Source organism: Marmota flaviventris, chromosome 1 (assembly GCF_047511675.1).
Source record: "Marmota flaviventris isolate mMarFla1 chromosome 1, mMarFla1.hap1, whole genome shotgun sequence".
NCBI lineage: Eukaryota > Metazoa > Chordata > Mammalia > Rodentia > Sciuridae > Marmota > Marmota flaviventris.
The window spans coordinates 93167106-93311284 of NC_092498.1; the positions used below are offsets into that span (position 1 = coordinate 93167106).

Below are 144179 nucleotides of genomic sequence, written 5' to 3' on the forward strand. Positions count from 1 at the left end.
CAACTCTTTTGATTCCCAAGTTTTTTTTAATGGCTATTTGTGAATGAAATAGTTTTCCAAATTTTGTTTTCAGCAGATTCATCATTGCAGTATAGTAATGTGATTGATTGATGAATGCTGATCCTGTTTCCTGCTACTTTGCTGAATTCATTTATGGGCTCTATAAGTCTTCTGGTGAGTTTTTGAGTCTTCAAAACATAGGATCATATCATCAGCAAACAGAAAATTTGAGCTCTTTGTTTCCTATTTGTATTCCTTTATTTTATTTTATTTTTGCCTGATTTCTCTGGCTAGTTTCAAGAACTATGTTGAATAGGAGTAGTGAAAGTGAGAATCCTCAACTTGTTCCTGTTTTTTAGAGAAAATGCTTTCAGCTTTTCTCCATTCAGAACAATGTTGGCCTTGGGTTTGTCACATACAGCCTTTACAATGTTGAGATAACTTCCTTCTATGTCTAGTTTTTCTAGTGTTTCAAACATGAAACTGTGCTGTACTTTATCAAGTGCTTTTCCTACTTCTATTGAGACAATTGTGTGATTCTTGTCTTTAACGGTATTTATGTGGTGAATTACATTTATTGATTTGCATATGTTGAAGCAATCTTTCATCCCTGGGGATGAAACCCACTTGATCATGGTGCACTGTTTTATTAAATGTGTTTTTGTATGCTGTTTGCCAGTACTTTATTAAGAATTTTTGCATCCATGTTCATCAAGGATATTGATCTGAAGTTTTCTTTCCTTGATATGTCTTTGTCTGATCTTGGTACTAGGGTGATACTGGCTTCATAGAATGACTATGGCAGTGTTCCCTCCTTTTCTATTTCATAGAGGAATTTGAGGAGGATTGATATTAGTTCTTCTTTAAAAGTCTAATAGAACTCAGTTGAGAATCCATTGGTCCTGGGCTTTTCTTTGTTGGAAGGCTTTGGATAGCTGCTTCAATTTCATTATTTGAAATTGATGTGCTGAAGTTTCTATATCCTCCTACTTCAATTTTGGTGGGTCATATGTCTCTAGAAATTTGTCAATATCTTCAAGATTTTCTAGCTTCATGGAGTATAAATCCTTAAAATAGTTTCTGATGGTCCTCTGGATTTAAATAGTATCTGTGGTGACATTTCCTTGTTCATCCTGGATTTTGATCATTCAAAATTTTCCCTCTTTCTTTTGGTTAGTTTGGCTAAGGACTTAGTAATTTTGCTTATCCTTTAAGCAAAATTATCTTTCTTTCATTGATCTTTTGTATTTTTTAAGTCTCTCAATGTCACTGGCTTCAGTTCTGATTTTATTATTTCATGTTTTTCTACTGATTTTGGTGTTGGCTTATTCTTCTTTTTCTAGGACCTTGTTATGAAATGTTAGATTACTTATTTGGTATATTTCTATTCTTCTAATGTATGAGCTCAATGCTATGAACTTTCCTCTTATAATAGTGTTTGTACCGTACCAGAGATTTTGATACGTTGTATCACTATTCTTACTTACCACTAAGTATTAAGTTCTTTCCTTATTTCTTTTGCTATACATTCATTATTCAAAAGTGTATTATTTAACCTCCAGGTGTTAGAGTGGTTTTTATTAATTTCTAATGTCATTCTATGATCTGATAGAATGCATGGTATTGTCTCTAGTTTTTGTGTAGTGCAAAGAATTGCTTTGTGGCTTACGATGTGGTCTACTTTAGAAAATGTTCCATGAGCTGCTGAGAAGAAAGTGAATGGAGGAAATATTCTATAGATGTCTGTTAGATCCAAATTATTAATTGTATTGTTTTATTTATGTAGACTCTTTACTTAGTTTAGGTTTGGATGATTATACAGTGGTGAGAGAGGCATGTTAAAATCACCCACTATTACTGTATTGTGTTCTATTTGATTCTTAATATTAAGAAGGGTTTGTCTGATATGAATAAATATTCAATTATTTGGGACATAATATTTATGAACATTTCTCTTGCTGATGTATGATTCTCTTAAGCAGTATGAAATGACCTTGTCTCTTCTGTTTAATTTTGACTTGAAGTCCACTGTATCTGAGAATAGCTCTGCTTGTTTATGAGTCCCATCTGAATGATGTTTTTTTCCCATCCTTTCACCTTCAGTCTATTGAAGTCTTTGCCTGTGAGAAAAGTCTTGCAGACAGCATACTGTTGCATTTATTTTTAAATCCTGTCAATCTGTGTCTTTTGATTGAAGAATTTAGACTATTAATATTCAATGTAATTGTTCAGAGATTCCTGCCATTTTGATTTATTTATGTTTAAATTGGACTTGATTCTCCTTTAATTGACTGTTTTCTAGTGCAATTCTTCCCTATGCTGTTTTTTCTTTTCTTTTTTTTTCATTTCTTCACAAATTATTATATTATGTTTTATAGTGTAAATTTTCTAGTTATAAATTGTTTTCACTTTTGTTTATCATGGGAGGTTTTTGTGTCATCTTCAGTTCTGAAGCTTAATTTTGCTGGATATAGTAACCTTGATTGGTAGCTATTCTTTTTCAGATAATGGTGTACAACATTTCAGAATATTGGTATACAATATTCCAAGTCCTCTCACTTTTAGAATCTAGATTGAGCAGTCAGTTGAAATTCAGATGGGTTTACTCCTAAATGTGACAAGTTTTTTTTTTTTTCTTAAAGCTTTCAAAACTCAATCCTTATTCTGTATGTTAAAGCATTTTCATAATAACATATCTTGAAGTAAATCTATTGTGATTTTGTATATTTGAAGTTCCATCTCATTATTAAGGTTTGGAAATTTTCCTGATATTTCATTCATCTAAAATATTGTTCATTCCTTTATTTTGTGCTTCAAAGCCTTCATCTATCCTATTGAGTGCTGTTTGTTTGTTTTTTAAATGTTATCTCAGATTTCGTGAATATTCTGTTGATGGCCTCAGTATATTTTCTTTATGGTTGACTTTATTTTCATGATTATATATTTTGTCTTTGTGGCCTGAAAAATCTATTTTTAATGTAGTATCTGTTGATGATACTCTTCATTGATTTAATTTGGTTTATTGATTCTTTTGAGGATTTCCATTTGGTTTCTTTTCAGAATCTCTCTTTATTGAAGTGATATTTTACTTCCTGTATGTTCTTTGATGTCACTTCTTACATATTTCAGCTTATAGAACAGTTTATCTCTGAACTTTCTAAATCCCTCCTCTTACATATTCTCCACTATGTTGTCAATGAAGTCTGTTGTTGAAGCATTATGAGCTGTTTGGGATGGTATGTTTCTTTGCTCTTTCATATTTTTTGTATGTCTATCCATCTTTTGGTATAGTTCTCCCTTCTTTTAAGTAAAGGATTACTTTGCAAGCTTCTTTCTCTTAAAAGCCTTGGGTCAGGTGAATATCCAGATAATGATATTTAAGTCAGTGTGTGACCTCTACTGATGTAAGTATCAGCACCACTTTAGGAGACACCACTGAGTCCTGTTTACTATAACCACTTCATAGCCAAGATTCATTCTATTCAATCATATAAGAAACAAAAACTTGTTGCAATTGTTCTCCATGGTTTCTTAAATTTAGGTATGAACTTGTAATAAAGTTCTCTCAATTCTGCTTTTTCTTTGCTGCCTCCTTTCTGAGTTGTGAGGAGAACAGGACTTGCTGCCCAATTCACTTCCACCATCTTCAAATCTATCTACATTTATTTTTAGCCTTGAGAGGATGCCATGGTCTGGGGAATATTCACTCCTCTTCAGCACCTTCTGGAAGTAGTGAGTGAGGGAACAAGCAGGTGTGGGGGTCTGTATCCAAATTTATTTGCATTGTTTGTAATATTCTCCTCTTCTCTGTTTATTCTCTGTAGCTTCTGTTATTTGCCATTAGCTAGTTTCCTATGCCTTCTCACTTTGCTCTTGATGATTTCAAATAATCAATTTCGATGTTCTTGATCTCTATTTAATCAATTTTTACTCCTTATTTCCTTCAATGAGGGGTGTTTGTAGTTATTCCACTATTATTTACATACCTGACACAGATATTTTTGGCCTAATGTGTGCATTTTAGAATTAAAGGGGGGGGGGGGGGGGCAAAACCCCCTTAGATCTCTAGACCTGCTTTAACCATGCTGCCTATGCTATTTGTGGTATATTTTTGTCTTATTTTTTTCTCAGATTATCATAAGTATTTTGGCTCATGGATTATTTAAAATAGTGTTTCTTCATTTTGTATTGATTTCCAGTTTTAGGGTATGCAAAGTACACTATTCTAGAGTTTGTGTTATATTGGTGAACAAAGCACAGAAAAAAGTTTTCCTTCCCTAGAGCTCGTTTTATTATCAATTCTCAGAAATGTCCTATGTATGAACAGAATGTATATTCTATGTTTGTGGGGTATAGTTGTCCTATATCTGAGCATTAAGTCAAGATTGCTTTTCTAATTACTCAAATCATGCATTTTCTTACTGATCTACTGGCTTATTATATCAGTTTTGAAGGGAGATGAGTTAAAATTCCCTCCTGTGGTTTGGGTTCATCTCTTCCTCATATTTCTATTTCCTCACTAAAAGGCATATTCTTTTGAAAGACAACTAATGCTCAAATGAAGAATCAGTCCTGTCTCACATAGTATGTAAAGGATGAATCCAGAATTCCAATCTAGTTGCTTATTATCTATTATGATAATAGTAACTGTGCAACTGCTGTCATCTGTTTTACCTAACATCTTCACCTAATAACAACACACCAGTCTCTTCCCCTCCTTCGGGAAATCCCGACTGCCACTTTCACCAAATTACCAGGGCTCTCTGCTCCCTGATCAGTAACAAATGTGCCCAGGGCTGGCCATCATAGTTTGTCAAACAACCAAACCCAGGTCAATGAAGACTTGGTTCACTGACCAGTAGTCAGATATACCTCTTTGCCATATTGTTTTCCAATGTTCCTCGCCAAAGTATGTTATGGAGTCAATCTGTGCCTAGTTGTTTGTCAAGAACATTTTTTCTTCTATAGTATTAATCTCATCTGAAAACGCTCTGTGTTTTCTTTTCCTCTATGGCTAGAATACATTAACTTCTATTTCATCTAGTTTTAAAAATATTTTTTTTAGTGCCATCTGGAATTTACCACGTTGTAGTATAAAGTGTGGCTTATTTCAAAAATCATTAAGCAGTATCACTTGCCAGGAACTGTGTTAGGAGGCACTGTGGATTTGGGATGGAATAAGACATATGTTCCATCTGTAAAGATACAATACAGTAGGAAGAAAATGTCAATGATTGTGCACGTGTGTAATGTAGGGGAGGTGGGAGCATCGGTAGTTTGGGGTGGGGGGGATTTCACTCAGTCAAGGGGTAGGTAGTTGGGGCAGGCTTCACATAGGAGGTGACATTTAAGTTACATCTTGAAGTAGACACTGATCAAGAAAAGCATATTCTAGGAAAAAGAAGAAAGCAACTCCATAGAGAAGAAATGTGTGTTGTCCTCCACATTTTTTTTCTATTTTGGATTTCTCATTGACACTCCAATCAGGGCTCGCAAATAAGTGTTATGAACTGAGAATTAAAGTGAACAAATTCTTTCCTTAATAAACTATTCAACACTAGGTTCCATAATTAGTATAATGTAAATATTAGCTGTCATTCACTAATAACAAAAGAATATATAGCTGAGAGACTTGCTCACCATTTGTGCTTTGATTGGACAGCTTTGGGAAGAGTGGATACAGGGAGGTGAAGCAGGCAAGGCAGGTTCTAAAATGTTAGCACTGTGTATCAGAATCACTGGAGACATAAAAAATTCCAAATCACAGAGCAAACCTCTCTGAGGGTGGGAAACTTCAGGATCTTTTAAATTCCCAAGTAATTTCATTGTGCAAACAAGTTTGAGAATAACTGCCATAGAGACTTTTGATAGAAAATGCCAAATTCATTATCCATGTAAAGGGCTGGAGGGTAATCTATATTGCATCTCCTGGGAAAAAGATTTTCCTGGGCAAGAGGAAATATCTGAAGATAAAGTCTGGTGAATAAGAGATGCCAAAAGGGAAGACCTAAACGGTCAACACAGAACCTCACATTCCAGGACAGCTCAGCCAATAAAAATGGGCTCAAGAGTCAGCTGCAACGTTTTTTCTCCTTTAATCAGTTCCCACAGCATGGTGCCAAATCCATTCAGAAATGGTAATTTTTAAATATTCATTTCCACTTTTAAAATAAATGGATAAGGATTACAGCTGTCAAAGCAATCCGTATAACAACTAAGTGAGCTTAATTTTGTTTAATTCAACTCTTTCCTCCAGTTATTAAATATGCAGACAACAAATAAAAAACAGCACCTAGGTATTAAAAATCAATGAGATGATATTACACTGTATTAAAGAGAGCATGCCTAGGTAAACAGAATATTGTGTATCATTACCATTTATTTCAAAGTCATTTTGACAACATTGTGTTTAGAGTAATTAGAGTTTCCAGTTAGAGGAAACTGAGCACAGAAAACATCTGCTTTGAAAGCAATGCCAATACAATGCTATCCTGATCTCTTAATTAAAAAAAGAAAAATCTTATCTTAGTTATACAACAATGACTCAAAATCTTAAGAGAAAAAGTCTTCAACTCTCCCATTCATTCAAAATTCTAAAATCCCTCTCATGAGAGAAATATAAAAGGAGTTTCCAAGACCATTCTGTACCATAATATTCCTTCCAACTTGGAATGCAAAAACATATTTGTCCTGATATAGTGCTTTGAAATAAAAACCAATTCAAGAGTGGAATGAAGTTTAAAAGTAGCTCCTCTTTTTCTGCTCTGAGAGCAATTTTACTGATTTAAATTAGGAACTTGTAGTTGGGGGCTGGAGAAGGGGAAGGCAGAAAAGAGAAGTAGGCACTCTGTGACCTCATACTGATTCTCAGCTGCCCTTTAATAGAGGGAGAAGACTGAAAATTTCTGGGGCCAAAACAAAAGTAATAAAGTAGAAAAAATGTTTGTGTTTGTTTTGTTTAGTAACCACACATAACTAAGTATACCTCTTTTCTCTTAGGCAAAGTAACATTACAAAAGAAAGTTGTATTTCAAAACATCTCACCTCTAAACTGAAAAGAAACAAGGACTAATTTACAACTTCAAAATATTTAAATGACAGTCAGGTGTGGTGGTGCATGCCCATAATCCCAGCGCTTGGGAGGCTGAGGCAGGAAGATAGAGAATTCAAAGCTAACCTCAACAACTGCGCAAGACTCTAAGCAACTTAAGAGACCCTATCTCAATATAAAAAATTAAAAAGGGTTGGAAATGTGGCTTAGCGGTTAAGTATCACTGGGTTCAGTCCTAGTACAAATAAATAAATAATAAACAATCCATAACCCCAAAGTACTCTAGTTAAAAATTACCATTTGACCCTGCTATCAAACTCCTCGGTCTACACCAAAGGACTTAAAATCAGCATACTATAATGACACAGCCACAACAATGTTTACAGCAGCTCAATTCACAATAGATAACTGTGGAACCAACCTAGATGCCCTTCAATACATGAAAGGATAAAGTAACTGTGGTACATATACACAACAGAATATTACTGAGCATTTAGAGAGAATAGAATTATGGAATTTGCAGGTAAATGGATGGAGTTTGAAGTTTATCATGCTGAGCAAAGTAAGTCAATCCCAAAAAACCAAAGGCCAAATGTTCTCTCTGAAAAGTGGATGCTAATCCATAATGGGGGGTTGGGGTGGGAAAAAATGGAGGAACTTTGGGCAAAGGGGAAGAGGGAAGGGGAGGAGGCAGGGGGACAGGAAAGATGGTGGAATGAGATGAACATCATTACCCTAGGTGTTATGTATGACTGCACATATGGCATGATGCTACATCATGTACAACCAGAGAAATGAAAAGTTGTGCTCCATTTGTGTATAATGAATCAAAATGCATTCTGCTGTCCTACATACCTAATTAGAATAAATTTTAAAAATAAAGTTTAAAAAAGTTTTATGTTTGCTCCTTGCAAGACCAACTGAAAAATGCCTTCCAAGAGTTAAAACAGGAACTATGAATAATTAGTTCCAGACATTGAAATAACCCAAATGTGCATGAGTAGGATGTCATGTTAGGAATGGAATATGCCTTAGAGGCCAGCCTTTCAGGTATGGAGCAGCTGTTCTCAAGTGTCATCCTAAGACAATGCCACCTAAGAAATGCAAATTCTATGATCTCCATCTTAGGCCAAGGGAATCAGGACTTTTGTGGGGGGGCCAACAATGTGGATTTTCCAGGTGATTCTGATGCCTGCTTATTTTGAGAAGGACTGGGTTAGAAAATCTCATGTCCCAAAGATGTCAGAATTAAGGTGTCCCTGTTAGGAAATTAGTTATGCAGGAATGAACAAAGCTAAACTGACTTTCCTCCAAAGGGGGGGAAAAATAATGCAAAAACATGGAGTTACAATTTAGACACCAAAGCAAGATACCAAATTGCAGTTTAATATATAAAAAAAATAAAACTTTTAGCCACTATGTATTTATCCCTAATGCTTATGTCCCTTGCTGAAAATGATATAAAGTAGTACCAGTGACTCTTGCCATAAATATAAGAAACGTCTGATAATCCCCGTGCCTATCATCACCAATGAAGAACAGGAGTTTCATGGAACATACTAAAGTTTCTTCCTTTTTTTAAAAACTGCAATCTGAGTCAAACCAGTTCATAGTTATCTGACTATAAAAGAAGACTTCACATGTTCACTGTCAAGGTAGAAATGAAAATAGAGGCAAGAAAACCACTTCCTACGTTTTCATGATCTTTTTTATTTAACATAGATAGTACATGTAAACAAGTGGCATAAAATTCATAAAAATACAATACTCCTACACAATATCAATTTATTCCTGATACATCCTTTCATTTTCTCCTTAATGTCACTGGCCTACTTTAAACAGCACTTTTTCTGCCAAGCATTTTTGGAGGCTTATCTTTTTATGGAAACACTGCCCCAGCTTTGTTTTTTAAAATATCATAGCAATAGCATTTTCAATCGCCTCTTTGCCCATCTTTCCTTTTCCCATACTAAAGCAAAAATATTTTTAAGTGCTAAAAACATGTAAAATACTGAATTTTAATACTGCTTTGTCATGTATACTGAACCTACTACTACTCCATGTTACCATGAAAGTATTTAATATCCTACAGCACCGGCTGCTACTGGAGGTGCTCAAGGCTGAGCGTGCCATGGTCCCTCAGGCTTCTGCTCTAAACAGACTCACCTAAAATAGAAGCAGAGACTGCTGGTGGAGTTACATTAAGAAATATTGTTACAAAATAATTCTTCTGGAAAAAACTAATTTAGACTGCTTTTAATGTTTCCCAGCATATGAAACAATTTGTAACAGTATTTTAATGTTTTGTTTTGTTTTGTTTGCTGTACAGAATTTCCAATCATTACATGTGAACTTACTAGGAAGGGAATTGTTAGAGGGTGAGAATAGAGAATGACTTTAAAAGTACGGTTGAAAAACTATCCTGAACTGCTGGATATGCAACAGCAGGTGCACTTGTTGAGGAACAACTGCAGATAATGCAGCACACACCTGCCCTCTCCCACCCATGTTGACTCTCCTCTTCAGCCCCAAATGCCTTCTTCCCATTTTTTCTGGATTGCTGCATTATTGATCAAATGTTACTCCTAATCCAAAAATTCCCCAGCTGCTTCCCTACTTTTGGGCAACTGGCAAAGCCTAAGAAATAAGATGGTCGAGTAGCAAATGAAAAAGAGTGACTGTACATCTGCAGAACACTGACAGAAGCAATCTCCTGAGCTGACTCCAGGTAAGGAGAAGCCCTGGGAGGTGCCGGCTCTGGGGCAAGGCTGGAGATGGTGCCCCTCTCGGAGGGTACACTCAGCTGTGCATGCTCTCTTTTGCAGCTGACCAATACAAGCAAACTAGTGCTTCCCCCAGACCAGGCTTGTCCTTGGGCTCTGGTAAGAAGGCAGAAAGAGAACAGCTCTTCTGTGGCTCCCAGGAGTGGGCACCGGAAACCATCCCTGAGGACTCAGGTCTCAAGGACAATCCACAATGAGGTTAATCTGCCTGTGGTTAATAAAGAGAACACTGTATAATTAAATGTGTAGTCAGCCATAATCATGGTTTGCTTAGAATTTAAAACCTGAAAAACCTTTTCTCAAAATAATGAAGATTCATCATTTTGAACAATTTCACTTCACACAAATTAATTTCTAAGAAACAAAAATTTATATGAGGAATTCAAAGCAGGTTTGGAAATTTTTCAAAATAAAAATAGAAAAGGATAAAGAAGAAGATGGAACGTACTTATTCCTCATACTCAAATAATGGTTTTTAGAACCAAAATTATAACATAAGGCTTAAGGCTTTGTCTTAATAAAGACAGGCAATCTGAAAGTAAAACAGAAAAACTCATTCGTTTATCATTATTCATTTACTTTTTTGACAGAAAAAATTAGTCATTGTATCTTAGTAGTAAAAGAAGAATTACCATATGCTACAGTCTACCATATATTATGTCAACCTGAATATACATTAGTTTGTAGATGCAATATATTTGGGGTTGTTCAAAATAGTTTGTTTTTTTTTTTTTAAACTAGAATTAAACATGAAAAAATTTTAAAGTGGTTTAAAGTCATTAAAATATAAACATTTGAATAATACTAAAAATGAGAAAAATACAGTTACCATTATTATTATTATTATTATTATTTTTACTAAGAATAAGTACTTGATAAGCAACTTGGGTAAATAGCACTTATCTGAAAAAACCTTGTGAGTGGTATAGAGACACAAGAATGCCATATGGTTGGAAGTTAGAGGGATTTGGTCCTAACCATTAGCTTCAAGAGTCTGGATTAAAAATGGGCAGAAAAGGCCTCATTCACAAGAGCAATAGAGAACAAAATGAACACGAGGAAATGAGATGAACAGATAATTCCAGAAAGCAAATACCCACATTTGTGCCATTTACTAGAACTCAAGTAATGAGAGGGCTGGCGGGACTGAAAACCTACATGAACACTGCACTGTCCAAAGACAAGAGCAGGAGGCGAAGAAGTAAGCAAGGGGCGTTAATAGTCCACAAACTGTAAGGGAAGCCCCAACAGAATTCAGAACTGATTACATTTTTCATATGGCCTTTGTCATGACCATCATATATTTTTTACACAGCTGGCTTTGCTCACTTTAGCACAAATATTGAAGTCAAGTACAAGCATATACTCATTTGCATAGCAAATTTTAAGAGGTGCATTAAAATGGTAACCAACTGATGAGGGTATATGCCATTTTCACAATCAGAATAACATTCAAATTTACCAAATAAAATGTTTTCTATTTGAAAACAGTTACCTATAAAAATTTTGGGGATTTGAATTAAAAACAATACATGACTTATTAGCAAAACATTAAAACCATTACTGATGTAATTCTCTGTAGGAGGCAGGTCATGAAGTAGTAGTCATTCTTTTATAACTTCTAGAACTTTGTAAACACTGTTCTGGAATACAGTGGTGAAGTGAGGCTTTGATTCCTTCACCAAGAGATTACATAAGGGAGTTTTCCCAGCATTGGCAGGATCTTCCACATCCCAAATTTCAGGCATGCTGCAACCAGGCCTAGGAAAAAATGAATGTACCCATTAAAAATCAGTGCACATTATATATCTACAGATAAAGCAGAGCATACTTTTTATATTCCTGATCTCATCTCATTTTTTTCTTCTTAACTTAGTTTTAAAAAATGACAGTTATTTATATTTTGGTAATCTGCTGTAATTCCTCTTTAGGACAAGGTAATGCAGCAGAAGTGACTATAAAAAAAGAAAACAGACCTGCAGAATACATGAATGCAGATGCTGGAACAAGAGATACCTCAGTGAAATTCTGTCCCAGTTATTTACCAAGAATGAAGTGTTGGGCTGTTTCCTTCACTCATCTCAGTTTCCACATTTGTGAAATGCCCATGACATAAATTTGTTGTGAGGATTGAGAGAAACCAGATATCTAGCATCATGCCCAGCACATAAAAGTATGTATTGATTTTTAAAAAAAATTATAAATGGTAATTATTTCAGTTTATAGGGAAGTTGCATTAATTATATTCTACATGCATGAATTTAAAGAAAATTTGTAGTTTTAAGTTTATATCTTAGCAAAATGAAGAATTCAATCTTAAAAGCAATACATTTTTATAAAGAATGGTGTGAGAGAGTTTGGTACCAAGTAATATTTGCCTAAATAAGTGCTTCAAAAAAGCTTCATCCTTTATTTTAAATCAAAAACACTTTTCACAGATACAAGGTTCTAGAGTTTGATAAAGTTCACTTTCTTATTTGGTTCTGGAGAAATCTTACAAAACAGAAAAACTATAGAGAATTGACCACTGCTTATGTTTTGTTATAGTTGCTTCACTTGTTTTTGAAATAACAGAAAAAAACATTTCCAATGAGTTCTGGGAGTTCCGTGGCAATCTCACCCAGCTTTCCCCAATGTAGTAGGAGAGTAGCTGCTTCCTCTTTTTTAATAACAGCTTTAACCTTAAAGTAATTTGCCGTTATAAAAACATCAAAATACAGAACTAAACAAAGTAAAAAACTGAAAGTCACTGTTATCTCCAAAGTTATTTCCCAGAGGTGACATCTAAGCATTCAACATATATTCTGCAAAACCTTTTTATATGATCATACACATAAACAATTACAGACAAGAAAATATTTATATACACAGATGTTCCAGGGTTGTTTTCATAGAAATAGGATTATTTTAAAACTTGGAAAAATAAAATGAGGCCATTTTCCCCACCTTAGTAGATAAAAACCTACTTCATTGGTTTTAATAGTTTTTAGATTAGTGTTATTTAACTTTTCCTTTAAAAATATAATTGTTTTCAATTTTATAATTAAAAGCAATGCTATTATCAACATTTCTATGCCTATCTTTCTTTTTTAAGTTAAACATCTGGAAGCAGCATTATCATTCAGTCAAAGAACTATACAACTTTTCATTTTGTCAGATTAACTCTCAGGGAAGTTTTGCCAATAAATATCCCTATAAGGTGGGTTCCAGTGCATATTTTTGGGTGTGTCCTCAATAATACTGAATTCCATACATCTTGAACATCTATGATAATATGGCTGGGCTTGGGGTTTCCACATTTTAATTTCCAAGCAAGTCAAGATCAATCTATTACAACACTGAAGAGCCAGAAATGGTAAATAGTTAGTAATATAGGAAGTAGAAAACTACCCTGAGTTTTCCAGAGTTGGACAGCTTTTAGGAAAAAGAATGGGCAAAAAGCTGCTTTTGTGAGCTCTATGAGCCTGCTACAATGCCCTTCAGTCCTTCTGTGAATTCCCTCAGGTCTCCCCAGGCTAGTCAGCTGTATTTTCTAATAACATTAGTGATGCTGGACATGGTAGTCAGTCCACACCTGTAGTCCCTGCTATCTAAGGATAGGAGTGCAAACAACCTAGGAAATATAGGGAAACCTCATCTTAAAAAAAAAAAAAAAAAGCACTAATGAGAATCTGAGTTATTTTCTTCTGAATATATGTATTTTACTTTTAATTTTATGTCCACTTTAAAATTAGAATTACTGAAAGAAAACAGGGAACTGAAAATAAAAGAGTAGTGTGCTAAAAACTCACCTACAATTTACATTCAGGTGTATTTTAGTATTTGTATTTGTAGACAGAGTGTGATGTATTCAAGGACTAATCAAGGCATTGATGAAGCCACTTGCAATGAGATCATGTACATTCAGTGCTCATAAATGTGCCAGGCACAAATTAAGCACTGAATAAACATTAGTCCCTCTTCCCTTTCCTTTTCTGAGTTCCCATTTCCTTCCCAGGTTCTGACATATTTTTATATTCCAATAATCTAAAAGTGTACCCGGCTGGCATAACCAATGGAGAGTGAAGGTCACAGCGAAAAAGAAAACCCCAATTCTGGTAGAAAGTTTTGTCAAGAAACTCAGTTCTGGGCTGGAGTTGTAGCTCAGTGTTGGAGTGCTTGCCTAGCACATGTGTGGCACTGGGTTTGATCCCAGCACCACATAAAAATAAATAAATAAAATAAAGGTATTGTGTCTATCTACAACTAAATAAGTAAAAAAAAAAAAAAAAAAGAAACTCAGTTCTTTATACTGTAGATATCAACATGAAATAAATATTTGTTCCTCTTCCTTTTCCTCTCAAGTGTCCCATTTGCTTTCTGGTCACAGGAGAAAGCACAGTTTTTGTATTGTTTCAGATTGCTCATAGTGGACCTGCCCATGGTCTCCTGAGATCATGTACAGTCTGGCTGAAAGCTTGAAGTAATTGACAGTGTTAATGAGTGGGGAAAACAGAAAAGAGAAATGCTTCTGGACTCCTGCTGGAACCAACACAACTATGGCACATCCAGGTCCTGATGGGGGAACCCAGCACCCAGCTTGTGAGGCTAAGTGCTCATAAGTGATCTGAAGCCAGTTGAATAGCCGCTGCCTTTATATTCCTTCTTATGTACATAAAACAATGTTCTGACTATCAGAATATGACATTACTACAGTTATGCAAATCCAAAGAGCTTTCCTAACACTTTAGAATGCAAAGCCTCTGCAATTTGCACATATTCAAAAGGGTCTAGAAAAATAATTGAAGAATCTTGAGTCAAGGTTCACTGCTCACTTAGAAGAAAAAAATACTATAAAAATTATTTTTATGTTCCAATAACCTGAAGGAAAGTGAAGCCTAAGAAAATAAAGACCCCAATTCTGTAGAAAGCTCTTTCAAGAAGCTTTCTTCCCATTGCAAATTTTGCCCACCATTGATTTATTATAATGATCTTATAACACTATTATAAGAGATGCTTATATCTTTTTTGTCCTAAATTTATAAATTAAAGGTAGTACATGAATTTCACATATATATCATATGTATTTCAATTGACATTGTCTTAAGTACTTAACAGCATTTTCTAAACTATAAGAACAATAGCATTTTCTATGAATCCTGATTAAATTCAAGTAATCTGGTACATATTCATAGAAAAAGCAGTTAACAATTATTTAATTTCCTTTTGGGCAAAGCTGAGTAGATGATATGTAATAGAACTATTTGCACACAATTTTGTCTTAATAGCCTTGTATACTGATGAAGTATATGGTGGGAAAGTATAATCAAGCTATAGATACAGCACAGAAATAGCAACAGATACACTGAGAATCTTTAAGATGATAGTGTTCCATAAAATAGTCTTGATTTCTGGTGAAACTGCTCATGAGCTGGGCTCCTCCTGGAGGAAAGCTTTGGTCCTTTAATAGTAGGCTTCTGTCTGTCATCTGCTGTCTAGTCACCCAACTGTAGCATTTCTACACAGTCAACTCAGAATCTACATTTGCTTTTGGGATATTACTGATACCTGTAGCTATACTCTGCTTAGTAAACTCTGTGAGAACAGAAACTTTTAAACTATTGTTTAAAACTATTAACTTTCAAACCATAAACTCCATGAGTCACAGCTGATTTATTTCCTGCTCATTTAAGACATGATATATCAAGAAGGAAAAATTTCATTCTCAGTTGATGAGAATCCATCACATCCATTCACTGGACACTGCACAGTACAGACATGTGGTTTAGACCAGAGAGGCCCTGATTCTTAGCTGCTTGGACCACTTTACTACAATGAGACTACCTATTATTTGGTTTCAGACTCTGGAAGTCTTTTGAAAGAAAATAAATCCAGCTTTAAGTAAAAGTTTTTTAAAAACATCAAAGGCAAATATGAACAATTTGGGAGATTATCAATCAGTTCTAATATCCCTTTAAAGTTGTTGAGTGCAAATAAATCATTAGAAAAGATACTTAAAACAACTAGAAAAGAAGACAACTCCAAATAATAATATAAAAAGCTTTTCCACTTCCATTTTACAAAGTGTTAAATATATATGTATATAAAATATATGTATACTATTATATAAATATATATTTTAAACATATCACCAGCAAAATGCCTGTCATGAGCCTACATTGACTCTTCATGTTTCAGGATTATAAAATATTAACTGTGTTAAATACTCACTTGGATCTTCTTATACACCATGACTCTTCTAGAATGTAATAATTCACTTTTAACTTTACCAATTCTTGCTTCACTTCTTCAGCTGCTTTTCGACTATACATTGAGTATACTATTTTCGTTCTGGCTCTTCAAACAAAAATATGTGGGCAGAAAAATTTAAGATTAAAAGGACAGAGCTGGCATTATTTAAAAGAAAACATGGAATGGGACTACAAGAAAGGATCATGCAGAAGAATCAGGACAATAGTAAATTCCTCATAGTAGTTTCTGCTATGGGGCAATGATGAGGTTGAAAGCTGAAGGCAGACAAGCACGAGAGTCCTAAGAGAAGAATGCAACTTTAACACAGGTCAGCATTTTGTTTTTGTTTGTTAACTGTTTTTAAATTCTTCACCACTCTATCACCCATAAGAGTGAAGAATCCTTTTGGTGGACAGGGATGATCTACAACAAACACAACAGAACTATTTTAAAAGGGCAACAGTCTCAAAACTTGATATCAATAACACTCAGCATTAAATGGCCCTCCATCTGACTTCTAGATTTATGAAAAATTAAACTTATTTAACAAAATTGCTCTGGAAATTAGTTTATTGTAATTGATTTTTAAATGAAAAGCTTTTTGTTTGTAAAATTTACATCCTGCTATTATGCAAAACAATATACTAAGAGGATTCACCTAATCATTTAGGAAATAAATAGCTTTACCTACCCTAGAATACACATCAAAATTAAATATATTTTCTCTTCTAAGAGAACACAAGTTTGTAATTTATGGGAGAAAAAAGTCTCCAAAAACACCCAAGGATCATTCTAGCAAGTAAAATTGGTGAAAAGCAGAAAAAACTCTCTGGGAATGAGACTGTATTTCAACTGACTCAGAATTCAAAAAGAATGGCCTGCAAGAAAACTGGGAGCCAATAATTTTCTGGGGGAACTGCAGGATAATGACTAAGGACCTGGGTATTCTGGAACTTGTTAACCTCCACACAATTGATATATGATTTCTTTCTTTCTGCCTTGTAGAAAAGACAACTCCAAAGGTTATAATCTTACTGCCCTGGGGAGCCTAACAGTTTTCTTTTGTTTTATGTTTTTGTTTTTTTCCTAGCATAGCAGTCTTATTTCAGCATTCCAACCCTGATAACTGAAAATCTCAGTTCACTACACACTTTTTGAAACTTCCTAATTTTGCTTGTTTCTCCACTCACTATTTATATAGGAAATTTGTTTTGAACAACATAAGAGGTACTAACCTCAAGCCTGCATCTTCATAATGTGGATGGTTCACAACCGGCCGAAGGGCAGACAACTTCACACTTGCCATAGTGGGCATGGCACCTGCAAACACTGCATCTGGAAACAAGCAGAAGGCCCAAGGAGGACACTGGCGAGTGTGAGAAGGGGTTTCCTTCTAGTTCAACCCAATCATCTCACAGGTAAGAGCTGAGGCCCAGGGACGTTCATTACTTAAAGATTTAGTGGCAGAAAGCATGAAGCCACGTGGCCAGTAAAGCAGAGGTCAGCAACTAGGCTTGGATAAACTGTTTTCTTGGAAATTAGAGCTTTATCACCTCATCATTGAGGATTTCTTTTCTTTTCAATATCTCAGAAATCTCACGGATTCTAGGGAAGAAATATCAAATTGATGAGGAAAGTTTCATAGCACCAAGGAATTCTGGAAAATGGTTTAATATTCAATCATATTAAATGATTTAATATTCAATGCTAGTATCATAGTTCCCTTTTTGGTACATGAATAAAAGATTGTATTCCATGAGTTCAAGTAGGAATGTAAAGGACTAATACTAAAAACTTATTAAGAAAAAAGTGTAATAAATTTATTTTTAAATGTGGCATTTACAGTTTTGGATAAAGTTTGAAAAAATTCAAATATATGGAAAAATAGCAGAGTAAATTACCAAGAAAAGATGCATGACATTAACATTTTCCCTGCAAACCATTTAATAATAGTCAGGAATAACATTTACTATCTGATGCTTTCTCTGTGTTTTTGGATACACTAGAAGCAGTACTACTTAGAAACAATGACCACTGGAACTAACTTTGGGAGGGTTTTTCAGTAGTATATAAAATTTTGAGAAAAACTCTCATCAAATGTCTTTTTACCTGGTTTGGTACTATATTTGATCCATTCTATAAGTTCTTCCTGTGGCAAATTGCTGAACTCCCCTACAATATTCCACTGGGTTTGAAGATTCGCTGAACCTTGAATTGACATTGCTGCTAGTACAGCAAAAACAACAGCACCAGGATGTACTTTGCAAAAGAGCCATCCAAATAACTAAAACCAAATTAAGAATACATCGATAATTGTTAGTACAAAACAGCAAGTATTCAATAAGGAAAAGGTCTTCCCAGAAAAGAGCATACTTTCTGCTACAGCACAAGATAAGGAATAACTATCCTAAGAAAAGGTTCCAGAGACATTGATTCATAGGATCAAAAGAATTCTACTATTAGCTTTATATAAGTGGGACAGGACTTAAGAAGCTGTTCTCTCAACCAGCTCTCTATACTCCATAACCAGGTAAAGCCAGGACCAGCTACACAAATTTAAAGGCCCTTGTTCAAAATCATTAAGTAGTTAGAAACAGCAAGAACAAGTGCAAGGTCCTTCTGAGCTCAGGACCCCATGCAGAGGTGACACAAGAGGCTCCAGTCCCGGGAAGCCAGCCCAGGATGAGGCTCTCTGTTACTTGGCACATTGTGGGATGGGTTTGAAGATGAATGACACCCAATCAGCCTCCTTTCCTGGCCCAGTCTAGAGAAGTCAGAAACCAGGGAAGGTGGTGCCCCTCCAATACAGTTCTAACATTCTGATGGGAAAACTTGAAGCTGGTCATTTATTCCATACTAAGATAGTCCACCCTCAATATCAGCATTTTGTTCTGAATGTTCTCTCCTAAATTATTTTTTTTTTGTATGTCTGCAGAGTTGGATCTCAAGCTTCTTGAGGTCATATATATACTTTTTTTTTTTTTTCTGTCCATTACTATTCCCATCCCTAGACACCTGTGGCTTAGTAAATATTTGCTAAATTTGAGAGAGGTGCTACTTTTGCACCTTGGCTCGTTGACTGATGAGAGGGTGACACTATGGAGAAGCATAAATCAGTGAATGCAGACCAAGGGGGCAATTCCAAGAAAATACAAGCAGTAAATAACCAAGGATGAATTAAACTAAATTTCAAAAAGTGAAAATCAGGAATAGAAATAGAAATGTACACTCAGTAAATGAGAAAAATATACTTGATACTCAAGAACATATTATTTGAAAGGATTTTTATAACTTGAAGTTAATTATTAGAATTCTTTTGTGACATGGATATAAGAAAATTATTTCTATAATTAAGTCCTGCTTTCTATCAACACCTGCATTTATTCCTCATGAATTCAGCATGCACAGATTAATGTGTTGAATAGTGCCAAGGACTATTTTATAAGTTAGAAGACTAGGCAGTGATCAGTGTTAGTCCTTATACTTTAAAAAGCTGAATACAAGACCATAAAGAAATTTAACTATAATGACTTACAGAAGCATGGGTAACTCAACATCACTTTAGGGCCACTTGATAATTAAAGCTGGGGTCAAATTATTACAGCAGTTAAAACTCCACCATTATGACCATGTTACCTGTCTAGAGCAGATCAAGGAAGCCATAACACACATGTGTGGTGTCAAGAAGAGTTTTAGTCTCATAATCAAAATGCCAAGGGCTGTATAAGCTAACAGTTGCAATGCATGATAAACCAGCTGAAAGAAAAAAAAAAAGTATTTACTCCTACTATTCATAAAGTTTAAGAATATACCATTAAACTGGGAAATATACAGAAAAGGCTCCTTTTTTCTTTGTAACAAAGATTAATACTACTTTCATTTCTGAAATTTCTAAAGCAGTTCTTAAGATTTACTTTCAAACTGTATCATTTTAGTAAAAGACTAAAAATTTGAAGTCTATAAGACAAATACTTCTGTAATTCCACTGAAGTCAAGACTGCTGTTAATAAAGCTTACATTTCTGACCCTACCTTGGTGTTATCACCAAACTAAGGCAAGGAGAGTGGTAAGAGAAATGATTGCTCCTGAGGTGCCAAGGAAGCCAGGCTGGCTCTAAAAGAGATGGCGGCACAACATTGAAGCTGCAGGACAACGTGAGCTCAGAGGAAAAGTGGTTACCAAATCCCACAAGGACACCTCACTCAATGGGCTCCAGAAATCAGCTGCTGTTACTATGAGGATTATCCAAGCAGAGCAAATGAATTTCCTACTTGTTTTAACAAATGAGTGGCCAGTAAATCTGCATGTAGCATTCTCATAAAAACATATACTGGGCTATTTTGAAGATGATTAATGACAATTGCCAATACATCAAGAAACCAAAACTAGAAAGGAAGATCAAATATATATATATAAATATTAAGATAAATGTTAGTAATGTTAAGTCTTTACCTCTCCATGATCAAACTGATGTTTTCTGAAACAGAAAAAAAAAAATACTGCTATTATATCATTACTGAAGCACTTACTTCATTAATTTATATTTTTATTTTGTGAATATGAGTTTTACAATCTCTATAGTATTCCCCCAGGACACATATATGTAAATAAAAATAACTAAAAGTTATACACCAAAACTGGTATTATAACCACTTAAGACAGTTTATTTTTTAAAATGACAATGTTGTATTATATCCTGAATATATGACTACTTGGTATTTATTATTATGACAATAATAGCATGCTTTGTGTACCATATACCTCACTGGTGATATGCTAGCAGAACAGAGAGTGCAAAAGAACTCTATGGCTTCACATTCCCACACACAGTGAAGTGGGTCCCTCACTTTCCCCATATTCTGCAGCTACAGTAGAGATAACTGAAGGTTGGGGGATCACATACTAGATTTTTCTCAGCACTGGCTGTAGAATATACAAATATGCACAACATTCCACCTTTAACTTTTCTTGACAGCCCTCATTTCTCTAGAAAGATCCATGCTTAGAGGCTGATGACTCCTGCCCACATCTCTCCCTATCCCTCCATTGATTCTCATCACAGCAGTAAAAGCAATCTTTTAAAAATGGTAAGGTGGTTGTGCCAGTCTGTCTTTAAAGTCTCCGATGGGCACCCTTTGCAATTAATGTGAACTTGCAAATCCCACCAACTGCACATGGTCTTCCTAAGCTGGCCCCACTTGTCTCTTCCCATACTGCCTCTAGTGCTCTTACCACAGACTAGTTCACCCCTTACTATATAGAGAGGCCTCTGGCTACCCTATATCCAGTGTCCTCACCTTTATCATTCCTACACCTCTTCCCTGACTTACCTTCTTACACAGAAAATGTTCTTATTAGTGGTGTGTCTCTCTATACTAAAGTGAACCCTTCAGGAGTTCAGGGTACAAATCTATCCATCCATCCACCCACTCAATTTCATTGAGCACTAAACACTCTGGAGACAGAGGATTAACAAGAGAGAAAAAATTTCCACCCTCACAGAGCTTACATATAAGTCAAAGGAGACAAACAAAAAGTTAATACACATGTCACATGGTGACAAATGCTGCAGAGAACGGGAAACAGAGTGAAAGATGCAGGGGTCATGAGGTGCCTGGAAAGGCATGCATTAACCAGCCTGATACCTAGTCATCAGAATATCTGTATATTCTACAGCCAGTGCTCAGAAAAATCTAGTATGTGATTCCCCAACCTTCTGTTGTCTCTATTGTAGCTGCAGAATATGGGGAAAGTGAGGGACCCACTTAACCTGAAGGAGCTAAGGGGAAAGCACTGAAGACCCTGAAGGGAAGAGTACTTCAGGCTGAGAGAGGAAAGGGATGTAAGAGCTCCATGGCAGGGAGGTTCTGATGTGCTAACCACAAACTCAGTATGTTGAGACAAGAGGGAAAGCAGAGAATGAGGAGGAGCATGATGGGACAGATCACAGTGGCTAAGAGGCCAAAAGACACAGGACACTAGAGACCAGGATGAGGGCTTTGATTTATTCCAAGTGATTTGGAAAACTGCTTGAAGACAGCAGTGACACAGTTTGCCTTCTGTTGAAAGGCTTTTTGCTTTTCAACAAAAGAACAGGCCTGGGCAGCAAGGGCAGAGGCAGAAAGTCAGCAAGGAGGTCAGGAGGCAACAATTCAGGGGAGGTACTTGTGGTATGGACCAGGATGGAGGCGCTCAGTGGTACTCAGAGTCTGCATATAATTTTGAAGGTAACAATGGCAGGATTTGCAGATGGATTGGGTGTAGAAGTGAATAAAGAAGAGAGTCAAGAATGAGGCCAGGATTTCTGAGATGAGTCATCAGGGGGATGAAGATACCATATGGAATGGGCAGTAGGGCAAACAGTCAGAGGTTCAGGTCATACACGTATAATTTGAGATTCTCACTAGATACCCAAGGAGAGATGATTTTTTAAAAAATCAGTCATCTGGAGTTTAGGAGAGAAGTCTGAGCCAGAGATAGAAATGTGTGAATTGACAATATACATCTTCTCTTGTGATTCACTGGTATGTCACCAAGACTTAGAACAATACCTGAAACTTAGAGCTCAACACTTTTTGAATGAAAGAACAAATACATCAGTAAACCCCTACATGTGTTTCATGTAATCTTAGGACATACCTGATTTAGGAATTTCACTCAAGAATATTGATAAATTATTAGCAAACTCAGCATGTATATGGATAAATAAAAGAGAGAAAATGGTCCCTTCATTCTTCTTCTTTCATGACAAGTAAAAATTAGCAGTTTCCAATGTTAATATGCACTTATTATTCCAATTTACAGTCAAAGAAGGGGAGTTCCACAGCTACCAAATGTTACCAGGACTACATTTTGACTGGCTTCAGAGCTCATACAGTTTCTACCACGTGATGCTGCCTCTACTTCACTTTGCCTCCTAGGTCTTTGAATGAAGGGAATACGGGTACCTCATGCCTTGATCAGTAAAATGTATCTTCAACTCCTTGCCTTTTTATGACATGACATGACTTTGATACTTATGCAAAAATGAAATGTCAATATACCATTTCCTTTCCAGAAAAGAGCTCTAACTGTTCTTGAATTGAAAACCTCATGAAGCTCAGTGGTTTTCTATAAGTATTTCTATAGCCGAGTTGTCTTGAAGGGACAGTTTATTTCTGTGAAAGTTATACCTTTCTCTTTCAAAGCTACATACTACATGCTATAACTTTATAGCTTCTTCCTGAGCTCTTCAGAAATAATCTTATCTCAAGTGAAGAGAAAGTTTGTCAATATATGCCAGAACCTTTCTCCTTTCTTCTATCAACTCAAATGCTTCAGGTTCAGGTGAGAGCACAGTCATAGCACTATTTCCAAATGAAAACAAGGATCCCCTTAAAAGCACATGCAATAAGCTATCACTGTGTTAGTAAAAATTATGAGGTGAAGGACTACGCTGTGTATATTCTTGCTATAAAAGAAAATTCAGACACACAAAAAGTAAGTCAACAATCCCTACCTGCCCACATCCCCAAATTCAAAAGAATAAAATTAAAACATCCTTCACTCAATCTTCCACTCCCATATCTTAACAGTTGTGGATTTTATCCTTCCAGATCACTCCTATGAATAAGTAAACATATAAAGTCTTCATATTTAAATAAAAGTATAATTGTTCTACATGTATATTGTTTGGCAATTTTTAAATCTACTGATGGATGATGAAACTGTTTTCATCAAGATGGCTCAACATTCCACTCTATGACTGGATCAAAATTAAGTCAATTCCTTCCTAATACATATTCTGGTTGTTTAATTTTTTTTCACATTGCCCATGATAGATAACATACTAAACATATTTTTACCATTATTTCTACATTTCCATGAGCATTTCTATACAATTAATTTACATTGTGGGAACCTGCTGGCTAAACTCCAGGCCTACTGCATTGTTTGCTATGTACTGCTAAACTGTACTCCCACCTATTTATTCCAGTATGTACTGGATATTATTTTTACAAATCTTTTATGTAAAAAAAAGCTTTTAGTCTAATATTGTAAGCATATTCTCTGTGTTTATTTTTGTTTTTACTATATTTTAATATTGGCTTTATCTGGAATTGACTTCATGTAAAAAGTGAGGTATGAATCCCAGTTTTATATTATACTGCTCATTTCTCAAAAATAGGCAGTTCATTGGTCCAAAAACCACTTGCAGAAAAATTTATTTTCCCTAATTAACTGAGAAAACTATGTCCTTCAAGTACAGAAGATGTGCAGGGCTCCTGTAACATTGTAGTAAATAAAATGTGAGGGATACATAATTGATGTGCTGTGCTCTCCACAAGCAGGGAACAATGAGAAAAGCTAAGAGGAGGAATGAAAATAATAAAAAATATAAATTATCAAATGCTGAGTACACAAAACGTAAATATAAAATTAAATAGCTAATAAATAGAAGAGATAACAAAATTATTTTCTTTAAATATTTTTAGTTGTAGATGGACACAATACTCTTATTTATTTATTTATTTTTATATGGTGCTGAGAATTGAACCCAGTGCCTCACATGTGCCTGGCAAGCGCTCCACTACTGAGCCACAACCCCAGCCCCTACAAAATTCTTAATAACATGTTTACCTTATATGTGTCTGTTGTTTAGCAAAGATGCTCCACATATCACTAATAATCTGTAAATAGATTTTTAAACACTTTAGTAAAGACAATTTAAGAAAACAATTTACAGCATCTTCTAAACTTTAAAACTCTTAGTTGAAAATATGCTAAGTATGGAAATAACAGAACACTCAAAAATAGTAATTTACAGCAATATAAACTTATATTTGTATAATATTTGCTCATATATAGTACTCAATATTCCTATTAGGTAAGTTATACTACTCTCCTTTAGTAAGTAAGCAAGAAGCTCTGAAGGATCTCCCTAAAGGAAGACAACTACTAAGAAGCACTGCTGATCTTGAAACCAGATCTTCTGGCTTCAGATCCACATTTGGTACTGCTTCCATTATGCAAAGGTGTTGGGAATTATCTGTCCTTAATCACATATATACAAAACTAGAGAACTGGCTCAGACATAATTACAGTCAGAGCATTCAAAAGCCAAAATTACTCGCTATTCTGTTGTACTTAATAGTAACTGGGAAGTCATCTGATCTAAATCCTATCCCAATATGGATGTTTCTACAGCATTGCCAACAGTTTCCAGACCTTGGCAATATTACCTAGCTGCTGCTTGAATCTGTAACACTTTCCTAATTAGCCAAGATCATTTATGGTTTGAAGTCTTTCCTTCCTGGAATTGGCCATAACTTTAAGGAACCAGAATAAATGTAATCTTATAAATGGGAAACTTTTAAATATTTGAAAATAATTATCCTTTCTCTATTTGCATCTTTTCTTCTTTAACCAAATACCCCAGCTTTCTTAACCTGATCTAATAGTTTCTGTTATCTCTTGCCATCCAGGTTGCTGTCTTATGAACACATTCTGGATGGTCAATGTCCAATATTTTTTCAGTATCTACCAGGTGCACACCAGTAAGTAAGTATACAAAAGAGCAAAGCAGGCATGTGCCTGGCACACAGTGGGAACTATGACCTGACTGAAATTGAAAAGTGAGTACAAAGTTGAAAACTACACAGCGCTCACTGAAGGAGATGGTGTACAGCCCATCTTGTTCTTTCCTTATATTTTAGTGGACACAATAATCTTCTAAATCAGCATGTGTCAAATGGGGATGGTAATATCTACCTACCCCATAGGGATATCAATAACCAATTGAGATGTGCATGTAAAAAATGTTTTGAGAGTGTACAAAGCACAGACTAAATGTATGAGAAATAATTATAGTCCATAATATTCTACAAATATATGATATTGAGTTAACACATCAATCACTAGTTACAAATCAGAACTTTTAGGGCTTACTGCCTCTTTATTTGATCACAGGTTAATATCAATACATTCTCTTAAAATACTCAAGAGTTACAATGTTTACAAATTACTAAAAACATTGAGAGTATCATACCTGTTCTTCCCTGAAGACTGGACCCTCTTGGGCTTGGTTTACATGTAGGCTTAGAATTGCATTATCAAAGCCAACCTGGAAGCCTAAACATTATCTAGCTCATCAGTACATCGTTAATTCTTTTTTTTTTCTTTTGAATAAAGACAATTCAAAAGTCACTTACACTAATCAAATCATCTAGAAAGGTATATGTTAAATATTTCGAGGGAAATATTACATAGAAGATAAAAGTAATAATTTGCATAGGCAAAACTAACTTGTATCTGGGTTAATACAGTCTCTGATCATGTCTTCCAAAACTAGATGACTATCAAACTTGAGTCACCCTGTTCCTATGTCTATGTTACAGTAGCAGAGAACAAAATATTTTTAAGATTCCTAAACATTCATCAAAGGCTATTAATAAGAAAATATAGAATGTTTCAATAACCGATGTGATTCTGCAATCTGTATTTGGGGTAAAATTGGGAGTTCATAACCAACTTGAATCTAATGTATGAAATATGATATGTCAAGAGCTTTATAATGTTTTGAACAACCAATAAAAAAAATTAAAAAGAAAAAAAAATAAATCAATATAAATCACTGATTATTAAATAGCCAAATATATGCAAGTATTATGCAAAAACAAGTGAATATTTTATTGTAAGAAATAGACCTAAAGTGACATGCATACCTTTCTAACGATTGCAATGAATACTACAAGTACAGCTGGGAGCAACAAAGTCTTTGTATATCTCAGAGGAGTCTGCAATTGAGAGAGATGCTTTATTAGATGGAAATGTAGTTTCACTAAATAAAATTATTTCAAATAATGAAACAGGTAAATTTCTAAAAGCATAAGAAGAGAAATATGAACATTCCACCTATCAAAGGTCCAATCTACTACTGACTCTCATCATAAAAATGAAGGTGCATTTCCATAGAAACAAATTTCACCAAAGCATTGAGCTGGAAATACTAAAATACAGTTCCCAAGTACTTGTAAGTGTGAAATGTGAGCAGAGATTGCTTTTCATTTTTTGCATGCTACTTGCTTACTACTCATCTGAGATTAAGTAGAGAGCCTTTAAGTGGATCAAGCTTCCCTGTGCATTTTGTGGGGGGTATCCACAATCTTTTTGATTCATTCATCCCCTCCCAACACACAAAAAATATACATATGACAAATACTCATGAAGGAAACAAAAAGATATTTTTACATTTGCTTTAATAACAAATAAAAAACTACAAAAATGTTAATAACAAAGCCTCTACACATCATAATACTGTGTACCTCTCGATTATCTCCCCACCCCAAACCACTGTTAAATTTTGATCTCTTATACTTTGTGTGTTAATTATAGGTAAATAATATCCTATCATTTTATTTACTCCATAATACATCTCAAACATTACATGTTAGTATGGTATCATAATAGGGAATAACTTGCTAAAACTGTCCTTCCTCCGCACTGTATGGATGTACATTCCCTAAAATGGCACCTCAGGACTGTGTCTCAGAAGCACAGTTCCTGAATTCAGATACCCATGGAGATGGGGAATGGCATGCTGCCAACAGCTTTTCTGTTTGCTTCAAGTTGACTGAAGTCTGCTATGCCTTGGTAAACAATTTGCTTCATCACAGAACTAATTAATACTCTCAGGTTGTAGTGGCACATATGATGTCTTCAATAATATTAAGGGACTTCTACCATATCCTGCTTCTCCACTGGTGTGGAGAAGAAGGAGTTTACCTTCTATTTCCTTTGCCACTTCCCTGAAGGAGGCTTTACCTTCTGTGAATATGTATTTTAATGTGTTACAAGATACTCTTTTGATTCTTTCAGCAGGTTCAACACCATCATTCATAAAACTTTAACCAGCCATTATATGTCAAAACCATAAACACAATAAGTGAAAACTGAAAGACCAAGTGGAGTAAGCTGGACATCTTCAGGATATACTCAGCACAGAATGGTTGGTGGGTAAGTTTGCACTATGGTCCACTGGTTTGAAACTCAGGACAATGGGATAACACAGTGGTACTGCAGAGGAAACAAGTATGTCCATAAAATACTGTTGGCCATTTTTTTTTTTTTTTTGTTGGTACCGGGGATTGAACTCAGGGGCATTTGACCACCGAGCCACCTCCTAAGCACTATTTTATATTTCCGAGGCTGGCTTTGAATTCACAGTCCTCCTGCTTCAGCCTGCCCATCCTCTGGGATTATAGGTATGTGCCACCACGCCCACCACTGTTGGCCAATTTAATACATTCATACATACAGCCTCAATAGAAAATGTGTAACAGATAATAAAATTCAAGAAATCAGTGCCACATTGCTGGTGTTTAAATGGCAAATATATACATGTGTATTGAACCAAACCAGCTTATAAAGTATTCCCAAATAATATTTTATTTAAAATACCAAAAATACTTTCTATAACATCTCATTTTATCTTCACAATATCTGCTTGTAGTGTGCCACTAGAAACTAGTAAACTATAACACAAAGAATGAGATTCACTTGTTCAAGACCATTAAGTAATATTGCAGACTTCTATCTCAAATACACTAACCTACTCTCTGGTTTCCTTCTAAACATATGAATAAAGTTTTAGAAAGAGAAACATTGTTGGAATGAAAACCTGTGCTCAATGATATTTAAAAGCAATGAGATCATTCAAACCACCACAAAATGAATGGAAATGTAAAAGCTTGAGAGGGCTGTCACTAATAAGACAGAACTTGAAAATGCCCCTGTGTTTACTCATCCAAAAAACTGTGGCTAGTCTGAATGCATATTTCGAAATTATCAAAATGAAAAGAGACCATATATTTCAGGGAGCTGTACTAATGTAAACAGAAACATCTTCCTTAAAGCTGCCAGATTTTCCTTTTCCTTTAAACTGAGATAAGAGCACATATAGAATCTGAAATAACAGGGAACCCTTAATGAAAAATATAGGGGCTAAAATCCATTGAAAGAAAACTAGAAATCACATCTTACCTCCTTTTCCATAAAGTCGAACTCTGCTGCACAGGTATACAATAAAGTATCAAAATCCTTATAACTGAAGAATTTTGATGTTAATAAGTTGCCAATATGAGCCTATTAAGAAATAAAGTGAGGAACCATTACATTAAACTAATTATTGTCATAATGCACTTTAATCTTACAAGTATTTACAATAGTTTTTACTGCATTACAGAGCTCACTGTTCCCATACTAGACTTTTTTGTTGTCATTAAGTGCTATTCCCTCTCACAGCAGCCCTTTCTTTTGCTGATCAATGATAGCTCCAACACCATCCCACCTTCCACTCTCATCAATGTACCAAAGTCTTCTTACTGGGTTTTCCTGTCACTGTGCTAAACCTGGTGAAAGACAATGCACAGCTCGTCTTTGTTAGAGCCAACCAGGAAGTATGAGTTTTGAAACTCAGACAGACTTAAGTCCATCATACAGGAACCTAGGCTATAGAGTAAAGAAGGGAAAATATTAATTCTGAACTCTGGAAATGGGATTTAAAAGACTACATGAAGAAAATAAAATGGTAAGGTGTTGGAGTAAAAGTACCTTTTGACCAATAACCAACCCTCGTGTAATTCTTCACATTACCAAATGCACTCACTTACAACTGCCCACAAAAAGCAAGACAAGGGAGGTGGGATTATTTTCAATTTATAAATGAGAAAACTAGGGCTTGAAGACAAAACAATTGCCAAACTTCATTATTGTCTAAAATTGCCAACGTTCATTATTGTCTAAAAAAGCAAAGACAAAAGAAAAGAGGGGAAGTTATATCTAAGACACACCAAACCTAAAATTCACGTGACATCTACATGAAAGAGAGTGAGAATAGAAACTGAAGTGTGGTAGGAATGTGATGATGCACTGCAAAACACTCTGTCTGCTAAGGGAAGACATGTATGGTGATAGTTTAAGCAATCAGTAGGGAGGATATATGGCACCTAAAATAGCAAAAGAAAACAAATCCCAAATAAATGGAAGAAAAGGACCCTACTATTATGTTAACTGCCACACATGCAAAGAGATTAAATTCACTAATTAAAGGACAGATGCTCAAATTGGGATTAAGGAAATAAATCCACTCTTACGTTTTCTACAAAAGATATACTTAGAGATAGAAAAGTTGAAAACAGAGAATAGAAGAAGATAAATCAGATAAATTTGAAACAAAGAAATCTAGGTTTGTTATTATAATATCTCACAAAACTAAATTCAAGCAAAAATATGTAAAAAGAGACAATGAATAATATTATGAGCTAGTAAAATGAACAGCAAAGCAAAATTATACACATCATGAACATATTTGGAAATAACCATCTAGTCAAAATATATTAAAAAAACTGACAAAGCTGTAGGAAGAAACAGATAAGCTGATAGTATTCATTGGAAATGTTAAACCCTGCTCCCTAGAACAGAAAATGCTGACAAAATTAACATAAAATTTGAATAATATAATTAATAAGCTCATAAACACTACAGAATATGAACTTTACAAAGAGATCATACACATTTTCCTTTAACACTGTAAAAATTTTTAAATGTTCTTATACCATTTATTTAGCTGATTCCAAAATATTGATAATTTTTTTTCCTGATGATTAATGCAATAAAACTAGAAAATAACTAGGATGGCTTTTAAAATCATATCGTTTAGAAACCAAATAACATAAAATGTAATACTTTTTAGATTAAAGACAATCATGAAATGATCAATTTGTAAAATACACAAAAAATACCTACTTATAGTAAATTTTTAGCTTTAAACCATTTACCAGAAAATAAGGGCAGTGACAACAAAAAAAGGTAAGTTTTCGCTCAAGTTTGATCTCATTCATATGAGAATCTAAAAAATCTGTTATCACAGAAGTAGAAGAATGATTCCCAGAGGCTGCAGAGAACAGAAGGGAGAAGGGTGGTAGGAGAAATGTTTTATTGCATTACTGATCAGAAAACAGTAAAAGATAGGAGGAATGAATTCAGGAGATGTATTACAGCAAGGTGATTAGAGTTAATGACAGTTTATCATACTTTTGAAAAATGCAAATAGGGTGGATTTTAAGTGCTCTTATCACAAAAATGCTAATGATATAATAATGTATAGTGTATGTACATTTATATGTATATACTTAGACACATATATACATACACACACATATAAAATGGTTAAATCTAGTTATTTAACTAATATATATATATGCATACATATCAATATAAATATATATAATTCCAAAACATCAAGTTGAACATAATAAATACAATGTTATCTGTCACATTAGAAAATAAGAACTTGTAAATTTTCAAAAGTTAATAAATATGTAAGTGAACATTTCCCATATATGCACATATGCAAAAATTTCAGTAATTTTAAAATCTAATTATATTGAATAATGTTTTTAAAAAAGTTCAACTAAATTATCAAAGCTTACTCCATATGAATTAGAAAGTTTCCTAAAGATGTTGAAATTGAAGTGAAAAACATACTCATAAAGAAAACTCCCAGCCCTAAGGGCTTTCAATATTGAATTTTACCTAACACAAGGAAGAAATATCAATTCTATAGAAATTCTCTCTAAAAACAAGAGAACTAAATATATTCCCACAATTTTATGGGGTTATTACTCTAAAACCAAAACCAGACAAAATTATTATAAGAAAAGAAACTATTACTAATCATCATGAATATAGGCAAATTGTATAAAAATATGAGCCTAGAAAATCCAGCAATATATAAGAATAGCACAATGTGAGCAATTAAGGTTTATCCCAGGAATACAAGGCCAGATCAAACTCAAATATCAGTCAATGTGGGATTTTCAGACATGGAAGAGGTGAAAAAAAAAAACAGGTAAATACCCTCCCCCAAACAACATAAAATTGAACAAAATTGCCACTACCAATCATATCAGGTTCTAGAAATCAACCAAAAGGAAACAATCCACTGAGAATTATTCAGTGGTTTAAAAACACTCAAACTTTGGTAAGAACTGTAGGATGCTGCTTTCCTGCCTAGGCTGCCCCACTCACCATCAGTTCCACCACCACCTCCCCAGATCAGTCAGTGCAATGGTCCTACCAGGTAGAGCTGGTCAGGAAGAAACCAAAACTTCACCTGGAAGAAGCTGCATTGATTTGGGCACAGAGCAAAAACACACCTGAGTTCAGAGGTATTATCTGTAAAAGCAGTAAACTCAGTAAGAAATAAAAGGCAAAAGCCTTTCTTCCTGTCTGAGCCTAGGTTGCAATCCCAATGAGGTAAACAGAGGACTGTCAGACTAGTCAGAAATTCTACAGAAAGAAACAAAATAAGATAACCATCATGGCCACAGATAAAAGTTCTCATATCCCTGGAGGACTGGAAACCTGCATACATGCCCAGAGGAGATCCAAGAGACCCCTAACTCTCCTAGAGTCTTTGGCTGACAGGATGGAAAGTGACACACACATTCAGAAAAGACCCAAGAAGGCATGACAGGTAGGGAAAAATGGGACAGAAATGAGTTATTTGGCCAAATAGGCCTGAATGTGACCCTTTGAAAAATCTGCTTGCAAGTTAGCCACCTGGATTTTAGAAGAGTTCCCACTGCTATAACCAGTAAGAGTGACTTATTATACCTGGTGTATACTAATAATGTGGTTTATTTATTTATGAAAACCTACATTCCCTCTAGGAGTCTGGAATTTTGATATGTGGTAGGCAAGGATGCCAACATGACCATCCCCCAGTAAAATCCTTGGGCACTTAAGTCTCTATAGTTTCCCTGGTAGATAATATTTTATGCATTTTGTCACAACTCATTGCTGGAAAATCTAAGGGCATCCCATGTGACTCTGTTAGTAGGGAAATGTTAGAAGTTTCTACTTGGTTTCCTCCCCAACCCATGACTTGTGCCTTTTCCCCTTCACTATAATAAATAATTGTCATGAGTATGACTATATGCTGAGTCTTGTAGCGCTTCTTAGTAAGTATCAAGCTAGGAAACACTGCAACACACTCAAAAACAGTCTGCAGCACAGAGGTTCACACTTATGATCCCAGCAGCTCAGGAGGCTGAGGCAGGAGGATTGCAAGCTCAAAGCCTGCCTCAGCAACTTAATGAGACCCTGTCTCAAAAGAAAAAATAAGGGCTGGGGATGTGGCTCAATAGTTAAGTGCCCCAGGGTTCAATCCCTGCAACAATAATAATAAAAACAAAAACAAACAAACCAAAAAACCCAATCTGCACTCTGAATTTGCTCACCAACCCACACTCAGATCCATCAGTAAAGAACAAAAGATATACTGCTTCAAGATATCTGAGCTACAATTCTGATTACTGGTTGAACACTAATTTATACAGACAGGAGAGTGACATCTAGAAAGTCAGGCTAAAAAACAGTAAGAATAATAAAACAAAAACAAAAAACAGAAACATTCTACCACTGAACTATATACATCCCCAATCATTTTTCAAAATTTTATTTTGAGACAGGGTCTCACTGAGTATATACTTCAATGGTAGAATGTTTACCTAGCATGTTCAAGCCTCTGGGTTCAATCCCCAGTACTGGAAGGAAGGAAGGAAAGAACGAACAAACTTATAAATAAAAATAAAATAAAATATCCTGGTTTTGGAAAACTTAGTGAGACATGCAAATGAATAGAAAAGTCTGATACATATTCAGGAAAAAAATTCATCAATAAAAACTGACTCTGAGGGCTGGAGAGATAGCTCAGTTGGTAGAGTGTTTGCATCACATGCACAGGCCCTGGGTTCAATCCCCAGTGCCACCAAAAATAAATAAATAAATAAAAATCAGTGACTCTGAGAAGGCTCAGATATTATACTTAGCAGACAAAAACTTCAAAGTGGCAATTACAAACTACAAATATGTGAAATTTTAAAAATCACATTAAAAATTAAATTAAAACATTATGCTAATGACTCAGAAAATAGCAAATTTCAAGAGGAAATAGAAATTTTGATAAATGAAAACTCAGGGTTAAAATGTATAACTGAAATGGACACTTCACAGGATGGGCAGAACAGCCAGTGTCAAAAGGCAGTATAATCAATAAACTTAAAGACAGGTTAATAGAAATTATCCAATCTGAAAATTAGAAGTAAAGAGACTAAAGAAAAACAAACAAGCTGAGAGTAAGGTGTACGCCTATAATTTTAGCTACTTAGGTTACTGAGGCAGGAGGATTCCAGTTCAAAGCCAGCCTGGGCAACCTAGCAAGACCCCTTCTCAAAATAAAAAATAAAACATGGACTGGGGATGTAGCTAAGTGGTAGAGTGCTAAGACACACCCCAGTACCAAAGTAAGTAAATAAATAAATACTGGCAGACAGACAGAAAATAGAAGGGAAAAAAAAGAAAGAAAAATAAACAAAGCTTCAAAAACTGAATATTAAGCACATAAACATGTTAATGGAGACATTAAAAAATGAACAATGTTTGAAAAAATAATGACCAAAATCTTCCTAATTCAAATGAAAAATTAACTTATAGAAATTCAATAAACATCTAGAAAGATGAACAAAAGATCCACATTCAGACATATCATACTCAAACTTTTAAATGTGAAAGAGAAAATCTCGAAAGCAACAGCAGAAAAACAACTCATCATGTATAGGGGAAATACTGATTGACTGATATTATTTTATTAACTTCATTAATATTTATAAGATAATATTAATTGGCTTCTCATAAAAAAATGGAGGTCGGAGTTCTGAAAGAAAATAACTGTCAACCAATAATCTTATATACAGCAAAATGAGTCTTTAAAAATAAAGGTAAATAAAAACATCAGAAGAGGAAAAAAAAAAAAAAAAACCTGAGAGAATCCACTGCTATAGACCTGCCTGACTAGAATTAGTAAAGGAAATTCCACAGGCTAAAAGAAAATGAAATTGGCAGTAACTCATGTTCACAGCAAGAAATTTAGTACAATAAAAATGGCAAAAATGTGGATAAATACAAAAGGCAATATAAACACTTTTGTTCTTTCAATTTCTGCAAGACACAAGATCATATAATGCAATAATCATAACTATGTTGTTGGCACTTACATATAGATGATGTACATAATAGTTCATAAGAGGGGGGAGAAAGTGGAGATAAACTTGTGCAAAGGCACTATATAGTTTTCCTGAATTAAGTCAGTATTAGCCTAAAGTAGATTGTAATACATTAAGATACATATTATAATCCCTAGACCAACCATAGAAAAATAACTAATGAAGAGATACCTGCAACCATGTTCATTCATTGCAGCACTACTAACAACACCTCAGATATGGAAACAACTTAATTATACACTTAAGGGTGTGTGTGTATAAATGTGTATGTATGTATGTATACACAATGATAATAAATGACAATAGCAACAGTAATATAAAATAACAATGATAACAACAACTAATATTTATGAAGTACTGACCCCATGTTATTCTGCACAAAAACTTTATACTTATTGCCTGAGATCTCACAAGTAAAAACAGGACAATTAGGATTTAAACCTAGGTCTGTCTGACACCAGAGCTCATAAACTTAAAGGCTGCACTTTGCTGAAAAGAACAACTGGTTTACAAAGCAGAAGTTTTAAAGCCTCTAGAAAGTTACAAAACAGAAAACTTATCATTTTAATTTTTCTCATAGTCAAACATCAAAGCAAACAAAACCTCTATTAATAAGCCTAACTTAGACTAAATTACCTACAATGGTTTATAAATAGAGCATTCACAACATTGACCAGAAAACTCAAAGTGGGAGCAGTGAGGATCTCCAGTTGAGGCTCTGAAGATAGCATCTTTATCTGTTACAAAAGGGGATAATAAAAAAGTCAGAGGCTCCACAGACCTTAAAATCTGGGCTTTAATCTCTACTGTTTCCTTGCATTAAATATTTAAATATTTGTGATGTAGAAGATATAAAAAGATACAAAAGAATTATGCCAAGATTAATTCTGGAGAATAAAAACTATATACATAATTACATTTGCTTTCTATCATATTAAATAATAAAAAATGGGTGAATACACTTCACCTAGAATTAGGTTTAAATAGTGGCACTTTAATAACTCAAAAATTTCATTCTCAGCCTGTTTTGAGTCTTCTCACGTCTTTTAAGTTTAAGTGAAAACTTACATCATCTGCAATCCCAAAGATTCTAGATGTCAAATATTTGAGTATAATGGTTCCAAACAACCAAAGACATCCTTGGATAATCTACAAAATAAATGAATGAATAAATAAATAAATAATTTAAAAAGAAACAAAATGAACTTTGATGCTTCAAATTCTATAGCTTAAAGCTTTAAATGTCTCTAAAAGAAAATGCTGCAAAATGTATCTCAATTTTAAATAAAGCATGGTGCTCCAAAACGAGGGACTCTAGCTACAAGTGAAAATATATACTTACAATTTTATTAACAAAAATTAATATATTTTACTGGGGCTTTGTATGATTCTCCTTCTATGGAGATTACTTATACATGTGCCATTTCTCAAAAGAAATGTGGATAATAAAACTGGAACTTTTTACCTATCCCAGACTAATCTTAACTTGCTTCATGAAAAGGGCAATTTGGTACATTAATATTGAGTCTTAAAATATAACAAAACTGTAAGATATATTAAAGGTAAAACATAAAACTCAAAGGTCAAATGTTTTCTCTTATATGTAGAATCTAGAGTAAAATAAAGGAAAGGGGGAGGGAAGGAGAGGATAACATAAAGAACCAATCAAATATAAATTAATTCATGGGTGAAAGGAAGTCTAGTAGAGTAGAGGAAGGAGAATGGGAGAAGGGAGGGAGGACAGGAAGGAAAAAAGGAAAGAAAAGGGGAGATCATGAAATGAAATCTATTTCCATGCATATATGAGTTTGTCGGGATGAACCCAACTACTACTATTATAACCAGAAAACTCTAATAATAAAAAAAGTAAAACATAAAACCAAAATATTTTAAAGAAAAAAACATATGCATTAAAATAGACTGATTCTTACCCATAAACTAAGCTCAGACACATTTATTTTCACAAAATGTGGTTTCAATGCCAGCATTCCCTGAATAGAGAAAATAATAGTTAATAGAATTTCAAGAAACAAATAATTATTCTAAATAGACTCTCAAGCGTCTAAGATTCAGCACACTGTTGATTTTCCACATAGTATTACTATATACTCATTTCTGTAGTCAGTAATTTCAAAACATAGCCTTTATTATATCCAAAGATTAGGTCAGTTAGTAACTCTGCAAAATTGAAAACAGAATCACCAGATAGAAATTTCTAGGATTGTTTTTACATATCTGATTTACCTAAGAACCAAGAAGCAAGTAACAAATGCAGAATTTTAGGCAGCAGTCATATAGGAATAAGATTTTACTTAAACTAAAAATAACTGGCTCCTGGGAGCACAAATGTGATTTTACTGGATCAACTAAATACTTCTCTGACAAATCTAAAGTCTTTCCAAGTACATGAACTCCCAAAGTATATCACCTTTAGAGAACAAAACCTAATTGAAACTTGGCAAATATAATTAGATATCAAAACACATATATTTGAACCCAAATTAAGTCATTTCAGAAGTTTTCTGAGCATTTGAGAAAAGTGATACAATTCAGGTTTCAAAATCATTAAACACAACAATACACAGGCAAATATACATAAATATACTATATTCTATAACTGTTAGTATTATTTATATACCATGTAGAACGTACACATAAATCTGCTTAATTCATACCTAAGACAATGTCAGTGTCAAGCATCTAGCAGTGTACCTGACACAGTTGAAGCTCAAATGAACTCAAAAGAAATTTCTTACAAAATGAACTTAGATGAGATTGTATTCACATGCAATATTCAATTCAATGACTTCCCTGTACACAAGTACAAGGAATTATATATTTTATCTTAAGGAATAGCAACATTTGCTAACGTAGGCAGGTAATTTATAGAAGTGAGTATAGTATCACATTTCCTAATTATAGAGTATACTGATTTTAAGAACTAAACTCATTACTGCCAAAAGCACAACAACTCAGTTAATGACTTTTGTTGAAAACACTGCATAGAACATGCTATTGATTTTCCACATAGTATTACTATATTATATTACTATTTTTGTGGCTAAATACACTCAAGTCACACATCTAAAAAGGGTAGGAGCCCAGATTAGGAAGAGGAATATTTTTTGAAAAATGGGCTTTTTTATAATTATTATTTGTAAAATGGGATAAACATTAGGAGCTATAAATGTATTGATGGGTTCTAGTTTGTAAATAATTATTATTTGTACAATGGGATGAAGACATAGGAGGCTCCTAATTTGTTATGGGTTCTAGAAATCAAGAAAACCAAAATAATCTAAAGTAATTTAAATGATTACTCAAAAAGTAGAACATATTCCAATTAAGACAATGTAATATGCTTTTGTCTTCAAGAAACTGTCCTATACTAAAATGCATATATTTTAGATATAAGGAATAACTTAGGTTTGCAAAACACTGTAATAGTGAAACCCATGGGAAAAAAAGTCACAACTACCTCTGGAAGAGATGACTTCTTATTTAGAATGAAACTGAAAAAAAAAGAAAGGAAAAAAGAAAAGAAAAACAAACTTGTACCCTCATGGATCCCAAGCCAGTGATAAAGAAACTGATACCATTAAATTAAAAAACAGCCATGTACCAAGGAACACTTACCCAAATAATTACCAAAGAGGAAGCGTAATAGGATGTTAACAACATTGAGTTCCCAAACATCAAAACAAAACAAAGTGCAAGAGAAATCTGGAAAAACCCAAAAAAAATAAATAATTAATTCAGAGAATCACTGATTCTTCATTGTGAAAATTGCATATGCCCATGATAAGCAAAATTCAAACCATTCAAAAAGGAATATATAATAAAAACAGCACATCACACTGTGCACAATGGTTTTCATGCATTTTTCTGGCACTGAAATGAATAAATTCTATTTTACATTTTGTTTAAAAGCAACAATTGAGAATCTATTCATAAGGTAACTATGTTTTGCTTTTACTCTTACTATGTTTCAGAGAGTTTTACACATTAATCCAAGCCAATCTAGTTTATTCTGTTTAAGAATTGAGGAAAGAGCCAAGTGTGATGGCACATGCCTATAATATCAGTGACAGGAGGCTAAGGCAGAAGGATCGCAAGTTCAAGGTTAGTCTCAGCAATTTAGCAAAGCTCTAAGCAACTTATTAAGAACCTGTCTCAATAGTAAAATAAATTACAAATAAATAAATAAATAAAAAGGTCCGGGGAAGTGACTCAATGATTAAGCTCTCCTAGGTTCAATCCCTGGCACAAAAATAAATAAGTAAATAAAATTTTAGAAAATTTTGTATTCACTCTATAGATGTCCCACAATTTATTTAACTGGTCCTCTGATTATTGGCTTTCAGTTCTATTTTGTTTGTTTTTCCTATTACAAACATGCTATGATAAACATCTTTGAGTATACATTTTATGTGCAAAATACATTTGTAGACAAATTACCAGAAGTAGAATTGATGGATCAAGGATACACAAATCTGAAAAACAATACTGACAAATTGCTCTATCAAATGATTGTACCAATTTACAGCCCCATTAAGAGGATAAGAGATTTCCTGTAGATACATGCTCTGGCTCACATTATCTTATTTTGTCTTATTTTTTTAAAAAACTTTCCAACCTTATAAGGTAAAAAAGTTATGTCATTGTTTCATTTTCCTTTTTTAATGCTTTTTTTGGGAGGGGGTACTGAGAATGAACACTTTACATTTTAACACTGAAAGACATCCTTGGCCCTTTTCAATTTTTTTTTCTCCTAAAATTTTAAGACAGGTTCTCATTGGGTTTCTGAGGCTCTTTGTTAAGTTGCTGAGGTTGGCCTTGAACTTGCAACTTTCTTGCCTCAGCCACCTGAGTTGCTGGGATTATAGGTGTGCACCACTGTGCTGGCTTTCTCATTCTTGAAATAGTAGAAAAGATACAGCATCTTGTTCCTTATTCCCTGTTTATGTTGTTTTATGTGTGTGTGTTTGAATTGCTTATGTCTAGTGCAAGTGTTTCTCCAATCAACTTGCAAAGTTTAGGAAAATAATATACACTTATGGCCAAGAATCAAGCAAAACAATGCCAAGAAAATATAAGATAGCACTGAAAAAGGAAGCTCTAAATGTCTCAAGAAATATTGGGGTTGAAGTTAGTAAAATATACACTAACTTACTTAAAAAAAAACTGAAAATTATCTTAACCATTCACTGATCAGAATTGGCATATAGGCTTTTACTGAGATAAATGTCTCAGAGTCATTAAATATGAAAAACATAATTCTGGCTTTGTTTTCAAAATTATGAAAATTAAATCACATGATCTCAATTTCAATCACCAGTTGAAGCTTCCAGATGTAAAGCATCAAGTGCTTCAGGACCTGGACTAGAAAGTAAGACGATCAGAAGGAAGGAGTTGAATAGGGAGTATTGAAAGGGGAGAATGTTAATAACAGAGGAAAGAGCTCAGAACTGAAAAACAGGCTTTAAACAATTTGTTTTCCTAATTTCTCTTAGCAGTGTTTTGTTGTTTTGATTGTATGGTCAGGATTCTAACAGTAGCATTGGAGAGAAGTGATTATACTCTGGACATATTTGGAAGCTAGAACTAATAGTTGGATGTAGGATATACAGGAAGAGGAGAAAGGGAGAAAAGCTTTTGGCTTGAGCAAATAGAGGTGAAACTTTGTCCATAAAAAGAGGGAAAATATTTTGCGAGAAATAGAGCTTATTAGAAAAACAAAACAAAAAAAACTCAGAGGATTGGTGTAGACAGGTATTATGTGTAAGGTGTAAACTGATTTTTGTGTATCAACTTTGTATCCTGATTCTTTGCCAAATCAAGGTATAAAAAGAAACAGAAGGCATTAAAATTGGAATGAAAGCAGTAACATTATCTCTATTTACAAATAACTGTATTTAATATGGAAAGAATTCTAAAGGCTGCACAAAAATATTGTTAAAAATTCAGCAAAGTATCAGGGTACAAAGTCAACACACAAAAATCAGTTGAATTTCTGTACACTAACATTGAACAATCTGAAAAGAAAATTTAGAAAATAATTATTTTATAAAAATGCTATCAAAAAGAATAAGATACTCAGTAATTAACTTGACTTAGGAGGTACAAGATTTATAAAATGAAAGGTACCAAACAATGCTGAAATAAATTCAGAAGACAGAAATAATGGAAAGACATCCCATGTTCATGGATTAGAAGACAGTATTATTAAAATGTTGGGAGAAAATATTTGCAATTATATATATGATAAGGGTTAATATCCAGAAAATGCAACACACACACATATACATACACAGACACACACACACAAATCTATTCAAAAACAAGCAAAGGACAGAAAAATGTATAAGTTACCAAGAAGCCCATAAAAAGTTGCTCAATATAACTAATTATCAGGAAAATGTAAACCAAAACCAAAATCAGAGTACTGCATATAAGAAGCTTACTGAGAACAAATAAAAACACTAGCCAACCAACAATTCTTTTTATATCTGACAGAGAAGTGAGATCACAGGGCAAATGAAGGCCAAAAGGGGAGAGACAGACAGGTAAATACAGAAAATCACAAAAAAATCACAGTGGAGCAGGAAACCATGAATAGACCTCTTTTGGGAACCAGTGCAGAGGCAGGAAAACCCAAACGATAATTGATGAGTGCTGGAGGCTCAGTATGGCCAACTTTGCAAGTTAAAAACTCTAGTGAACCCAGTCATGGGGAGGGCCTACAGTTTTGTTTTATTTCCAAGAGCTCTACTGCTTCTTCACAATGACTATCAGAGGAAAATCCCTTTGTGTTTATGACAGAGGAAACGGGAAAAGCTCCACTTTGAGCATCTCATTCATAGAAAGAAACTAAAACAATTCTCTCCACTCACTTCCAAAAGCAGAGGAAATATTTCCTAACTCATTTTATGAGGCCAATATTACTCTGAAACTAAATCAGAAAATAACATTACAAGAAAACTATAGGCCGGTATCTCATGAATACAGATGCAAAAACTTCAACAAAATATAAGCAAATTGAATCAAACAATACACATAAAGAATCATACAACATAACCAAATAAAATGTATCCCAGGTATACAAGGATGGTTCAACATTCAAAGACCAATTAACATACTACTTTATATCCATCAATGGGTTTAAGAAGAAAACTTACATGACCAATCAATGCATGCAAAAAAAAAAAATTATCTGACAAACTTCAATACCCATTTATCATAAAAACTCAGTAAACCAGGAATAGAAGGAAACTTCCTCAACTTAATAAAGAAAATTAAAAGAATTACAGCTAGCACATACTTAATGGTGAAACTGAAAGCTTTCCTACCAAGATCAGGAATAAGGCAAAGAGGTTCCTACCCACTACTGCTTTTCAATATCATACTAAAAACCCAAGATAATTCAGTAAGAAAAGGAATAAAAGGTATAAAACTTGGGAAGAAATAAAATTGTATTTGCAGATGACATGATTATTCAACATAAACAACAAAATCAATATTCAAAAGAATCAACAATGAACTACTAGAACTAGTAAGGGAATAATGCAAGGTTGCAGGATACAGGTTATTGTACAAAAGTAAACTGTTCTCCATATGCCAGCAATGAACAAAGTAGAATTGAAATTAATAACACAAAAAGTTAAAAAGTGTAAATATCCAACAAAATATGCAAAAGATCTGTACAAGGAAAACTATAGAACACTGATGAAAAATATAAAATTAAAGTTAAGTAGATGCAAAGATATTCCATATTTATTGACAGGAAGACACAATATTGTCAAGATGTCAGTTCTATCCAACTAGAGCTATATATTCAACAGAACCACAGTCATTATTGTAGCAAGTTATTTTACAAATATTAACAAACTGATTCTAAAGATATATGGTTATGCAAAAAAACTCAGAAGAACCAACACAATATATAGAAAAATTATATATATTTATAAAACTCAGAAGACTGACACTACTTGATTAAGCTTAGTATAAAGCTAGACAGTGTCAGTGTCAGATTGGTGAAAGAACAGACAAAAGAACGACTAGACAAACAGACATCAATAGAACAAAGTATACAGTCTAGAAAAAGACTCACATGAATAAGTCAACAGATCTTTGACAAAGGAGCGAAGATAATAAAATGGAGCAAAAACAGTATTTTCAACATATAGTGCTGGAACAAGCAGATATCTACATACCAACTATATATCTATCTAAACATAGGCCTTAAACCCTTCACAAAAACTAATTCAAAATGAACCACAGATCTAAATGTACATCACAAAACTGTAAAACTCCTAGAAGTTAACAGAGGAAGACACCTAGATGACCTTAGATACAGTTATGAATTCTTAGATACAATATCAAAAATATATTCCAGAAAAAGAAATAATTAATGAAATTAACTGCATTAAAATAAAAAAAAAATTCTTTACTCTGAGAAAGTCAATGTAAAGAGAATGAGAAGATAAGCCATAAAATGGAAGAAAATATTCGGAAGAGACATAATCTGATAAAAGACTGTTAACCAAAATATACAAAGAATTCTTAAAACTCAACAATAATAAACAACCCAATTAAAAAATGGCCAAAGACCTTAACAGATACCACACCAAATAAGATACAGAAATGGAAAATAAGCATATAAAAAGATGTTCATCCAAACTGAAACAACAATACCATATACATCTATTAGAATGGCTCAAATCCAAATTCTAACACCACCAAATACTTGCAAGGATGTGGAGCAATAGGAATTCTCACTTGTTGATAGTGACAATGTAAAATGGTATGGCTATATTGGAAGACAGTTGGGCAATTTCCTAAAAAACTAAATATACTCTTAAGAAACAATCCAACAATTACTTTCTTTGGCATCTACCCAAATGAATTATAACTCTATGTCTACATAAAAACCTGCAGGCAAATGTTTACTAAAGCTTTAGTCATAACTGCCAAAACATGGGATTAACCAAGATGTCCTTCAGGAGGAGAATGGATAAACAGTGATGCATCCACATAATCAAAATGCTATTCAGCACCATGAAGAAATGAGCTATCAAAACGTGGAGGAAACTTAACTGCATTTTACTAAGTGAAAGAAGCCAATCTGAAAATCTATACACTGTGTGATTCTGAATATATGGCATTATGCAAAAAGAAAAACTAAGGAGACAATAAAGAGATCAGTGGTTACTAGGAGTAGGAGGTGAGAATAAAGTGAATAGGCAGAGCACAGAGGATTTCTAGGGCTATGAAACTATCTGTATAAAACAATAAGGGCTGGAAAGATGGGAGAATAAGGAGTTGTTGTTTAATGGGTACACAGTTTCAGTTCTGCAAGATGTAAAGATTTAAAGATACAGACTGGTGATACTTGCAAAAATACATGAATGTACTTACTTCTTCTGAACTATATACCTGAAAGTGCTTAAGATGGTAAATTCTGTTATATATATTTTATCACAATTTTTTAAAAGTAAAAATAATTCTTTTGTGGGCAATCTATATTTTTGAAGCTGTAATAAATTGACAATTCCACTGCCACATATAAATAATAAAAAATTAATTAAAAATTTTTAACAATACATAAAATGAATTGCTTTATGTAACACCTTCTATTAAATTCCTAAATGTATTTTTAATGATGTTTGGTACTATGAATCAAATTTTTAACTCATTTTCAAGTTGTTCAATGCTAATATGAAAACAGAATTGATGTTTGCATATTGATCCTATATCCTGAGTTATGTTAAACTCATTGGTTTTAGTAACTCTGTTACAGATTCCTTGGAATTGTCTACATACATTCCATGTCATATGCAAATAAATATATTACTATTATTATTAAAAAATAAAGAAAAGAAATTGACAAACTATAAAGTAATAGTGAAGACAGAGAAGTAAATCACAAAACTATGTATTATTTACCTAAGAAGGTTCACCTACAAATTAAATCTGTATAAGTTCAGTAATTTGATAACTACAACTTTGAGTCAAAGCACTCAGCTATAGGTGCCTATGTGACTACATGATTGTGCAACTCTCAACATTTACCATTTATTCTGATTTGAAAAAAAAAATGTATTAATTGGTTTGGAAAAATAATTAGCCAAATATATATAAAAGTTTACTATTGGATCCATTCACCAAAAGAGATGTAAAAATCCTATAGAAACAAATCAAATTCAACAATATATATATAAAAAAAGAATCTAGCCCAGAAAAGCAAGAGTTTTTGTTTTGTTTTGTTTTGTTTTTAAATGTTAGAAAAATCAGTTAATGTGCCTGGCACAGTGGCTCACACATGTAATCCCAGTGACTCAGGAGGCTGAGACAGGAGGATCTGGAGTTCAAACCCAGCCTCAGAACTTAGGGAGGCCTTAAGCAACTCTGTGAGAACCAGTCTCTAATAAAATATTAAAAGGGTTGAGGATGTGGCTCGGTGGTTAAGTGTCCCTGAGTTCAATCCCTACAAAATAAAAGAAAAAGAAAGAAAAGAAAAGAAAATCAGTTATGGCATATTTGCCATAGTAGCAGATTAAGGAGGGAAAAACAGGATCATCTAAGCAGATGCAGATTTCATGAAACTTCATATTTACTAAGTACATTTTAAAGTGCTCAAAGCATGATGAGGACAAGATAAAAGGAGAAGCTGGTCCAAACAGTTGGACAAATAAGGAACAATGTGACAAATAAGGAACAACATAAAAGCGAAAATAATGGATTATACTGCTCTGAATAAAACAGATAGCATTTTCTCTTGAATATAAGAGAAAAACGGATAGAAGGTTTGAATGGGAATATCATAAAAATGGAAACACAAAGGTCCATAAACATAAGATGTTCAGCTTTACTGAGAGAAAATGTAAATTAAGGTCACTAGATACCATTTTATACCAACCAGACTGAACAAAAAAAAAATTTTTTTAATGTAGAATAATATGAGCTGTTATACATTGCTATTTGAAGTAGTTTGATCATTTTAGAAAAATCATTTGGTATTTATGGAGTTGAACATGTGCATAATTTACCACCCAGCAAGTCTACTACAGGGTAAATACTCCAGAGGAACTTTTTAATATATATGCCTCAGGAGATAAGAATACAATGTTATTCATACATGAAAAAAGAAGCACAGGTGGTAGAGAGGAAAGAATCTAAATATCCTTCTGTAAGAAAATGGATAAATTGTACTTTATTCATACAAATGGAAAACATAAAGCAGTGAAAATATCTGAATATCAATATAAATCTCAGAAATTTGGGTAAAAACATGATTCTCAAAAGAAAAGCATTTATACAAACCAAACCTAGGCTAATATTTAATAATAAAAATATATATTATTTGGGAATACATACAGAGCGTATTTTACATACAGAGTGAAGCTTAAAAGGAAAGCAAGCTTATAACAATTTAAAGAGTCAGTACATTTACCTCTCAGAGAGGTGAAAGATATTTATAGGTCACATAGGACTTCATGGTAATGACAAGGTTCTATTTTTCATTTGGAGGACAATCTCATAGTTGTTAATTTTGTAAATGTGTTCATAACCATAACTTCCCTACACTTAAATGTCCTTTTATGTTTATCAACTACTATAGAGAATAAAAAGCAATAATGGCATACTATAATAACATAAAGATCATCAGAAAGCACTATATATATATATATATATATATATATATATATATATATATATATATATAAATTAATAATAGAAGACAAATGTTTTTAAAAGATAATTCATCAACATCAACTCATCAGTCTTGGGACCTTTGCTCTGGTTGCTCCACCAACCTAGAATATTCTTCTCTGTGGTATCTATTAGCTACCTCCCTGTCCTCCTTCCAATCCTTGCTCAGTTTCCTTCTTCTTAACATGATGCAACCTGACCACTTTACTTGATACCTGGATCTTATATCCTGTGACCCTGGCACTACTGATCTGCCCTATCCTGATTTGTTTTCTCTTTAATCCTTATTATCCTCCAATATGCCAATTTACCCTTTTAGCATACTCATTATCTATTCTGTCTTCTCTCCTTCCTCACACTACTAGAAGACCAGCCACATGAATGCTAGAGCCCCTAGTTCTAGTCACCCACCTGTCCAACATGCTTAGGGGTAGATGCCCAGTGAATGAATACTTCATTTTACCAGACAGCTCCACAGATAATATACTACTGTTGCATATTTCTTTCATGAATTGCTTTTACTGATAAAGTATAAATTAGATACATCCTCAAACACATATTATGGCCAAAATTAAAACTCTCTGGGTGGCCTATGTAAAATGAGGTCAACTATATTACAGTGTTTGAACAACCCTTATCTTAGTTATAGAGTCATTTTACAACTAGTTTCAACAATAAGCAAATCAAATATTAGTCAGAAGTTCATCTTAAGATCAAACAAAACAAAAACAATTAAAATTCATTACCATGTGTATATAAATGATCTTCCGTAATTTATATATATCAATATACCCCACAACATATACTGCAAATAATGATGCAATCTGAAATTTAAAAAGAAATTAAGTTAAAAATAAAAATAATATACATATAAAATAAATAGGTATAAAAATGCAGGAAAATAATTCTGTTACCTTAAATTTATTTATAGTTACACAGAAAGTAAGATTATGATTTTCCTTTATCTCCCAATTTATTATTGAGTATGGTCAATATATTAACTTGGCAAATTGTGCTTGATTTTCTTCTGTCATATACAGCTCACATGAATTATTTACTTTGTGGATCATCCAAAAACAACACTCATTTTTATATCAGGTTGACTATCATTAACATGTATAATTAAAGTACTCTGATCCATAAAAAATATGAAAATGTAATTATAACATATCCATTAATACATAATTGGGGAAGGCACATTAAGACTCAAAAATAAGCAATACATGTTTATGTAAAAATAATGATTTCTGATTTTTTGTCACTCTTCACAAGTATCTCCGTTAGTGTTGTATTTCGTTAGTATAAATATTCAAATATTAGTTATAATGAAATTTATCAAATTTCAAATTAAAAGGAGTACTTTCACCACAAAGGTACTTTTAACTTTCCAATTTGAAGAAAATTATACATTATTAATCAAGAATTCTAAGACTATTAGAATTATTTAGATGGATTGATTAAATGATGACACTGTATCTCTTATAAAGAGGTCTTACGTCAGACAATGCCTCTCTACCCTTCTTCATGGAGAAAGCCATTCAAAGTAAATCCCATGCCTCTCCTACCACACATACATAGCAAATTGAAACAGCTAAATATTTAAACATATAACTTAAATTACAATCTTTAAGGATTTTATCTCCAAATAATCTACAACAAACGTTCCTATTAGTAAAAACAAACAAAATAACCACCACCACCAAACCAAGATCCAAACCAAGATGTCTCTTCTTTTAGTTACCCATGGGGAAACCATACTGCTTAAAAGTGACTAACAACACACATTCCCTCACAGTTGTTATTCATATTATTTTACTTCATATAATAATAACTCTAGGGGAGTGTGTGTTGTTATTCAACATAAGAACCACAGAGGCATGTCAACTCCCCCCACCACGCGCGCGTGCGCGCACTCACACACACACACACACACACACACACACACACAGAAAAGGAAGGCCATCTTCACTAACTGAAAGCAATGGGGAAAGTAAGATCCTTTTTTACTCCAAAGGCTAAGCAATATATAGAACACCTCCATGGTAGAATCTTAAAGAGATGATCTCAGGGATAATTTAAATCAAAAACTAATGTAAAATGTCATCAAACCAAAGAAGGTAAAGGAGTCTAAAAGATAAGATCAAAGGAAGAAGTAAGTACAAATCAGGTATATTAAAAAAAAAAAAAAAAGATGAACGAATCTGGCTAAGTACTGGGTACTTTGTTGAGTCTTAATATATTACCCTCATCTGATCCAATAAAGTGGGTTCTTTTATTTTCTCTATTTTAGAAATGAGAAAATTGAAACTAAGAAAAGTTAAGTTTTTTGTCAAAGTCAAGCAGCTAATGAATAGAATTTTATTAGGACTCATATCTAGGTCTGACTTCAGTACTGAAGCAACACATTCCAAAGAATATTAAAAAGCAATTCATCTACTGCTTTATACAAATATGGCTAGCATAATAATAAAAAAGTAGGAAATGGGAGGAAAATGAATACATAATAGCTACCTTGTTTTATATGTCAATATTTGAAAAGAAGGAATGAATACATGAAAAGGTGATAAACTGCAAATTGGGAGGAGAAATTATAAAATATGAACTTCATTAGCTATTTATCCTCTTATCCGATGTATAGTTATCCTACATGTAAAAAATATGGCACTACGCATAAAAGTAACACATTTTACTTAAGAGAAATACTATAGTTATTTAAAAGAAATAATTAAAATTATAATATTAGTTCTCTTTTAAACCCACAAATATTGAGTAACAAAGATAAGTCTTTTACAAAATGGATTCATAAATGCATTTTTCTAGTAAGTAAATAATACTCATTAATAAACAAATCTTGCACATTTCCTTACTCTGAACTTTCTTTAAAACCATTAAATGAACACTTTAGGACTTAGAATCATATAGGAGCTCAGTTATAATGTTATACAAATGAGTTCATTTAATCAAATGCTCTAAGCTTAAATCACTTTAAAAATATAGTCACCTTACCTGAGTAAGAAGTACAAACTGAGCAAACTGCCATGGAAGCATGAAAAATATATTGGAAATGCAGAGCGCAATCAAGCTTCCTCTATAAAGTTTTGTAGCCCTTGAAAAGGTAAAATAAATATCAGTAAGTTTAACAACAAAAGAGTCTAGCATGGCTTCCAACCACCGCAAATTAGAATCTCCAACATGATGTGTTATAACACAAACTGAACATAAAATGAACCAATGGGTTAGAAATTATATCTCCTGACACCCAATTACAACAATTTTCTGTAAAAAGTAAATGTCCATTTATTACTGTAAAAACACAAAGCCCTGTCATGGAACTGCCCAGGTTAGTACAGAAACTGAATTTTTTTTCCAAACTTTTTTCCAACACTTAAATGTTGACTCAATAGATTCATCAGTTGGAGAGAGAAACAATATCTATGAAAAAAAAATCACAAAAAGTGGAATATTCTAAATGCTATATAATATATATATACAAATGCTGAAAGAATTCAGAATCAGAGCTGAGCAGCTGAGAAGATTTTGTGAGGATGTAGGATAAAAGTTGGTCTTGTTCTAGTAGAACATAGAAAGAAAACTAGAAATGGAGGCAAAAGTGGGGCAGGGGAGGGCAGTTTGGAGCCATCTTTAGAAGATTCACATTGATATTGACTTGTGATTTAGGAGAATTTTGGGAGGGTGAGGTGATTCATCTTTTTTCCTAAATCTGAGCCAGTGCAAAGCCCCTAAATATACCCAGCATTCTTTACAGAAGTAGAGTGTGCACATGAACATACCAAGGGTAAGCAGCTTGGACAGAAGAAAGCAAACCTTCTTGGGTTACAACCCCCTGGTGCACTGAGCATCACCATAGAATGCCTTTCTTCACTTCTTCAAATAGCCCTTCCTCAAAGGACATTCCTCTCTGCTCTTCTAACCCAACTGAAGTTATTTTTAAACTCCAGGTAACCTAAATGAATTACAAAATCAACTAGATAAAACCCAGCTTTTTTTTTTTTTTAAATGTAGACATTTAGAGGGAAACAGAATAGATAAGACTGCATCCTACCCAAAAAGTTTTGAGTTTCTTAGATAGAAATTTCTTTACATTTCTCTACAGCCTTTTAAATTTTTTCCTCTTTCATTTTTTTTCCCCATGATGCTTGGCATGGAACACAGGGCCTTGCACATCCGGACAAGAACTCTATAACTAAGCTACACCCCTGGACCCTCACTATTGCTTCTGGATACTAAACAGTATTTCCATTTTATGGGTAACAAGGGACATTAAAGATATCCAAGTAGAATTTAATACTAATCTGGCAGTTGGTACAGAATGCACTGGAGGGGGATAAGAACAAATAGAAACCAATGGAATTCTAACTGGTGATGTATGATCAATATACCACTGACCCAAGACAAGAGAAATGAAAACGTAAATATTGCCAAGAATAATGAAGAAAAAACAGACTGTGCTGTTATTAGGTGGCTTATAAAAAATCCAAATTTCTAAAAATACTTAAAAATTCAAACCTGGACAAAATTAATTTGTTAAAATAAAATATGCAGCTAACCTTACTAATAATTGATTACCAGCATTTAGGAATAGTTTCTTTTCCAGTTTTATCACAGTTCCCTCTGCACTGCAGTATACTTCAACACAGCTCAGCTGCTTCTTGCTTACCCAAGCCACTCACCCAACCTCCCTCTAATATTATCAGATTTTTTACTACAGATAGAAACCAAGAAAACTAGAGGAAACAACTATCTTTCCAAAGAGGAAAGGAATCAATAATAAAGATGAAATACCAGAAGATGTGGACAATCAGTAGAGATGAAGTCATTATTCCTCAAAAGAAAGACAAGAAGTCTTCCAAGGATCCAGAAAAGAGGATGTGGTTTCCCAGCTGTCAAGACTCCACTTCCCAAAGTGCAACTGTCACTTCAGGAAAATAAAAGTAGAGCCAGTCCACTTCCAGCAACCAGTCACACCAGCCATGCTAGGTAAGTAGGGAGTCATGCCAACAAGAAGAAAAGAAACAAGGAAAGTTGCCCCCTTAACTGAGAGCTGCCAATGAAGGTGTTAAGAAGGATCAAGATGATGATGAACCAGCACTGGCAAAAGCAGCATAATGAGGAATATGAAAAGGAAGACATCAACCAAGATAAAAACAGAGTATGAAGATTTCTTATGATTTATTTGGAAGACTAAAGGAAGAGCTTGAAACAGAAGTCCTTGAAGAACAAATCAAGAGAAGAACCCAACATTAAGCAGCCCTTGAATGCATGAAACAGCAATTGGAGCAACCTCACTTGTGGTAGGTAAAATAATGGCTTCCAGAGATGACCTCATCCTAATTCCTGGAACCTGTGCATGTCACTTGACATGGTATAGGGGAACTAAGGTAGCAAATGAAATTAAGATTTATAATCACCTGACGTAAAGAGAGAGAAATTATCCTGGATTATCCAGGAAGGCCCAATGTAATTACAAGGGTTTTGATTGGTTTGTTTTGTTTGGTAATACTGGGGACTGAACCTAGCAGTCTGCCATTGAGTTACCTCTGCAGGCCTTTTTTATTTTGAGAGAGTCTCACTAAATTGCCCAAGCTGGGCTCAATTTTTTGATTCTTCTGCATTAGATTCTTCAGACGTTCAAGCTGAGATTACGGGCTAGTAGCTAGGATTACAAGCATGTGTCACCATGCCCAGATCAAAAGAGTTCTTAAAAGTAAGAAAAGCAGCAGCAGAGAACATTGGAGTGAACTGACAGAAGAAGAATTCAATCCTCCATTGGTGGCTTTGATGATGGAAGTGACCCTGAGCCAAGAAATTCAGGCAGCCTATAGAAGCTCGAAAAAGGCAAGTAGTAAATGACTCCCCCGGCCCCCACCCTAGGATGCACTCCAGGAGGAGAGCATCCCTGCCAACATCTTGAGGTTTAGGACCTCTGACTTATAGAACTATAAAGTAATAAATCAAAGTTTGTGGCAATTTGTTATCACAGCAACAAGAAACTAAGACAGTACAGATGGACTCAGCAAATGAAGCAGCACCATTCAAGCTCCACAGGTTACATCAGATTAGAGAGTAAACAGGAGAAGAATCGAAGGTTTGCCTTCACTGGATTTAAAACAGGAGCAGAGGCAGAAGAAAAACTGGACTGAGACACTAATGGGCAAACGAGTGTGTTCACCACAGGGAAAAAAGCTAAGATCAAGAACATGGATGTGGAAAAATGCTTCAGGTATGGTCACTCACTCTCCTACAGCACAACATTTCTTCCAGAAAGTCTGAAGAGAGACTATGTCTCAAGGTGCCCCAAAACCAACAGGGCAGAGCTAAAGGTTATTACTTCATAAACATTTACTTTATTTGAAGATGCTACAGAAGCTTAAAATCCAATAATAAAAAAGGATTTAAGAGAGAGCAATAAAGCTAGAGTTGCAGACTTAAAAAGTTGATAATACAAAAGTCATCTCCCATCCCACCTGTGAAAGATCTATCTGAAGACACGACGTAGGGGACTGGAGGCCATGTACTGATGCTATACCTGCTGAGGTCATTACACAGGTAAATTATTGAGCATAACAGACTTTAACAAGTTTCTTTTGAATTCAACGGACCACTGAAGGGCGTTCTGAGTCCCAGACAGCGTCATATTTTTATCATATTTTGTTCTCTTTTTCTACAGGCTCCATTTTGTTTTATATTTACCCTCTGAAGCAAGGCAATGTATATGGAAACTCAGTATGTCAACAGAAGGGGAAATGTTCTCCCCTGCTCTCACTGGTGCTTGAACTAGCTGAAGATCAGATGAACAGGAAAAGCCTGAACTTCTAGCATGAATTCTCCTAGAACATCTCTGGTCTACTGGGGTGTTTTCCTTCTATTCCTACTATCTGACAGTCAGGGATACTAAACAAATATAGGAAGACAAACTACATGTGTTATATACCTGATGATGACGACTGTGTGAGGTGTTCCTGACTTCAAAGGACTATATCTTACAAGATTAAAATATAGCACAAATAATCTCCCTATCTTTCTGCCCACTTTTGGGAGACTGTAGTGGTAACAAAAAAAGACTTGGGTAAGCAGAGAAGAAGTGAAAGTTTTCCTTGAGCAGTCACTGAGGACCACTAAGAGAAAGCAAGAGGACTAGAAGGCAGACAGAGGAAACGTCTCCAGTACTATGGATTTGCAAGTTACACTTTTAAAGTATCTTTACTAATTCAACATAACAAGGTCATCTTAATTAATTTATTATGTTGGCTTTTTTATTATGGAAACTTAAAAAACACTACTTTAGGTTATTGGGGGGAGGAACACCAGAAAACCTAAGGACAAATAAATATTACCTGAGAATATGAGTCACAAGCAACATCTGAAGTACAAGGAAAGGATATGAAAAGCTTTCGCGGAGAGGCGGTGTCCACATCACACGGGTACACTGAAAAAAGAACAATCAGAGTGTATGATATACTTGCTAAATTTGCTAAGTAAGACACAGAAGTGAAAGCTGCTATTTATAAATGCAAAGAGAAGTACATCTCACACATAATTTAAATGACATATTATAAAACAAGTTACTGGACTTTTAACAAACAGCAAAACTGGGAAATAAGAAATCTTATTGAGAAAGACACACAAGGATAGATGTCTTTCCTTGTGTGAGAACAAAGAGAAAGACAACATTTTTCTTCTCCATTCATGAGTTGATGGACACATTGGCGAATTCCTATCTTGGTTACTGTGAATAATGCTACAATGAACACGGAAATGCAGGTGTGTCTATTATATACTGATTTCATTTCCTTTGGCTACATACCCAATAGTGGGTTTGTTGGAAATAGGGTAACTATTAGTTATAACAACATATAATATATTCTAAAATAACCAGAGATGTACAAAAATTTCCAGCACACAGAAATTATTGATGTTTGAGGAAATGGAAGTGTTTATTACCCAGACTCTGGTCTCTAAATATCATTTTCCACTAACAGGATCCAGGATTCCTTGGAAAATAACTGATTCTATATCTGGGGACAAGAAAGTACAAGGCAATACTAGGACAGTAGAAGCCTTCAAAGACTGAAGGACACACAAAAGCACTAAGGGACTAAGAACAGTAACCAAAAGTATTAAGCACCTTGGAATTAATCCAACAAAAGAAGTACAAGACACAAAACACTGCTGAGAGAAATTAAAGCAAACTGATACAAATGAAGAGATATAGCCATGTTCATGGAGTAGAGCTGATTCAATATATTTAGGATCTAAATTTTCCCAACTAATCTAGAGATTCAGAGTGATCACTATTAAAATCCTGAAAGGTTGAGTTTGTGTTGAGGAAGAAAGCAATAATGACAAGCTGATTCTAAGATTTATACAAAAACACAAAGGATCTGAAGAGCTATGGTAATACTAAAGAAGAGCAAGGTTGGAGACTTTGCTATCAGATATCAAATATACAAAGCTACCTATTTAGTGTGATACTAGCTTAAAGATAAGCAGACAAATGGAACAGAATTGAGTCTAAAAACAAACTCAGAAATATATAGTCACTTTATTTATGACAAAAGCACCACTAAAAAGAATGGTCTTTTTAACAAAAGGCATTAGGTTAATTGGATTAAATAAAATAGTGCTAGGAATACGGCTTGGTAGTAAGCACTTTCCTAGCATGTGGGAACCACTAAGTTCAATTCCCAGTAGGAAGGAAGGAAGGAAGGAAGGAAGGAAGGAAGGAAGGAAGGATTAAAAATTACTATTAGCAACGGTCAATGAAAGGACTAACTCAGGAAAGGATCATCAATGGATAGTATAACCTTGTGGTCAAATGTTATAAGGGAACAGGATATTCAGTGGCTCAAAGTATCAACCCACAACCTCTTAATCAATGTAGAAGGAAAAAAGCATTCTTATAATAGATACATCTTGACAGTCACCACCTTAACCATATGACCAAGTAAACTCAATAATGGGACAAACTGGTCTTACATGCCTCCACATGCACTACAATGAAAAAGACACAACCTCATCTATATCATGTTGTTCACAAAAATATCTAATCTAAACCCATTAGTGATGAAATAATAAGACAAATCTAATTTGTGGGGCTTCTACAAAATAATAGACCTGGAATCCCCAAAAACGTCAATGCCAAGGAAAAGAAAAGGGCAGGAGAACTGTTTCAGATAAACTGTTCTAGATAAAATCATGACCAAATGCAATGTATGATCTTAATCCGATTCTATATCCAAAACATAAGCATAAAGGAACCTACTGGGAAAACTGTGGAAATATAAATATGGACTATAATAAGTTATTATTGCATAATTTTCAGTATTGAACTTCCTGAGTATGATGATAAAGGTAAACTGTGATTATATAGGACTTGCCTTGCTTTCAGGCAATAGATACTGAGGTATTGGGGGGTAAGATGTCATCATGTCTGCAACTCATTTTCCAATGGATCAGAAAAATGTCTGTGTGCAGGGGTGTGTAAGAGAAAGCAAATGTGGCAAAATGTGAAAACCTGTAAATGAAAGTGAAGATAAATACCATATGATCTCACATATATACGGAATCCAAAAACATCAAACTGATTGGAACAAAGAACAAAATGGTAAGTTAATGGGCTGGGAACAAGGGGAAAAGAGAGGGATGGGAAAGCAGAGAAAATTAACCAAAGAGCACCAAGTTCCAACTAGATTAAAAGAAAAAGTTTTAGTGATCTATTGTATTACACAGTGACCACAGTTTATGCATTGTATAATTCAAAATTGCTATAAAAATAGCTTTTTAACATTCTTATAAAAATATTGATAAGGTAAGGAGTATAGTTACTAGTTTTGACTCTTTGGAGTACAGTTTGACTATACTCCAAAAATACACTCAATAATTCATCAATTAAAATAAATAAAAATTAAAAATAAATTTTTTATTTTATTTTTGAGCTAATCACTTATCTTTTAGTGCTTTCATTTTAATGCATAATGGCATATTATTTTCTATTTATTTATTACAAAAGAATATTACATAAGGGTCATCAAGATTGTTCAAAGTATTTTGAGAATTTTTTTCCAAATATTATATAAGTAACATAAGAAGCCTGATAAGTAAAAACATCTATATAATTGATTATGGAATACATAACCTCAATATGATTGATCATTACTTTGGGCAACTTATAGCCCCTTTATTTTCACTTTTCATATTTGAAGGCTTTGTTTTAAATAATTTGATTAATATATTTGTGCTATATATTTCCTACTTTGTTAAGGCAAAAATTTCTCTCTGAGGGAAAAAAAATTTTTAAGTATATTATATATCCAGTACAGGACAAACTAAATAATGGAATAGAACTAAAAAGCAAGTAACAATTTACAACTATTTGGGGGACACATAAGCAATTCAGTCAAGTGATTAAAACATTTCTTCTATAACAGTAAGATACTAGTCATTAACCAACAGCAATTTTAGTGAAGAAAGCTCACTAGATGCATGAATAGGCATTACCAGAGTAAATGCTTCCATTCATATAAAAATTGCATACTTTAGCCAACATTTTTAAAAATCAGAAAAAAAGGTCTGAAAATCTCATAATCTGAAAGCCAAAATATATTCAAAATAATGTTTTCAATTACTTGAGCACTCAATAACCCTTTTCCCCCAAACTGCAGTTTACACTATCACTTTTTAAATAGACGATATTCCACAAAAAGAAGTCACTTTTAAAGCTACATTACATCTAAATGCAATTGTTTATTTGCTTATTTCAATAAGACTACAATTCTAATTCTAATCATATTTATCTTTTCTTAAAAAAGTGATGTCTAAGCATGTTGAAATAAACCCAAGTTAGCTGAAAAAGTAGCAAAAAGAAAATCCATCAGTCTGAAAACTCAGCTAAGTAGTTTGAATTCCATTGTTAAAAACTGAAAAGATTTTGTAAGAAATGATGTTCTTGCTACACGAGCATCAAAATTATAAGAAAAACATAAGATAAGGAATTAACAATCGCAGTTAGACATGGAGGGTAACACAACGAACCTTTGTGCTTACGAACAGTGGTCTTTCTAACTGCATCTTGGCTCAAAAACGTTAAATAATCCCTTTTCTCCAGCATATTGTTGTTAATACACAATGCTTCTTTCTTCTATTATTAAGCCATTATATCCCATTTCTTAGTCATTTTTAAAGAATCTTTGCTTCCAAATGTTTCATAGTCCATACTATCACAATGAACAGCATCCAGTAAGGAAAAGTCAAATTATTCTTTTCTTTTCTTTCCTCAAAACTCACACTACACTAAATAACTTATGTTACACAGCAATCATTTGTCAAGCATCTTCTCATCTATAAGGCCACTCCAGCTTTATACTTCTGTGATTCCAGAGAATTAAGTGCATATTAGTGGACTACCATTAGTAAAGTACATTAACTTTGCATGATTACTTACTCTTAAGAGCTTTTTAATATGCACACATTCAAATATTGAAGACACTCAGTGTATAAACTAAGAAAAGATGAAGTCACTTGACAAAAAGCAAGCTGACCTTTCTGAACAGAGATATATTTAGTAGAAAGTTGTTTACAAATATGATTAAAGGAAAGAAGTCACTGTCACTTTGAATTTATATTAAAATTTAATTTTAACTAAACTTTTCGTAATAGTAATAATAAGTAAAAATAACACTTCAAGTTAACAGTTATGTTCCAAACATTGCTTTTGGCATTTTACACAAGTGAATTCATTTACTTACTGTAAAAATCCTCCTATAAAACTAGAATATCATTATGCCAATTGCCAAAAGGAAATAAAGGCATAGAGAAATGAAATGACTTGCTCAGCTAGCACAGCTACTAAATGATAGTCAGGATCTGAACCCAGGCAACCTGATCCAGAATCTTTGTACTTCACAATGCTATTTTATTCAGAAAGCCCACAGACATTTGCAAATGTGTAGGTATAATAAAAATTCCTTAAAGAACAATTAAAAGTATATTGTTCCTAAAATATGAGCTTTTATCATTTTAAAAAGAATTGTTATAGATCCACTATTTTCTCAAACCAGTAATAACAATATCATGTAAAAGATATAAGGGTCATGAAAAGTCAACTTAAAATAAAATATTACCACTTAAATTTTGGGTCAAAATAATAAGATCAAACATTTAAAGAATGCTACTACAGATTAAATTTAAAGAAATTTAAGGAAGGTTAATTCTGAAAGCATTTTCTGACCACCTACCTCTCCATGATTGAAAAAGAAGCATAACACTGTAACCAGGCCTCCCAATCGACTTCCACTGGAAAAGAGGATAAGAAAGCACAACTCAAATATCAGAAATCCAGTGCAACCTAATAAAACCTTAAAATAATATAACATGACAATCTTTCAGAACTACAACTCTTTCAGCCACACTAGAATTTACTTATGCTTATTTACAAAATAATTTATTTCTCCAAAGTATTTGTCAAAATACATTTCATTTTTAAAAATCTCATTTGCTATCTTCAAAATGTATACAGTCAGAAAAGCAAATAACCTGAAAAGGAATAGAAAATGATCAATAGTCATGCTACTGTGCATCTTCAGTTGGATTTTTCTTCTTTTTTTCCCTCAGCACTACATATTTATCTATGTCCTACAACATTTCTCAAACTATTTTCCTTAGGATACATGACATACATTAGAGAAAGGGAAGAGAGGAAAGTGCAGAAAGAACTCTGAAACAGTCATGAAGTTGGAAACCACCACACTGTCTAGTCAGCCTGCTTGTAGAAATCCACAAAGCATGTCAGCACACTGAAGACATATTCACTTCCTCCCAAACCGCATCCCCAAATTAGTTTTGAAAAGAACATACCTAGGAAGCACTAGTTTCCAGATAAAAGTTTTATTTCTCACTTATTTATAGAAAAGTGAAATTGAATACAAATATCAAAGTACAACCTTCAGGTTTATAATTTGCTAAGAAACTACAATGGTAAAGTCTGTCAGCTCTAAAAACTAAATCTTGATTTGGTGTTATAGTTAAATTTGAATTGTCTCTCAAAAGCCCTGTGAAAGATAATGCAAGAAACTTTAGAGGGGAAATGATTGGGTCATGAAAATCTTAATATAATTAGTGAATTAACCCACTGATAAGGATTATCTGGGTGGTAACTACAGGCAGATAGGGTGTAGTTGGAGATGGGGAGGGTCCCCTGTGGTGTACCTTTGGGCTGTTTATTTTGTCCCTGGTGAGCCTAAGCAAGAGTTCTTGCTCTGCTTCCTGATTGTCATGCCCTGAGCTGCTTGGCTCCACCACACCCTCTACCTTGATGTTCTGTCTCATCTTGGGCCCAGAGAAATGGAGTCGGCCATCTATGGACTGAGACCTCTGAAACCATGAGCCCCAAATAAACTTGTCCTCCTCAAAACTGTTCTTGTCAGTTCTTTTGGTCACAGCAATGAAAAAGTTGACTAAAACATTTGCTTAAGTAAGAGTAAAATGTTCCCTACTTTCCTCCAAGCCTGGGGAGAAGAGTGGGTTGCTTTTAGGTTTTCTCCATCATTTCTTTCATCTTTACTCTAGAGGTGTTCTTATTCAATTCAGCTCATGTTGCTTTTTCATTATTCTACAATGTCTTTCTTTCTTTCTGTCCATCTACAAGTACCTGTATAACACACAGAGGTCAGAAAGGTAACAAAAAACCTGAGGGTGTGGGTATTGTAGGCCACTGTATGTACTATCGGGGGACATATGAGGAAAAGTGGAGGGCATCTTCCTTTTCTCCTCAGGCAGATAGACAGGGCTGGGATCCCCAACACAGGGGGCCTGCTAGCCTTAGAAAAGGAAGAGGAAGAACACTGCATGTTTAGTGGCCGGTAGTATGTGGAGTTTCCATTTTCCCTTATGGATCTGGAGGTGCAGCCATCTGCTCCTAAAGGGAAAGGTGGCAGCATTAAAGATTTAAAGACAGAGGAGAACAGAAATACCACTTGCCTTTAAGGAGAAAAGTAACTAGGGAAAGCAAAGGGGTTGCTGAATCTTTAAGGGAGCAACTGAGGCTCAAGACTTTATAGGGTCCCTAATTGGAGAACTGTGTGACAGCTTTCTACCAGTTATCAGTCTGGACTGGCACAAGTTATAAAGGGGCAAACAAATGGAGGATATTGAACAAAAAGTGGCTGAGTGATACATCATAAAATAAGGACACATTAAAGAGATATAAGTAGTTCAGGCCAGGACACTATGCCAGTCTCCACTTACCACAGAGCATGCTGGCGTCCATTTCTGTAACACCTTCATAGTACCCAATACACTTAGACTCTTTTAATTCTGCTCTTCAGAATAGGTAAAAACTTTTTTCTCACTGTTATTTTGATTTTTTACTTCCTGCCTACTAGAATGGAGCATCTTCATTTTGTTTTGATAATACAGGTTTTTTTCTTTTCTGAACTACCTGTTCACAACCTTGTTTATTTTTCTAATAGATTGTCTGCTTTCCTATTTAAAGATTAGAGTTATCAAATCTCTGGCTGTCATACAGGTGATGAAACATTTTAGTATAATTTATGATGTATTATTTTAGAAAGAAAATTTTAAATTTCATATAGTTAACATGTCAGTATTTTCCTTTATTTTATCTCTATTTCCTACTTCATCTGTGAAGGTTTTCCCCATCTCAAAAATACAGCCTCCTAAAATTTCTTTAGTATTATTTCATTTTCATTTATTATCTGAAGAACACTACTTTTGTTCTCTTTAAAATACCCAAGTATACCCAATTATGCCTATTCCCAGAGAAATGAAATATGGCCTTTATCATATATGAATGTCTTATAATGCTAGATAAAATCTGTTTTATAGTCAATTGACTTAATTCTGTATTTTTTGTGTCACTATTTTTATTACTACAGCATTATGGTAATTTAAACACATAATAAAGGAATCTCCCCACCCCAACTACTCTTATATTTTTAAAAAATACTTTTAGGGCCAGGCATGGAGACTCACATCTGTAATTCCAGTGACTTGGGAGTCTGAGAGAGGAGGATCACAAGTTCAAAGCCTACCTCAGCAACTTAGTGAGGCTAAGCAACTTAGGGAGACCCTGTCTCAAAATAAAACATAAATAGGGCTGGGGATGTGGCTCAGTGGTTAAGTGCCCCGTGTGTTCTCACCAACTTACTTTTATATTAATATCTTAATCAGTTCCCTTTTTCAGAAAAAGAAAACAAACAACAATAACAATAAAACTTTTGAGTTTCTGGCCAGAATGACATTAAATTTACATATAATTTAGAAAGGATGTTCATTATAATGATGGTAATTCTTTCCATTGGTTGCCCAGTATATCTCTCTCCACTTATTAAGTTTAATTGTATTTCCTTAAATAAAAACTTTATGAACAAGCAATATAGCGGGCAAGCATCTAAAGTTAAAACTTCTAGAAATACAGAGGAAAATATGATAAAAATCTGATCATAGTAGAGTACTGTAACAATATTTGGCAGGTTATGTTAATTAAGGAAACAAAGGATTTGAAATAGATAATCAATAAGTTTAATTCTGTGTATAGATAAATAGGTTGATTGACTGATTTTTGACTATACTGGGAATGTTTGTTTGTTTGTTTGTTTTAATGTCCCTGGAGTATTCATCTACAAAGACACCTCATTCTCTGACTATAGTCAAAAACAACTTAAACCACAAAAAAATGAAGAAAAAAATTGGAAAAGTCACAAATCCAAATTTCCTGACTAAATCTCTAGATGCAGTTTGTCTTAGAAGTCCTACACCCTTCTTCAACAGCTACACAGCCCACAGGGAACTGAGGCTGGACATTCTACTGAGGGTTAAACCAGTGTGACAACGCTTGCTTCTCAACAAATTACAAAAATAGGTTCCAATCCAGTACATCCACGAATATAGACTGAGTTTTGCTCAACTAAGGAAGAAAGATTTTCTGAGAAATATATATACTCACAAATCTAGGGGCAAGGAAGAATAAAATGTGTTTATCTATAGGCATACTCTGAGTTATAATCACTATGAAATGGTATAACTTCCAATAATCAAAAATAGCATCCTTAACATTAAATTTCCTCTTATCTTGAACCTAAAGATGGTGTCACTTCATTTTGCTAAACAGAAAATATGAAATAATCAAAATTTTTAAAAATTTTTAATTTTTCTTTTTCTATTACAGTTGATCAGTTGACATTTCAGCATTCCCTAGTGGTTAAAAAAAAATAAGTTTCTTTTGCAATATTACCACCAAAACTGTCAGGAAAAAAGCAAGCTCCTGTTATGTAATTATTAAAACACTTCTAAGCTTGCTAAACATTTACCACATTTACTCATACTTCTCATTCATTTTTTGAGCCTCAATTTCCTTATATAAAATACAGACATATTAAAAATTAAAAATACTTTCTTTTTTAAAATGTAAATATTTTGATTCAAATAGTTTTTAAAATTTTATGATTTAGAAAAGTATTTTTAAATCTTCAAAATTCTTTCCAGTATTAAAATTTAATAATTCTATGATTCTCTTCTTTCCTATCCCTACTGATTTGTAAAGATTCAAATCAATCATCAAATTTTGATGGGCTTTATTAATCACTGAGATTTTTGGCTGTATTCATATTAAGAATGATGAAACATACAAAATTCAACAACTGAAAAGATTAAAAAAGCTATCATAATTAATTCAAAACTATACTAAATAAGTTTTCTTCTTTTTCTTCTCTAAGAAAATGAAAGGATAATTTGGAAATAACAAATTATTTGAATAATCAAATATCCAATCTCACGTTTGAGAAGGCTTTGACCCTTTCCAGCCTGATGATGAAACACTGGGCAGGCCTGCCTCACAGATGAGAACCTTCCCATATACCTACCTACAACAGTGGGAATTCACTGGTGCACAAAGACAAGACAGAAATTAAAGACGAGGAAAGAAAATGAGAGTTAAGAAGCATTAATAAAGTTCTTTATGTGGACCTCTCCAGCCAATTACAAGCAATTAATTAATGCCTTTATCTCTTCAATGGCATTAAGAAAAAAAGTATTTTATTTACATTATTGTGAACTTCCCAATTCTTTGAAGTTGACATGGTACTTAGTACTGAGCTTTGCCCATAGCAGAAATTCAAATGGTATCTGAGAGGTAAACAAATACATAAATACCATTCAATCAAGCACTGTTAGCATTCATTGTTTTAGAACCTTGCCATCAAACACTCCATGCCTCATGTCACTACTGCTCTTGAACACTGGTTCAGATATAGGCTCCCATTCACAGTAAGCACCTTGTGGTCAGTGGAGCCGCTATCTGTCAACCATGTAGCCACTTGACTCCCAAGCAGTTTTTTCCTTTGTGCCCTCCAATGGCTTCATTCCACTGTGAACAACAACTTACTCAGGCTTTCAGATCCTTCCTTTTTACTTCTACTGGAAATATCACTGCCTTCAGATGGTTCCCTGAAATCTCCTCCCAACTCTACTGTCTAATATCTGAGTCTATCACTTCTCTGCATCCTACTCCACATACTAGCCCAGGCTGACCTCCTCTTCCACCTGGATGCCTCAACAGCTTCCCTTGTGGCCTCCCTGTTTCTAGGCCTGCTCCCTCTACAGTGTATTTTCTACAATCTTTAAAAGCAAACTAATTCAATGGATCCCACCTTTCACTATTATCCCATTTCTCTCAGGGTCAAATTCAAACACCAAAATATGTCTAAAATGCCTTGCAGGGTCTAGCCCTGCTACTCCTCCACAATACTTTCATGATTCTTGCTACTACCCAAGCTCTGTGCTCTAGATGCCCTGTCCTTATTGTAGTTACTCAAGTGAAAAAAAAAAAAAAGAAAAAGAATCCCATAGATTTTAGTATGCAAAACAGCATAGTGAGGGACAAGGCTGGTGGGGAAGCACAGGCAATCCTAGTGAGATGATGCTAAAGTGTCTTCAAGTGACAGTGACACAAACAGAGAAGTGAGAAGACTCCAGAGATGTTCTAAAGAAAGAAAAAAGATTTTGTGAGTACTTGGAGTGCGGGGGGGGGGGGGGTAGGGAAGCCACAAATATCTCCCAGTGGTCAGACTAATATCCATTAGTGTAGACAGAAATGTCATTTGCTAGGATGGTGAAAACATAATGCGGGACAGGTTTTTAGGGAAAAGATGCCAATATTTTCAACCAATAACTTTCATCAATTTATGCATACTAAAAGAAATACTTATCTTTTAAATATTCATATACAACTGTTAGACCAAATGGGTTTGATCATGGATGTGATAGCAGGCCAAGTTAATAGAACATTCAAAAAAACAGCAGCTGGAAAAGTTTGAGATGGTGTAATTCACAGCATATTTAAGATATAGTTTTAGCCAAAAAACCCATCTATATAAACAGTAAGAGTTTGAATTTTTAAAAAAGTTAGATAATGAAAAAAAAATCAATAAAATCAATTAAATATTAAAAAAAGAAACATTATTTTAAAAAAGTATAGTCATTATGAAACTACAAAAAAAATCAAATACAACAATGGAAACAAAACAGGCATAAAAGAATTCACAGGTGAGGGATAGCAGGGGATTAAAGAATTGAAATAAATAAAGCTGTTATATTTTTTCACAAAGTCTAAAAAGAAGACTGAATAACTTCATAGGTAACTTTGGTTGGATGATGAAAAGAATAGAAAAATTAGTTACAATGATTATTCACTTTAGTTGTAAAGAGAAACATTAAAGAAAATTAAAAGGGTACTTTGACATACAGACTAATTTTCCAGGTCCTCAGAACTACTATAACTCCTCTAGAAATAAAGTAGCTTCAAAAAGATTCTCTCTAGTATAAAAGGAGCCACTCTGAACCTCCAAAGACCAAATAAATAAATAAATTAGAAGAACAGAAAATTAGAAGATGATCACAGTATTTTCTATGATTGGTGGGTCCATATGTGGAAGAAAAGGCATCTTCTGCTGACTAGCTATATCCACAAAAGGATAGACAGGCTTTTGTCAGAAAAGCTGAGAAGCAAAAACACTCAAAGCACTCAATAGAAACAGAGGATGGTAAACATTCAAATGGAGAGGAACAGAGACTGGAGTAGATCTGAGTAGCCACAGGGATACTGAGCTTCAGACATGAAATCGAGAGGAATATTAAAGATCTTTAGAATGTTCTTGGAAAAAAAAAAAAAAAGCTCTCTCTGTGCATGAGAGGAAATGGGAGAGGAAGAGGAGGGAACTCTGGACCCTGCCTCAGGAGTTGGACTCAGGCCCTCACATCCGTAAATGTCCCATAAGTGGGTATAGAGACATTAATTATCCAAGTGTCACTTCCCCACAGAGATAAACAAGAATCTCAAGTGCCCCCTCAACTTTGTCTATCTGCTGACCATAAACAAAGGCTGCTGAAGTTACAAGATGAAAGGGGCCTGGGTTTCCCCCCATAAAGCACTTTACAGTCTGATCTTCTATAATAAAGCCCGCCAGTTAAGAAGTCCTGTCTACCTTACCTTCCACCCACCCCTTAAAAGCTCCCTCATTCTAAAATAGAAATGTCAAGCTAAGGATTACCAGGCTATAGGGAAGCTTTCAACGTGAAACACAGAAAATAACACAAATTCAAGGGGGAGCCAGAGACTACGTAGGATGCAGAAGAAATGTTTAAACCCAAGATTCTTTAGGAAAGTTGGAACTTTCACAAAATGGACCATAAAGCCTAACAGACAAAATGAAGAGGAAAACTCCAAAAGAAAATTAGATTTTAATCCAAAAATTTCAATGTCCAGACAATAGGATTTTGAAAAAAAAAAAAAAACAGAAAAAAAATGGAGAAGGAAAAAATCATATAAGAGAAATAATAATAGAAGTAGTGTTCTCCAAAATGAAGTATGTACATGCCCAGACAGGGAGAGCCCAAAGTATCCAAGGAAAAGGATGAAACATTATCTATCCACATCACAAACTTGCACAACAACAAATATAAAAATATAAACCCAAAAGCTTCCAAAGAGAAAAACAAGGCCACAAACAAAAGGAACAAATGGCAGAAGAACATCAGACCTTTGAAAAGCCAAACTGAATCTCTGAAGACAATGAAACAGTCTTCCAAAGCTGGAGGAGCCGTAGTGCACAGACGCCTACAATCCCAGCAGCCTGGGGGGCTGAGACAGATGGAGAATTCAAAGCCAGCCTCAGCAAAAGCGAGGCATTAAGCAACTCAGTGAGACCCTGTCTCTAAATGGAATACAAAATAGGGCTGGATATGTGACAAAGTGGTCGAGTGCCCTTGAGTTCAATCCCCGGTAACAACAAGAAAAAAAAGTTGGAAGAAAAATAAAATTCCATAACCAGGCAAATCAGTAATCAAGAATAAAAGTAAAATAAAGAATGTTCAAACATGCAACATGTGTGTGTTTTAAAATGACCTCTATTCATACTGTTACTTGGGAATGAGACCCTCCAAAATGAAAAAATAAACAAGAGGCCAAAATGGGGTCCCAAATGGGGTTCCAAATGCAAAATCCCAAGCAGCAATGAATCAGACAAGAGTAAAAGGAAATTCTCAGGAGAGTGGTGAACAAAACTTCCAGAATACAGAATACAGCAAGCTTAGGGAAGGGCCAGTCGCGTAGGATGGAACCAGAAGACAAAGGGCTCCAGAAGGGAAAGCCCTGGGACTCCATGTTGGGGAAATGAAATAATGGATTTTATACATATGGCAAAGTAAAATGTGAGTGTTTAATAGTTCAATTGTAGAACTGGTGAGGAATTATCAGTATATAGAAAACTAAGCAAAACTAAATATTAGGCAAAAAGGAAAAATGTTAAGTTACTAAATAAAAATTATTTGCACTATATGACCTATTAGCAGTGACCGGTGTTCATAGAGTCATAATGATGATAACTGTTACTACTAGTTTATGTGTTAGAACTCTAGAGGTTTCACAGATTTAAAAGTGGTTTTTGCTAGACAAAGGGATGAGTGGGGTGAGAAAACAGATGGGGCAAGGGACTATTGCTGTGTTTTATCATTAATAAGGTCAAATAATACCAAAAGATGTGTGTACACACAAAATAATGAAAAATAATTTTTAAAATGTACTACAGATAGAGCATCTGTAAATATGAAATTAATTCTGAAAAACTGAATTTCAAAATGCTCCAAAATCTGAAACTTTTTGAGCATGATGCTGCAAGCAAGTCTGATGGTTCAAAGTACAGAAACTTGTTATATGCACAAAATTATTAAAAATACTGCATCAGATTTAGGCTGTGTGACATAATGAGATACAAATGAATTTCATGTTTAGATTTCAGTTCCATTCCCTAGACATCTCATTTTTTATATAAATATACACACAAAAAGAAAGCCCCAAAATATTCCAAAATCTCGAAATTCAAAACACTTCTAGACCCAAGTATTATGAAAGTAATATTCAATCTGTAAGAAATATCATATCCAGTTATATGGCACATTAATAGAAAGAAAACTGCCCAATAAACTCATTTGGAGACCTGTTGATATTTGTCAGACAAATATCTACAAGAACAAAATCATAAAAATGTACCAGATAACACTAAAACAGATATTCTTACTAATTACTAAAATAAATGAAATAGTAAATTTCATTTACTTTAGCTCAAAAACTATTGGAAAAGAAACTTTCCAAGGAACAGACTGATTCGAATCATCCAAAACTAGGAAGTTACGGGCACAATTATATATGGAGGATGATGAATTGGGTGGAGATGTGCAATCACAAAAATAAACACTTAAGGAAACAGAAAATGCCATATACAGTATGTTATCTTTCCATTTTAGTTAAAAAGTCAACAGAGTGATTCTAGAAAAATTAACTGATGAGGAAACTATTAAAAATATTATAAAATCATGTGATAGATTAAAAAAAAAGTTAAAAATCAGATCCTAATAAATGACAACATTAGAAAGAATAAGCTTCTAGGTATCAAACCAAAATATATAATATACACAACAAGTACTGGCATAAGAACAGCAAAATCCTAGTATCCTCAGGAAATGAAATACTACAGAGAGGAAAATGGAAAGCCTATATTGTTCTAAGTACCACTATTAAATTATTTTAGCTGAAACTTTTTAATAAAACATAAATACCTCTTTTTGGAATAGGCATAAACCATTTCTTCTTCATATTTGAGGTCTTTAAATACAAATTAACTAAAGCTGTAGACAGTTTAATTTCTACAGAAGTAACAGTTCTGCAGATAGCAGAACACAAACTCAGGAGCCCCTATCTGTGTTCAAATCCTAACTGAAACTGAGTAGTTCTGTGACCTTGGAAAAGTTACTTGACATCCTATGCTTCAGCTTCCTCATCCATAAAATGGTTTTCCTATTTCATAGGCTATCATAGGATTGAGTTTATGATCATAAAGAGCTTAGACTAAAGGCTTGCCAATAATGTCTTAAATATGTATTTCTTCAATACAAAAATAGTCTCAGTAAAGATCAGAATATGAAGAAAGAAAACCTCAAGATGGAGTCCACTGGAAAATTTTTCCTAAATTGGTAGATACTGGTAAAGTTTATATGAAAGATAATAACCTATTTTTATCGTGCCTTTTATATATGGCAACAACGAGCTAAGTTTTTCCCTCATTAACTTATAAATTCATTCACTTTATTCAATCAAACATTATTTTCTGAAAGCAGATATTCTTCCAATTACTTTGCAAACACTATTTCATTCTTAGATAGAAAATGGTGTCTTCTGAACTCATTTATGTCTTTTTCCCTCATACCTAATCATTTTTTAAAAATTCTTCCATAATGTCCCATTTCAGTTAACCTTTTAGGATTCTGTTACAATCCTAAAAGATATTCGTAACAATATATTTTCTTTTATATCAAAAGGTAAACCAAAGAACTGGTGGTCACATTAAATTCTTCTCACATCATATTCAAATTACATAAAAATTCAACATTAACAAGTTCTACCATATAATTTTAATCACAAAAACCTACCGCTGCCAGCTATCTAAGGCTCCTAACATGAAAAATAGAGATCAAAATATATTTTAAAAAGAGATGCCAAGATCACCCAGACAGGAAAAAAACAAAAACAAAACAACAACAACAAAAAAAGCATTAATACCCTCAAAAAGAAATTAGTCCATGAAACAAAAATAAGTACAACTTTTTTTTTAAAAAAAGGAATGTTCATAGAATAAATAATTCTTGTAAATTAAAGCATTCCCAAAGAATTGAAAATGCAATAGTAGTGTTGAAAAAATAAGTTATGCTAGATAAAATTTTCTGGAATACAGAACAAAGTAAAAGATATTAAAAATGAAAAAAAAATATGTAAAAACTAGAGAATTGGGAAATAGGAAGTGAAATAGTCAAATAATGTAACTCATGAAAGAGAAAACAATAAATTAAAAAAACAATCCAAGAAAATTTCTCAGAAATTAAGGACATACTGACAAGACTAAAACTAATCCAATGTCTAAGATAAATGAAAGCAGATCTATACCAAGACATACTGTTGTGAAATTTCAAAACAAAGAGAAGATTCTATAATATTCCAGAAAAAGGAAAGAGAAAACGTCACATACAAAGGTTTTAGAAATCTAAATAACATTAATGTCTGGATAGCACCATCTTAAGCAAAACAACAATAAATAACACCTTCAAAATTCTCAAGGAAAGTGTTCTCAAATCTAGAGATGAATATTCAACCAAATAATCAAATAGGAAGGCAAAATACAAACATTTTCAAATATATCAAAATATACAAATTCTTATTTATCTACCCACTCTTAAGAGCTACTAGAAAAAGTACTCTAATCAAGAAAAAAATAATAAAACAGGAACAGCACAGGAATCCAGGAAAAGAGAGCAGCAAAGGAAATCCCAATGGCATAGTTCTATGGTTTGGATCTTAATTGTCCCCCAATGACCATATGCTGAACTCTTGTTCTCCAGCTTGTGGTGCTGTTAGGGGATGGTACAAATGTTAGGATATGAAGCCTAGTGGAAGGAAGTCAGGTCACTGAAAGCATGATCTTAAGGGAATATTGGGACCCTGGAGCCTTCCCTCTCCTTGCTTGCCAGTCACCATAAGATATTTGATAAAGGGACTAAAAGCATGCAATGGAGGAAGGATAGCATCTTCAACAAATGGTGCTGGGAAAACTGGAAATCCATAAGCAACAAAATCAAACTGAATCCCCTTCTCTCGCCATCACAAAAGTTAACTCAAAATGGATCAAGGAGCTTGATATCAAATCAGAAAGACTGCGTCTGATAGAAGAAAAAGTTGGCTCCGATCTACATATTGTGGGGTCGGACTCCAAATTCCTTAATAGGACACCCATAGCACAAGAGTTAACAACAAGAATCAACAAATGGGACTTACTCAAACTAAAAAGTTTTTTCTCAGCAAGAGAAACAATAAGAGAGGTAAATAGGGAGCCTACATCCTGGGAACAAATTTTTACTCCTCACACTTCAGATAGAGCCCTAATATCCAGAGTATACAAAGAACTCAAAAAAATTAATCAATAAGGTAACAAATAACTCAATCAACAAATGGGCCAAGGACCTGAACAGACACTTCTCAGAGGAGGACATACAATCAATCAACAAATACATGAAAAAATGTTCACCATCTCTAGCAGTTAGAGAAATGCAAATCAAAACCACCCTAAGATACCATCTCACTCCAGTAAGATTGGCAGCCATTATGAAGTCAAACAACAACAAGTGCTGGTGAGGATGTGGGGAAAAGGGTACACTTGTACATTGCTGGTGGGACTGCAAATTGGTGTGGCCAATTTGGAAAGCAGTTTGGAGATTCCTTGGAAAGCTGGGAATGGAACCACCATTTGACCTAGCTATTCCCCTTCTTGGACTATTCCCTAAAGACCTTAAAAGAGCGTATTATAGGGATACTGCTACAACGATGTTCATAGCAGCACAATTCACAATAGCTAGACTGTGGAACCAACCCAGATGCCCTTCAATAGATGAATGGATAAAAAAAATGTGGCATTTATACACAATGGAGTATTACTCTGCACTAAAAAATGACAAAATCATGGAATTTGCAGGGAAATGGATGGCACTAGAGCAGATTATGCTAAGTGAAGCTAGCCAATCCCTAAAAAACAAATGCCAAATGTCATCTTTGATATAAGGAGAGCAACTAAGAACAGAATAGGGAGGAAGAGCATGAGAAGAAGATCACCATTAAACAGGGTCAAGAGGGGGGAGGGAAAGAGAGAGAGAAGGGAAATTGCATGATAAAGGAAGGAGACCCTCATTGTTATACAAAATTACATATAAGAGGAAGTGAGGGGAAAGGGGAAAAAAAAACGAGAGAGAGAAATGAATTACAGTAGATGGGGTAGAGAGAGAAGATGGGAGGGGAGGGGAAGGGAGGGGGGATAGTAGTGGATAGGAAGGGCAGCAGAATACAACATACACTAGTATGGCAGTATGTAAAAAAGTGGATGTGTAACCGATGTGAATCTGCAATATGTATACGGGGTAAAAATGGGAGTTCATAATCCGTTTGAATCAAATGTATGAAATATGATATGTCAAGAGCTTTGTATGTTTTGAACAACTAATAAAAAAAAGAAAAAAAAAAAAAAAGATGAGCAGTTTTGCTACATTGCATGCTCCCTGCTCTCATGTTGTGCTTCATCACAGACCCAAAGCAACAGAACCAGCTGACCATGGACTGAAACCTCTGAAACGCTGAGCCAAAATAAATCTTTCCTCTTTTTCAGTTGTTTATCTCAGGTATTTTGTTACAGTGATGGAAAACTAACACAAATGGTTAAGGAAATTGCCAAGAGGATAAATGTGTACAAACCACATTACACAGACAGTCCAGGACCAAATACTGACCCATGCCCCAAATCCCATCAGCTAAAGACACTCATTTCACCCACAAAAGTTGTTCTTTGTTGATGTGCTCCTCAGAGCCAGAGTATATGGTGGTGAATTTAATAACAGGGTTGCTCCTGCATCAACGATATTTCTGCTGGACATTCCATATCACTCTAAATTTCTGCCAGATGCCCCCAAAACTGAATCTTACATTTACCTCAGGACTGGCTCATGACCTTGCCCACTGATGTCCTGAGGAGTTGAGCTACAGGTTAAATGCCTGCATGTGATTTCTCACAGCTGGCCTCCTCACACCAGACTTGGTGCACAGTCAGAGTACTGCAGTCTCTCAGAGGGAGTTACAGTCTAGGACTTGGGCCCCGCTGGCTAGTCATGATCTTGGCCTGGTGCCTTTATTTAAGGTCTTGGACAGAGGTCCTTTTTAGACATCTCCTACAAAGTGGGCAGAGAAGTTTTAAGACACTTTTCCCCACTTTCAGACTTAATACTTGATCCTTTTCCACTCCTAATCCTTCGCCCATTCCCCTGTCCCCATTAAAAGATCCGTAAGACTGCCAAAGCCTTTTTAGGGCTCTCTTAACAGTGAGATGACCCTCTAGTTGTGATCCTTAACTGGGGTAGGAGGATGCAACAGGTAGAGTCAGTAATTTCTCTAAATCCCTGAAAGCCCAGTTCCCTCTCAAAGTTCAGCTTTTTGTGTTTGATATTCAGTTTTTCAAAACCAAACAGTATGTCATTATTTAAGGATATAGATATAGATATAGATATAGATGGAGGTGGGAAATTATCAAGAAAAGCAAGGAAAAAAATTAATCCAAAAGTTAGGATGTCATTTCCTCTGAGGGAAGGGAAGAGAAGAGAATGCACTAAGGAAGACTTGTATGGGTATGAAAGCTTACAACAATTTGTAATTTCTCTGAGTGATGGGCACACAAGAATTCATTTTACTAATCTTTAAAAATGTACATATAAAGATTTTATACAATTCCACAGGTGTAATATATTCACACATTAAAAGGTTTTTAAAGGAAGATACTGAGTGATAGATAATGGGCTCAAATTATAGAGATGCACAAACATAAAGCAAAGAATTCCATATAGCTATTTGTTAAAAGACCCTTAGCATAAGTGAAATAAGCCAATCCCAAAACACCAAAGGCCGAATGTTCTCTCTGATATGTGGATGTTAACCCAAAACAATGGGGGGTGGGGAGGGGACGAACAGAAATCTATTGGATTAGACAAAGGGAAACAAAGGGAAGGGAGGGGAATAGGAAGAACAGTAGAATTAATCGAACATAACTTTCCTAGCCTTGTACTTGAATACACAACCAGGGTAACTCTGCATCATGTACAAACACAAGAATGGGATCCTAAATAGAATAAGTTACACTCTACATATGTATAATTTGCAAAACACATTCTACTGTTATATATAACTAAAAAGAAAAAATACCTCAGCACAAGCTGAAGCAATCATTTAAAAGTAAAGTTCAGTAAAAGTATTCTTTCTATGGAGTACAACAAAAACAAGTCCAAGCAGGCAGCAGTGACCAGAAAAATAGTGGTCAACAGATAGACATTGCTGTGTCCAAAAGTGTCAGAAACCCACAGACTGACCACTGTTTTCTCCAGAAGACCTGCTCAGATGATCCTTAATCTATTATGGAATCAAAGATCTAAGAGCCTAAAAACAAATGAGGGTATTTTGTGGGCATCCCCAGATAGATATAGAGGAATAGGCTCAGAGATTCTAATAAGAGTTCTAATAATTATACTGAAACTCAGGTGATTCCATGATTTTTTTTTAAATATTTTATTTAGTTGTAGACGGACACAAATATCTTTATTTATTTTTGTGTGGTACTGAGGATCGAACCCAGTGCCTCAAACACGCAAGGCAGGCACTCTACCACTGAGCTACAGGCCCAGCCCCATGCTTCCATGATTCTATTCTTTCTCTTTTGACATAGGAAATGTGGGAAAGGAAATTCTGTCTGTCCTTCAGCTGCAGTTTTAACAAGGGGTGTAGAAACTTGGCAATGGAAGCAGGTATAATGGGGTGGGGGGTGGGACTCCAAGAGAAAGTGTAGCAAAAAGGGATAAAGCCAAAGTTCTCTTAGGTAAGCCATAGTACTTTTCTGATGGTTTTGTGCATCCTTTTTGCCATCTCATGGTTAAAAAACAAAGCAAGCAACCAATGGCAGAGCTGCCAGGTGATCACCATCCAAGGACAGAGGTGTGCAAGGAGGATGGCACCACTTGTCCTTTGAAGGGGTGTTTAGGAATGACACATTCTTAGGCAGATGGGGAAGAACCAAAATAGATTGAAGGACTGAAACAACTAAAATAACAGCAGCCACTGGGGATGAACTCCAATGCCAACAGAGGGAGGAGCCTTACACCAAAACCTGCTTTTCAATGAATATTTCCTAATTCATAACCAAATTCTATCTTAAATTGATTTTCTACTAATATTCACCTGCTAAAAATTTTGACACCCTTTTAATTCCAAAGCCATGCTAGAAAAACAAATCCACTACTTACATCTCTATCAGAGAAGTAAGAGATGGTAAACAAATGAAGTAAGAGGTAGAGAGAAAAGACAGGTGATATGGAGAGTGCAGGTGCTATAGTTTGGATCCTGAATGTGTTAAAGGGTTGGTCCTCAACTTTGTGCTATTGAAAGGTGGTGGTACATTTAAGATGTGGGGCCTAGTGGGAGATTTTTGCCAAAAAAAAATCTGGGGTCATGCCCTTGAAAGAGATTAGAACACTACCCCTTCCTCCATCTGATTTTTGGTGGGTTTTTTTCCCCCTCTCCCCAGCTGCCATGAGGTGAGCAGCTTGATCCATCATGCACTCTCCTCATTTACCACAATCCCATAAAGAAGAGGTCTACTCAACCATGCAATGAGACCTCCAAAACTGCCAACAAAAGTAAACCTTTTTTCTTTATAAGCTGATTATCTCAGATATTTTTTATAGTAATAGAAAGCTGACTAACACATTAGGCTTTCTTGGTTAAGACAGCTTTCTAATACTCAGTTTCAGTTTTCATGAGGCTTGAATGCTTTGTTTCCTATCTCTGATTCCACAAATATCTGTCTCCCAGTATTGCACTCCCTCTTTGATTTGAGTGAGTCAAAGTATTTCTGGTGCACTCTTTCCAAAAACAACGAAAAATAACCTACTTAGAAATCCTGTTATTATTTACATGCATCTTTTATGTCATTAAAGTTATGATAAACTTTATGTACATGTGCATTTTTTTCCAGAAAAGCTGGCTATAAAACTTATTACAGTATATCATTGCCTAAGGGTAAAATATTAATAGCAAAACATAGAAAATACTATTCTTATCCCAAATGCACCTTGTTAGCAATAACCCCAAGCTCCAAAATAATACTAGAATCAAACTAAAATACCAAGAATAAAAAGTTCAATATTACCTGTTTGATATTGTCCCCTGGAAGTTATCAACAAAAGGTTTTGAAACTTATTAACCAGAGAATTTCATTTCCTAGGCATATTTACATTTCCCTCAAAGACACAATAAGGGAAGTCCTAACTAAAGAAATTGGCCTTCAGAAACTGTCAGTCTTTGGCTTAGAAATATCAGAGTATCTTATGAAATGAATAACTGTGACTGTGAATTAAAAATATAGCTCAAAAAATAATTAACAATGGACATTTTAAATAAATAATAAAATACTAAGAATTTCAGAAAAAAGAATTATACCATGATTTGCAAAACAAATCTCACTTCACCTCCTCTAGTCAGAGCTTGGCAGCCTGGTCCCATTTAGCATGTAGCTACTTTCTATTTTCTCTTCTATTTCCATTTTTGGTAAAATGGACTGGCTGTTTGGCTCCTGAAAACTTACATCTGTATTAATTAAAAGCAAATATTCTTCTGGGATAAAAAATGTCACACTTGGTCTACTCTGCAAATTTCTAATCTTCTAGACAAATTTCAACGTTCATATTTCAATATATAATAATTTCTCAAAAAAACTCTAACCACCACTTTAAATGTCTTTCACTTTATTCTTAACTCAGATTTTAAAAATATGAAAGTTTATATCACTCATAAAATCAGAAGGTTGACTAAACTAATCAAGGAAGAAATCATTAAGAACTAGATAGTGATTATGAAGCCACTGAAAATACTTAATGTCAAAAGTATCTTAAAATTGTACTCCATATATGTCAGGATCAGGGTTTCAGTGTGATTTATACCTGTACTCTCAGGAAGCAAAAAGAATTCCAGCTTCCTGACAAGTGTCTCCATTACCCAGAGGAACTATAAGCTTAGCTTGGTGATGAGGAATGCAAGGAAGATCTTTAGCATAGGATGCTGTAATACTGTAAAATCCTTGGAATCTCCAAAGTGATAAGGTTTTTGTTGTTGTTGTTGTTGTTGTATATTCCAGTGAGTTAACTGGTGGCTGGGTAGCTTAAGGATGAAACTGGTCACAGGAAAGACCAGGGCAGGATTACAGATTTGAGACTTTTCATCCCCATCCCCAACCTCTAAGAAGGGGAGAGGGACTGAGGTTATGTTGACTACCAATCACCAATGATCTTATCAATCATGCCTATGTAATAATGAAGGTTCCATAAGACAAAGGCTGAGGTTCAGAGAGCTTCCAGATAGCTGAACACACAGCGGTATCTCAAAAGTGGTGCGCCCAGAGAGATCACAAAATCACCTCACCCATTCCCTCATACCTTACCCAGGGCTTCTCTTCATTGGTATCCTCTGCAACATCTTTAGGATAAACCAATAAATATGTATTTCTCTGAGTTCTGTGAGTCACTCTAGCAAATTCCCAAACCCAAGAACTCCTAATCATAGTCAATTAGTCAGAACAACGGTTAAAAAAAAAAAAAAAAAGCTGGGGTTGGTTTATGATTGGCATCAGAAGAGACAATTTGTGGACTTAGTCCTCAACCCTCAACTTGTGAAATCTGAGGCTATCTCCAGGTAGACAGGGTAGAATTGAATTAGAGGACACAGCTACAGAACCGAATAGTTGTTAATAATAAGAAATCCCCATACATTTCTTTGTGAAATCTTCTGAATTGATTATGTTAAGTAGAAATTATAATAGAAGAATCTAAGTTCCTTCTTCCTCTTTATCCTCAGAGATGCCTTTGAATAGGACTAAAGAGATTAGGGTTAAGAAAAAGCCCACAAAGAGCAAAAGTAGAGCTGCAGACCAAGGTGGGGCATGAGAGTTGTGCAAAGATAGAAGAGGTCAAAAGCAGTCAAGTGGGAACGAAATAAGCCCCAGCCCTTGACACTGTGAGAACAATCAGAGGCAGCTATTTGGAAAGACCCAAGTGCTCAAGTATCAGTCGATCCCTAACACCACCTTAAGCAGTAGTCTACAGGCAATAAAACTACAGTAAGAAATGAGAATTTATACTCTAATTCAATACACACAAATGTACACACATATATACATCAAACCAAAGTTCCTCTGATATCTATGCCATTAAATGTAATATATTCTACTATTCATATTTGTCTTCTTTCATTTTTCATGCTAAAAAAAAAAATACAGGGTCCAATCAACTAAATTAGTTTTTAAAACCCTGTAACAGTTTGACAAGCTCTGTGCTGGAGCACTCACTATGTGACTTTGGGAACAGGAGAAAGTAAGGATACTGTGGGATCACAGCTCAGCCTGAATCCTGTTTCTCTACCAAATTTCTGATTTCCTTCACTAGTTTTGAATAGATTTCAAACCATCCTGACACAAATGCTTCTGTTTCAGCACCCTCTCAAAAACATACATTCAAAAAAAACTGGTCTGCTTTCCACATCCCAGATTTCCCACGTTTGCCTATCCCTGGGATGCCCTCCTCCTTAGAATTTATTTCCACCAATCCAAGTCCATCTGATTTCCAAGGTCAAGCTAAAGTAAGCCCTCCACATACAACGAATTTCTCTTTGCCTCTGAAATTCTAAAACTTCATCCTTTCTTACAGTCTATCTTCCACTCATACACACAACCTGCAGCTACCCTCATTTCCTATCCTGCCCCATTCCCGTGCAGAGTACAAACACAGTTTTTATAAAGAAACTACTTAATATGTACTTTACATGGTAATTAACAAGTGAATATGGATCTCCCATACAAGGAAAAAACTGAGTACCAACAAGAGTTGAGGTTCAAAGACCCAAGTCACCAAGAATCCCTCAACCCAACCAGAACCTTATATTCTCTTCAGCAGATATTTCACCTTCAGCCTTTGAAATGACAGTTACAACAAGTATCATAGGAAAACATGAATGTTTAATAAATTTTTAAAATTCTTCTTTCAATTAAGAAAGTAGAAATTTAGGAATAATACCATGTTTTTATATTCTGACTTCTGTTAATTGAAATTTAATCTCCCAAATGTGATAAATGTATCTATACAACAGATATGACAGCAAAATGAACGTATCCCATCAAGTACCTCCCACTTTGGTTCATTATGATTCAAGCAGACTGGTCTATTGTCCCTCAAGTAAGCATCCTTTCCTGACTACCATCCTTCTTTTGATTATGATATTTTGTGTATCTCCTTTAAAATTTTTTTTCATGTCATCTTTTAATCATACATTTTCATATCACTTTCCCCAATTAAATAATTAAAAAGATCTAAATCACAAATATTAGCATCAAAGTATCTTAAATCTATATTCAAATGTTTTAAATTGATCTAGTAACTTCCTCACTTGATAAATATTTATAAAGAAACTGCTGTGTATTCAAATGCTGAACTAGAAACAATAAACCTTTGAAGTACTAAACTGAAAGTGCCATGCTTCCAAAACAAAGAGGATAATAGGATAATAGTAGATTCAAATTCATTATCCTAAGATGAAAATCATATACATACATATGTTTGCATTTCTGTACTACAAAGAATCAGCAAGCAGTAAGGAAAAAAAAATCTAAAGATACTCTCAAGGTCAAATAGTTCAAACACATATACAATGTGACAAATTGTCAAAAAAAACATAAAACCTTTAAAAACTTATCACTTTTAGTTTTAGAAATGCTGCTCAACTATGAAGTAAATCAGGACAGAAATATTAAATATAAATATCTATATAGACTATACTTCTGTTTTAACACTAACGAAGTAAGGGCCATTTATATTTGATAGTAAGTAGTCTTTTCACTTACATTTTTCATGAACAATACATACTGTTTAAGCTCAAATGCCTATAAATAGTTAAAATTTATCAAGTATCTCTATATATTCTGTTTAAGCCTCTAAAACTATTTTAAATGTGGTGAGCCAATAGTGAAATTATGCAAATATGAAATAATTTTATAACTACAACTACATATTTTAAGAATACTGTTATAAAATTGAATAAGTTATCAATGATTTAACTATTAACTAATTGACTATTTTTACTAATGTCTTATGAACATACTAAAATATTCTTACCTTAAATATGTGCCGTATATGAAGAATAATGCCATCATTAGTCCATTTAAAATAAAAATTACAGCAACATAAAAGCAAGCAGGATCTCCCAATCCTTTAAAAATAAACAAAACATATGTTCTAACCAAAATTACTTTATATGTCTAGCAATGTAAATTAAACTGCACTTATTTTGAAAATAGTTGCCAAATAAATGGTCTCCTTGGTTCCCACATGAAAACATGATGTTAATAAAGACTAAAGATGAGAACAGAGTAGTGGGGATTTAAAATCAGGGTGGAAATCTTCTGATATGCCTGCTATCCAAGTGCAGAGTCTATGCCCTGTTTTTGTGTGTGTTTGTTTGCTTCTTTGTCTCTCTGTGTATGTATGTGTGTGTGTGTGTGTTATTAGGGAATAAATCTAGGGCCTTACACATGCTAGATAAGTGATTTACCTCTGAGCTATAGCCCCAGTCCTTTGCAAATTTCTATTTTAGGCACAGTCTTGCTGAATTGCATAGGGTGGTCTCAAAACTCAAAACTGTCCTGCCTCGGCCTTCCAAGTAGTGAGGATTACAGAAATGCACCACTTCTCCCAGCTTAAACCCTATTTTTCAGTTTGTGTCAGGATGCAACAGAGTAAGGCATAAGTAACACCAAGCACCTTGTAAGGCTAGGGCATAAGAGGCCACACAGTGCCATCCTGGAGCCTAGAGTTACAATAGGAAAAGCATGTCTACTATGAAGTATTTTGCTATTAAAAAAAAAAAGCCCAAAGCACATGAAAGGCCGCAAGCAGGTGTCCTAGCTGAGCTCAACCTCATAGTCACCCCAGCCCAGGAGCCAGAACGTGGGTGAAGTAGGTTGCATTTAAGTCCACTTTCCCAGACACTTGAGTCTTACTAGTAGAGCCCCTGACACCAGGAGACAAATCAACTCTGTCTAGCCTGCCCAAATTTCTGACTTGCAGAATCTATAAGCATAATAAAATGGTTGTTATTTATATCATTAAGTGTGGGACAAGCTTATTATGTTGCAATGATAACTGAGCAATATCATAGAAAAAAACTTACCTTCACAACTTTCAATAGGACTGAGTCCTTCTCCTCTGGTAACTGTCCAACATATCTTGGTTTGAATACCAATCATGTCCATTATTTTGGTATAAATTCGGTACCAGCTGGCCAAGATTACCTATTTTTAAGAAAATAAACACACTATAAAAAATATTATTCTAGAACAGTAATCCCAGCTACTTCAGAGGCTGAAGTAATAAGTCACCAGTTTAAGGCCATCCTGGGGAACTTAATGAGACCCTAATTCAAAAATGGCTCTGGATATAGCTGACCTGTTGAGAGCCACAGCCTAAGGGGCCCCAGCAAACTTCCAGCTGCTGGCTGATGATTGGCTCACAGCGGCCCCAGCAACTTCTAGCTGATTGGCTCCTCTGCAGTGATGCTCATTGGGCTGTTTCCCTGCCCTTTCAGACCACGGAGCTGCTCATTGGAGGACTTTTTTGGCTCCGCCCATGTGACCCAGCCAATCGGCCTCAAGAGCAGGAGGACTGTGGGAGGTGGAGAGGCTGGTGGTGGTGGGAGAGGCTTGTGGGAAGCCGGTGGTGGCAGTTGGGTTCTGAGGGATTTTCCCTGAGGAGCTGTTTTGTTTGGCATGTGTGGTTCTAAAAATAAAGTTCGTTTCTTTTGACAAGTGGCCCCTGAATTGTGCCCAGCCAGACTGCAGCACTGACCTCAGTAATCTCTGAGCTGTATGTACCTCCAGAGCATTTGCCTAACATAGTATCACAAAAACACATAAAAAATCATGTACCATGCAATCCCATTTCTGAAAAGTCAGAACATACTCAAAAGCAATACTTTCATGAGAAAATACTAGAACTTGATAGTTATTTATTTGTCTGTAACATTCATGTCCTCATTAATCTATTAACTAATTGATTTGGAGGCTGCTGCTGAGCAGAGACCCAGACAGACACGCCTTGCCATCGGGGCGCCTTCCAGCACATAATGAAGGCAGATATAAGGAAATGTGCTTCACAAGATCCTCTTGTTAAATCAATGAGGAAGTAAACCTCAGCTAGGCCCGGGAGAACGTTTAGGGATGTGTCAAATAAAAGCAGGGAAGGCAATGAGAGGCCAAAAATCATTCCTGATATCACTGCCTTCCTCCCTTACTTTCTGGGTATACAGACTCCTGCCCACCCTGCCCTAAAAAAGTATGCTCAACTAAATGAGGAATCACTGAGAAGCATTATTTGGCAAAGACATGCAAGTTTGGTACTACTTTGCTATAATGCTTACAAACACATAGAATCTAGATAGTTTTCACATTTTTCTAATCAATGCAATCAAAACAATAGTTCTCATAGAACCTGTTAAGGTTCTCCTAGATCAATAATGATCTGTTCCCCATATTGCTTCCCAAGATACACATTTTCTTTTTAAAAAAAAAATGAATAAAATTTAGAATATTAAATCAGATCTTAGATATAGAAACAGCATTTAATACAAAAAAAAAAGCAAAAAAAATCACAATTGGAAAAAAGTAACTTACCTCAGGGTAAAGATTGAACCTTTTTAATGTATTAATAACAAGAGGGTATTCAGTCAGTTTATCATTCATAATCATCCATACTCCATTCAAAAATGAGGGGGCTTCCACAATAGTCTTGAAGTAAGAATAATATAGCCCCTGAAATAAGGGTAGTAAGTTCCAGTTATAAAAAAGTACATAGTTATCATGTCTCCTCTTAGCCTAAAAAATGTTTTAAATACACTGTCTCTGAAAAAGAAAGCACTGCAGAAAGTGATGGCCACATTAATATTACAGGTTTCTGATCACTGATAAATTCTTAGTTTCAAAAAAAACTACATATTTTAGAATAACCTTGTCTTCATTAAAATAATTAAACACAAAATAGTTTCAAAATTTAAAATATATATATAAATAAAACTCTTAAAAGATATATATAAATAAAAGTTTCAACACTTAAAAGATATATATAAATAAAACTCAGCATACTTCATCTAAGAAAAGTCTATAATCCATATTAATATGTATCAGAAAAACCTAGCTTATGAACAGAGCAAGTGGCTTATTTTGAAGCTAACATTTACCATGAACCAAGAAAAAAATGCTTCATCCTATTTATCTGAATCCCCAAAACAACATCAGTCATCTTTAGTCCAGATTTACATGCAAAAATGCAAATACACTGAGAAAGCTGCATAATGATATTATGTATTAATTTCATTCACATGCCAAATAATTCTTTTAGATCATTTTCCCTCCTATCAATTCAGCATAAGGTAAGAACCCTGTGGGTCTGGGGATGGGGAGGGGTCCTGTTTTGACACAAATAACGGTTTAGTTTGACTTGCTACTTTGGAAACGTAGCCCAGACAGAATAAAACATGGGACAAAAAATGTGAAAGTACCAGACACCAAGGGAGAGATCGAAGTGGCAATATAAAGGCAAATAAACACAGAATACAAATACCATATCCTAAACAGTATTACCTATTAGCAGCTATCAAACTCAAAACTGGGTTTGGGCTCATAAACACTAAAGTGGTTTAACAACGTGGATATTTACTGAAAAAGAAAAATGTTCTTAATATTATAATGCTTTAGCTCTTTGTTTTTAAAATTAAATTTCCTACTGTACTGAGTTAAATAATGACTCTCAAAACTTCATGTCCACCAGAACCTAGGAATATAAGCTTACTTGGACAGGAATAGAAGCTTACAGGAAACAGATGTAATCAAGTTAAGATGAGATCATACTAGATTAAGATAAACTATAAATCCTATATAACCAGTATCTTTTTAAGAGGGAAATTTGCATACAGAGAGACAGCAAAAAGGGCCACATGAAGATGGAGGCAAAGACTGGAGTGACACATCAACAAGCCACAGAACACCAAGACTCCCAACAAACCACTAGATGCCAGGACACAAAGGGAGATTCCCCCTACTGCCTTCAGAGAAAAGGTGGCCTGCTGACACCTTAACCTCCCACTTGTACAGAACTATAAAAAAATACAATTATGCTATTTTAAGCCATCTAATTTGGTGTAATTTGTTATGGCAGCCGTAGAAAAGTACCACACTTACCTTGTTTTGTAGGTTTGATTTTAGTTTATTTAATCTTAAAACAAAAAATTTTACAGTCCTAAGAACCAAAATAAAAATAAAAGGAATTAACTATCAACTGGGACGAGGACTTCAAGTAGCTTTAAGATACAGCAATTTTACTGTACATCCTTAGTGGAATATTGCCTAAAGTGAAAACACATTACAAGAAATTCTTGAAAACTGAAAACTATTTTCAGTAATCAATTTTTCAAAAATATCTTCAGTATTATTATTCCTAATAAATGTGTAATTTGAAATTAAGATTCTCAGACTAAGCAAAAATGTAGAAATTTACTATCAAGTAATTAAAAATCATCTAAAATCTTATTTTAAATATAACATAAACTCACAATTTATTTTCATTTTTTAAAAATTTGTTTCTTAATTCTGTTTGCTAAAAAGACCTAGACACAATGGTCAATCTAATAGCAATTAGTATTTTCAGTGCCAAGATGTGGTCTCTAAATACCATTTGCCACTAAAAGGAATTAGGGCTCTTTAGAAAATTGGCTGATGCCAGTTCTGGGGAGAAAACATTTTTCAGTACTTGAAAAAGTAAGGAAGATATGAGATACTAGTAAAGTCACATCAAGGGCATGCAGAGCCAAATGCAAATTTTTTACCAGCCATAGATAGCAAAATCTACAAAACATGTTAAAATCCATTAGATCATAAGGATACTGTAAGAAGGAACTCCACTATTCATGACTAAATGATACTAGAGAACCAACTCATCTTTATAAAGAGTGGCAAATGAAAGAAAATAATTGCACATTTTCCTATCTTTCCACTAAAAAAAATACCTCCCAGAGAATCCAAATAGGTATTCTGAGAAAGTTCTTCTTTATAAAATTACAGGGCATAAGTTCAAGAAAAAAGTAATAGAACAATCTCTGTTTGGCATTACTAATGAGAAAACAGACCTAGACTGATAGGCTAGGTTTTAAGGAGGGACCAGCAAGACAATTCCTGAAACCACTAATTAAACTTAAAACTGCAAATTGGGCTGGGGATGTGGCTCAAGCGGTAGTGCACTCGCCTGTCATGCGCGAGGCGCTGGGTTCGATCCTCAGCACCACATAAAAATAAAATAAAGATGTTGTGTCCACCGAAAACTAAAAAATAAATATTAAAAAATTCTCTCTCTCTCTCTCTCTTTAAAAAAAAAAAAAAATGCAAATAATGAGACAACCAGGCATGGTACCAAAAAGAAAAAAATAAAATATTATACAAGACCACCTAGGAAGCATTTGTTCCAGAAAAAAGAAGTCAAATCTTTGCCATGAAGATTTTAATTTATATAAAATCAATCAACAAATGTATGAAAAAATGCTCATCATCTCTAGCAATCAGAGAAATGCAAATCAAAACTACGCTAAGATATCATCTCACTCTAGTCAGAATGGCAGCTGTTATGAAGACAAACAACAATAAGTGTTGGAGAGGATGTGGGGGAAAAGGTACACTCATACACTGCTGGTGGGACTGCAAATTGGTGCAGCCAATATGGAAAGCAGCATGGAGATTTCTTGGAAAATTCGGAATGGAACAACTATTTCACCCAGCTATCCCTCTCCTTGGTCTATACCCAAAGGACTTAAAAATAACATTCTACAGGGACACAGCCACATCGATGTTTATAGCACCACAATTCACAATAGCTAAACTGTGGAACCAACCTAGATGCCCTTCAATAGATGAATGGATAAAAAAAAAATGTGGCATATATACACAATGAAATATTACTCAGCAATAAAAGAGAAAAAAATCATGGCACTTGCAGGTGAATGGATGGAGTTAGAGAACTGAAGTTAGCCAATCCCAAAAAAACAAATGCCCAATGTTTTCTTTGATATAAGGAGGCTGATTCATAGTGGGGTAGGGAGAACATGGTAGGAATAGACGAACTCTAGACAGGGCAGAAGGAGGGGGAGGGGGCTTGGGGTTAGAAATGATGGTGGAATGTGATGGACATTATTATCCAAAGTACATGTATGAAGACACAAACTAGTGTGAATATATTTTGTATACAACCAGAGATATAAAATATTGTGCTCTATATGTGTATAATATAATAAGAATTGTAATGCATTCTGTTGTCACATATAAATAAAGAAAATAATTTAAAAAAGACTTCAAGCTATCAATTTTCAGGAAAATCAGGACAGAGAAACACAATAAACACATGAATTATTGTGAATAATTCTATAAAAAAGTAATCTGAATTCAACAAATAAATAGTCAAAAACAAAACAACAAAAAGTGAGAAGGGAAATTTATTGATTTTAAGTCTCAGGAGATACATTAACTAAATGCAATATAGAGACATTGTTTGGATACTGATTCAAGCATACCAAGTGTTAAAAAGTGCCAGTCAGCTCATTTTAACAATGATTTACATTGATGATATTAATTGTTCATTCACTTTTAACTGTGACAAAGTACAGCCCTGAGCCACACCCCCAATCCCTGAGGGTACAGATGAAGGAAAAATGGCTGTGTTTTCAGTTGTTGAACATTGGGTAGGAGGGAGTTCTCTAGTCTTTCTACTTTAAATATTTTTTTGAAATTTTCCATGATAAAAAGCTTAAAATTTTTTAGATTCCTAAAGTACTACAATAAACTACCACCTGAAAACTAACCATTTCAGTGCGAAAAGCCATCTCCCTTTCCAATGTTGAGAGGTGAGAAAAATGACGATCATTTTCAAAGAGGTGTGTTATATGGCTCCTGGAAAAAAACAAAACAAAATAAGTGTTGAAGCTCACCCTCAGTATTATTTGTAAAAGTAACTCTAAAAGCAAAAATAAGAGTGTCTATAAATTTATAGATATTTTTGTAATAAAACTGAAATACAATGGTGTCTATATTTTTTCACTCAGTATGCATTACATTTCTATTACAATTTGTCTCCACAAAAAAAGCACACTCAAACTAGATTTTAAAATTAAAATGAACCAGAACAATGGTATTTTAAGTCAAGCACAATGAAAACAAAGAGTAAACTGTAAATGTCATTGTGTTACCACTTCAGAAATGTATGATTAATAAAATTCATGTCTCTCTATCCAGAAGATTAAAAAAATTAATCTTCCTCTCAATATGAATACTATAATAATGTTAAGCAAAGTAGAGTCTCTAATATAGCTTCTTTAATAATGAATCTCCTTTTTATTAAAAAATTATATCATTCTGACCCTGACTTATTATTTAAACTACTTTTTTCAGACTACTGTTATTAGTAATAAATATTCACTCTTCTTATAATGAAATTTTTTCCTTTAAACATTTGGTAAATAGCTTTGGTAAGTTAAAAACATTTGCATAAAATATACCATTGGGGATAAAGCAATCTTACCAGTGCAACACGGCTGCAAAGGCAGCTGAAATAAAACAGAAATTGAAATTATTATTTTAACATAAGGAAATATTTTCATTTTATAGAGATACCCTTCAAAGACAAGCTTGCCAAATTTTGAGATGTGGAACTATTGGGACTAACCTTAGAGATTGGGAAAAGAATATTAGATCTTTGAAAGCACTGGGGCTAAGTTTAAAATACCAGCAGAAGGGATCAGAGGGGAATGAAGCATATATGCACAATTTTCATTCACTCATATATTTCAGCAAAATACATGAGAGCCTATCATTTGCCAAACACTACCTAGGAACCATAAGATGGAAACTATCATGAATAGACCTGAAAGAAGAATAAAAGCAATAGGTAAGGGTAGCATAAAATAAAGAAATATGGTGGCTTGAGGGAACAAGACTGGAAGAAGTAGTAAAGGAGGAAGTATCACTTTTTATACACTATTACAATGTCAGAGTTTTGACAATAAGTCTTACTCCTGTTTTTCAACAAATACAAAGTGAAAGAAGTAAAGGAGGGAGAAGAAGGTGGATTAAAAAAAAGGAAGAATGAAAATATATGAGAGAAAAAGCTAACAACATCATCAATCTCACATGAGAATCAGTAGTTTGCTTTCTGTCCAAGTACAAAGAATATATTAAGATGAATCCAGACAACACCAATCAACTTTCTTACATAACAAGAACACCTGATTGCAGGTTCCTAATTAACAACTGCTCAGGACTCAAACTATGAAAATGTTCTTTGAAGTGAAAATTAAATGGCTTATATCATACTGCTTTATTTTTAAAGCAGTATATTTTTACTGAAAAACTCATTTTGCCTTTAAGATATTAATGGTTACAAAAGACAGTTATTCTTTTTAATCATAGAAAATTATGAACATTTACCTTGGTTTGTCACTTAACTTTTTAAGTTACTGGGTATTTTTATTCACTGAAATTTTAATTTTTTTCTTTTAAAAAATAGATTTGTTGCCAAATCTACCATTTGCATCCTTTAAAGACTTCTCACCATAATAAAACTTGAGCTTTATTTTCTCAATGATTCAACTATTATTTTCTGAATGAGTCATTCTTCTTTCCTGAATGTAAATGATACCCTTTTCCTATAGAGGACTTGTAAAATAGACTTTGGTAATTCCTTTGAGTTTATGATTAGAATTTCATTTATAAATTAAATGAAGAAAAATTTACATTTTATATAGTCTTCATATCCCTAAACAGTGTATTACTTCAATTATTCAATTGCTTTTTAATTTCCCTTGAGGAAAACACTATCTACATAGTTAATCCAAGGGGAATACCTCTTATATGCAATTCTTGGAACCAGAAATGTTTCAAAGTTTGGATGTTTTCAGATTTTAGAATATTTTCATACACATAAAATATTGAAAACTTGGGGATGAAGCTGAAGTCTAAACATGAAATTACCTAGATTTCATATGTATCTTATACATGTAACCTGAAGGTAACTTAAGTACAACTGCATTTTGACTGACCAGTCTCATGAGGTCAGGTGTTCAATGTTTCACTTGTGGCTTCATGTCAGCACCCAAAATGATTCTGATATTGGAACATTCTGGATTTAGGATTAGAGATAATCTATTCATATTTCCTAAGTGCTCCATTTCAACATTTTTTTGCTGCTAATATCCATGAAGTCTTTTTTCATATACTATTGGATATTACCTTTAATATATTTATTTTTGAAGAGTATTTATTTTGTAATGCAGAGCTTAGCTTATTTGTAAACTATTAATTCACAGGGTTCTTATTGTTTTCAATTCTCCAATTTAAACAATATTACTTGCAAATAATAATTTTTCTCCTAAACCATAATTTTACTATTAGCATCTTCTTCCCATTTGATAACAATAATAATAAACTTCTAGAATACTACTAAACAATTGTGGTAAAAGAAGGCATTCTTGGGCTGGGGATGTGGCTCAAGCGGTAGCGCGCTGGCCTGGCATGCGTGTGGCCCGGGTTCGATCCTCAGCACCACATACAACAAAGATGTTGTGTCCGCCGAGAACTAAAAAATAAATATTAAAAAAATTCTCTCTCTCTCTCTCTAAAAAAAAAAAAAAAAAAGAAGGCATTCTTGACTTCAACAGACTTTAATAGCAATGCATTTCACATCATGCCCTTAAGTTAACCTTTGACCTTCACAATTCTGGAATGAGAACTAGAACTTATAAAGGTCATCATCCTTCTATATCCCTTTCAATTTTGTAGAATAATTTGAAGAGCACTGGCATTAGTTCTTCTTTAAAGGTCTGATAGAATTTATCTGGGAATCCATCTGCTCCTGGGTTTTTCCTTGTTGAAAGGCTCTTTCTTAGTGCTTGTACCTTGTTGCTAGTTATTGGTTAGTTTAGGCTTTCTACACCCCCTTAACTCAATTTTGGCAGGTCATATGTGTCTAGAAATAGATTCATTTCTTCTAAGTTTTCCAATTTCTTAGAGTAAAAGTTTTCAAAATAGTCTCTAATGATCCTCTGGATTTCTGTCTATGGTGATCTCTCCTTTTTGTCTCTAATTTTGTTAATCTGTGCCTTCTCTCTTTTGGTTAGTTTTCTTTTTTTTTTTTTTTCTTTTTTTTTTTTTTCCCTAAATTTCATTGATTTTAGTTCTGATCTTGATTATTTCCTTCCTTCTATTGGTTATATAACTGGAATGTTCTTGTTTTCCTAGACCTCAGGATGCAATTGTTAGGTTGTTTATTTGGGAATTTTCTGATTTTCTTATGTAGGCAGTTATAGCTACAAAATTTCCTCTTAGAACCACCATCATAGTGTCCCAATGGTTCTGGTATATTGTATCACTATTCTCATTTGATTGTTAAGAGTTTTTTAATTTCTCCTGATTTCGTCTACTACCCATTCTTCATTCAAAAGTGCGCCATTCATCTCCCATTTGTTTATATAATTTCTGTAGGGATTTTTGGTGTTGATTTTTAATTTCACTTCATTACAATCAGATAAGATGCAAGAAATTGTATCATTTTTCAAATACTTGCTAAGAGTTACTTTGTTGCCTGGAATATTATCTTTTTGGAGAAGGTTCCAAGGGCAGCTGAGGAGAAAGTGTATTCGCCTTGTTGGATGAAATATTCTACAGATGTCTGTTAAGGCCATTTGATTTAAAATGTTTTTACGTCCATACAGTCTTCCAAGTTTACGTCTGGATGACCTATCTATTGGTGAGAGAGGTGTGTCACAGTCACCAGTATTATTATACTGGGGTCTGCTTGAGTGTTTCTGTAGGGTCTGTTTTATGTAATTAAGTGCACCAACATTTGGAACATAAACATTTATGCTTGTTATATCTTCTTGTTGATTGTTCCTGGTATTATCAGTATAAAATTACCTTCTTTGTCTCTTCTCATTCATTTTGATTTAAAGTCTGCTTTGTCAGATATGAGTAGTTACTACTGCTTGTTTTCAGGCTCAATTTGCATAGTATATCAATTTCCATTCTCTCACTTGCAGCCTGTAGCCATCTTTCCCTATAAGGTGAGTCTCAAACAACATATAGTTGAACCTTGTTTTTTAATCCATTCTACCTGCTTATATATTTAATTGGGAAGTTGAAACCATTCACATTCTATGTTATTATACAGAGTTGATTATTAATTCCTGCCAGTTTGACTTATTCCTAATATTAAATTTGGTCCTGTTTCTCATTTGCTTAGCAATTCTTCAAATGAGATTTGATCACTAGTGGGATCTGGGATTTGGGTTTTTTGTTTGTTTGTTTGTTTCTGTGTGAACGATTTAAGTGTTTTCTGAAGTGCTGGTTTAGTAGTCATGAATTCTTTAAGTTTCTGCTTTTCTTGAAAAGTTTTTATTTCTTCTATGACTCTAAAGGATAGCTGTCTTGCGTATAGCAATCTTGGTTCCCAGTTATTTTCTTTTTCTTTTTTTTTTATATTTCTCTCTTTCCCCCCGTTATTTTATTTCAGGATTTGGAACACATCATTCCCAGCCCTCCTGGCTTTTAGAGTTTTTGCTAAGAAATTGGAAGCAATTCTGATTGGATTGCCTCAAAAAGCAACCTAACCTTTTTCTCTTCAGGCATTTAAAATTCTGTTATCTTTCTGTAACTATAATGTGTCATGAAAAAAAGTTGTTTTGCTCTTGTCTATTTGGGGTTCTAAATGTCTCCTGTATCTGGATGTCCAGCTCATTCTCAAGGTTTGAAACTTTTTTCTGTTATTATTTCCCTGAAGAGGTTATCCATGCCATTAGCTTAAATCTCACAACCCTCTTCAATTAAAAACATTGTTAAATTTGGTCTCTTAAGTTGTCCCAGAGTTCTTGTATATTCTGGTCATTCTTTTTTTATCATGTGAATTTTCGAAGTCAGCCACTTTGTCTTCCAGTTCTGAGATTTTGTCTTTGGCATGGTCTACTCTATTATGGAGACTTTCAACAGAATATTTTATTTGATTTATTATGTCTTTTGCTTCCAAGATTTGTTTGTTTTTCAGAATCTCTAACTAATTGAATTTCTCATATCCTGTACTGACTTTCTCACTTCATTCAGTTGCTTTTCTTTGTTCTCTTCAAATTCATTATTTTTATAATCATTCTTTAAAATTCCTTCTGATATTTCATCCACTTCAGTATCTATGGAGTTGGCTATTGGCAAATTATAAACTTTAGAAGGCACTGTATTACCTTGATTTTTCACAGTCCTTGAATTTCTGTTTTTGTTTTACACATATCCTGGAATATTCTTCCACTCTTATGTGGGGGCCTTTTTAGAGTATAACCTCCTCCTAAGTGTTCTAGAGCGATCTAGATTAACATCCATCATAGTATGGTATCCACATCCTTTGTGTTAATTATGTTTTTGCTAAAGGAGTGAATATCCTTGAGCGGGATCTGAGAGACATCCTAGCTCTTCCTACTTAGAGGTCTGGCTATTAGTTTAGAGGTTTTTGACTCTTCTACTCTCTTTATTAAAATATCACTTTAGTCTAGTATGGTTAATTTGTGTATGTGCTGTCTTCTGGGTGGGATTAGTTCAGCAGCAGAGTCTCTGCCCTGTCAATTTATAGTGTCCTTGAAGATTCCCAGCACCTCACAGAAAAGGGGGAAATAAACATTAGTAACAACCAAAGCAAACAACATACAGCATTAAAATAAATACCTATTGCCTACTATGACATCTACAGCATTAATTACCACAAAAAGAAGAATGATCGGGTCAACAATTGCCAACAGCAAAACATAATCAATAGCTGTGAAGCAGACTTGGCACCAAGTTTTAACTACGCCCTCCACAGTACTAATAATTGCAACAGCATGAATAGGGGGCAGGTGTTATATAAATGAAACAGTTCTAAATGGCGGTAAAAATACAGTTCATTAAGAGGAAAAAAATGTAATAATGTAATGTAAACCCCTCAGGTAAAAGAAAGTTTTGAAAATCCAATGTCAACAGAACAAATGTAGAAGAGACTGAGAAAATAATGGAGCTATATATAAAGGAAAAGGAAAAGAAAGAAAAAAGTAAATTGAGAGAACAAGAAAATTTGACTATTAGAGAATAAAAGAAAGAGAAACAAACTACAGAACAAAAAACCCTAACCCTCAAAAGAAAAGGAAAAATAACTAATGTAAAAAAACGCTAAAAATAAGAAAACAGAAATGAGTACATATATGTATATATATCCACAAACCAATCAGCACAGCAAGAACACCAAATTAAAAATAAAAGAAAAAAGGATTCTTAATGAAAAATGAGAATTGTCTCCACCAAGGTAGATAAAACTGTCAATAAGGCTGGATGGTCACTGCCTATGCCCAACTGTCTTTTCCATTTTTTTTAAGGCTATGTACAGCAAGAGAGAGTGCACACAAGCATGCATGCTCAAGCTAGAGCTATAGGTTGTTAACCCCTTTCTTTTTGTGTTGCTCACCCAGCTGCCAGTTGGAGTAGCCTAAAACTGAAGCTGGTTGAAACAGTTCTCACTTCTCTTCTCATCAGTGTAAGGCAGAGTACAATGGGAAATACTATAGACTAGAGTTTTTTCCAGATCAATATACGTCCAAGGTGGGGCTGCTATAGAGTTCCAAGAAGGGAGTTCTGGAAGCTGGGGCTTAGGTCTAATCATGATTAGGAATTTTGTTGGGTGGTATCTGCAGTGGAGAGATTAGATCAATATACCTGGAGGGCTAGGCAGATGCTGATCTCTGCTGAGAGTCTGGATCTCAAAAGCCTCCCAAGAATTCTACTTCCTGGGCAGGGGAATCAGACCTCCCCTAGTCACATACACTCTGCTGCCCACAAATATGGCCTCCCCAGGCTTTGTCCCTAAGTATATTCACACCCACCTACTCAGTCTCCCAAACCTCTTCACCAGGTCATGTGAGTCACTGAACTCAGAGGGAAAGTAAGTTGGACTCCCCTCCTTATTTCTGACTTGAATTCCCCTGTGTACAATCTTTTCTGTGCCCATTTTACTCAATTTCTGCTAAGTATTTGCTAGGTCACAGGATAGGTGCTTGCCAGGGCAGTATGATAATGTCTGCTACAATGTCCCAGGTTCCCACAGCAGCCAGCTACAGTGTGGCCTCCTCAAGATGGTTCCCTTCTCAGTTCTCCACAGCCAGCTGTGAAATCAGAGCACTTTTCAAACACCAGTTCACTGTGCCGCCTCTAGACCAGCTATGTTCAGATTCCAGGTTTTCCCAGGCCAAATATTTCCATTGTATTTCTCTTTATTTTATCTCTCCCCTCTGTAGAAAACCAGGACCACTGCCATGGGCACAAGTAATGTACTCTTTCATGTTCTTTGGTCAATGCACCCAAATTTCTGGGTTTCTAAGACACTGTAACTATCCAATATTGAATTTCAGTGACATCCCTCTTTCACCCACCTTGCTGAGAAGCAACATTCCTGCTGCTTAAATCCAAACCACAGAGCAACTGGAAATGCAACCTTCTCCTCAAATCTGCCTTCTTAAATCTCCTTAGGTGAGGATTTGTAGTAGATAACCATAAGACAAATACAACAAAACAATGTGAACCTGGATCCAATGTGACAAGAGTTCCCATCATAAATACTGACTATATGGAATACAATAATAGCAATGTGCTAATGTTTATAGAGAGTCCACATATTATATACACAATATGTCACTCTCTTAGTGCTCTGTGAATATCAGGTAGAGAGTTTAGTCACAGCTTACCAATCAGTAGGCTTTGAAGTGCCAAGAGTAAGAGAGAAAGTCCCTAAGACCAGTAACATCTTGTCTTTAAAAAAAAAAAAAAAAATCCATTTACCTTACTGTTCTATATAAGTATACTCAATTTCTATGTTCATGATGTGAAAAGGACTGAGAAACACTGAACTAGTTTAAAAAAGGAAAAACAAGCAAGGTTCAAAGAAAACATCATTCAGCAACAATATAGAGCCCCAGTACTCCAAACCCTAGTACTAATTAGAATGGAACTAAATAAAACCACAGATACTTAAGTATTTAATCCAGGGATATTTTTAAAACTTACAAGTGATTCAGATGTATAATCAAGGTTGTTATTATTGACACAGAGAAAGCCTGGGACAAAGTCTGGGTAATTTTTTACAAACTTCAATGTGAGAATTGGCTCCTTGCTATTCCAGGTATCCTGGAGCCTAAAAATAACTGCATTACCTGAGAACTGGTTGGAACACAGGACTCAGGTCCCATCTCACTCCTCCTGACTTCCAACCTATATTTTAACAAGATCACCTGAGGTAATACATAACCACTTCTAAGAGTGATATCTCAACACTGATACCATGTTGGAATCCCCTCATAGCTTTACGCATTACGAGATCTGACTGAGGGCTGATTCTAACATGGAATTGGAGGTAAGGTGAAAACACTGACGGCAGAGAGGCATGCTAAGACACATCCCTAAGCCCCATTCTCAAGAGATCCTAATTCTACAGATCACTCTAGGGTTCAGAAACCTACATTTTTAACAAACCCTCGGGTGATTTCATATAGTCCAGACTTTTGAGATGTGGTATAGTTATAGCAGAAAAGTCAATAAGATGAATATGGTAACATTTCAGGTATGAGATAAGGAGGCCTGGATAGCAGTGACATGAGCTTAATTAGAAAAAGGCAAATATAAATTCAAAAGATAACTCTGAAGGAGAAATTGGCAAAACTTGACAGGTGAAAAAAAGGATTAAGAAAGGCAAAGAATTAAAATTATTTTTTTACTTCCCTGCTAAGAAAGTCATTTCTAAGAAGAAATATTTCTTAGGTTTTATATGATTTATAACTTAATTAGCCTCTCAGAGTCTCGTCTGCACAAAGCAAAAAATGTGGAATTTTTACTTGGTTATCTCTAATCCTAGCACTTAACGACCTTGAAGAATAACCTACAGCTTTGCAAACACTTTGGACTTCATACTCTCCAAAATAACTGCACAGTGTTTTTCTATTTTCTATTTTCATTTCAATCTTCCCCATCTCCAAACTACAAAGTGTTGACAGGGTTGGGCCCTTTTAATTGGTTTTCTCCTTTAAATTTGGGGAAAAATCCAATTTTGAATAGGAAAGAAGCAATGAGTTCAATTTTCTAGTAGAGATATTGAGTCTCAAACCAAGAAGCAGGATTGCTTTTAAAATTCAGAGTCATGATTTGAAGAAACTACAGCTCTAGTAAGTTGGAGAGTTCAAGATGGTCTACATGGTGATGGTTTTTAAGACTGATTTAAGTTAATCAGAGTCTCTGCCATATATTTGGCACTGAGCAAAACAGTGCTTATAAAGGGTTTTTAAAAAATTAGAAACTCTTAATTATAATAACAATGTCTCAACATCTGTTTATCAGTTGCAGTTTACAAAGCACTTTCGCATATCAAGCAGAAATGATCCAGGAGTCCTTTTGAGACAAAAGTGGTTCTTATTTTCCCATGAGGCCCGAGGTCACATGACTGGAATGCAGTAAGGTCTGGAGAGAGCCCAGGGTTTCTTTCACTCCAAGCTCAGGCATGAAAATGTTGAGCACATTTAACCAAAAGGGTGCACTGGCACACAGCACACAAGGATGCCTTAGAAATCACAAAAACATCAAGGATTGAATGGTTTCTTTTAAAATGAGTATATGAAAACAGCAGAGAATTAAAAGTATGTATCACCACCCTAAACAGAACATAATTACGCTTCTAAAAAGAGAAATTTACAAAGTTGGTTTTCATATATTTAAATATTTATGTACAAATACTAAAGTAAGCAATGCTTAATGCAATTATTCAGTGTATGAGTTTTAAAAACAGTAAATTCTAACTTCCTTCAAAAGTCTTTGCCTTATATAATGTGAAAATATTTCTAAATTGACAGAAATTAATAATCTCCATAAAGGATCTTCATCTTTCTTGTTGGAAAAAAATGCATTTCAGTGTTTGAAGAACAAATAGCTAGATAAAATATATAACCAAAATAATAATGATAGCTTCTTAAATACTTCTGAACATACAGATGGAAGCTGCAAAACTTTAGTAACCATGGGAAAAGTGTTGAAGCTTTGTCTCTTCACTAGAGGAAAAAATAAATCAACACACATGACATACATCCAGGCCCATCACATTCAACAAAGATTTTAACAAGTTCATTGCCTGTTACACCATTCCAATCTTAACATTACAAAGTCACTCCAAATTTCAAACTGTCCTTGGATATCACAGTGTCTTGCTTATCATTTAATTTGGATGATTACACACATTGTGGCACTATTTTTACTCTGCTTTTATAGCATTGCCAAACTACCAACACAGTTTTTAAAAATCAGAATTTATTAGTTTTTAAAAGATAATTATGAATTACAAAATGAAAACTAACAGGATCATAGGATATAAAAATCAGAGTGATTCCCAAATGAGCAGAGCCAGCAAAACAGTGCTCTTTTTAAGAGTTGTCAGGTCTTAGAGGACATATGAGGTCATCTTCCCATTAATGTGCCTTTGACTGTTGCCTAACACTTTAGATCTGAAATCCACAGTTCAACAGATGTGATTAACAAAGGCGAGAGATCTTAATTTCAATACCAAACTTAATCACAGGGAACTCAGCAATGATACTGGGCTACTGACCTGGTCCTACTTTATTTCCCTGCAAGTAAAATTCTAGGCAGCAGACTTTAAGTTCTAGAATCTTATGAAATTTCCATGGACATCAAAGATAAGAAAAGAGTGAAAAACAAGGAGCGGGTGCATTGGTGCATGCCTACAATTCAAGCTATTTGGAAGGCTAAGGTAGGAAAATTGCAAGTTCAGGCCAACCTAGGCAATACTTAGCAAGACCCAAGACCCAGTCTCAAAATAAAATTTTTAAAAGAACGGCGGGGTGGGGGGTGGGGGCATTAAATAAACTCTATATAGGGCAAAGGGGAAGGAGGGGAAGGGAGGGGGCATAGAGGTAGAAAAGAAGGTGGAATGTGATGGTCATCATTACCCTAAGTACATGTATAAATCAGGAAGGATGTGACTCTACTTTGTGTACAACCACAGATATGAAAAATTGTGTTCTGTATGTGTAATATGAATTGTAATGCATTCTGTTGTCATATATAACTAAAAAATTTTTAAAAGATATTAGTGCTACAGTATACTAATAGATAAAAAAAAATCTCCATCTTTGAGCAGTACTATGAACTACCCTGAAACTTTGGTAAGTGATTTGGTAACAGTTATGCAGTTATATTAACCCTCACTGCTATAATAAGCTAACATTACAAAATACCACCCAAGCATTCATCACGTGGTGGTAACAGTGCTGAAAACAAACCTAAAAACTGGCTACTTTAGAAGGAAGTCAAACACAGGGAAAGAAGCCAAACAAACATGAAGAGACATAAACTGTTCATTTAAAAGTGCTCTCGGGGAAGAAAAATAATAAGGCTGAGAATATAAAAATAGTACTAAAGCACAAAAATATGCTACAATAGTTGTAGCATTATGTATTCTGAAAATTAATTCTGCCACTTTTTAAATGTATTCCTATTAAATGAATCTTAATTGAATTATGAAGGGTCATCCATGAAGAACTAATCTTCTTTTTTTTTTTTTCAATTTTATTTTTTTTTTAATTTTTTATTGTTGGTTGTTCAAAACATTACAAATTTCTTGACATATCATATTCCACACTTTGATTCAAGTGGGTTATGAACTCCCACCTTCACCCCATACACAGATTGCAGAATCACATCAGTTACACATCCATTGATTTACATATTGCCATACTAGTGTCTGTTGTGCTCCGCTGCCTTTCCCATCCTCCACCATCCCCCCTCCCCACCTCTCCCCTCCCCTCCCCTCCTCTCTCTCTACCTCCTCCACTGTATAACCCTGAGGGTCTCCTTCCATTTCCAAGCAATTTCCCTTCTCTCTCCCTTTCCCTCCCACCTCTCATCCCTGTTAAATGTTAATCTTCTTCTCCTGCTCTTCGTCCCTACTCTGTTCTTAGTTACTCTCCTTATATCAAAGAAGACATTTGGCATTTGTTTTTTAGGGATTGGCTAGCCTCACTTAGCATAATCTGCTCTAATGCCATCCATTTCCCTGCAAATTCTATGATTTTGTCATTTTTTAATGCAGAGTAATACTCCATTGTGTATAAATGCCACATTTTTTTTATCCATTCGTCTATTGAAGGGCATCTAGGTTGGTTCCACAGTCTTGCTATTGTGAACTGTGCTGCTATGAACATCGATGTAGCAGTGTCCCTGTAGCATGCTCTTTTTAGGTCTTTAGGGAATAGACCAAGAAGGGGAATAGCTGGGTCAAATGGTGGCTCCATTCCCAGCTTTCCAAGAAATCTCCATACTGCTTTCCAAATTGGCTGCACCAATTTGCAGTCCCACCAGCAATGTACAAGTGTACCCTTTTCCCCACATCCTCGCCAGCACTTGTTGTTGTTTGACTTCATAATGGCTGCCAATCTTACTGGAGTGAGATGGTATCTAATCTTCTTTATGAGACTAAATAACAAAATAAAGGTCTGGACCTAAAAATGGGTGTAATTTTACTACTTTTAGTGATTCACAACCATCAAAAAGAGTAAAGAAAATTAGCAGATTCAAGCTGATGACAAATGATGAACTAGCAATGTAAGAATTTACAATTAAACATACAAAGTCTCAAGCTACTCCACTTGTACATAGGTACACAGGTCTATAGTCTCTGTGAGATGTAAATATCTCATTAATATGAACTTCAGGAGACATTAATACACCTAACATATTCATTAAAAGACATTCATACAACTTGACAGGATTGTTTAAAATGTTCAAATTTTAGCAACACCGAAACATATGTATATACATAATTAAAATGTTATCTGCTTTCAGTCTTTATTGGCCAAAAGTTAACCACAAATTGAGAATACATTCTTCAATTTACATAAACTAAATTCAGCACATTTGTTATTTATAACTACTCATGAGCATCTCATATTCAGAAATCCTCATACCACAGCATCTTTTTAATAATAAAATGTGGCATTTATACACAATGGAATATTACTCAGCACTAAAAAATAACAAGATCATGGCATTCGCAGGGAAATGGATGGCATTAGAGCAGATTATGCTAAGTGAAGGTAGCCAATCCCAAAAAAACAAATGCCGAATGTCTTCTCTGATATAAGGGAGGTGACTCAAAATGGGGTAGGGAGGAAGAGCATGGGAAGAAGATTACCTCTAGATAGGGAAGAGAGGTGGGAGGGAAAGGGAGGGAGAAGGGGAATTACATGGATGGCGGAAGGAGACCCTCATCGTTATACAAAATACATGTATGAAGATGTGAGGGAAAAAAAGAATAGCGTTACCTTAGATTAGGTAGAGAGAAGTGAGGGGAGGGTATGGGAGGAAAGGAAGGATAGTAGAATGAAATAGACACTATTATTACTGTGTGTATTATGTGACTACATGACCAATATGATTCTGCAACCTGTACACTCATAAAAATGAGAAATTATATCCCATCTGATTCAAATGTATGATGTGTCTAGGTCACTGTACTGTCATGTATAACTAATTAAAACAAATAAAAAATTTAAAAAATATGTTTAGGTGATGATAAACATTTTTTGTGTTAACCAAAGTCTATTTTGGGGGAAAAAATTGTTCTAAGCATTGAAGAAATTCTCTAAAAAATCTCAAATTTCATCTTACTTGCTGGCCTTCCTGGGAAATTATTGATATGATGTCTATGTATTAAACACACACTCCTGCAGCTAATGCTCAGTTGTGTCCAAGTGTTTGTCTGAAAGCAAGCACAAGAAGATGCCTAGTGATCCCTGGGTCTCAGTTTCTTTAGCTTTTCTTGTTCCTTATGCCACTTAAAATAGGCTCTGTTTCCACTTCTTATTCCAGTACCTCTATGTACGATCCTCTTTCCTTATTCCCTCTGAAGAAGGAAGAAACAAGAAAACTAACACTTATGAGCATGAAATATTCCCAGAACTGAATGCTGGAGATTCATTTCTTTTCTTACTACACTCTCACCCTAGACAAGATGAAGTAAAGTACAGCAATTAAGAGAATAAACTCAGGAGCCAAACTGCCTGGCTTCAAATCCTGACCCTTCCACATAGGAGGGATGAGCCTGGGCAAGTTACTTAACACCTGTGCCTCAGATTCCCCTCTAATAAAATAAGTATGGTAATCACAATGCCATGGTGATTACTGAGTTAACAGTGAAGTGAGTTAATCTAAAGCTCCAAGAACAAAATCTGGCACAGAGCCCCTTATCAGTATAAGATGCTTTTCATGGGAATATTCATGAATTCAACTCCTATAAATTTGAATAGCACTGATTGGCTAAAAACTCCTTATTTTTCTGTCTCTCCACTCAGACCATCTTTCTTATGTTCCACCACCTTACCTGACTTTCTCCTTGGACATCTCACAGTTGTCTCCAAAATAATACATCAAGATAAAATTCTAGCTCCTTTTTCTCAAACCTGTCCTCTCATCCACACCCCTAGTCTTTACTGTCTCTGTGAATACTACCATTATTTCCCCTAATTAATTATAGCAGCCAAAATTCTATTCATATCGCCTCCCTTTCCCTAAAACCAACACCAATTCATCAATAAGTCCCATCATTTCTACCTCCAAAATATACCTGAAAATCCACCCACTTCTCTCCCTCTCCACACACCTCCTTTGTCTGCACCAACAAATCCCACTAGGTCTCTAGAAGAACTTCCTCTCTGGCCTCTCTGCCTTCATGAAACCAAATATTGCCTCAAGCCATTTGTGAGTTTCTCAAGGTAAAAATGTAAACATGTTACTCTTGTTCAACACCCCTCAGTGGTGTCCCACTGCCTTAGGGGTGTTAAGCTCCTTTTTGAGATCTGGTCCATACACAACCTCCCTCTTCTTTCAACACACCTGTCCTTCCTTAGCACTTGCTGTCTGCTGCATCCACAATGCTGCTCCTCTCAACCTCTGTTCAGCTAACATCTTTCCTTCCTGAAAGTCTCACCTTTAAAGCCACTTCCCCGGAGCTTTTCTTGTCCTTATTTAAAGTAAGTGTTTCCTGGCTTGGGGCTTTTGTTTGTTCTGTTTTCCCTTCAACTGCTTTTCTTTTTCCTCTCATGCCCTCACTACAATGAACAATTATCTTTTTTTGTCTACCTCCTTTTTCTAGGTTGTAAGTTCCACAAAGGTAAAGGCTACAGAGTCTTATAAATCTTATGCCCACAACAAGCACCTGATATAGTAGACATTCGATAATTGATGAATACGAATAAACCCACTGTCTATTTTACATATATTCTTGTTTTGTTTTGTTAGAGGAAAAATTTATTTGGGAGCTCATGGTTTCAGGTATCTCGGTTCATAGCCAGCTCCATTCCTCCGGGCTCAAGACATGATGATCAGGAAGCAGAGACTCCACTGCCTGATACAAAAGATACACCCAAAAGCATGCTCTCACTGCCCACAGTCCCACCCTGTCTACCAGCCACAGGCTACCTGCTTTCAGTTACCACTCAGTCAATCCCTATCCGGGGATTAATTCACTAATTGGGGTAAGGCTCTCATAACCCAATCATTTCACCCCTGAATGTTCTTGCACTATCTCACACATGAACTTTTGGGGGACACCTAATATCTAAGCCATAACATTCCACCCCAGGTCCCAAAAGCTAATGCTCATCTCACAATGCAAAATACATTAAGTCCATTTTCAAGAGTCCCCATAGTCTCAACAATTTCAAGATTGCCCAAGAGTCCAAATCCAAAGTCATCACTGAGACTCAAGGCAAACTCTTAAGTGTGAGCTCCTGTAAAAATCAAAAGCAAGTTACATATGTCCAATATATATTATATTCTTTACTATAACCAGACAAAACTTTTATATCCCATTTTAAAGAAGAGGTAATTAAGAATGAGAAATATTAAGGGAGTATAGATGCACCTTCTGTGTATAGAAACAGGATTCAAATGCAGTTCAGTATTGAAATGCCTGTGCTTCTTTCATCATACCACACATCCCAGTTCCCAATACCTTGACCCAACTCTCTACCTCCATCCAGCTTCTTTCCTCTTGAGCACCTAAGAAGGCATGGTGCTCTCAAAAGTTGTGAATAATAAAATCAAAGATTCTAAATGTTAATTTTGCCTCCTGGGGTATATTTGTCAATAGTTGGGAGGCATTTTGCTTGTCACTAGGTAGGTACTAATGGCACTTAGTAGGCAGAAGCCAGAGATGTCTAAATATCCTGCCATGCATAGGACAGCCTCTCATATTAAGAAATTCCACCAAAAAGGTAAAACTGCAGAGGTTGTAAAGTCCTGACAATAAGAGCTAGGTTAGAGCAGAGGTGCAGTTGCTTCTGACCACAGGAACCAAGCAAGTAATGTGAATGAATCAAACAGGACAGATATGAGGGGGAAACACAGCTTTTATCATCTCTCTTTTCCATACTCGGGTTACCTTTATTATGTTTGTTTTATAAATGGCATTTTATTTTAGTCCCTCACAACAGACATGCTCCATGTGCATATTTAACTTCTACATTTTTCACTTCCCCTCCTGAAACATGGAGCCTTCTCTAGCTATCCCTCCCTCTCCCTTCTTCTAATAAGGGATGAGGGTACAAGAAATATATAGACATGTCAGATAACAAATGGCAACTGACAGCCACAGTTTAGGGAAAATAATAGAGATCAGAGAAAGCTATGGCAACTGGACTATCCATGTCCCCATGTAAAGAAGAATGTGGATTTATGTAGTTCTACCAGATTGCTGCCATGTAGTTCAGTGACGCTCAGGACAGGCAAGATACTAAACTTTAAAAACCACCGATGTTTCTGTCCACCATCACATCCTAACCTCCATATTCAGCTTTAAGTGGTTTTATGTGTGCGGCTTGATCATCAGGGCATTTTAAAGTTTCCAGGTGACTTTAGTATACAGCTAAGATTGAAAATCACTGCTCTAGTGCAGGTCTCTCATTTTACCTGTGCATAAACCAAAGCTCAGAAAAGCTAAACTTTGCTCAGACACCCAAGAAGTTTAAACAAGCATAGAATCAGAAAATAAATAAAAGTTCTAGAAAGGTATTGTTTCAAACCATGAGGTTCATAAACACCTTTTTTTTTAATAGAAAATCAGGGTATACTGCACATTATAGAGTCAACATTGTTACACAGAATTTGTGTTTTTAATATGTGCACATTGCTGGTTAGTCTCCATTCTCTTTCCTTCTCTGCTTTGTTCCTAGCCCCAGGAAGCTCACACTATATAGAGTGTTTCAGTAATGTTGGTTGGTTCTGCCAATAAACAGCACTAGTGGGAGACCAGAGCGTGGGAGCTGAGTGTTTGAATAGCGCTTCTTGGTGACCTTGCTCCTACAACACAGCTTTCACTGGGTATAGCTCCTGATGGAGACCCACTTCCCTTTCAGGTTGGAAGATGATTCCATGTTCCCATCGTTGACAGTCCCTGGGTGCCTTAATGGTGTCCCTAAACCTGCTCAAACTTCTTCTCTTTTTTTAAATTGGTATATCATGATTATACATCATAGTGGGATTCACTGCATATTTGTACATGCATATAACATTGTTTGATCAATTTCATTCCCCAGTACCTCCCCTTTTCCTCCCCTAATCCCACCCCCATCTCCTTAATCTACCCTACTGGTCTCAAATCTGCTCATACTCCTAAAAATAATTCATTAAGTGTTTCCAGCTAGACCACTGATATACATAAATAGATTAATAGTCACAAATATCTATTTACTTACTGGGTTGCATTTTCAGAGGTGTAAGCAGATTTAACTGTATTATTTACTGTGGGCTGTGGTTGAAAAAGTCTGGGAAATATTGTCAATGTTCTTTCTACATCACTGCCTTCTTTGGCTGATAACAGGAAGCTATTAGGTTAAAAACTAAATATAAACATTTTAAGAGCCCCTCTTTACAACTGTTATCATTAAAAAGCTAGTAAATAATTGTCAAATAAAAAATATATTAAAACATAATTTTAAACAATGCTTAACATTGCCCAACAATGGAAAGGGCCCCCTTAGTAAGGCTTACCAGTGCCTAGCACATGTGGAAAAGAGCCTTAGCCACCTTCTAACTCTTAAAAATCCATCCTTCTTTCATGGAGCTTCCTTTTCTCTTTCTAAAGAGAAATGAATCCATTTTTTATCACAGCTTAATATTTAGTTGTTTACTTGATCACCTTCAAATTAACTCTCAAAGAACCAAAGAACCTGCAATGCCTTTCAATAAAGAAGGCCAAAGAGCTATTTTAAAAGTTTCATTTTCAAATACTATTCAGTGTCAGCTTAACACTCATTCTGGGAGGGAAAAGGAAAAAAGAGCCAAGGCAATTTTCAAAAATGTCTAAACTGTTTCTCTCTGCAGAATCTGAGATGCTTTCTGATGCTTGGGCAAGGCATGATGGTAGGGAAGGATTAGGTATAAAATCAGTCTATGAGACAATCTCTAGACCACAGTTTGTTCATCCAATCTCCATACATCTGATGACCATGGACCAGGATAACACCCAAGAATATGATCTCCCACTTTACTGTACCGCCTTCCAATGCCCAAAGGGAAAGTCAAGCAAAGTGTCACAATATTACATTGATAATTATATTTCAATATGAACATAACTAAATTCAAATACAAGCCAATCAATATAAGAAGACTCAAATACAAGAAAAGAAAATATGCAGATAATAACAATAGGAATTATATAATTATTCCAGGGGTTTTTTTCCCTCATTGCCACTCCCTGAAGAACCAATGCCATTCCATATTTTACTACAAAGTGGTTACTGTTTATACTAGCCTTTCAAGAAAAGTGCAAGTTTATTCTGCCCTAAGATCTCCAAACAGTATTATGCAGTTGCTTTTACAATAGGAACTAAAATTTGTTAAATGCTTTAGAAACAAAGTACTTTCCCAAGCCTCACCCACCCCTTTTAGTTTTGCTCCTCAAGACATCCCTATGGAGTAAGTAGGGCATGTGATAATTCCACATAACAAAGAAAGAAGGCTTGCAAAGGAAGTAACTTGAGACTTAAACCAAACTGAACTGATGTGCACTGGCTCTGAAGGTCTGCCTCATCCTCTGTATCATGCTGCCTCCCCAAGGTGAACTTAACCTGCACATTGGCCAGGTTTTCAAGCTCGCTTCTGAGGAAAAAATATAAGGGGGGAGGGGGGGGTTGATATTGAATTTTTCTAATCTTAAATCTACAACTTAAAAAAAGTACCCTAATAACAATACCAACCTCCCTGAGCCCATTAAAACGCACATAGTGATGATGACTGGCTTTTTATGATTGACTGGTTTCTTAATGATGCCTGTGATCTCACTGGAAGCCGATTCTGCTGTGCTCTATTTCTTCGTCTATACGGAATTGCAAACTCTTGGCTAAGGGAACTTTCGGTCACGAAAGGAATTTTAAAAGATAACAAGGAATAAATCACCAGTAATTAAATAATTCAATAGCCAAAATCCATTACGGCAATATGGGAAAAGGGCAGTGTTACTGCATTTCACTGGTTGACTTAGAAAAATTAGGCCTATTTCCAAACTGCTATAACTTGCCTTTTTGTAATGTCAATCAGGGAACAAAGGAAACCTGAAGTCAGTCCACAATACACGAAATGTTTCAACTTTCTTTTCATCACATCACACATCATCCATTTGGTGTATGGTAAAAGGATGGGAGAGAGGCTCTCTTCACCAAACGTCCCCAAACCACCAGGGAAGGTTAAGGCTCTGGCATCCAAAAGACAATACAACCTGGAAAGTGACGTGTACAGGGGAATCACAAATAAAGTGCCACCAGCGGTGTTTGCGGCCAAGAAGAAAACAGCACGCTAAAATTAATTATAAGTTTGGCAACTTTCTAGGACAGGCATCGTGCGTTTGCTTCAGTCTCCACTGAATCGCTCCCACCAAAAGCAAACCATCCTCGCAGTAAGGGGCCAAATAACGGGAAGGCACCAATCAGCAGCGCTTTAGTCTAGTTAGCGCAGACCTGTCCATTTGCGGACAGGCCGGGCAGCTGTTGATCTGGGGCCATTTTTTTTTTTTTTTTTTTTTTAAAGCTTAGACAGACAGCGGTGGGAATGGTGCGCCGAGAGCTTAAGCTCCGGGAACAGGAGAGGAGGAGGTAGGAACGTCCCAGGAAAGAAGTCAGAGAAAGCTGCAAACTGGCGGGGACCATCCGATCAGGTCGGGCGGCGGAAGCAAGAGGAAAGGGACACGAGGGGAGAGGAGGAAAGGAGAGGAAAGGAAAGAGACGAGCCATGCCTCAAAGTTCCGCGTCCCGCCAGCGCTCGCGCGCTTGGGGCTGCTCACCTAGCAGAAGCGTGGTCCAGGTCCGGCCGCGCCCCGCGCGCCGCAGGCCCAGCGCCCCGCGCAGCCCGGCCACCAGGCGCCCCCCCAGGCCGACCCCGGCGGGCGACACGCCGGGCTCCGCGCGGGGCCCCTTCCTGCCCGCAGCGCCCTTGCGCCCTGGGGACGGGGACGCGCGCTCGGGTCCCGGCTCCCCGGCGCCGACGTCCGGAGCCCCTCTTAGCGGCGACTGCGAGGCGCGGGGCGGCTGGGGCGGCTTGGGAGCCGCCTCCCGGTGCTTATTCCGCGCCTGCAGGACCATCTTGGCATAGTCGCGCTCGCTCGCTGCGCGCGCCCGGACGGCGGCTGGGGAACCGCGGGCTGGCTGGGCGGCCGGCGCCGCTCACTCTCTGGCTGGCGGGCGGGCGGGCGGAGGGCGGGCCGGTCCCTCCCCGCGGGCTGGGAGGCGGGGAGAGCACGAAGGCCGGGCGGCGGCTGCCTGCTTGGCTGTACGGCCAGGAGGCGGCGCCGGACTCGGGCGCCTGCCGCCGTTGCCGCCGCTCCGGTTGTCACGGCGACCGCGGAACGCCGGGGGGCGGGGGCGGGGACACCCTGCGAGCAGCGCGGCCCCGCCCCCACCGCCCCTCCGCGCCGGACGCGCGCTCCAGCTGGCCAGCGCGCACGCGCAGACTTCCGGCGCAGGCGGGGCCCGATCCTGCGGCCGCCTGGCGACCCCCGCCCTCCTCCCGGCCCTCTCGGGGCCGGTGTTCGGCTGGGGCGCGGACGGCCTTCCGGAAACTATCGCTCCGCCCTTCTGGGAGAGGCGGGGAAGAAGGAAGAGCCTTCTGTAGGCGGAGTCGCTGGTCGAAGTTTTGGAGCGGATGAAGGCTGTCATGGAGCCCCGCGGAGCTCGCGCGTCCGAGGCGGCGCGAAGGCAGCGGGGCGGGGCGGGCCGGACGCCCGTGTCCGGACAGCGGGAAAGGCTCCCGAAACGGCCACGGAGGGGCGCTGTGCGTGCGATCTGGGAGTTTCGTCAGCTATCTTTGGCTTGTAGATAAAAATCAAGCCACGATCTACATTTACTCCACTCTGTATGGTCTGGCTACTCAGAACGCTACCAAGTGCAACTTCCTCTTCACGATGCGCAGAAACGTTCACGATCCGATTTTTAGGAGAAACGAAGTATCTTGAGGGGAGTCCCTAGGGGTTGAGTGTAAACTGAAAACTAGGAAAGATGCTCCAAGCTGGAGTCATAAAATGGAACAGGTCCCAAGCAGGAATGATCATTGGACAAGGTTTCATCTGCGGTAACTTTGTCTTTTTTTTTTTTTTTTTTTTTTAGTTGTAGGTGGACACAATACCTTTATTTTATTTATTACTTTCATGCAGTGCTGAGGATCTAAGCCAAGCGTGCTAGGCAAGCACTCTACCGCTGGGCCACAACCCCAGCCCGCCTTGTCTTTTTTGATAGAAAGAAAGCAGAAAATGTTTATGTATTGATAAGATGGGAGACTTTACTCAAAAACGGTTTTTCATTTTCATAGCAGGAGAATGCATGAGTAAATGAAGACCAGGAAAATGCAGAAAACCTGGCAGATTCCAGTTGACCCTCCTTCCCTCCGTCCCACCATTATTTGTACAAAGACCCAAAGCCTCATAAATTACAAAGTAGAGAATCTTTTCCTTGCTATGCTCACGGGTCTTGTTCCAAAAAGTTGTCTTTAAAACATGGACGGGGCACTGGGTTGGATCCTCAGCACCACATAAAAGTAAAATAAAGATATTGTGTCTGCCTAAAACTAAAAAATATTAAAAAAAAAAAAAAAAAAAAAAAAACCTATAGGCCCGATGCCTTGGCCCATGTCTGTAATCCCAGAGGCTCAGGAAAGTGAGACAGGAGAATCTCAAGTTCATAGCCAGCCCCAGCAATTTAGGCCCTATCTGGAAATAAAAGGATGTTGGGAGCTGAGGATGTTGCTCAGTGGTTAAACACCCCTGAGTTCAATGCCTGGTACCAAAAAACGATAAAAGACATTTTGTAGATCTAGTCACACCGTTTCACTTTATCTCCATTGTTATTCCAGGTATTTCACTTGTCTATAAGTTCTCACCCTGTATTTCTTTCATACTGATTATTTTATTAATATTAGTGTTCATTCACTGTTACACTTTTTAAAAGGGCATTGGGTTCTTTTGTAAATGAAAAGAATTTCCCCATGCTAATTGATAATTCCTCATGCTTTGTATATTTTGCAAATTTTGATGTTTAGATAGACGCTGGTTTTTAAAAGATAAAAGTGAAATGCAGAAGGCATGGATTCTGAAACAGTGTGTCAAATGAATTCAATGTCCTCTCTCAGATTAATGCTGAATTTATTGCCCACCAGGTTAAAAAATAATAATTCGATGTCTATTAAAGATAATAATTTGATGCTTGACTTTAGAAAGACACATGAATAAAAGGGTTTAACATTTGATCTACAATATTGGATTGCTTGTCACTCTCCTATGAATGGATTTAGGAACTGCTTCCCTTTAACTGGTACACTTTTGCCAGAGAAAATGGTGCTGAATGAATAAATTCATGCATAAATGCAGGAGATAACATAATCAAATGATCATAATCCTGAAAGTTACTTAGCGCTAGCTCTCTTCTGCCCATGGTCTTAAATTTCTGGAATATGCACAATCTTTCCTCTTCATCTTGTTCCTCAGAGCCAAGCCCAGAGGCTGGCTATAAAGTTTATTCAATTGCATTGAAAAAGGACCACTTATAAAAGATACACTGTAAGTTTTTATCACTTCCACGTCTGTACTTGGCACCCATGTGGACAATCCCAGAAAGGGGTAGCAAAGGGTGTTAATTTTGGGGGTTTTTTATTTCTGTTTTTTGTTGCTGTTGTTTTGTTTTGTTTAAGGTTCCTTTAGGCCTATATTTCACCCCCCTTGCCCTACCTATACTGGCCCTGTGTCTATGGCCAGGGTACTCTAACTTTTTGAATCTCAGTTTCCTCATCCCTACAATGGGAGTAATATAAACATCTACCTCAGTTTCAGAAGAGTTAAATAAGACTGTATAAAGTATCTTACTATTATACCCATCAAAGTTATTGCTACATGAATGTTCAAAGTAATTGTCTGAATCAAAGTAAGTGTTGAAAGCAGTGGATCAACAAGGAGGATGGCAAGCACTCTGTCCTCCTAGAGTCTAAGGTTGGCAATCCAGGATGGACTGTGGGCCAGAGAATGAGAGAGGCATAAGGCAGGTGATCAAGCACAGCCCTGCAATCTTGGGACCATGCCGGAGTCTGGCTGGGCACAATTCAGGAGCCACTTGTCAAAAGAAATGAACTTTATTTTTAGAACACACACACACACAAACACACACACACACACACACACACACACACAGCACCACACAGCTCCTGAGGAAAACCCTCAGAGCCTAACTGCCACCACCAGCTTCCCACAAGCCTCTCAACCTCCCCCACTCCTCCTGCTCTTGAGGCCAATTGGCTGGGTCACGTGGGCGGAGCCAAAAAAAAGTCCCCCAATGAGTAGCTCCATGGTCTGAAAGGGCGGGAAACAGCCCAATGAGCATCACAGCAGAGGAGCCAATCAGTTGGCAGCTAGAAGTTTGCAGGGGCCGCTGTGAGCCAATCATCAGCCGGCAGCTGGAAGTTTGCTGGCAGCTGGAAGTTTGCTGGGGCCCCTTTGGCTGTGGCTCTCAACAGGACCAGTCCTGCTATCCTTGGGCTTCACACTTCTCTGAGCCATCTAGTCCCCCTGAATTGTTCCCTGCCTTCCCCTGTACTTTACAAAATTTCATAAGTCATTAAGCCTAGACAAAAAATGTAGTTCCTCATGACTCCCTCCTAAAAAAACAGGAAAATGTTTTCTCATTACAAGTTAAACTTTTAGTTAAAACAAAAGTTTTATTTAAAAAAAATGTTTAAGTTTCAGAATGGAGATGGAGGAGATTATAAAGATGAAGTAAACATAAAATGAATATGAAGAGTATAAACTTATGAAGGAAGACAATTGTGTCCAGAAAAAGAAAAGGTTAGAGATATTACAGTATAAGAACCATCAAAACATCAGATGGGCAATGAAAAAAAGTAAATATGATCAAGGGAAACTATGTTGCAAACCAGTCTCCTTTATTTTTTTATATTGGCATTTTAAAAGCCCCATTTGGAACTTCCAGATGTTCCCCTTTTCTTCCCACTTGCTCTCTTACCGAAGGAGTAATAGACAAATGACAAATCTATAGCATTTATTTCTTATCACCTTGAACTAGGTTACTTGGTACCTGTTTTGGAGAAGAGTTCTAGTGCTAAACTTTATATTCTGACAATTGTCTGGCTCAGAAGTTGGTTCTACCAAGGGTGGAACTTGCATAACCCCAATGTACTTCCTAGAAACCTAAAATTGTACAATAAAACCCTAAAATGGGTACAATAAAGTGTATCTGTGTAACATTCAACTTTCAACAAAGCTTCAATATTAACTTGTCAATGTGTTTGTAATAATGTATTCCTGTAGTCTGGTGAGAACAAATGTAAATTGCTACTTTATTGCTCTTCAAATTTTATCTTCTGTCTTTCTTGAAGCTGACCTTATAATTTAAACTGTTCATGCTCCAATGAATGTTCCTGAGAAACTCAGAGTTCATTATTAGTCCTAGTTATAGTGCATCATCAAGAACCACTCTGCTATAGAGGGGCATGACTGTCAAAGTGGAATTCCTGTCACTGAGGTCTTATTATGTACATAGTGTCTTGGCAGATATTAGAAGACATTTAAAATTCACATCCTAACTCCCTCATCCCCAAAGCACTTACAGTTCATTTGGAGAGACACGGTAAGCTAGAAAAAATATAATAATATAGCAAAATATGTGATTCAGAGCATAAGTTCTAAAAGAATTCCAAAGAGAAGAAATGATGGCTGACATGATTGAAGAATTTTCAGGAAGGAAGAGAAATTTGGTCTAGATTTTATTTGAATAAAAGGGAACATGGAAATGGCATAATAAGCAGGGAACAATATATTTCTGAAACTCTTAGTATCTGATGAATAGTATGTGCTAATATGAACATCTGAAATAGTTTTTGAAATGAGAAAAGGAAGAAATAACTAACACAAGTTTAAGGAACATAGAAATTACTTACTTCGGGGTACAGTGATGCACACCTATAAATCCCAGCAACTCAGGAGGCTGAGGCAGGAGGATCACAAGTCAGAGGCCAACCTCAACAACTTAATGAGGCCCTAAACAACTTGGTGAGCCCCATCTCACAAAAAGTACTCAGTGATAAAGCACCTCTGGGGTTCAACCTTAGAGTTGCCTTAGTAATACTGGGAGCCAAGAATCCACCTTGCTTGCCTGCAAGAACTTGCTTATATCCAGCATGTCTCAACTAACTCTTTCCAGAAACCTGAGCTTCCATCTCATCCACATGGCAAAATTTCACTGTCCAACTTTGGATCTATACCCATGCTGCTAAGGAGTGCTGGAGAAATCCCATCACTTGGAAGGCAGGAACCCCTATGGATTCTTTGTTTCCATCAGCAAATAGACACTAAATGCTTCATTTCTCATTCTCCTGGTCCCATTCTCCAGGGCAGATATAGCAAATGTCTGCTAGACTCTGCCACATGCTCCTACCATAAAAACATTATGGCTTCCACATTCTACAGATTTACACATAATTCTCCTTCCCGCCATTACAAGGAGGAGCCCCTCTTCCATACATGACCAACCTCTCTTTCAAAGGATGGTCTTTACCAGTCCACCATTCTGGTGTATTTCTCTACCAAAAAGTTGCTTGGTCATCTTTCCACTCTTCTGGCTGACTTCAAGTCTTATAAATGTCTAAATGAGTCCTATCTTCATTAAAACCCACTCCAAACCAGCATTTTCCCAAGACAACCACACTCTGTCTCTCCTTCCTTTATTCATAGACAATCTTGTCAGAATTCCTTATACATGTTATCTCTGCTTCCTCACTTTCCATTCACCCCCCAGGCTCACAGAAGTCAGCCATCCGCATCTACTACTCCGCAGAACTACTCTTCCCTAGATCACTAACGACCTCCATGTTGCCAGGTTCAGGGAACACACTAGTGTTTAACTATCTTGCCATCCAACCACTCATTTCTGATGGTTCCTCTGACCCACACACCCTTGGGGTTTGTGATCCCTTTGTCTGCTCTTAGCCAGTCTCCATGGTAGGCACTTATTTATCGCAAACATTGATGTCCCCTGGACTTGAAAAATAAGCTTCTTCTCTTTTTAATTCACACACATTCCCTGGACAATCTCATGGCTGTCTTTTCACTGCACATTTCCAAACCTCTGTCACCAGCTGTCCTTCCTGAACCTCAGAACCATATGCCCAGCCACCTATTGGATATTTCACTGAGATGTCTCTTTTGGTACCTCTTCCTTCTTCTCCAGTCTCTTTATCAGTAAATATCACCACCATTTCCTCATTCACTTATCCAAGAAGTGATTTTTGTTCCTTCTCTCTTTATTTCCTACATCTAATCAGTCACAGATTCCTGGTGATTCTGTCTTATAAATGTCTCTCGTGTATTTCCATCCTCACTGTCATAATCCATCATCATGGCCTCCAACAGCACCTCCTAACTGGTCTCCTTGTGTCTTCTCATGCTACCATGCTTCCAGAAAGCTATTTCTAATATGCATGTCACTTCCCAGCTGTAAGGTAAGCTGATTTGCCCTGCCACATGCTCCTACCATAAAAACAACGAGGCTAACTGATCATGAACTAAAACCTCCAAAACCTTTTCTCTTTATAAGCTGATTATCTCAGGTATTTGTTATAAGACCTGTTTTATTTAGTCAGATTTTCACCACTGTAACCAAAAAAGACCTAACAATTTTAGAGGAGGAAAATATGATTTGGGGCTCATGGTTTCAGACACCTTAGGCCAGTAGCTCTGGGTGGGAGATAAGGCAGAATATCAGGGCGGAAGGGCATGCCAGAGGAAAGCAACCCAAGACATGCCCATTGAGAAGCAGAGAGAGAAACTCCACGTGGAAGATACAAAACATATACCCCAGAGGCACACCCCCAATGGCCCAGCTTCTCAGCCACATCCTACCCACCCTGGCTCATCATTCAGTTCATCCCTGTCAGTGGATTGATGCACTGATTAGATTAAGGGTCCCATAACCTAAACATTTCACCTCTAAACTCTCTTGCACTGTCTCACACATGAGCTTTTGGGGATATTTCACATATAAACCATAACAATAACAAAAAGCTAACCCAATACATAGTACATTTCTTTAAATAAATAAGTGAACCAAATCTTATAGGACAAAACACTAATAAGGATGGCTAATGATTAGGAGACAGATTGTTTTAAGTCTAACCTTTCAACGTATTTATTATATATTTCAAAATTGGTATTATTTATGAACAATCTTACAGATATACTTAAAAACTAAAAGATTTAGGAGATTCAGCTGTTTTACTTATGAAGCAAATATTAATTCAATCCACCTAAACTCGTGCCAGGAATCACTTCATTCGCAGGAAACTGAATTTAAGAGAATAACAGCAGATGAGTCATTGCCATCTCAAGATGACCAAAAGTATACAATGCTCAGCCTTGCTTGAGTGAAGGAACTCCTTACTTTTTCCCCAGCTTCATGTTGGGGAAGGGAGGGGGCAAGAGGGTAAAAAAGATGGTGGAATTAGATGGACATAATTAATTACCCTAAGTACATACATGTATGAAGACATAAATGGTATGAATATACTTTGTATGAAACCAGAGAAATGAAAAAATTATGCTTTATATGTGTAATATGAATTGTAATGCATTCTGCTGTCATATATACAAATTTGAATTAAATTTTTTTTAAAAAAAAGGAAGCTTCATGTTTTATAGTATCTGTAACTGGCCACAGATTAGGGAGAAGTAACAGTAAAGACTTATATTTATGTCTTTTCAGAGAAAACTAACATGGTTTCCTGCTGCTGGATCATGGTTATTATGTCTGGGGAAGACAAGGCTACTTTATAAGACCTGAAATACAAAATGCAATGAAATCATACACTAGCCTTGATCTTGCTGTGAGGCAGTGTGTACCATACTAGGTTCCTAGCAGCTGTGAGGAGAATGTGGTATATGAACTCTGCAGTGTCAGGAGGAATTGTGATCCAGTTGCCATTGGCCCTAAATTATTAAGGGAATTAGGGGACAGAGGAAATGAGAGAACTTATCACAATCCTTTCTGACATACCTAAAATGGCTTGTTTGTTGGATACAGTGGTCAAAGATGTAAGAAGTGACATTAACCGAGTGCATAGCTCAAAATTCCATCATTGTCCTTTAGCTACACATTCTGTGGACTCTCACCCATGGTTTCTACCTCTGGATGGCACTGATTAGGGATGGGTACAATGATGCTAATGACCCTTTAGGGCCAGTGATCTTCTTGACTCTGAGCCTTTCTCAATTCTCATTTGTTCAGAGTGTAAAAGTCAGAGTTAACTTGCATTTCTGGAATCCCCAAAAGAGATGCACAATCATCCCACCCAGAGATTGGTCCTAATGCCATGTCTCGCTTTGTGCAATCAGAGGTTAGTCACACTCAGATCTAAAAACAGTTTGGGCAAGCCAAAACTGACTAATCTACATTTTCTTTGGCAACTTATCACAGCATGGAAAACCACACAGAGACTTGTCTGCTCATCTTTCTTCGTCTCCCATGATGGAATAAGCACAATTGGGATTTTTAAAAGTTACCTATGTGGTATACCTATTTTTTTCATTATCAGCTTCAAAGCTTTAATCTGCAATGTTTTTTCTTCATGGGAATTAGACTTGAATGGAGAATCTGATATGAGTTATCAGATATAACAGAGAACTATCTAGTACAAGATAGCCCTCAATAGCAACCCTGGGCAATCAAACAATGCTTGGGCATCCTGAAGCCCAATCCAGCCACAGTCAATGGACAGTGAAATTAAAACATCAGAAAGTTAAACTTCTACAATTCCGTGAGTTAAATGCAAATATTTCCAAAAGTTAGTTTGCCTGTCTGCAAACTTATGTATTCTAAATTGTTTTCCTTTGGTCGTTTTTGACAAATGCATGCATTGCAAAAGCCATTGAATGAATAAGTTGGTTGAGAGAGAAAAAGTATGAAAGTGTGGCGAGACAAGAGGAAGACTGAGAATCTTAATTGGGTGGCCCAGATTATGGAGATAAAATGGAAGGAGAGTAGGAAGGGGATAAATTAGCAGACAGCAGCTCCCTGGAAGCTGGAAACAGAGGTGACAATGGACTCCTTTATGCAACTGGGTGTGGTGCCTGAGGAAAGCTGCTCTGAAGTCTCAGGACAGGCCACCTGCTGATTCTGCTCTATCACTCCTTGGCTGCAACTGGAGGACCCCCACCTGCACTACTGTATTTAAAGGTATTCCAAGATACTTTTAGTTTAAAGATGGCACATATGTTGCCAAAAGTAAGGTCAAGCAAAATCCTTAGGGAGCTTGCTTAAAATGCAGATGTTCAGCCCCTGTCCCTAAAAAGGAGGGAATTGGGGGTAGGGCCTTAGTCTGTATGTCTGACCAGAGTACTATGATTCACCTGGTTCCTGGCCCACTTTACCAAGTGCTAGCCTGGAAGGCTATTTAAATCTCCTTTACTCCAAAATAATCAGTCCTGACTGCTGGAGATACCCCTCCCCAGTATGTTGTTGTTTTACTTCTGTTTTTCATTTTTTTTGAAGATACATAAATATTTTCTCAAATCCCTTGATTATTAATATTTAATAATCCATACATTTGTGAGAGACAGTTTCTGTAAAAGCAAACACATTTTTTTTCTGTAGAAATTGTGAAAAAAATAATAGTGGTACATTTTCACAAAGTTTACCTTTCATCCATCTTTATTGGAATCTTTTTTTTTTTTTTAAAGAGAGAGTGGGAGAGAGAGAGAGAGAGAGAGAGAGAGAGAGAATTTTTTTAATATTTATTTTTTAGTTCTCGGCGGACACAACATCTTTGTTTGTATGTGGTGCTGAGAATCGAACCCGGGCTGCACGCATGCCAGGCGAGCGTGCTACCGCTTGAGCCACATCCCCAGCCCATATTGGAGTCTTATTTTGGAGGAATAGCTATTGAATGTCTACAGTAATTCTTCTTTAGTCATTTAAGATAGAGCTTGGAAATAGGTCTTGAAAATACTGCCAAGAAAATGAGGTAGATAACAATAGGACATGTACTATTTATAAAACGTTGTTAAGAGGTTACATAGACATTATTTTGGGATCTTTTGAGTTGGAATATTTCAGAGTTGCCAGAGCCACTGAGGTAATCTGACTCTTTTCTTGGAACTTGAAGGAGAGTACCCCCAGCTCGCAGTGGATGCCCACAGTTCTGCCAGCTCTCATCCTTGAAGTTTTGGCAACATTAGCATTAGTCTGAGAGGATATAAGAAATTCCAGTGCCTAGACCTCTCTCCAGACCAATAAACCCAGACAGGGAGAGAGCTTCTGTATCTTTAAGAAGTTTCCTCAGGAAAGTTTCCTCTGCCAAATGGGGAGACTAAGACCTACAGCTTTAGGAAAAAAATAAATGATCTATTTTCTTATTCCTTATAATAGTTTTTATTTCTTATGATAGATCTTATTCCTTATGATAGATTTTTAACACATACTTATTTGTCTTTATATAGTGTCTGCATTGTTAAATGAAAAGCTAATGAGATAACAAGGTGTTATTAGTCCATTTTCTGTTAGTATATCAAAATACCTGAGGCTTGATACTTTGCAAAGAGAAAGGTTCATTTAACTCACAGTTCTGGAGGCTAAAAGTCCAAGATCTGGTTATGTCATCCATTTAGCATCTGGTATGAACCTTCCAGCTACATTACAACATGGTAGTGACATCATGTGGGAATGTGTATGAAAGGGAAAAAGCAGTCATATGTTAAGACAAGAAATAAGACAGATTCAGTGACCGAGCTTGCTCTTCTCCCCACTTCCTCCTCCCACCTCCTCCTTTTCTTCCTCCTCTTCTTCCTCTTCCTTCTTTTGTGGTACTAGGGTTTAAACCCAGGGATGCTTCACCTAAACAAAATCCCCAGCCCTTTTTAAATTTCATTTTGAGATGGGAGTCTCACTAAGTTGCCCTTGAACTTGCCTCAGCCTCCTGAGTGTCTGGGATTACAATATTGTATGTCACCACACTCTGCTTGGCTTGCTGTTATAACAACTCACTCTTTCAGGAACTGACCAAGGTCTACACAAGGAGAACTGCATTCATCCTTTCCAAGGGCAGTACCTCAAGGACCCAGCCACCTCTTACTCAGCCTCAGCTCTCGAAAGTTCCACTCCATCTCAACACTACTACATTGGGATGAAGCTTCCACACAGGAGCCTTTGGAGGGCACACTCAAACTATATCCAAACCACAGCATTGGGAACGCAGGAGATCACTCACACCACAAGTCAACACTTGGAACAGTCTCACCCTTCAAAGGTGGGGCTTTGTCCCTGGCACTGATCTCCAATTAATCCCCTCTTGTATAGTCTCTCCAACACTTAGACCAGGTCATAGACACGAACCTAACCCACAATGCCCAGGGTGTACATAGTATTGGTTGGAAAATAGTTTGGGATTTCAAACTGGGATGCCAAAAATTCAACTTTCAGACCCCATCTACTGCCCTGTGTCCAGCCCCAGCTTGGTTCCAGCTCAGGGAATATAACCAACAGTTTCCCCTCCTCCCCTCTCCCTGGACTGGCAAGAAACAGAAAAAGCCTGAAAGTGATGGATGTAAGAGAGAGAAATGAATCAAAGTGCAAGTCTGAGAGCCTGTGAAGAGTGTCATGAAATATTTTGGAGAAAATCTCCTTGTGCCAAAGCTCACTTTTCCTTGAGTGACCAGAGCACAAGACATTTTAGGATCCAGCCAAGGAAGAGGTCAGGGAATTTGAAGTATCATGAAAACAAAAGAAATCCAGGCTTAGGCAACCCATGTATTTATGTATGATTTTGACTGAACATAGTAATGATACATTTGTTCTTTACACCCAAAGACAAGAAAAGCAATAAGATGTCAGGGAAAACACTCAACAGGGGAAAGTCTCACACTAACAAATAACAATCCCTCCCACAAAACTAGCCGTTCTCAGGCCCAGATCCAGACTAAGGCTTTCACATACATGAGCTTGTATAATTCTCAAAACATCCTATAAGGTGCATATTTTCATTACCTCCAGACTGTAAGAAAAAGAACACAGAGAGGCCGAATAACGTGCTCCAGGTCACATGGCCAGTTAGTCAGATAGGCCACTATGCCTAACCTTTGACACTACAATCTCTGGTGAGGTGGAAAATTCATAAAAGACAGGCACCGTATTTCTGGTCTCCCTTAAGAGCTCAAAATTGCTTCTTTGAAAATAAAGCCCATAAAAGCCCATCCTACAATCGCAGGATTTTACAAGCATGTTTGGTGCAACTGAGTGTGGCATTTCATGGGGGATTAACTTGAACTCTCCTTAACTTATATGTTTAAAAGCAATTCATTTGCAGGCTTTGGAACTCTATTGTTAGTAACAAACGACTTTCACTATTGCTGACAGCCATTGCTACACCCCAGTGTGTTGTGACACCACTATGGCTGGAACCCACTGATTTGGAAAATAAACCTGAGCAGGATGATATTTATATAACTGCATTGGAAAAGGTATCTGGAAGGCACATCAAACTAGACATCAGCAGTCTGTGTCAGGCCTCACAGCTTAAAGCCTTCAGGGAAAAGTGAGCAGAGAAAAAGTAGCTGCAGGCAAAGCAAATGTATCATGGTGCTGTGGTTGTATCTACGGAGATAAACCTTGGGGCATTCTGCTGCTGGCCAAGGCTCCAGGACCTGAGACCCAAAGCCAAAGCATTTATTGTATAAATTGAATCTATTCTGACTAAGAATGACAGGTTCCAATGACACACAGGAGGGAAAGAATCAGCTGCTTCTCCTAGGACATTTTGGTCCCCTGACTCTCCAGGACAGCTCTGTGATTTGGGGCAAGTTACCCAATGTAATTCTGAGGGAATAGAGTATGTGTTTCCCTAAGTTCCATCCAGCTCCAAGAATCTGTGAAGCTTTGATTGAAATGAGGCTGAATATAATTTTGCATCCCTTTGAGAAGGGCTAGCTCTGATTGCTAGGTTTTCACAGCGTATTTTCTTCCTGCCTTCAATCTTCTTCCAGCAATCCACCCCCAAATTATTTTCTTATTCATTTCAAATGAATAGATTTTTCACAGAGGCTTAGCGTGTCTCTGGTTCACAGACACTAAGACATACTTGCTTGTATTCAATCTATATGAGCATTATTTAGATTAAAACTTATCGATTTAAACTATAGATCAATACATACCTAAACTCTACAAACTTTCATTGATCATATGCACTCTTTTTTTCCCATTCCATCCCTGCCTAAAATGCATTTTGAATTGCTTTATTAAAGAGAAGAAATTATATGGAAGAAGTTTGTTTTCAAACATTGACATGTGCCTTTTAGTTACAGTTCAAATCATCAAGATAAATTTAAGATGATCTCAATTATGGTACACTGATTTTTACAAGATTCTCACAGTCTGCACCAGACTATGTTTTTTGTTGCTGTTGTTTGTTTGTTTGTTTTAATGCATTTATTTTTATGTGGTGCTGAGGATCGAACCCCGGTCCCGCCCGTGCTAGGCAAGCACTCTACCGCTTAGCCACAATCCCAGCCCCAGACTATGGTTTTGTTAGTTAAGAAATGTGACAGTAGAAATTTCAATTCATAAATCCAATGTACATTGATGACTTGCTATGGGTTGGGCAGTGGCTTGATATTAAGAATAAAGATGAACAAAATCTAGTCTTGCCCTTAAGTCTAGTAGAACAAGAAAATGTCTAAGTTGTAGCAGCCACTTTCTGGAACAACTCTGAATTTCAGAGTCCCTTAGAACCTCCCGCCAAACCTACCTCCCCTAGTCTAAGTTTCATGTCTCTGCCCAGGAACTTGTAGCAGAGTGGTATTGCATCACTCGACCATGAGCCCATACCAACTTGTGTAAAAACAGTCACTTTGTTTCTTCCAAGAATGTGGGCCTCTCAGAGGTCTTAGAGTAGGCAAGCCTGGTGAAGGAAAGACTCAAAACAACAGTTATAGAGCAGCCACTTCTGCATGTTATGCCATCTGAGACGTAGAAAAAAACAAGTCCATACAGAGTGGAATGCAACAGATTCAGGGGCCCAGGGTGCAGGGTAAATAAATAAGGGAATTAATCTTGGAGAAAGCTTCTGCTTCCCACCAGTCCTTGGTTACAGATCCTTCCCAAGGTCCACTCACATTTCAACACTCCAGTGCTTGAGGTCATTTTTCTATGTAAACCTGCTCAGAATTGTTTTAAAATATCTGCAACCATGAGTTCTAACTAAAACTAATAAATAATTGTAATTAAGTACCATTGCTAAGACAATTGAAGCACATATGGAACAAATTTTTATCTATTTTGTTCATACAAATAGAGCAAAGATGACAATGGTTTTTAATGATAATTAGGCCAGTGACAACTTGGTGTTCTCAAATTCTTTCCACCATAAACACTCATATACAGCAATCCTCACCAGATGTTGAGTTTCAGCAAAGGGTGTAACAAGATGCATAGCAATGGTGGGCAATCTCATTTGGATCAAGGGCAAATTTAGGAAAGAGCAAAATATTCACAGGCTGTATTTCTGTTTCATGTGAAATGGCTTTAATGTTGCTTCCAGGGATGGAAATTATCTTTTAACAGTTCAGGTAATTTATTTATTGAAGAGAAGAATGCCAATGAGAAAAATGTTTTTCAGCCTCTGAATTGGTAATGATATAGTCCAGTTTGGGAATTAGTAAAACAACCTTTTAAATTGTCCTTCTCTTGTGTTTGAACAGTAGCTTAACTTCCACCATGTGAACTCATCAGCATTAGCCCCAGTTATCTCCCCATCCCCCTAAGAAAAGCTATCCCAGGAGAATCAATTGTTATCCCTATTTAACATATGGAGAAACTGAGGCCTCTGGAAGTTTCAAAGCATGCCTGTAAATTATTGGACACTCTTCCCATCAAAAGAGGAATCTATTGGCCCCTCCCTGGAGCATGGGCAGGCTCCATGAATATAATGTGGTGAAAGCGTCATTGTGTGACCCGTGAGGCTGGATCACAAAGGGTAACTGATCCATGTGCCTCATCCCCTGCAGAGCCTGGGCTTTCAGAAGGCCAGCTACCCCAAAGCCACCATGCTATACAGAGGGAAGGGAACCACACTGTGGTAGGGAGCAATGCCAAAGACCCCAATTGTTCCAGCCCCAACTATGTTGGTCTTCCCAGAGAGTCTGAATGGAAAAGCCATCAAGGCAACTCTAGCCCCAGCCCCTGTCTGTCATTGTCATTGAAGAACAAACACTGTCTCGCTGAGCCCAGTCAACCCCAAAGTAGTGAAAGATAATAATAAATGCTTGCTGATGTTTTTTTGCTATTAAGTTCAATGTGGCTTGTTTTACTATAGGCTCCAAGAGAAATGACTTTCCCACATCACACAGGGATTTCCCAATGAAGCTGGAGCTAAAATCAATTCATTCCATTCAACACAGAATTAACCAGACAACTCTGCTAGGCCCTGGGGCCCAGAGAAGATTAAGGTACTACACACTCTGCCAGTCTGGTGTCCTCCTTCCGCTGTTGTCCCCAGGCACATCCTCCTCACTGGGAATGGGCAGGATGGCTGAGCCACTGCTGGTTTCCAGGAATTGGCTCCAGGGCGCTCTGGCTATCCCTCTGCACCATGCAGTGTGCAGGTGGCTCTGGCATGGAGAGGTGGCACCAAGCCTGCTGCCTGCCTCGGCTTTTTTGCTCGCTCTTTTCTAATGAGTTGATGGGCTGTGTTTGAAATTGAGCACTAGCAGTATTGAAAAGGTAGGCAGAAGCCACACAATCTGCATGTGGGATGTTTCTTGGTTCTGTAAAAATCATGCCAAGGCCATGAACTCATTTTTGATTGGATCTGCAAGAAAAATATGTGTGTTTTGGGTGCCTACTAAAAGTCATTTTTTTATTTACAGTAAACTCAGGGTGCAGCATCCTGGGGTTGAGCTGCATGGGTCAAGAGGGTACTTAGAACACCATGCTAATGGTGCCCCCTAGGGTACAGCAGCCCTGAGGTTGTGTGCTTCATGCAAAAAAATGTTACCTTTTCTGATTTTTAAGGTACCTATAGCGTGTTTTTATTTACCATCCACATGTTTCATGAATTAAATCAACAAATACTTATTAAGCAATAATTTTATTAAATATGCTGTTTTTCTCTAAAAGAAAATGAGGACTAGATTTTTTTTTTTGCCTGTCATGAAATTAAAAATAATCATTGCCAAATTTATATGTCTGTTTCCTAGGTCTCTTTCTATTCATGGTATTCCTGTACATCAAAGAGAAGAGGAAGCGAGGAAGTGGAAGAAGAGGACAGAGGAGGAGAAGGGGGAAGAAGGAACTGCCCAGTTGGTAAACCTGGGTTATTATTTTGCTTCTAAGTTTAAAAAAATACAGGTGCGGCAAATTAGGCACCAAGTAATTGTGAAGCAGACAGAGAATGCAAAGTCATCTTTCACAGAACACCAATTCACTAAGATGTTCTTAAATGTTTTACAGAGAAAGGCTCATTTTTCAAATAAGTTTAAGAAAGGCTGTATTTCCCTCCTGGTGATCCATAATTCAATTTAATGTGTTCAAGGATCTGCACTGTCTAGGGTAAAAATAAAATGAAACACCCCAAACAAAAAGCTTGATTGATGTGTGTTTAGTCTGGCACCCCCCAACTCCAGATTTGGCAATGCTCTCTACATTTACATCACTGTTATGAGAGCCTGTGGAACTATGTGGTGCTGGAAATCCTCTGAAGGAGCAGGTAACAGCAGGCAGGTCTTCCCTGTCTCCAGGTTAGGTAAGGGTGGTGCTCTGGAGTATCACAAAACTCTTCCCCAGGTGGGAAGCAGTCTGGTGGTACAGGTAGAGTACTGATTTTCGGTAGGATGGAAAACTGCCGGAAGAAGACTGAGCTCACAATCACTTTCCCCTTGCACCAATGTCAGGGAAACTCTGACACATTTACTGATGCATTTATTGCCTTTGTATCATCAAACTGTCTCCATAACTGCAATGCCTCAGGCTTTTGATGGTTGACCTCCTTCTGCCCTTTTCCTATGAGATGCCTCATTATTATGATCTTTCTCAAAACCCCTTTTATTCCGTAAACATTTCCAAGCCTCCTCTGGATAATTCTCAGTCCCTCCAAAAGGAGATGCCCAGGTCAAAACAGAGTCCCAAAAGTGCTATTTTTGTCCAGAGGCTTAGGCTGTGTTCAGAGGGAACACAGTGGAGGACAGAGAGCAGCCTCTGGTGGGGCCTGATTCTATTGTGACCATCTGTTCTGTCCCACTGCTTCCCTACATCTTTCCATGCCAAAGCTTCCATGGTTATGTGGATACTGTATCTCAGTTTCCTTTTATCTCAAATGTCTTCATTTCAGAATTGGGATAAGGAATAAGAAATATACTTAGAATATTAAGCACAGTGCCTGGTCAATGATAGCTACTAACAAAGGACCATTCCTAGTCATGTCTGTCTTCTCCTTATCTTTCCAAAGTCTCTTGGTGCTGAGGATATAGATAAGGTCAGGTTAGCAGGCCCAGTTTAAATTTCAGGGTCTGCCTGGCTCCACTCACACCTGCAGACTTCTACCTCCTCTCCCTGTAGGCTCCATGCCAGTGTTTCTGGAACTCTCCAGAGGATGTCTCAAGGGTATACCAGAACAAGGCTGCTTCCTGTGCCTTGCAGGCCTGCCCCTGCCTACCTGTCAGCAGAATGCCTGTCACCAGCTGTCACAGCTCCACAGGGCACAGGAGTCTAAACTCTGGCTCTGCCTGGCACAGCTACAACCCGATGGTAGTCACAGACTCTACCAGCCACCTGCTCTGATGTCCTGAGAACAAACTGTGCTGTGGCCTGTGACTATGTCACTGGCTGTTGGAGTGCTGCCAAGGATGGTTCCTTGAAGGCCGCCTGTGTTAGAATTTATGGACACATTATTGTTTTAAAAAATACTTTTCTCCCTAGGAAAGGAGCTGGGCTGGGGATAGGTGGGTAACTGCTTTCACACTGAACCTGGACTCTTCACTGTCTTTGGCCGCGAACGCATGTCATCAGGTCCAGTTAATTTCCCTGTACCCTCTTCTCTTGGGAGGTTTTCTCTCCTGGTGGTCTATTCAGCCCCCTACAAAAGGTTGGCCCCCATGGAAGGCTGACCTGACACCTCTGCCTGTGCAAATGGGTCAGCAGCAGGTACAGCCCTGTCATTTGGTCTCTTCATCTCAGGTCCCCCATTATGGTGCTGTTCTGTAGGAGCAACCCCTTCTGCCTCTCTGTCCTCCTCAAAGAACTGACCACTGTGGTGCCACAGTTTCTTCTCACCTCATACTTGAGACTTCCTGAAGCCACTGCCAGGTCTCAGCTCTTTCTGCTCCACTGACAATTATGGCAAATGGCCTTTGGTAGCTTGGTCTATAAGGGGAATGGAGAGGGATCAGTATATAATGGACACTGACTAAATAGCAGACTTGTCTTCAAACGTGTCCTAGGATTATCTTTATAGAGGAGGTGACAGGAGCTCACTCTACCCAGGACAGGAGCTGGGCCTAACACCCAACTCTGGCTAAATCAAAAGTCCAAGCTTCCTAGACAGTCTCTGTTCCTTAAGGAAATCTTTGCTCTTAGCATCACACTTGACTGTCTCAGGGCAGTTACGTGAAGTCCCTTAAGAGCTAGGCTGAACATGACTTACCCTGACTCTACATACTACTTTGGAATCTTTTTCAAAGGCTGCAATAACTGTCCATGGCTTCTCCTTTCTTCAATCCTGAGATACAAGGTCCTAAATCTCTCCCTTCCTCTGAATCCTTAGTTTCTCCCAAGAACATGGGACACCTGATAGCTCATCTTGTCATCCCTAGATTTTCTCAGGTGGGTATGCAGATGATACCCACCAGGTCCCCATGAATCATTCCCCCAAGGAAAGCACTGATCACTCCTGACCAATTGATGCTAAATGCCACAATAATAAACTGAGGATTTCACACTCAGCAGGACTCTCTGTTGGTCCCAAGAGGCACAAGAGGAAGCACTACTGGACAATTTCTACTCTCTTGGCATCTTCTGTATTGATCCCATAGCTGCCTTACCTGGGGTAGAACCACTGTGATAGCCATGAGCCATCGTATTTCCATTTAGAATCTGCTTTTGTGCCCAGTGAAGTGCCAGGTACAGAATGAGGTTAAATAAGAGAAATATAAGTTGTAGCCCTGTGCAGAATTTGCAGTGACCCAGGGAGATCAATTTGTACAGGAAAGTAAAGACCCACCACCAGTATATGCCATGAAAAAGAAAGTCCCCTGACTTCACCAGCTTGCTCCCACTCTAAGCCCTGCTAGCTCCCCCAGCCACAGGGCATGTTTGCTGCTGTCTGTCAAACATGCCAAGTGCACCCCAGCCTCAGGGGCTTCTCCTGGACATTCTCTTGCTTGGAAAAATCTAGACCTTCCCAAAGCTCTCTTTCTTACCTCAGTCTGCTCTCGGCTTCACTTTCACCTTCTTAGAGAGACATTTTCTCTAAAACCACTCCTTCTCTTACTTGTCTTCTTAGCTTACCTGACTTTTCCTTCACAGCACTTATTACTGCCTAATATCCTACCTTCTATTTATTTGTTTGTTGACTGTCTCCCCTTATTGGGCCAGGAGCTCTGTGAGAACAGGGGTGTCTTATTTCATTTGCTGCACTATGGCCAGAGTCCTGAATGGCACCTAGCACAAATAAAGCAATTGCTATTTCCTGACCTAGGAAATGAGGGAATACATGAGGAAATGGATGGATGAATGAATACAACTGTCTCTACCTCTTCATAGGCTATATATACCAATATGGATAATGATTGAAGTAATACAATTTTAGCTGGGCATGGTGGTGCTCTACTGTAATCCCTGCTACTCAGGAGGCTGAGGCAGGAAGATCACAAGTTTAAGGTCAGCCTGGGCATATTAGTGAGACACTATCTCAAAATAAAATTTTAAAAGGGACTGGGAGCCGGGTGCAGTGGCACATGCCTATAATTCCAGCAGCCTGGGAGGCTGAGGTAGGAGGATCACAAGTTCAAAGCCAGCCTGAGCAACTTAGCAAGGCCCTAAGCATCTTAGTGAGACCCTGTCTCAAAATTTAAGAAAATTTAAAAAAAAAATTTAAAAGTACTGGGGATGTGGCTGAATGGTTAAGCACCTTGGTTCAATCCTCAGTTTAAAAAAAAAAAGGAAAAGGGACTGGGAATATTCTATAGTATGAATGGGACCCTGGATTCGATTTTTTTGGTGGGGAGGGATACCGGGGATTGAAGTCAGGGACATTAAAAAACTGAGCCACATCCCCAGCTCTATTTTGTATTTTATTAGAGACAGAGTCTCTCTGAGTTGCTTAGTGCCTCGCTAAATTACTGAGGCTGGCTTTGAACTCTTGATCCTCCTGCCTCTGCCTCCTGAGCCGCTGGGATTACAGGTGTGCACCATCAGGCCTGGCCCCTGGGTTCAATTTTATATTTGCATATCAATATGCATTTCAAAAACCCATATATACATGTGAGTTTGCAAGTGTGTTTGTTTATGTATGTGTGTGTGTATGTGTGTGTGTGTACAATTTGTGTGAATGTTGTGTGTGCTTGTTGAATTTTTGTGTGCTATATAGATTATTCAGTGGATCGTTGTGCAGGTGAAAAAACTCAAATCTTGTGGCCAGACGAATCTTTCTTCATATCTCTACTCTGTCACTTGTTAAATTTATAGCAATAAATATATTTCTCTGCATGTCTGACCCTGGATTTCTTCATTTGTAATATGAGGATAAAAGTACTTATTTTGTTGATTTGTTATGAGAATAGGATGAGACAACATACTTAAAACACCTGACATATGAGAAATACTAAAAAAAAGGTTTTTAGTATGTCTTATTTTCATTTTTAATTTACACAAAAGATATTCACTTGTTCTGATGTACAGTTGAATGATTTTTGCAAATGCACACAATTGTATAAGTCACTAGCACAATCTAGTTGTAAGACTCCATGTTCCCTCTAACTATCCTACTTGGACAACTTCTCCCACTCCCCACTCTGGCAACAACTGACTCCTGGCAACCACTCCCCACTCCTGGCAGCATGATGAATTTGAGATTTATCCACGTTGCATATAGCCAGTTTATTCCCTTTTATATCTGTTTTTATTTATTCATTGTTTATCCATTCATGAGTTAAGTATATGAGTTGTTTCCAGTTTTAGATCATTATAACACTGCAAGATCACATCTGCATAATGGTTTTGGGTGTGTTTAAGTTTTCATTTCTTTTGTATGAATAACTTAAAGTGAGATTGTGGTCAAACAGTAAGTGTTTGTTTGACACAAGAAGCTGTCTTGTATTCTTTTTTCCTTGTCCTGTCTTGTTTTCCAAAATACTCCAGTGGTTCCAAGTCCTTACTAGCACTTGGTAGTTTTATATTTTGTTTTAACTTTTGTATTCTGGGTAAGTGTGTAGAAGTATGTCAATGTGAATTTAATTTGTATTTCCTTAATGACTAATGATGTAGACTGTCTCTTTTATGAGTTTATTTGCTATGTTTTTATCTATATTCTGATTGAAGCATCCTGAAAGAAAATCTTTGACCCTTTAAAAAATTCCATTATTTTATTATGGTTGCACTTTAGAGTTCCTTGTATATTTTAGATATGTCTTTCGGCATATATAAACATTTTGACAAATATGTTTTTCCTAGCCTGTGGCTTTTCTTTGCAATTTTTGACAATATCTTCACAGAGAAAGATCTCAATTTTAGACAAATTTTTAGACAAAATTTAGACAAATTCCCATTTATCAAAAATGTTTGTATGTATTATTGTTTGAGTGCTATATATAAGAATTTTATGAATAAGTTATTTTATTTTAAAATTTTATTTACTTATTCTAACCAGGTATATATGACAGCAGAATGCATTTTGATTCATTGTACACAATTGCAGCACACTTTTTCATTTCTCTGGTTGCACATGATAATAGCGTTGCACCATATGTGCAGTCATCCATGTACCTAGGGTAGTGATGTCCATTTCATTCCACCATCTTTCCTGCCCCCTTGCCCCCTCCTCTTCCCTTCCTCCCCTTTGCCCAATTGAAGTTCCCGTTCTTCCCAACCCCCTCCCCATTATGGATCAGGAATCCATTTATCAGAGTGAACATTCGGATTGGCTTACTTTGCTTAGCATGATATTCTTCAACTCCCTCCATTTACCTGCAAATGCCATAATTTTATTCTCTTTTAATGCACAGTAATATTCCACTGTTTATATATACCACACTTTCTTTATCCATTCATCTATTGAAGGGCATCTAGGTTGCTTCCATAGTTTAGCTATTGTGAATTGAGCTGCTATAAACATTGATGTGGCTGTGTCACTAAAGAATTTTTTGCCCAATCCAGGGAAGTAACAATTTTCTACTAAAAGTTTATTGCTTTATACTATATATTTACTTGTGACTCATAAAAGATTTTAAAGAAAATTATTTTAAAGAAAATTTCTTTAAAAGACTATTTTTTCTTCACTGAATTACCTTTTGTATTTTTTCAGAATTCAATTGACCATCTTTGTATAGGTCTATTTCTGTACTCTTATTTTGTTTGTTTGACATATATGTTCATTTTTCTGCCAATATCACATGGTCTTGATTACTGTAACTTGACATAAAGCTGTGTGAGTTTTCCAACATTTTTTTTAAACTTGTTTTGCTATTCTAATTATTTTGCTTTTCTACATATACAGTAGTCCCCCCTTATCCATGTGGATACATTCTAAGACCCCCCAGTGGATTCCTAAAACAAGGATAGTACTGAGCCCTATACATATATTTTGTTTTTCCTTTGTATATATACCCTTTATCAAGCTTAATTTATAGGCACATTAAAAGATTTACAACTAGTAATAAAACAGAAAGATTTTAACAATATACTGTAATACTAAATATGCAACCATGGCCTCTCTACTATGCCATACCACTACAGTCAATCTGATAACTGACATGGCTAATAAATAATTAACTGCACATAGCATGAATTTGCTGGGATGATTCATATCCTGGGCTGGACAGAGTTGGATGATGGTACAAGATTTAATTGTACTGCTCAGAATGGTACACAATTTAAAATTTATAAATTATTTATTTCTGGAATTCTCCGTTTAATATTTTTAGACCACAGTTGACTGGATAACTGAAATCCTTGGAAAGCAAAATCAAGAATAAAAGGGGACTTGATTTTCTCTGGTATTTTCACCTTGATGGAAAGCTGACTATCATGATATGGTTTGTTAACAATATGATTCTAGCCTAATAAAAGGGTCTAGGAAAAATATTTCCTCCTTTTCTAGTTTCTGGAAAAGATTGTGCAGAATTGTTACTACTTTTGTTACTATCTGTTGTTGTTAATCTGTTCTCCATTCATGTAACACATGTCTGAGATATTCAGCTTAATAAGAAGAAAGGTTTATCTTGGTTCAAATTGCAAAGGTTCCAGTCCATAATGGACTGATGCTGCTTTTTGAGGAAGCACATCATGGTGGCCTGCCCCCGTTGCCAAGCCATGCAGCTAGCCTCCTGGTCCCTGGCGAGAAGTTGGCAGTGAAGCAGTGGAGTAGTGGATTGGTGGAGCCATGCAGCTATAGAGCAGTTAAATGGCTGCCAGGTGGGTCCCAGCCCAGTTGGCAGGTATGGTGCCACTTGGAGACCATCATATAGGAGCCAGATGAGCCAAGGCACAATGACCTATAGATGACAGGAAGCATGTTTCACCACCAGAACTGGGCATGGTATGGACACCAGTTGCAGAAGCTCCCTCCATGCAGCTCTGCAGACGTATTTCACAACCTCAACCTCCTACTTCTTTAACTGCCATAGAAAAATGAAAAATGGGGCAGACTAAAATGAAATTTGGGACTCAAAGAATTGACCAATAGCATTAGTATGTTTCCAATCCCTAATTATCATAAGTTTGGACCAATAACAGTGAACCAAGTGCTATATAAAGCCCTAGATTAGCACACTGACAAATTAAACTACTGGGTTCCCTCTTGCTCCAAGAGTTCTGTTCCTGGTTTTCTATAAATTTTGCTTTGATACTCACCGAACCTGTTGTATTAAAATCTTCCAATTAAAGAAGAAGAAATTGGTGTGAGCTGCTGAGGTCTGCTGCAACACTGGAGAGCCTGGCCCACTATTAAGAGCTGCAATACTTCTGGGCTGCAGAGGCCTGCAGCTTGTGCAGACCCTACCAGCCAGCCAGCAGAAGCAATGTATTAGGAGTTTCAATGGCAAAGAGTACATGGTTGAGAAAGCTGCTCACCTCATGTAATCTGGGAAGTAAGAGAGAGAGGAAGATACCAGTATCCCAAAATCTCCTTTGAGAGTACAGTTCCAGTGACCTCCTACCAGGCTCCACCTCTTAAAGGTTTCTACTACCTTCCAGTAGCACCAAGCTGAGGGCCAAGTCTTCAACCCATTGGCCTTTGAAGACATCCCAGAACTAAGCTACAGCACATTTCCTTCTTAAATGTTATGGAAAATAATCCTGTGAAACTTTCTGAATCTGTAATTTTCCTCACTAGAATATTATAGATACAAATTGTTTTGTTTATAGATATAAAATGAATCAGGTTTTCCATGTTTTCTTCACCAAGTTTGGATAGTTTATTTTTCAAGGAACGGGTTCGTTTTGTTTAACTTGTTAACTTTATAAGATATTGGTTCTTTTATTCCTGGTACTGGTTCTTTTTGTCTCTGTGTGTTTCTCTCCCCCATCTCCCTCTCCCTCTCCTTCTCTCCCCACCCCTCTCTATTAGTCTATAGATTTATGTATTTTATTGATATTTTTATTGTCTGTTGTTTTTCTGGTTTTATTTCCACTGATTCTTGTTCTCATTTTTATTATCTTTTTCTGTCTGATTCTTTGGTTCTAGTACATTCTTCTTATTTCCAAATGTGGAAATTTAGAAGTACATTTTTTCTGGTTTAGAATGGGTTGGTATCTGTTGATCGTTCTTCCCTTGAGAATACTCCACATTTTCCTGGTTCTCTGTATATCAAGTAATTTTGGATTCAATTCCAGACAATTTGATATTGTATTGTAAGATTCTGAGCCTTATTAAAACCCTCTGAAGAATGTCAATTTTTTATTTGTTTTAGCAGCTAATCAACCTAAATAACAAGTTCTATGGAACAATGACTTCAACATCAGGTCACATCTCACAGTGAGCATTTTGTTTCTTTGGATCTGTTTCATGAATACGCAGCTTGGTGGCTATCCCAGAACTTGTGTTGGTCTGTACCGAGAAGAGTATCCCTTTATCTCATTCTCTCCTTCCCATCATTCTCCTCTCACCCTTCAGCTCCACAGGGCACTTTTCCTGCTTCCTCTGACTAGAAAGATGGGCTCCTAACTGGGTACACCTGTAATCTCAGCAGCTGGGGAGGCTGAAGCAGGAGAATTACGAGTTCAAAGCCAGCCTCAGCAACTTAGTGTGGCCCTAAGCAACTCAGTGAGACACTTTCCCCAAATAAAATATTAAATAGGGCTGAGAATATAGTTCAGTGGTTAAAGACCTCTGGTTTCAATCCCCAGTACACCCCCCAAAAAAGTGGGTTCCTTTTAGAATTTTATGCAGAATACTATGTTATGCAGCTCCACATGATTAGACATGCTCTTAGGGTAAAGGAGGGTGGGTAAAAAAAAAGAAGAAAGAACAAAGACCGAAATTTTTTTTTTTACCATAAGGTTGCAAGGATTCTTTTGCAAGATCTTCTAACCAGAGAGACAGGTTTTGTCCCTATGTTTTCAATGTTCCTGTCACAGGCACTGCTGTGATGCCCCAAACCCCTGGCTTAGAGGTTAGAGAAACAAGACATAATAAAAGTAAAAGAATGGGTATGTATCTTATATTTTTCAGCTAACAGAAGCCCCTTTCCCTGGTAGACAAAGGAGATTTCTCTCAGAGTTTGGATGTCTGTGCCTGCTGCACAGTTCCATAAATAGGACCACTTTTAGGTCAAAGCAATGAGATAAAAGAGGAAAAGGGACCCAAGATACTCATCCCAATACAGTCAAAATTTTTCTTCAAGTTTTAATTTCCTCTCTAGCCTGCTTTCATCGTTTGCTTTTCTGAGTCCTTAAAGAACTACTTTTTTGTATTTCTTTTTCTTTAGCTATAATTAGTGAAAGAGAGAGATTGTTTAAAAGATTTAATTTAACTTGGTCATCAATGGTAGTGTCAGTAATATTTGACATCCATTAACTATTAAATTCTCTTCTTCCTATCATTCCTTCTTTAGGAAGTCTTTCAAGAAAACTGGATAGTGGGAATTTGGAGACTTTGGGAATCTAACTTCTATTTTCATTGGGAGAGCTGGTGACAGCTTGGTTAGGTAAGTGCTATCTATTGGTCTACTTGGGACTCATTTGCATATTTTTAGCTTCAACCGCCCATAAATCATATGATCCAGTGTCCCATTTTTATTCTCAGTCTGGAAACATAGCTTACTACCACCGTCAACATTACCTGTATTACTTAGTGTAACTGCTAGTTTACATGTCTGCTATACTTAGGATCTTGAATATGCCATAAAGGCACATGTGTTGAAGCCTTGGCCCAGTCCATGGCACTACTGAGAGGTGGTAGAACCTTAAGAGGCGGGGCTTAATGCAAGGAAGTTAGGCCATTGAGGATGTGCCCTTAAAAGGAATATCTCAGGACCCTTGGCCCTTTGCTCTTCCTCATTGTTTTCTGGCTGCCTTGAGGTGCTTAGCTTCTCTGCCACATGCTAGCAACATGATTATCTACCTCACCACAGGCCCAAAAGCAAAAGACCCAGCTAACCCCAGATAGAATCCTCCAAACCTGTGAGTCAAATAGACCCTTACTCCAAAAGTTGTTTATCTTGGGTATTTTGCTGCAGTAATGATAAGCTGACTAACATAACATCTGTTTTCCCCTTGAGATTCTTTTTTTGTGGACAGAGAATTTATCTTTGTCTTCTGAGCTTTAGCATAGTTTCTGGCACATATGAGGAATGTGATATATATATATATATATATATATATATATATATATATATATATATATATATATAAATTATCTGACTTTGTTTTAAAATTGACTTTCAGATTCTTGGCATGAGAAATAGCACTTTTCACATCTTATCAAATACATTGGTAAAAGTGCATCACACATCTCTGAGAACTATTCTATAGATCCTTGCATGCCTCAGAGAGGCCAGCACTTTACCAATATCAGCATCCTGGAGCTGGTGGGAGTGATTACCCTGCCTACTCTCCTTCAGCGACAGGTGAAGAGAGGCATGAGGAAGGCTGGTGTCTTTCTATTCAGCCTAAAGTTATTAAGCACCATGTAGAAACTGAAGTGGAGAATCTGAGCCAGCCATTCTCAGCTTGGCAGTTCTGATCAGTTCCCCTCAGCTGCATAGTAGACAGCTCAATGCACATCGACACATCCCTCGTTTTCCCTCTTGCATTAAGACATCATTTTAGGATGGGTTTGCTGACATTCTCTCGGTCTCTGACTGCATTAACCACCAAATGTATGACTAAGCTATGCTTCTCTGACACCTCTTTCTCCCAGGATGTATCATTTCCATCCTACTGTGAAGCAAAAGCCTTTAAAATGCTCTTTAGTTTAAAAAAAAATCCAAAAATGCATTTCCATTTGGCTGAGGCATGAGTGCAGTCAAGGCAGTTTTATTTTCTAGGGCTTTTACTTACTTGGAACATGGCGAAAAGCATCCAAGAGGTTTCTATAAGGAGTCCTACCAGTCATCTGTCAACCCAGACAGACTGAATGCTGCACTCATCCTATTGCTAAGAACAGCTGACGACCCTCAGGAGCCACATTGACTCACATGTACACCTCACACTGTCATGAAATTACCTTCACTAGGAATCTAACTTCCTCAAGACCATTGGAAATTTCACCAAGTGGATGCTAATAAACAGGACATGCTTCAAAGGCAAGCTAGACTTTTGTTCTATGAAGTCCAGCAAATGAGCAGATCTATCTGGAACTATCTAACCCTGACTCCAGACAGCTATACTTCCTCCCTAGGGAGCAGGATCCCCTTAGCTTTCCTGTGATTTGTCACCAGGTAGTCAGCTGTGGGACTTGAGAAATACCTCTGCAGCCCCCTGCTAATTGGGTTTAATTAGTAATCTGTTTGCCAGTTTCTCTTTTCCTCCCTAACCTGAAACCTCCCCCATCCTGAGGTTCAGCCCTCATCTGAAGTCCAAGTCCATATCATGCCTAAGAAGGTTCAGGATGAGAAGAGTTGGGTAATTTGCTTGGTCAGTAATTTTTAGACAGCTCTTGAGACAGCCCTTAGGATGTGAATTCTTTAACTGCAATGTCTTATTTTTCCCTTGCAGGAGGACAGCTGCTTTTATTTTCAGCCAGTTATTCCTTGTCCTTTATGTCTTTCACGACCTGGCCCCAAAGATGAAATGACAAGTTCCCAGGCCCTCACTTTCTAAATGTTCCTTTAGATAAATGACTTTCATCTAGGGCACTTTAGTTTTGGTTTGATGGTTTCAGTGGATCAGAAAGACCAAAACCTAATTAATCCTCATCACTCTCTAGGGGGACCTTAGAAAAGGCCCCTGACATGTCTGAGACTCTCTTTCCTCATCTATAAAATAACTACTAAGATGTTCTAAAGATTAAATTACATAATGTAAAAAGAGCCTAGCACACAGAGGCCTATAAATGATGGCTTCCTACTATTATTTTTTCTTAGTATCTGCCCATCTCCTCTAAGATGTTGGCTGGTTCGCAGTGCTCTTCAGACTTACCTTTCTTCAATCGTACATCCTTAAGTCATGACCCAAAGACCCAGTCATTGGCCCAATTCTCATATACATATTTATCCTATGCTTTCACCTGAGTGGTCATCCATGGGTTATTGGTCTTCTTGGAATTAGTGTTCCTGCTTTTTCCCTCTGCATTACTTACTTTCTGCTTCCTGAAGTCCTTGATTTATTCATATGAGAAAGCAAACTTGTGCAATTTAAATTCTGCAAAAACAGCTTCCCTCAAAGGTAAAGTACCATATCTCATATTAGTGGACAAGTGACTGAATGTTGATGATTATGTATATCATCTACCAATACAGTAAAATGAATGGTTTACACACTCTGAGGATAGATTTTGTATTTTTCTCTACTTAACCAATGATCTCTTTGTATCAGAAAAGATAATTGCAATACTCAAGCGATCCTAAATGGCTGTGGGTGCATCCAGTGATAAGGTGATCATACTCTTTGAATCTGAGTTAGTTCACAGCTGCCTTCTGGGATGGAACAGTCTTTAGGAGTACTGCCAAATGAACACCAGAGAAAATTAGATACAATGAGTCTCAAAAGGAAGACTCCTTACCTGGGCTCATAATTGTGAATCCATTTGGAATAAAGCAACCCATCTCTACCACCAGAAGTCTTTTTATTTCAACTTTATAAATGTAATGAAGGTATAGTTAAGAATTATCCCCAGGCTTGGTGGCACACGCCTGTAATCCCAGTGGCTCGGGAGGCTGAGACAGGAGGATCATGAGTTCAAAGCCAGCCTCAGTAAAGGCAAGGAACTAAGCAACTTAATGAGACCCTGTCTCTAAATAAGATACAAAATAGGACTGGGGTGTGGCTTGGTGGTCAAGTGCTCTGAGTTCAATCCCCAGTACCCCCCCCCCCAAAAAAGAAAGAATTATCAGAAGGGCTGGGGATGTATTTCAGTGATAAAGCACTTGCCTGGTATATATGAGGTCCTGGTTTTGATTTCCAGAACCACAAAAAGAAGAATTATTGTAAAAAAATAGATGCATAAATTTCATTACCATATATACTGAGCAAAAGTATTTGTAGCCAAGTATGGGCATTATACTTTTATTTCCTCTCCCATTATAGAAGAGTGTGGTCTCTTTTCAAGTGGGAATTGTTCATCGCTCTTTCTTCTTTAAGCTGCATGTCTTTCATGCCCCATGTAGGCCTAAGCTTTATTTCAGGACCATTTTTTAATTATTACAAAATGACCAAACTAAATTTTAAAGCAGTTCTGTCATGTATGTTGCCAAAACGTTTTTGCTCCTCTTCCTCTTCTTCTTTTCTTCTTTCTCTTCTTCTTGCACATGCTAAGTAGGCACTAAAGGGTGAATTGAGTCTCCCTCAAAATTCTTATTTCAAAGACCTAATCTGTGATAACTTAGTGGTGACTATCTTTAGAGACATGGTTTGTATGTTCACACTTCAATGTCTCCCAAAAGCTCACAAGTAAGAAAATGCAAGAAGGTTCAAAGGAGAGATGATTGGGTCATAAGAATCTTAACCCAATCAGTGAATTAATCCTCCTGACAAGGATTAACTGAGTGGTAACTGAAGTGGTAGGGTGCGGCTGGGGGAGGTGGGAATTGGGGCATGGCTTTGGACTATATATTTGTATCTGGCAAGTGGAGACCTCTCTCTCTCTCTCTCTTTCTCTCTCTCTCTCCCCCTCTCCCTCTCCCTCTCCCTCTCCCTCTCCCTCCTTCCTGATCATGATGATGTGAGCTGCTTCCCTCCCCCTTATGGTTCAGCCTTACCTCAAGCCCCAAGGAATGGAGCCGGCCTTCTATGGACTGAGACTTCTGAAATCGTGAGCCCTCAAATCAACTTTTCCTTCTCTATAATTTTTCTGGTTCAATCCTATATAGCAAAAAAGCTGATTAAAATAGGGTCTTTAAAGAGGTAACTAAGGCAAAATCATTCATTGAGGTGGCCCTGATCCAATATGACTGGAGTTCTTATATAAAAAGGAGCTTAGGACACAGATGGCCACAAAGAAAAGTTCCAAAGAAGACATAAGGAGAAGGTGCTATGTGTGGGTCAAGGAGAGAGGCTTCAGAAGACAGCTGTATCAACCCCTTGTCTCATTCTTCCAACCTTCGGAGGGCTCCAGTCTGAGCTATTTTGTTATGACAGCCCTAATAAATGAATATAATAGGTATTCCACAGATGTGGCCTCTATGTTTAATTTCAGTGCTCTGCCTTCTGGCCAATTGTCTTGTCAACTCCTCTGTCTATACATGAGTCCCAGTTGGCAAAAACATGGTTGATACTAAGAACCTACTGTGATCTTGGGTCTTTGGTGATTTACTCCCAGTGATAAGATAATGCATAGAAAGCTAATGTAAAGTATAGCAAGTTACGTGTTGTAGAACAAGACATATCACAGTGGTTCAGGGGAGAGTTCACATTAAATTGTTGGTTTTTGTGGTGCTGGGGATTGAACCCAGGGCCTTGTGCATGTGAGGCAAGCACTCTACCAATTGAGTTATATTCCCAGCTCAAAGTGGTCATGAGAAATTTCACAGTGGGAAGATTTGAGTTAGATCCGAAAATGTGGTAGGATTTTGGAGAAATGTGAAGCGTTGGGAGAAAAACAGTATGAACCAAGGAGATGGTCGTACTTAGATTTGTACAGATGAGCAATGATGATGCCAGAAAGGAAGGCTAGACCTGCTTTGTAAAAGGTCATCAGCACCAGGTAACCACGTTTCCCTGCCAAGAGTGGCAGGTAAGGAAGTTCTGAGCAGAAGCACTGTCTGAATGTATGGCAGCCAGGGCTTCAGAAGACTGACCTGTGTTGAGACGAAGGATGGTGTGAAGGGAAGAATTGCTGGAGAAAGGCTGCAAAGGAAAAGTTTCTCCTAGTGTCCTCCTACCTGGCAAAGGGAAGTGATTGAAGCTCGAGCATCTGAGTGGGAAAAGAAAGGAGGATTTAAGAACTGTCATGAGAGACATCAATCAATGCCAATGGGGTGGAGAGGAGTGAGGTGATCTCACTAGTGATTGTTTCCATTTAACTGATGGAAACTGGAGGCATAGTAGATATACCCTTAGATATCAGAATTATTGGGGCCAATAAAACCAAACCACTTTTTATGTGTCCTTATTGGTAGGTTGCCTTATCACATTTTCTACTGCCATGATCACAAGGAAGGACAGAATAAAATTTTTAAATTTCTCTGCCTACATAAGCTGCCATTTCTTCAATTTTGCAAGCTATTTATACCTTTAATCATAAATTCTCATTGGCTCTTTTATCTTCAGAACATCACATCTATGTTTCAGATTGTCAGAGGCATATGGAATGGGTGAAGATCCCCTTGGGAGAAATCAATCAATCTGAGGCAGGCATACAAAACAGCTATTTCTTAAGCACCTACTGTAAATCAGGCTCTCCGATATATGCACATAGCATTTAATCCCCATGGCAGCCTGTGGGATCATCAGTATTGTTCTCATCTTGTAGATGATTGAATTGATGTTCACATAAATTAGATTGCCTGAGGTCACATGTCTGGTGAGTGGCAGCAGCAGGGCTCCCAAGCCAGGTGGGCCTGATCCCGAGACCATGCTCTTCCCACACGTATCCACCAGTAGAACACTAGGATCGTGACATGGTCTTTGTGCTTGTTCTTCTTTGTTTCCATCATTTCCCTCTAACACTGCTCCTTTCTCTCAGCAACCACAGAAAATGTGATTACAAAGTACTTATCTGAATTTGGCTGGATTGAATTGGAGTCAAAGTGTTTTAAAAAATCACCAAATGAAGGGCCTATCTTAATGAAGCATGAATGAACACTGTCTTAGTTTTTGAAAGGTGCACATGTTGCTTTGCTATAATTTGGAGATGAGGTGTCCCCCCTCCCAAAACACATGTGTGCAACAATGCAAGAATGTTCAGAGGTGAAATGATTGGCTTAGAAAAGCAATAACCTAGTCAGAGGATTAAACCACTGATATAGATTAATGGGGTAGAGACTTCAGGTAGTGTGTGGCTGGAGGAGGTAGGTCACTGGGGATGGGGTTATATTTTGTCCCTGGAACCTCACTTTCTCTCCACTTTCTGGCTGCCATGCCCTTCCACCATGAAGGTTCTGCCTCACCTCAGATGGAGTCAGAGGGCCATGGATGAACCTCTGAAATGGTGAGCCAAAACAAATATTTCTTTCCTCTAAGTCATTCTTGTCAGGTCTTTTGGTCACAGTGACACAAAGCTGATGAAAACATTCCATATAGTCTATTTGTTCCTCATTTTAACTTCTGCTTTCTACAGCATATATTTTCATTGTTTCATCTATCTTCTAAATTTATCTGTGTGGATAGACTTCTCTAGAACTTTCTACATATTTCCATCTAGACAGAAAAGCTTTACATGGTTTGAGTATATCGTCTTCTATTTAAATAACTGCTTCTTTCTGAAATAAAAATGTCAGTATCCATGAGTCACACACAACACAGATCACAGACTTTTTAGAGCCAGAGAGTCCTCAGAGATCAGCTAAAGTAGAATTAGTTGCCTGCAAAAAAAAAAAAAAGAAAAAAAAAAGGTATTCTACTAGACAGACAGGAGATAATCGTTGCAAAAAGAAAAGATATATGTTGATCATAAAGGAACTGATTTCATCAATCATTGATACAATATTGTAAAATGTTCAGTTACTTTTTTTTTAGTTTCAAAACTCCTTTGATCTCCCCTTTTGCCTAGTTCTGGTTCTTCACTGAAACCATGAATGTAGGGTATGTTTACATATATAAATTTATCCTAGAAACATTTGCCAGGTACCTATGAGAAGCTGGGTACTCAGCTAGGACTTGGCATGCAAAGAAATTTCTTTCCATTAAAACAAGTTTTATACTCCTAAAAGAAATTGTGGAGAATGAAAAGCACACACAAGAAAAAAATCTGTATATATCTTGAAATTGTATTAGTGTGTATTAGTTTGGTAGAGACCTATAAAAGGAAGCAGATATTGTGTTCCTGCTTACTTGCTTATTTTTCTGATCTGGGGAATAAAATAGGTCACTGGGGATGAATTAAAAAGTATTTTTATACTTTTCAATATGCTCACATTTATCTTTCAACATCCAATGTCACCATAATCTCAGATAGTTAAAAATGTTGTTATAATACCAGATTTCTTGCCTGATGTTATAACATATATGTGGTGGACACACACACACACACACACAAATGCATGTGTGATTATGTATATATTATTTTCATTGAGGCATGTGTATAATATCCCAGATTATAAACATAATCTAGATATATGTATATAATACCCAGAGAAAACCACCTTTATGGTGAGTAAAACTGGCTAATATAGGGATTGGAGTATGGAAAAGCTGGATAGGGTGGGATTGAACCCCCAGCCTGGATAGTGGATGATGTGAGAGCTTGGTCTTGTAACCCAAGTTTCCTGGTATTACTGACCACATCATGGCTTTACCCAATCACATGAACAGAGATTCAGATGTTCTGGCAAAGAGTTCTGATGGGGGTTGGGGGTATGCCGGACAACTACTGCCATCTACCCAACCACTTCTTTCCCTTGGACTCTACATCTCCTCTTCCACCATCCCTCCCCTTCTGCACCTCATTTCATGTAGCAGGAGAGAGAGATGGAGGAACAATAGAACAGTTTGTTAAAGATCCAAGCCATGGACCTTGATCTGTGTTGACCTTTTTGTTTTCTGATTCCCTCTCTCAAGGTAAAAATCATTTGTCACAGATACAGAAATTTAGAGAAACATTTACAAAGTCCCTCTAAAAGTAAACAGAATCCGCCAGCTCTTCTCTACTCCACACAACTAGGCAGAGATGTTAGGTGACGTTTATACATAGAACATCGGCTCCCTGTATGGCATTTGGGCTCATTTTCAATTGAGAAGCAGTTATTTATCTTTTTTAAAAATTTTGCTTTTCCTTCACTGGTGAGAAGTCAATTAGAAGCCAAGTTTCTGGAGGCCTGGGGGTATCAGATTTTCTGTTTTATACCTGGAGGGTAAGCTCAACCTAGTAAATAGAAAGTTACTAAGAAAAACTTAAAAACCACATGCACCACAGTGCTATAGCAGCCAGCTATTTTTGCAGTATCAGGTTTACATTCATATGTTTAGACTGTGTGCATTTGCTGATTCCAGCACAATGGCTTTTTAAAATTAGATATATAAATTAGCCCTTATTAGAGAAACAACAGTACTAAAACCCCCTTGAGTTTCCACAGCACACTCTAGAGGGAGTAGTCCTGAGAGAAGAAGACAATGAGCCAGTGGAGGACCTACTCCATCTGATCTTCAATCAGTTCACAAACTTCTGCAATAACAAAAACAACAGCAATGAACTTGGTGCTTTGCTTACTCTGTCCTCTGTGTCTTACATATATTACCTTATTTTTTTCCTCAAACATCATATCGAGGGAGATACTTATAATGTCTCCATTTTTTTCAGATGATAAAATTGAAAAATGTTAAATAAATTTCCTAGCTAGTAGGCAGGGATTCAAATCCAATCTTTATTTACATATTAATATTGGGAGTTAATCCCCAAGATGTATCTATAGGTATATAGATATAAATAAAAAATCAATATAGATGTCCATGGATGGATAACTGGGTGAAGAAAATGGGGCACAGATACAAATCCACTCTTCATTCACATACTAATATTTGAACTAAATCCCCATGACACATCTATATCGCATGTAGGTAGTCAATGCAGGTATGCACGGATGGATGGATAAAGACAATGTGGTACATATATACAATACAGTACTCTTAAGTCATAAAGGAGGATGAAATCCTGTCATTTTCAATAACATGGATGAGATTGGAAGACAATGTTCAGTGAAATAAATCTGCACAACCAGTTGACATAGATCACATGATTTCACTCACTCATGGAATATAGGAAAGTAGAAGTAGAGTAGAGCAGTGGTTGCCAGCGGCTGGGGAGAGTAGGGAGGAGGGGAGGAATGAGAGAGATTTGCCAATGGGCACAAAGTCCGATGGAAGGAACTTAGAATAAGTTCCCTTGAGCCATAAGACAAATATAATTACATTAAGGGTTTGTATATTTTTAAATAATTGAAGATTTTGAATGTCTTCACCACAAAGAGATGATAAATGTTTAAAGTGGTGGATATGCTGATTACCCTGATTTGATTATTACACAATGCATTCATGTATTGAAACATCACATTGTACCCCATAAATATTTTTATGTCAATTGAAAATAAAACTTTTTTTAAAGAATGAAGAAATGTTCAGCAATTTGAATGATGCTTCAACCATACAGTCAGATCAATGAACAGTAAAAGTGACTCAAATAAATCACCAATCACCCTACCTTTATATTTCCCCTATATTTTAGCCACATTCTTTCATGCAATATTTGTGGAGTACCTACTATTTGTCAGGTACTGCGTTAGGTGGAAAACAAAAATTAAACATGTATTCCATATTTAAGTACTTCATAGCTCAAAGATCACGAT

The 144179-nt window shown here is 36.4% G+C and overlaps 1 protein-coding gene across 2 annotated transcripts; it reads right to left on the reverse strand.

The window, feature by feature from the left end:
• Window positions 1-8741: 8741 nt before the first annotated feature.
• On the reverse strand, window positions 8742-108004 carry Dpy19l1 (dpy-19 like C-mannosyltransferase 1). 2 transcript variants are annotated; one of them, XM_071613998.1, is made up of 23 exons: window positions 107622-108004; window positions 87753-87777; window positions 87037-87124; window positions 82811-82948; window positions 81313-81433; window positions 80259-80352; window positions 59138-59195; window positions 54239-54330; window positions 49890-49989; window positions 47630-47707; window positions 38808-38894; window positions 37103-37162; window positions 36240-36320; window positions 29086-29187; window positions 26769-26840; window positions 24685-24734; window positions 20518-20542; window positions 19702-19821; window positions 18175-18349; window positions 17301-17400; window positions 16045-16170; window positions 11399-11595; window positions 8742-10042 (listed from the first exon to the last, which is right to left on the reverse strand). In XM_071613998.1, exons 1-22 carry the CDS (start codon window positions 107917-107919, stop codon window positions 11439-11441), a joined length of 2247 nt encoding a protein of 748 aa, XP_071470099.1. In that variant the 5' UTR covers window positions 107920-108004; the 3' UTR covers window positions 8742-10042; window positions 11399-11438. The 2 variants fall into 2 exon arrangements, with proteins under 2 accessions (XP_071470099.1, XP_071470096.1); XM_071613995.1 differs by having other exon boundaries at window positions 8742-11595.
• Window positions 108005-144179: the final 36175 nt, after the last annotated feature.

Coding starts and splice junctions, on each gene's coding strand:
- Dpy19l1 (XM_071613998.1), bottom strand. CDS start 107,919: ATGGTCCTGCAGGCGCGGAATAAGCACCGGGAGGCGGCTCCCAAGCCG. Junction 59,196..80,258: donor ATATACGGCACATATTTAAG/GTAAGAATATTT, acceptor CCTCTTTTCCAG/TGGAAGTCGATTGGGAGGCC. Junction 26,841..29,085: donor TCGACTTTATGGAAAAGGAG/GTAAGATGTGAT, acceptor TCTCAATTGCAG/ACTCCTCTGAGATATACAAA.